A 139,836-nucleotide genomic window follows, 5' to 3' on the forward strand; every position below is an offset into this window, starting at 1 on the left:
GAGGAAGTTTCCAGCCTGCAGATTTATAAAAATAGCTGAGACTATTTTAAAGCATGAAAGTTTTAAAAAATTAAATCTAAACATTATTAGTAATTGGATAAGATTCAAAGTAAAATACTTATATGAATATTGGTTTACTTGTAATAATACACTTATATTTGTGGGAACTACAAGAAAAACAAGTAACTGTAACTTTAGTAGTAAATAATTAGAATCATGTATTATTCTTGGTTTCTTTTCAGAAAAACATCTGTAATAACTCACATTAAGATTATAATAAGAATAATTAATAAGTTATGGTTATAAAATCATAAATGAATGATAGATCAGAGAAGCTGAAGAAAATAAATGTGATATAAGTTATGGTTATAAAATTATAAATGAATGCTAAATCAGAGAAGCTAAAGAAAATAAATGTGATATAAATGTGATTTTGACATTAAACTTGAAATGGTGTAAAAAGGTGTAACTGCAATTAAACATCACTGATATGTTGGAGGTAGAGAGTAGGTGAAAGGTTGTGCAGGCAAGGGACACAGGAGGTTGAGCAACCCTGAGACATTGGCACAGACATCAGGAAATGTCTGTAAGACAGTGATGGATATGAGATCATCTGTCTAAGCAGACAGCAGGCGCACCAGGGGGGTGGATGAACCCTATATAAGGTGAGTGCAAAAGAGGAACCTTTTGTTGGATCCTCCGGGCAGCTTCGAGCCAAGATCGAGATGGACAAAGAACTCTGCAGCTGAAGAAGAGCCGGGGCCACGGAGCCGGAGACTGTCCTGCACATGGAGACCAACCCGTCTGGCCCACAACCTGTGGCTTCGAATCGCACTTCTCTCATCGGCTGGGTTCTGACCCCAAAGACAAAGATGAAGACAAAGACAAGGAAGAAGAACTGGTGCCTTTTTTCCTGCCAGCACCAAGTCCTGTGTGACCTCAGCATCCATGCGGAGAGGAAGCTCATCAGACCTGCGGAGATCCTGGCCTTCGCCGATCAACATCTTCCTCCTGCTGCCACACCTTCTTCATCATCAAGCCAGGTCTGGGGTTCGAAACGCCAAACTCCGTCCGTCTCTCTCAAAGGTTCCCTTTTTTAGTTCTCAGTGTCAGCAGTAGGGAAAGATAGACTAGATGATTGATTTTACTTATTTGATTATTTCTGCTACTGAATTAAGCTGTACTGACCCTTGCAAAAATGCCTTACTAATAAAATATTTAGCATAAAGAAAATCTAAAAGATGTTGTGGACATTCAGTTAATGAGTCACCTTAAAGTTCTTTGATGGTTGTAAAATAGCTGTGATGTTTGATTCTGGAGAGGAAGAGGTGGAAAATGTTTTTAGGTTGCTGGTAGCCCATATTTAAAACCTCATCCTTGGGACTCGACCGAGTCACTAAAACCTACCTGGTTCAATAACAAATGCAAGTTGCAAAATAGAGAACGAGCGACCGTTAACAGGTGTGCTCTGTGAAACTAGTTGGCTGTAGGCTGCTCAGTCTGGCTAATTCACAGGGGGAAGAAGGGTGGGACACCTGGATGTAGGCCGTCAGATAACCAGGCGAATCGTTTCTCGAAACCAGCTTAAACAGAGTTTACTTCGGTTCTGGACAGGGTAAATCCCAGCAGATTTAGGAAACTCAACGGACCCGTTAGACGGAGAGCTGGTAGCACATCTCCCCTCTCAGAAGAGGAAGTACGAGAGTGAGAGAGTAGAGACAGAAAGGAGGGGGGGGGGTGTTGCGCAACAACAATGCTCTTCTTCCACTCCAAACTGCCCATCCCAACGTTACAGCTGCAGAAGGAGAGTGGGTTCACCCATCGCTCTGCTGAGATGTATCAATGTCTAAAATATCTTTTCTGTTTTAGAAAAGAAAATAGGATGTTACCTGCTTTATTTTCTTTTGTTTTTTTGAGTGCTTTATTTTTATTTTATTTTTTTTAAAATTGTATTGTTTTTTATGTTGCATTTTTTATTTTTTGTTTAATGACTTTGTTTTCTAAAGATTGAATTTAAGAATCAAGAATCACATTTTTATATAACGGAGAATAAAAAAGTCACCCCTTTTAGTTTTACGGTTCAGGTAAATATGTGTCTAACTTTTGCTCTTTCCTTGTGTTTCTGTCTCCTCAGGTCCACATTCATCAGTCAGCATGTTGGTTAACTCCACCTCCAGTCTTGGTGATAATCTTGCATACTACTGCTCTGATTCAAAGAATATTTTAATCTTCATTGCTATGATGGCAACTAAATTTTTCCTCATCCTCCCTCTCTGCCTGTTCATCCTCTACTTGGGCTTTCAACAATGGCGCCAGCAGCGCTCCTTTAAAACAGCAAGTCACTCTGATATCTTCACCTACAATCTGTCTCTGATTGAACTATTTTGGGCTCCTGGATCCATATTCTACCTTTGTGGAATGCAAATGAATAATCTGGCAATTATGATTGTAGGAGTGAGTACTTTTACATCTACTTTCATGGGAGAAATTCTGTTTCATGTCCTAACTTGTGTGGAACGGTACATGGCTGTTGTTCACCCTGTCATCTACCGGACGTCCAGGAACGCCCGCGGGTTCAGGATAAGAAAAATTATCATCAGCTGTGTCTGGATGCTGTGCTTTGGACTTTTATTCCTGTATCCTGATGCATCAGGTGCTTACATAGCCTTAGCAGTAATATGTATTCTGGCTGTTGCCATCATGATCATAAGTTTCTGCAGCATCTCTGTTCTCTGCATTCTGATGCATCCAGGACCAGGAGAGGGTGGTGGAGAAAAATTCAGGGTCACCCAGTCAAAGCTGAGAGCTTTCAACACCATCACAGCCATACTGGGAGTGCTGGTGTTGTGGATTATTGGATTAATTGTTTTGAATGCACTGAGAAATTCATTACTGCTGAACAAAAATGCAACCTGTGTTATTATGGCGAGTATAGATTGGTTTAATCTGCCCATCTGTCTGATAGCTCCTCTGTTCTACCTCAACAAATCACAAAAACGGTTCTGTTGCTGGTAGAACAAGTCCAATCAAGTCTACTTGTATGGTACATTTCAAGTGCTATTCTCTGTAGTATATCCCAAAACCCAGCTTTATTGTACTCAGCAAGTGTGCTCAGTTTTGTGTGAACAAATGTCAATATATTCCCTTCATTACCACCAGTCTGTTGTCAGATGTGTTATTCGGGGTGGATCTCTAAACATTTGCACAGGTAAATAGTTGATAAACTCCTTACTGAACTTCGGTTTGCTGTACTTCATAGACGTGGTGCGGAGAGAAGCCTCAAAAACACAAAAACAACATGAAGTCACCAATTATGAAACAAATGATAAACATTACATTTTGTCATATATCATCACACAAACACATAAAAATAACATAATAAATAAAGGCAATGAAAACATGAGCAACAATTTTCTACAATTTTAAGAATTTGCTCAGAATCTTCTTTCTTTTCCTGTGATGTTCTGCTAATGGGAATGTTTTGCCACCTATTGGTTAGATATGGGTATTGCAAGTCTTTGTTCAAATTCATTCCTGTCTGGTCAGGTTTTAATTCTTCATAAAATCAAATTTCTTTTAATTAACCACCATATTCTATGCCAATTTTGACCTTTTGCTTCAATAGCTTTTCTAGCTTTTGTGTATATTATCTAACTTCAGTTTTAGTTTAGTTTTAAATGCAGTGACACATCTGATTATTTTAATAAACCACCTGTCATTGTGTTCAGATCGTTTGAATTTTGTCATGTGGTAAAGATTAATAAAATCTAAGAAGAATCTCATGGAAACGTGATAATAAAGTTTCATCGATCTAATAGTTTGAAGGAGAAATGGTGAAAATACAAATTTCTTTGTGCCATATCTGGTTTAATGGTGATATCATGCCGTTCTATTTATACACTTAAGGTGTTTTAAACAATGCAAAGCAGGAATCTGTACTGAGAGGTTTAAATTATGTTTGACATTTTAGACACACCTACCAGGAAATCCTGACTGGTCATGTGTGTGAAAACCAGTGACTGCTACAGTGTGAACTTCAGTAATAAACTGGAGACAAACGATGAACGCCGACTTTGGATGAATCCAAATCTAATTAAATTAACGGCTACATCAAAAAGGTGAGACTTGCTTAAATGATACATTTTTATTTTGTAGAAATTAAACAATGCATTGTAAAAGAAGGTAAAATATATTTTTGGCTTTTTGTAAATTTAATTTTTGTCCAGCTTTTAAATGTCTTGACCTGTAAAAAATAAGTTTGGAAACTTATAAACAAATTAAATCCTGATTAGAAAAATAAATGTACTTTATAAAATTTGACTTTCTTTCAATGTTTTTAAAGTTTTTCTGTAATTTTAAATATATATATACAGTATATATATAACTATGAAACTTGGTTAGGGTATGGTTACCTACCCTAACCTTACACATGTTTTTCTTTCTTTTGTGTTTTCTTACTTTGAATCAGCTGATGTAACGTTATGCTGTGGCAGCAGGTAATAAAGGCTACACTCTGTTAGTGTTTAAATAAATATTCTGCCTTTTGTACCTTCACTTTGACTGATTGCTGATGTTTTTCTGCCTGTTTGCAGCAGATATGTTCAATTCCACAAACAGTGACGTCCAGCTCTCCACATGTGATTTCATCGTTTTGGGGAACAGTGTGATCAAGGTCATCATCCTCCTTCCTCTCTGCACCTGCGTTCTCTACCTGGGCGTCAGGCGATGGCGGCAGCAGCGCTTTTTCCGGAGCCACTCCGACTTGTTCACGTTCCATCTTGCTGCCATGGAGCTCTTCTGGGTCTTTGGGTTCTTCTGCTTCATTTGTCACGAGTGTCCCGTATTTACATCATTAGGAAACTGTGCAATTCTTGTTGCTTCCTATGGAGAGATCTTCTTTCATGTTCTGACATGCGTGGAACGGTACCTGGCTGTAGTTCACCCCATCATCTACCATAAACTAAAAAGCGCTCGTGGATTCAGGATCAAAGTTCTCAGCATTGGTGGTGTGTGGCTGCTGTGCTTTGGACTCGTGCTTATAAATTTAGCCGTTCACTCTGAGTATAACTCTGTGCCTTTGCTGTGCATTTTGATCATCTCCATTCTTTCCACGTCTTTCTGTAGCGTCTATGCTCTGTGTGCTCTGATTCACCCAACGCCTGGCCTTGAAAAACGCGACCAAATTGACCCATCGAAGCGCAGAGCTTTTCACACCATTATTTGTCTGTGGAGCATACAGTGTTTGTGGTTTGTTTTCCTTCTGCTTCGGGTTATTGAGGGAAAATCACTTCTGTTTGCTTCCACCGCCCAATGTTTAGTAGATATGGCTTTGAATGGCTTTAATCTGTGTAGCAGTTTGGTATTACCACTGTTGTTTCTCCATAGAGAAGGAAAACTAGCATGCAACTTTAATGATCAACAGTAAGATGGCGTAACTGTTTTTACAGATTACAGATGTTTTTTTTTTCCTTTGGTCTTTTTGTCACACGCAAATAAATATTTTATTGGCTGACTTATATGCACACCAACATGATTTTATGTTGAAAATCCTACATATGCAAAAATATCTAAAAGACAAAAAAAAGTCCAGAATGACATGTTCAGCACTGCAGGAATAAATTGCTTTAGTTTGGTAAAATGTTGATGATTAAACTATTTAAAAGTTTGTTTGAAAACAAAATTCACTGCTGAATTAAAAAAAAAATACTAGAGGTTCAGTTTTTTGTTTGATTTTATATATTTACAGATCAAACTGTGAAAACATAATGTATCAGTTTGTTGTCAAAATTGTATAAATCACATCTGTATCAGCACAGTGAAACTTTATTGACTATGTATTAAAGGTTCTCTTATTAAAAGGTAGAAACACTGAATCAGTCATTCAGAGAATGATTGTCTTTGAGATGTTTTATTCAAGGGTCAAAGAAAAGAAGGCCGTTGAGATTCTCAGAGAAAAACCAGAATGGAGAAACAAGCACATAAATTTATAACCCCCAGTAACGTGCACAAATCACACTTCTCTGCAGAAACTTTCAATCAGCGTATATAAAAATACGATACAGTCTGGTTCATGTCTAGTTTCACATCTGTGACCTTTAACAACAACATTTCAAACAAAGTTCAGAATGACAAAGCAAGAGCTGTGTCTACATTCTTGCCACAAACATTTGCAAGAAATAGCAGCAAGTAATAACGTTGAAGAAAGTCCAATCGATTCACTTTTATTTCAGTCAGCTGTTTTTAAAATAGTAAAGTTTTAGTAAAGCGAGTTTTAGAGGTGACATTGATTTAACAGTTTGTTTCTGGTTCTGTTTGATTTATATTGAAAGTTTTTTTTTATTTTATTAAATAAATAATGTGAGTTGTTAGATAACATTTTTAAAAAATCATTATTTGATTTGCATCATGCAAAATGTTTCATGTGACAAACATTTTTACCACAGAGACACATCCAACAGAAACACAGAAACGTTTGGAGACGTTGGCTTGAAGCAGACAGGAAATAATACGGCTGACTCAGTAAAGTTCAGCCTTCTTAGTGATTACACAAACATTTTTCTAAATAAATTTTAAATTGTATTAATTATTATTACTTAAATGAGAAACTTGTAAAAATAATGTTTCATAAAACGTTAATGTTTGTCGTCACTGTTGTTTTCAAGTCAAAATCAGCGAAGGAACAGGAAAAAACACATCACACAGAAGACATGATGCTCATACTAAATCATGGATGAATCTGAAAACCAATAATCAAATCAATTGGTGATACAATGTAAAGTTCATCGACTGATGTAATTTTGAGTTAAGTGGCTGATTGGTGTTTTTGTTGTGTCGTCTTCACAACAATGTTCATGAACGCAGCACAGAGAAAATACATGTTCTAAATAAATGAGTGTGAGCTACAGGGTGAAACATAATGTCCTCATCTGGTCCTGTATTATTTTAGGAAACGGATATTTGCCTGGAGAAATTAACCGTGAAGCAATCAGAGACTGTGAATCTGTTTTGACTGTTAAAGACCCTGAAGTCCAGCTCCTATCTGGGTTTTAAAGACGCACCAGCGTTAAAACTGGAGCCCTGCAGGCATTCAGTTCCAGACAAACAGAGGAGAACAGCTCTGCACAGGTGAGTTAAATATATTTACCTGGTTTATGTCGCATCTTTGTGAGCACAGCATTTAAAAGGCATCTTTTATGTATGCTGTGGTTTGTTGTTACTCAAACTATTTTCACTTTTTCTTTATCTGATTTTTTATTCTTTTTTCATTTTTCTTTTCATTTATGTGTACAAACTAAAAATTCAGCATTATTTCAAAGTAAATCAAAAAATTATTTCATTAAAATAAAAAGAGGTCAGATCATATATTTCACCATCTAACTGACTAAATAATTATTCAGGCATAAAACAAGTCTGAAAATAAATTAAGTGAGAAGAAAAACAAGTTCAGACTGAATTGTGGTTTGCTGATGTTACATGTTATCTCACTTATTGTTCTAATTGTTAATGTCATCTACCAACATTTAAGTCTTTTTTTGTCAAAAATGTGAAATTATGAGACTAGAAATTATTTAATTTTTTTAGATAATGATTGAATTTAGATCTTAGTCAATCAAAGGTTAACTTTTTAACTCAAGGAACCGAAAAACATGATTTCTTCATAAACTATAAGTTGAAAAAGTTCACCTTTTTCTGTTTTTTTTGTCATTAGAAATGTCAGAATTTCTCATCTTTTGCTTTAATCGTGTCTTTCTTGCTGCTCCCTCAGGTATCTAAGTGAACAATTATGTCCCTCAAATCTTCTGCCATTGGAAATCTCAAACTTCACATTAACTTTGCTTCATCCAACGTCTCTGATCCGCATGTTTTTGGCAGATGCTATAATTTCACAGCTGTTAGCCACATGATATCATCCTTGTTCGCCACCAACGTCCTCCTCATCGGCCCGCTTTACTTCATCGTCCTTCATTTGGGCTTTCAACAGTGCAGAAAATGCTGTTCTCCGCCAACTGCACCATCAAGAAGACAGTCTGACCTCTTCACCTACAACATGGTCGCCATGGCACTGATTGAAGTCGTGGCGTGCGGCCTTGACGTAGCTGGTATGTACACCGCTATCTTTGAAGTAGCAGAAATTGGATTTTTTATCTTTTATGTGTGCTGGTATGTGAAGTTGTTCTTTCACACGCTGACCTGTATCGAGCGCTACCTGGCGGTTGTTCATCCTGTCACGTACCTGGGTCTGAAGAATGAGACTGGCAGCCGGATCCGCAGCACCGTCATCGGTTTCACTTGGCTGCTCTTGCTTGTCTGGGTGGTTTCAACTCATTTTATGGGTGATTTTCTCAATATGATGGTCTTTGTTTCTCACTTATCCTTCTCCTTCACAGTGATGTTTTTCTGCTGTGTTTCTGTCCTCTGGGCTCTGAAACGTCCACCTCCAGGCCAGGCAGCATGTGACAGGAAGCACACTGATCAAACCAAGAGGAGGGCTTTCTGCACCATCCTAACCATTGTGAGTACTGTTTTGTTGACCTTGGTGTGGGTTTTGGTCAGTAATGTTCTCTACGCTGTACCACTACTGCATCTTGAGGACAAATGTCTGATGGCAGCATTTGTTCCCTGGGTCAGTTTGCCATGCAATCTGGTGTTACCCATTCTGTATCTGCAGAGAGCAGGAAAACTACCTCGATGTACGCAAACGTTTCAATGAGTATTTTCTGATTGATTGACTAAACTTGAACATTACAGAGGTAAAGAACTTATAAAATATCCCCAAATGTAAGAGATGCTCCACCCAAGGAGGGATGAATTCAGCTTCTCCTAATCATCCAAGCAGCTCATATTATTTGCTGTACCTGAACCTAAAGATTGAATTATTTCCTCAGCTCGACATCAACCTTAACAGAGCTTCACCAATGACCTGATCATTAGATTCTGGTGTAATGAAGCTAAATAATATCTAAAAGTTGCTGGACACTGGTGATATAACCGTGAATCTTTAGACTCTTTTATACACGTCTAGAAAACTAGCAGCTGAAGGATATCAAGCGAAAACAGACAAGAAAGTAGAGAAAACTTTGAACTCATATTTTTTTATGAAGTCACAAAGGAAGATGTATTTATTTCAATAACCTTCATTTGCTATAAGCAGATAATCTGTCTAACAGATTGGTCTAGCTGACCAATCTGCACTAGATATGAGGATTAGATTAGCTAAAAGCTTATTTTCCATGGTGCAGAGTTGTACTTATTTGCTAAGATTATAATACACAGAACTGATTCAAGAAATTTCATAACTCAAATAATTCAAGAAGAAAATATACTTTTAATAATACTTCAAAAAACAATGCATTATTTGTCAATCAATTATGTTTAAGTGTCAAGTTGAAAGCAAGACACAGAAACTCCGACACCAAAATTGACTTTCAGTAAAAGTTGTTTGTGGTTCTATTTACTCCAAAATTAAAATTCATTCAGAAATGTGGTTTAGAAATGAGAAACCATTTGCACTGCAACTAAGAATTTTGTAAAATTGTAAGTCTCAGCCTACAAATAAACGCCGGAGTGAAACTGAATCAACCACCTGTGTTAAGAAGCCAGATTTGCTCCGTTGTCGGGTTGCGGTTGTTGTGGTTGCTTGTTTTTACTCAAATGTTTGGGTGTTGTTGGGTTCCTGGTGGGTTTTATGTTGTTTTTTTAGTTTGTTTTGGTTGCAAGAATATTGTATATAAGTTTCTCCAAAAAGAGTGATCAGTAAAGCAAAATGTAATTCTTCTGTACATTTATTTACTTGGAACCTGGTTTTAGAAATTGTCGAACCAACTTCATCTGTTTTCAGTTTACAAGATAGAAAGTCAGGGGATCAGCTAATTATGGAGCCAAGTGAAGAAACCATCAACTAAAGGCAAATGTGATGTTAGCAACAAACTGTAAAAATCTGTGTTTTTTGCTACTTTCTCAGCTCTGTTTTTGTGTTTGGCGGCCATATTGGATTTTGTTTGGACTTGGTGGAAATCCTCAGATTTTCCTGATCAGACGGTGAGACTTTCTTTTCCACTGAGTCTTTGTGACTCATATGGTCAGTAGTTAAGGCTTAAAGGCCGATTGTGAGATGTAAGTTTGATCTAAAATGTAGAAAAAGGCTTTATGCAAACTCTGAGCCACATATAAAAGTGTTTCTCTGTCCTATTAGAAATTGTGTTTTGTCTCCTGCCATGCTGAGGTAGTGGAACCTGAACTGACAGGTTAGCCATCATGTCCATGCCTGTGCCAGCTGTTGATGAATAATGCAAAACTAAAGTAATAAGTTGTTTTCCATAAGTGAAGTCACTTATGTTCATGCAAATGTAAAATAATTATCTATATTTCCATAATGTTTTTATTGTGTGTTTCAGCTGAATAAACAACATAAAAATGAAAGAATGACCCACTGATCTCTACATTTATTATATACTTATTATATTTATGTATTTGATATACAGAATGTTCTTCTTTTTATTAATGAGTTAGCTTCGACTCTCGAAATCCAATCAACTCCAGTTGTGCACGTCCTGAACAGATAATCAAACTAATTTAATATTTTATCTAATAACTTTAACAAGTTATTAGATAATAACTTGTTATCTAATAACTTTAACAAGTTATTAGATAAAATAACTTGAATAAACATTATAACTACTTAGCAGAAACAACAGATGTCAAGAGTTTGAGATAACTGCCAATGAGTCTTTAAGATCTCCACTGATGAACTTTGACCCAAGACGTTTTCCAGAGTGGATCATTGCAGGTCTTTCCAGAATGATGTGTTTAAGTCAAAAGGCAACATCTGAAACAGATTTAGGCCCAAAACATTTACTTTACGGTTGTTTTTCCACCTGATGGTCTGGTAGACTCGGTTTGATTTGGGACCAAAAGTACAACATTTGTTACATTTCACACTGCACTGTCAAATGATCCAAACTTATTGATCAACCTGTTCCCCTCCTCGCCTGTGGGGGCGCTGCACCAAGGACTACTGAAGTAAACAAGACCAAAGACTTTGAAGAAAACACTGAACGCAACTTCTTTCTTCTTGAAATCTAAAAATACATGGAGGGGCGTCAGATTTTAGCCGTGTAGGAATTCTCTTTTGTTTTTGGTAAAAGATCACCAACCATTTCTCCCGCTAGTTTACCCAGAATGCCCTGTGCTGCAGTCTCTGACCATTTTAATCCACATATGCATTCAAACCACACCAGGGTTCACTTTAATCGAATTGAGACCGAGGTCTTCAGTTGGACCAAAAGTGGTTTGTTTGGTCCGTATCCAGTTCTCCCCAAACAAAGCAGACTTTCAAGGCAAGCAAACTTTAGTTTGATTAATGCTGACTATAGAAGGCTGGTGTGAATGCATCATTAAAACACTCAAAGGAGAACCAGAGTGAGATTGAAATTATGGATTAAATGTTATTTCTTCATTTTTACAAAGCTGAATTTCACACATTTTTAATGTTTAGTCCCTTTCAAGAGTCGGTTTTATTGGTAGCAGTGATTCAAACAATCACATATTCAGCTCCACCCTGCTCTACCACACAGTCTGATTTATGTCCATAAAACTAATAAAATACAATTAGCTGTTGGGGATTTGAAGTGATAGATTGCAAAATAAATCCTTTATTTGTTTTGCATCATGCAAAGCTCTGACTGTGAAACATAAGCATCATTTCCAACCTAACAGAACCAGAAGCATTGCTGCTGTCTGGGAGCAAAGTTCAGGCATCAACGAAGATTCAAAAGAACTGAATACCCCCAACTAGGTGAGTGTTGAACTTGGGCATTTTCAGGTAAAACCTGCTAATTAATACTTTTCTGAACCAAACCTTTGACTTGATAATGATGTTAGGGTTTGCCAATTAACAGTATTACCTGTAAAAGTTGTGTTTTATGGTAAAGATGTTTTACTTTCTCTGTCCTGATTTTCCCCCCAGTGGTTTCTCATCAGGTCTGATCGGATGAAAGTGGCAGACATGTTGGGTAACACCTCGGTCTCCTGGTATACCAATGAGGTCTACCGCTGCACTGGCTATGAGCTCCACAGCTTCATCTCTACAGGCTACAATCTGATTAAAGTCCTCCTCCTCCTTCCTCTGTCTTCCTTCGTCCTCTACCACGGTCACCAAAAATGGCGGCAGAAGCGTTCCTTGAAAGCAGCGAGCCACTCTGACATCTTCAGCTACCACCTGGCTGCCATGGAGCTCATCTGGGTCTTTGGGTGTTTCTTCTTTACTGCTGGCTTACATACAAATCACGCACTGATCCTGACAGTAGGGATGTACTTTTGTTACATACCATTCTATGGTGATTTGATCTTTAACCTGCTAACATGTGTAGATCGATACTTGGCAGTAGTTCATCCCCTCACCTACCGTAGACTGAAAAGCTATCGTGGGATCAGAATCAGAAACATTAGCATCGGATGCACATGGCTGCTCTGCTTTGGATTGACAACCATGCTTACAAGTTTACTATCACACCATTCAGCCATTATTGTTTTCTGCTTTTTTGCTCTCTCCATCCCGGTCATAACGTTCTGCAGCGTCTCGGTTCTCTGCATTCTGATTCGTCCAGGACCAAGAGAAGGGGGCGGGAACAGAGACAGAATGAACCATTCAAGGCGCAGAGCTTTCTGCACCATCACAGTCATCTCCAGTGTGGTGTGGCTCTGGTTCGTCAGCCTCCTTGCTTGCCACTCTTTGAACAGGTCCGCTCTGGTGAGCCGGAGCGTTGAGTGTTTGGTGATGGTAGGCATCAACTGGCTTGGTCTGCCTTGCTCTTTGGTGTCACTTCTCCTTTACCTACACAAAGCCAGGAGATTATGCTGCAGCACAAAATAGCAGGTCTCACTTCATCTGTAAGGACTAGAGCTGTTTTTGATCATCTCAAAAAGTAAAACTCTGAAACCTTGAAATGCTCAAATGATAGCAGAGGTTTGTGTTGCAGTCACTGATGACATGATAAAACTTTATCCTAATATAAATGTGATCCTTAATAAGAGTCACCAGCTGATCCATTGTCTTAGGAAGTTGTAGACGTTTGTGTCGATTTTCACATTTTCAATCATCACCTGGTTTGAAAATATTACAACTAAGGAATCGACAAATAAAATGTCTGCCACAGGAAGCTGTTTCTGCTCTTTACAAGTAGCAAGTGGTGCAAAAAAACAAAAAAAAACAGAGCCACTGCTGGAAACCCAAAACACCCTAGTCTGTTTGGTACGTTTTTCTGTCAACCTGAAGTCAATGACAGGAAGTGAGAAAACATCCAACCTTTTAGTAAACTGAGATAATTAATGACTATGAAAATGACTCCCAGCTGAAATGAGAGGTCGGCCATCATCTCCTTTGTTCCAGATACATTTATGTTTATGAAACATGCAAAGCAGAATAATAGGTCTTTCACAGAGAGGTTTTGCTGTTTGCATGCTGTAGCTTTTGAATATGCAAATGGAAAATAAATCTTGTGTATTGTTATCTGATATTAATGAATATCCATCCATCCATCCATCCATTGTCTGTTCACCCTTGTCCCTAATGGGGACGGGAGGGTTGCTGGTGCCCATCTCCAGCTACGTTCCAGGCGGGAGGCGGGGTTCACCCTGGACAGGTCGCCAGTCTGTCGCAGGGCAATATTAATGAATATAACATCACTTTTTATAGTCTGGTTTGATGCAAATGACCAAATCAAAAGACTAATAAGTATGTTTACATTTGCATTGTTATCACTATGTTGTTCATTTGTGGGTTTTTTACCTTGACTTTTCTCGGTGATATTAGAGGATCTTTGTGAACAGGAGATGTTTTTCTGGAGGTCAGCAAAATGAAAATCTGAATGAGAGGCTGTGAAGATTGCCTTCCAGTTGGCAAATGATCAAGAGCAAGAAAATGTGATCATTGGATGAACTCCTTAGTAAATATCCACATGGACATGGACTGAAGAGATGCATAAATGTATAACCCTGATATTTGTTGTTCAAGTTCTGAATCTCTTTTTATCTTAATGTTATATATTAAACACTTGGTATTCAAAGAAAAGACGAAAATAGCAAAAAATATTACAATTTTCCCTTGAAATGATATGTTATATATAAAATAAACCAAAACAAGAGGAACCAATGTTTTATTTCAGTGTTGAGTGTGTGTGAATATCCAGATATGGGCCTTAAACATGAACAGCCATGACAGACAGTAGTTACAGAGAGTAAGAACAGGCAATAACAGTACATGAAGCTGGTTACAGTCCGGGCTTTCATTGTGAAATTAAACAATCACTTTTATGACGTTATCAAAGGTATTTTTGTTACGGACCTGATTCGTTTTATAGGATATTTCAAACCAAGTTCATGAAAGAAATTCAATCATTTTATCCACATTCATTATTTACACATAATAAGGCTGAATATCCAGCAAACAAGGATTAAATTAGGAAATAACCTAATTTTAACTCCACTGACAAGAAAAAAACTCATTCCAGCTCAATGAGAGACAAAAAACCTCTCAGACGTAGCAGCACTTTTGTTTGCTAACAATCAGAAAATCCAGTTACACAAACTGACAATCAGCACAAAATAGAAAAAGAAACAACAGATTGATGAGAACTCTAATTTTAATCTATTTATTCTGACAAACATGCAATTGTTGGATGGTTACAGTAAATCTAGCGTGAGTGGACTGAAGAGCCGCAAGCTAGTTAGCATTTAAAAGAGACTGAATGAGTTGTACTTGTAATTAAAGGCTTAACAACATAGATACTATCCAGTGAGCTGTAGTAAGTGTTTAACCCATGGTTAACTAGCTAGTATTAGCTAGCTAACTAGTTTTAGCTGGTTTGCCATGTTAGTTAGCTAGCTAGTTTTAACCAAAATAGCTAAAACTAGCATGGTAGAAGCTAGTTTTAGCTAGCTAGTTAACCATGAGGTGCAATGGTTTTCAAACTGGTTAACTTTTGTGTTATTCCTTTAAGACAACTTTATTTTCAAAATTAAATAAATAAAAATAAATAAGACTGCACAATTATTCCAACCACAACAGGCGATGAAATCGCAGTTTGATTCAGACAACTTGATGAAATGTATAAAAACAATACGGGCACTTAAGAAGTTCAAAGCACATGGTGGAAACAAACAATCAAACTGCGAGATAAAGAACCAAATAAATAGCAAATAATAAACGAAAGTCATTTGTCAGTGGGATCGTCAAGCCTAGATATGATGAAGAGAATAACTTCCTATTTTTGATTTATCAAGATATTGTGTAAACCACTGGAAGATATGACAATATTTCAAATGTTTTAGCTCAATGCTGACATATTTTAAATGGCAGCTAACTGGTTTATGACAGGTTGTAAAAGCCCTGGAAGATATTCACTGAGTCCTCAGCACCAGTATTGTTCTTCTCTGTGCTAATGAGACAGTATCTCAAGAGACATTAAAAATTAAGATTGGCATCATAACTGCAGACCATTGAGAGAGGAATCGACCTCTACAATATGCAGTAAAAATAGATGGGCATTTAAAAAATCAATGCAGGAGCTGTGAATATATTGATAATTTTTCATGACTGCTGACTGATTCAGTGTTCAGGCAGTTTATTAAGATATACAAGAAAATACTGTTAATTATGCAATTTTGCAAAAATAGTGACTCAAATTAGTTGGTTTTAAGTTTTAGGAATTTGGATATGTTGCTGGATGATGACTGTCAGCAAAATAAGCAATTTATTATTGTCATGGTAAAACTCTATGTGAGTGGACCATATAATTTCCTGTCAGTAGTCAATCTTTCCAGGACATTATCTACAATCTCACAGAAAGGAAAACAAAACCCAATAAGCTGCAAGATCAGTGTAGTTTTTGCATGCATAACACAAGTATTGATGTTGTCTCCTTTAAATCTTCACTTTGGAAAACATTGTTTTTGAAATTTCGCTGCTTTAAACCATCAGACCAAGTTTTGGGCTATCCTCAGTACATTCTGCAGCGCAGTGTCCCTGAACGGTCCACATTTGGTGCATCCTAAATATTTCAACAGAAGGCAACATGACTTCTAAATGCTTGAATGGAAGCAAACGGTGATAACAAGAGCATGCTTCTCCAACACTGAGGTAATGTTTCCACATGAAATGATGTGTGAAATTCTACAGTTTGACGTTGGAACTCGATAGAACTCTAAACGCGCTCTAGAACCGTGGACATTAACGAAAAACCCAAATCTGAACATTCTAGAAGCCCCGCCTTCTCTTCACAGTTGCCAAGACAACAAGCAGAGATATACGATTTGAAATGTTGATTTACCCGGAAATGTTAGAAATGTTCTCATAAATATATAAGATAGATTTATAGAGCTTTTTTATTCCTCTGTGTAACACACAACCGCACGCGCCAAGCACAGAGACGATGCTGTGGGTCGAAAGTCCCATTCCACGAGTCAAACAGTCAGACAAGCAGTTGTTTATAATGATGAATCTATTGTTGAAGATTTTTAAAGTATTCAATCTTATGGGAGAAATAAACATTCCATAATTAAAACAATCCATATGTACAAACAATGTTCAACAAGCTAAAAGTGGTCCAAGGCGGAGGAATTAATCCAAATCTATCGAATGTCTCCAGAGTCATCACTTTGAAAATGGAGGTTGGAGTGTTGGCATTGGTCTGTAGTTTGCCGACTGTTAGGAGCATTGCACATGATAAAATAAAGAAATGTGGCCACAGAGAAAAAACTCTTATAGAGTGGACCCTCCTATTCACACCTCAGTTTTTATGGATTTTCTATTTGGTGGAAATATCACAGAAAATGTTCCTATTTTTTTTTACGTTTTTCTAAAGCATGTTTGAAGTATTCAAAAGAAAATAGAGCTTAGAGAATTTAAATATGTTGATGCATTGATCAATGGCGCTGTTTATTTTTGTTAGCTGTACCTTGAAGACCATGGATGTTAGCATCAGCAGTATTGCTGAGACGATTTCCACTGTGCGTATTAATGCATATTAAGGTATATTTGGCGTTTGAACTATTATAATAGGTAATTATAAGAGTTTTTAGAGAGGGTCTCCGGTAGTAAAAGACGGATGAGGTCCCTAACCCTTGGTAAACTTCTGAGGTTTTCCATTAAAACTTCTGAGTTTTAATATTGATAATTGTTTGCCTTTAATTTTACAACTTTACCCCACATTAGAGAATATCCACCATGTTTCTAGTAAATATGTAAAATTGACTGCTCTGTGGCCATATTAATATTTTTTAATCTACAGTGGCTCTAATCCTCTCATAATGCTTTAATTTAGTGAAATTGAGTGGAAGTCCTTGGGTCGTAATCTTGTCCAGATATTTACTTTTCCATCAAGCCTCCACTGAAAACTTGATCAGTTGAAGCTGACTGTTTTGCTTAAAGACAATCTGATCAGTTGATATGAAGCCTTAGAACAATAAACTGAGAAAAGTCAAAGCTCTGGACCCCTTTTACCTCACCAGACATTATTTTGTCTTTTACATACAATACATCAAGGCAGAACATTGTCAAACTGTCAATAATTCAAATCATTCCCACCAAATTACTTCGGCATCTGCATTTATGCCACTGACATTTCGTCAATCCAACATTCACAACATAGATTTAATATGCAAGATTTCCAAAGTACGTCTTCTTCCTTCTTTGCAACCATTAATTTTCCACTTGTATTCATTACTTGGCTGGTCAATCTTTTCCGCATTAGGTGAAGGCAGACATCTTTCATTAAAAACAGGAATCCGTTTCTGCAAAGTACTGCAGAAATACGTTTCTGGAGAGGCAACATTTCACCTTTATATTCCATTCTGGCTTCATTCCTCCAGACATCACCAAGATCAGACGTCTCCTCTGAAGTTCAGGTCATGTAAGGACGGAGGCCGAACGTTTTCCTTGGCATTTCTTTCCTTCAGTTAATCCATCAGGACAAGTTCATGCAATGGATAGATGGAGTTAAACATTGTGAGCTTTAGCTTTCCACTCTCACCACTGCCCTCCTTGTTCTCCTCTCCTAAGTTTTTATCATTGTAGGTAGCGGTAGACCTTGAAGCAATGGTTACCAGAGTCGGCGACCACCACATGACCGTCCGAGGTCAGCGCCAGGCCTTGTGGGCCGTACAACGGGTCTGCTGATGTGTTGATGTAGGACAGGAAGGAGCCACTGCCGTCAAAAACCTGAGAAAATTAAATGAAAATGAGAAATATAACTGGGGTCTGTTGCTAATATGCTGCATAAACTCCATAAATCAGTGTTGTACCTGTATTCTGCTGTTGCCCCAGTCAGCTACAATGATGTTCCCATTTACATCCACAGCTACACCAGTGGGAGCGTTGAACTGGCCGTTTCCTTCCCCGTTTGAGCCGAACTTCAACACCAGCTCTCCCTCAGTGGTAAAAACCTGACAGCACAAAGACATCAGATTATGTTCAGTGATTGATTGGACTCTAAACAAGGGGGTGAATGTAATTGATTGCGTACCTTGACAGAGTGGTTATGGAAGTCTGTCACGATGATCTCATTATTCTTGTTCACTGCTGCAAAGTGTGGACCTTCAAGACGAGAACAAGGAAGCAATCAGATGTTTTATATCAAAATGTCTTCCCTTCGTGAAAGGATTAGCCAAAAGATTAAAAGCTTCAAATGAAAGCTGTTCTTTAGCACTGTCTTACAAGGTGTGTAGAACTGAACAATTAAAGTAAACACATACACATACAGTACTTAGTTTTACAGGAGTCTCTAACAGACAGTTTTTAATTTACACAGCAGTTTGATGGAGAATCCGGCTTACCTGCAAACTGCTTGTCACCATTCCCCCGACTCCCAAACTTAGCAATTAGCTTGCCGGTTAGCTGGAAGATGAAGACTGTACACGCCTTGTTGTCAACTACAATCACATGACCATTTTGGTCCACAGACACACCTTTTGGCCCCATGAGTCTCCCTGAGCCAAGTTTCGCCTTGGACACAGCAGATGTACCAGTTATGTCCAAAAAAATGCCTCACCAGCCATGATGGAAAAGAAATGTCAGTACTGAGGAACTGAACAACTTACCTTGAACTTGCCCTCGCACGTGAAGATGCTAACCCATTTGTTATCATAGTCAGCAATAATAATGTCACCGCTCGGGTGCACAGCGACCCCGGTTGGCCGCTGCAGCTGGCCAGGAGATCGCCCACGCACCCCAAAACGACTCTTAAACTCACCCTCGTTGGAGAAAATCTGAGGATCAAATGAATTTCTGAGTTTGCAACCTGAAACTTAGGTTTCATTGAATTTACCTTTGTGAGTTGTCAAGACTGGAGGAACTGAAGTATACCTGAACACACTGATTGTTGCTGTCAGCTATCAGAATCCTACCGCTGGAAGAGGCAGCCACTCCTTGAAGGTTGGTGAACTCACCCTTATTTCTACCCTTAGTTCCTGAAAAGGAGAAGAACATTTTACTAAAGACCAAGACGTTGTCCATTGTGTTGCTAATTAAGGTTCTAACTATTGACCCAAAGTCATCGCCTCCTGAGTCTGTGAACCTGTACCAAGCATTGCCTTCTTTTTTAGCTCCTTCTAGCATGTCTACCATTCTAGACATCCAGACTGGTGGCCCAGATTTTATGTTCAAGAGGAAATTGTTTAAAGTTTTCTCACCGATCTTGAAGATGAGGTCGTCCTCGATGGGATTCTGAGTTTTTCGTCGTGGGGTTCCCAGAGCGCTGCTGGCCCTCTTGGAACCTTTCTTCTTCTGGCCGGGCGACTTTCCTCGCCTCTTTGTCCCGTCAGAGGAGCCTGTGGACGGGGTGGCATTGGCTGCCGAGTTAGTAGCTGTGGTGGTGGATGGAGACACCTAGAAAACCCACAGAGAAAAGAAAACAATAGATATTAGTGTTAATCTTAATATGTTTCATGAATGATAGGTTGAAAGTGTGGGTTGAATTTTTGGGCATCATAGAGCAAACTGAATTATTTTTCAATATTTTCCTTAATATATATATCTGTATATATAAGTAAACATACTCTATGAAAGTTACAAAAGTTCTATAAACCCCTGATCCTACGTTGTAAAGGTTCACCCGGGTTAGCCGACCCACCTCGACCTCTACCTCGGATGCCTTGGTGACGGTCAGTTTGAAGGGACTTCCTTTGATGTGCTGGTCGTACAGACGGAGAGCCAGAGAAAAGTTGCCCTCCTTGGGCACCGTGTAGACGAACTCATATGTACCGTTCTTGTGGTCCAGTATCTCGCCATCAACGATGCTGCCGTCGGGGGTGAATACCTGCATCCACACACGTTTTATTGAATTTTCTGAAACTCTATCAACAAAATAAAGTCATCCAGTCAATTTGTAGATTGGTTTATTCCTTCTCAGTTGCTATCATTGCGTTACATCTGCAAACAAGAAGTATTATTTGATATATAGAGATGGACACATTTGCTGAAGTTCAAATAATTAAGTGTTTTCCTCAGTTTCTTTAAATCCAGTAGAGGTGTGCTTAGGTTTTCCCTCTGTCTGTATTTTGATTTTTGATTTTCTGAAACAAACCTCAGCTGATAAGATGGCATTGCCACTCTTGCAGGCTCCTCCTGACTTGTCTCTTGTTACTATAGTAACTGAAGCAGGATGTCCCACAATGCACTGCTCCAAGCCGGTGCCCATGGCTTCACTCTGACTTGCCACAGCACTGAGGAATAAATAAGGATTAGAGCAGAGTTAGATACAGAATAATCAGCGTTTTGTTGTATTTTCTGTTTGTATCGTCACCTGGTTGTAACTATGGTCCCCAAGTTGTGAATGGACTTCCTCAGTCCATCTGTCTCCATCACCAGGTCCAGCTGGTCGTTCTCCTCCGGCTGGCACGGCATTCTCAGAATGGCCAGCTCCTTCAGCCTCTCCTCCAGCTCATGCTCCACCTCCAGCGTCGCCACGCTCGCCTCCTCAGCCAGAGCTTCCTCCGTCTGGGTGCAGGTGGCCGTGATGTCCCCGTCTCCACGCGTGAGGTTGTCTATCTGGGCTTGGAGGACCTAAAGACAGATAGATCATTCTTCAATACTTCCAAGTTTCTCTTCCTGCAAAGTCAGAGTCCAAATGACTGGCAAATACACTCTGTCACATCTGTCTGCACCTTTTGTTTGAGCCCATATGTGACTTCGAGCTCCATCAGAAGGACGCTCTTCCGAACGTCCAGCTGCTTGTGCAGGTCCTCGAAGCTGGACTGGATGTCCTCTTCGATGGAAGCTCTCTGGTTGTTCAGCTGCTGGAGAATCTCCGTAACGAGGGACAGAGCATCTGAAATCTGGGGCAGCCTGCAGAGGAGGAGGGAAAAGGATAATTTCATACTAAACTGTTTTTGTTTTTCTCTATTTCATGTATTTCATTCTTAAACAATCAGCAAATACTTAAATCTTGTGCCCTTCATGTTGTGTTTCCCCATATGGCCACCAGATGTCAGTGTTTCTCCATTTACAAATGTTGTGTCTCCAGCTCAGAGACCCAAACCACGATGCGTTCCGGTTTACTGGGAAGTGGGAACTCAGAGCTGGTTTTGACATCCGATTCAAGGTAAAATAGTTTTAATTAAGAAGTTGGTATTTCAATATGGCAACGTCCACAGACATTGTAGCCCTTACAAACATCATTTTAATCTTTAATTTCCATTAGCAAACATCACTTTTAATTAGCTCAGGTTAGAGTTGCAGGCGATACATTTAACAATGATTTTAGACTCACTTTTACATTGTGTCTTGTAAAATAAACATGTTTCCACCACATCTTCCTACTATTGATGTGTGGAGCGGCCATATTGAATTGCAAAGTCAGCCTTACAAGTCATAACTGGGGGAAGTTGGGGTTGCTCCAGTTTCCCAGTGGAAAATCCCAGTTTATGGGGTTTTCCAGTGACTGGAAAGTCAGAATTTAGCATTTATGAGTAGAACTGGAACAAAGCATCAGTCCTAAAGGGCCATTCTGCACGTTTTAGTTCTCTCCCTGGTGATAGTTACCAACTTTGGTTACCCCCAATCTAGCTGTACCTCATTTATGTTCTTTCCTTTTCATATTTTAGATCACAACAGAAATATTAGCATATAAATGTCCATGTGTGGTCTTCGGGGTTTCTCTGCTGGTACCTGCTCTGGACCGCCCCGAGTCTCTCCTGCAGCCGGCTCCGGTGCTGCTCCAGAGCCTGGCTGAGCGCCACCTTGGGGTGATCCTCATGGGCCGGTAAGCAGTCCTCACACAGGGCACACTCACAGGCCGAGCAGTACAGGTCAGCCACCTGCAGGCACAAATAGTGATGAATTAACTATACATCTCATAATCCCATCAAATTTATGCCTTTTAGTTGATTTTTCAGACTCAAGCTCAAATAGATTATAACCTGATTTAAAGGGAGGTTTTATTAAAGTTTTGTGTGTCGGAAAGAGCAGGAGCTTTTGAAAGAGACAGAGGCCCAAGTTCAAGGCAGTGAATTGCAAAATAAAAAATGTTAAGTCATGTTTGGTATATACATAGCATTTTTATAACAACTGAATGTAGCATAATTATTTGATTGTGCTATAAAAAGGCAATATGAAAAATACATAAAACTGCCCCTTTAAGAGTTATGGAAGGAGGTGAGAGTTTGAATAATCCAAACCAGGTAGTTCATCACCTTTAATGGAGGGAAGTAGGGAAAATATTACTTCTCAAAGGTCAAATTTAGTTGTAGTTTGACTTTATTGAACTTAGTGTAACAAAAGAATAAACAAAATATACAAACAAAATAAATTTAAAACAAAAGCAAACAAAACAAAGGAACAATAGAAAAGTATATTTGGAGTGGGTAGAAGTGTAGAAGTGTTATTTCTACACCCACCCCTCTTACAAACTGTAGCATCATCCAATAAATTACTATTCGTGTTAATTTGGTGCCACTAGGATTAATACATGAATTCATTTTGTATAATTGTACACATTATATCTATTTCACATATTTTATTATCAAGGTACACATATCAGGAAACTCTGATATAAATACCATTGTATTTTTTGGTTTAATATTCTTTTATAATGTTTTTATTCCCTTCCTTTTATATTTTTATTATATTTTGTCTTTTGTAAATGTCCTGTTTGGTTCATGTGTTGGTAAAGTTCAACCTGATGTGATCTCAAAGGTGTTCTTACCTTCCCTGCATGCTGCAGGCAGCTGTTCTTGCTGGGCGCAGCCTCCAGGACGGTGCACTCCTCACTGCTGCTATCTGGGGAGTGTTGGTGGGCCTCCATCTGCGCGCGGCAGCCTGCTGGGGGGGAACCTCCAAACACACCCCTCCGTCCTCACCGCAGCCAGGGGAAGACGCTTTGCTTTCAAGCAGAGGGTTTGTTGCTTTGGTTTCTTACAGGTTCCTTTCCCGACTCTTTTTGTTTTTTACTCCATTTTACATGCAGGAGAAAGGAGAAAAACAGTCCAGTAGAAACTGTTGGCACATTCTGAACATTAAAAAGATCTGCACTGCTCTTAGGTTTGATTGGTTTTAGTCAATAATCCACATCAACGTTATTCTTCTGTAGATCTGAGAGTCTTCTGTCCCACATTCCTGATTAAACATGGATTCCATGTAAATCCAGATGATTCCAGATGGTTATTTATCCATTGAAACACCGAAAAGAAGAAGGTGAGAAAGAGATTGTTTCCCTTCAGGAATGATTCAAGTACAATCAGTTCAATTGACTTCATTTGAAGAGGACTGAGGATGAATCCACTGATTCCTGCAGGAGAAAAATAGAAAAGAATGACAAGAGTTAAAGATCAAGATAAAAAAAATATAGAGAAATAATTAAAATCTTGACCACATGCTTTCATTTGAACAGCATCAGTGACACCAGAAGGTTGGCTCACACTGTTTTATGATAAGGAATAATTTAGTCTTTTGTGTTTTGATCTGTTATCATGCTAGCAGATAAAGGGTATACAATACTATACAAAATAAATTTTATATTTTATTCAGTACTGCGGATAATCCCCAGCCCCATTATCACCATAATGCCCCCTCTGCAGGCCTGAGCAGGAAGCAGCTGTGAGGTTTGCATTAATAAGGATGAAGGTTGAGCTGAAACGCTCCTTCCTGCAGTTCACCTAACGGCCACTAGGTGGCAGTCAACTTATGCCTGAATCTATTTGCTTTCTTGCTCTGCTGATATTTGACGTGTATTTTGAAATTTACTTTTTTACTTTTGATGACTTTATCATTTAACAATGAAGCACTGAAATCTTACAATGTCTGAAAATCTGCCAGATATTCCAACAGTCATCCTTTCATATGCTAAACTAGCAGGAGAACATGAAAAAGAATCAATAATCCGGCTGCCCTCCATTTCATATTTGTAGTTTTAGTCATTTTGTGACTGACTTTTGAAGCTTTCTGCCACAGACAGTATTTTGTACCCTTCATTCCTCCGGCCTAAATTCATGTCCACCTTCAGTTTTCCACATTTTACTCATCATCTGTTGCCAGGTAAAGTAGTTATGATTAGTAATCTATCACCAGGAGACTGATTGACCAAACGGGGATCACAACCTAAATACGTTGAATATGATGTTAAACAAAGGTTTCAGAAATGTATGGTTACAATAAACTGTATATGAGATTTTTAGAGTTATTTACATTACAGTTATAAATAAAGAGACAACGTTGGTTTATATACAGGCACAAAGTAGAGAAAAAAAAGGCCAAAATAAAAACTTTAGGTTATGAAATCTGAGGTTTAAGTTGGCAAAGGGGGAAACTGATGCGATGTTTAATAAAAACGACATCAGATAAGATCTGGGATTTTCATCAGATTCTTTTTTAGCAAACATTAATCCAGAAAGCTCTGAAAGGTTGTGCAGTTGTTTGCAGTGTTTCCTTGCATGCATTGGATTCTCTCCAAGTATTCTGTCTTCGTTCCACTGACAAAAACATGACAGCGACTGTAATTCTCCGAGAGGTAGACGCCAGCAGGTATGGATGATGGATGGCTGGATTACACTCGCTCTCTGTGGGATTTATTGATTTCAATCTGCTTCAACCACCGTTTCTCTTCTTCTGAATTAGCTCTACTAACTCACTGCTCACACAAAACCAATGAAGACACGTTTAAAACACACAGCGACAGGAGTTATTGTATGCACTGAAGAAATGACAGCAGAGCAAAGATGAATCAATTCTCAGACTGATGTACAGCTCAGGTGGCTCCCTAACGGTTCGGTCCGCAGAGCAGGGAAAGCCTCTGCCATGCTATGATCCTCAGAATGAACTTGTAAAGTCAAAAACTAATAAAGAGCTTTTAATGTAGGTCACCAAACCGACTTCAAAGTGATGGAAAAACAGGAAGGGAGGGAGGAAGGTTGGGGTTTCCATGGCAACAGACTGCACAGAGCGAGTGGGGGTGTGGTGACACCAACCATCGAGAAGAAATGGAAGAAAAAATGTGAAGCGGCGGCGGGTTCTTTAATCCCCAGAACCCTATATTTATCCTTCAGCATGTGAATGAGTTCACACTGACGATGCAGAGCATTCTGGGTCGCCGGCTCCCCTCTTCATCAGCGATGCACACATCGTGATGATGATGATGACGGTTAGGTGTGAACAAGAAATCTGTCTGGGCCTCAGTCAGGAGGAGATCAAACCTCTAACGGGAAAATATGTCTAAAATAAGAATTTCAGCAGCAGGAAGTTCTGCAGGTAACAACTTTCAACAACCAGGTTTGATTCCTTAGATCTGTCTGTTGATTGTTTTTCTGCCAGCCAAGCAATTTCTGTTCCAGGTTCTCTGTAAAAACACGAGGCCCAATGTTCTGGTGAATAATTCATAGAGGGGAGGGGTTGCAGCTCGGCGTGATTTTGCTTGTAATCCAGTTCAAACGCCTCTGTCCCCTGAGATGTTCTGATCAGCCTCACATCCTGCAGACAAACACACTCCTAACGTCTGAAACACACATCTGCTCAGCACACACACACACACACACACATCATACAGCAGAAGGATTCCTCTGAAATCTTCAGGATACACACCCCCACATCTCCATTCACTCATGCTCTGATGTTACAATGCAGCAAAGGATTGTGGGACTCTCTCTTGCAGTGGGTTGTGTGTCTGGCGACGGTCTGTGGCTGTTACGGGTCTGCAGACAATTCAAGGCCTCCTTGTTTTGGGTTTTACAAAGGAGAAACTCAGAGGGATGTTTGAGAGGAGCTGATTGTTTAACTCCAGAAAATGTTGTTTCAGTTTTGAATTGAGACTCATCAGAACAGATTTCCAATCTGAGACTCTGATTTTTGGAGAATCTGTGTGAACTGTAACCTTATGTGTTTCAATGTCATGAATATAGGGATGGTATTCTGCATGTGTTGGTTGTAATAAGTTCTCATTTAAGCTGGTGTTCCCTTTCTGTCATCTTGAACCAGTTTACCCATCCTCCTCTGACATTGATGGGTTATTTTGGTCCTCATCTACCGCTCATTGGGTGTTTTTACTTTGTTAAAGATCATTACTTTCTACACCAATAACTATGAGACGATCCAAGCCACTTCCATCCTGCTCCTTTCTGATGCTCAGTTTGAACTTCTGCTGGTTGTCTTTGTTGCTTCTAGATACCTGAAGGTTTTGAGACGTTACAACAGGATTTGCTGATTCTCTGTTTGCACTAACATGTGTACCTAATAACATAGCTGGTGTACAAAGTCCCTGTATCTGATTTTGTGTCTTCAGCTATTACTTGAACTTATCTTTGCTGCACAGCCTGGCTCTTTTTCTTCCTGAAACAACTGTTTTGCAGCTGTCATCTATCTATCAATCCAGTCATCTTTTGTCTCTACTTTAGATGGGGTACGGCTATAAATGTGGTTGTCATTACTTTGGCTTAAAGCAATCAGACACACCATTTAAAGAATGGGAAACCTACTGGACCGATGAAAGCTGAGGAGGCTCAACAAAAGGATCACCAAACAGAAACACCAACCTGGCAACAGGACAATAGTGGTCTAACCTGTTGGTGTGCCTCATGGCAGCTGACTCTCACTGATAAAACTCATGAAAACACAATCAGATGGATGTTTTCAGGTCAGCGCTGCAACATACACACATGTGCAGAGGCAGCACTCGAGGACCAGTCTGCCGGAAGAGCTTTTGTTTATTAGTGACACAGAAAAAGATAAGATGGATTTCAAGTGTCCACACAAGCATAAAAGCATAATCCTCTCTGTTCTGCAACCAGACACAATTCCAGATGCTCTTAACGTACAACAGTTACAACAGAACAACCAGTAAATACTCCAATATACTTATGAAGGCAACTGACCTCTGACATCTATTCACATATATACAGGATTATATAGGGAAATTCATAATTCTTGGTACTAAATTGTGGCTGAGTTTTATTTTAAATGAGAGTTTAAAAGGTCAGTGTTTAACTCAGAATGAGACGTATTGCGCCTCTTTATCATGGTGGCATCATCTCCTACAAGAAGCATGAAAACTCTGAGAATTTGAGAAGTTTGGTACCAAACGTCTCATCTAGTCTTGGATTTAGAGCTGATTTCAGACTTTAGTTCCCAAATCAGTTCCACAAGTTTGTGTTTAAGGTCAATGTTTGATTTCAAAAACTAAACATAAAGGTCATTCACGTCCGATGGACGTTGTGTGTTTAATTCGCTACATTAAAGCTGCTGACATTTCTGCTAAATTGTTTCACCTACATACTGGCTTGATTATCACATAAATCTCACCAAATCAGCAACAGGCCGAAGGACTGGACCTTTTCTTGTGAGAAAAGGTCGCTTCTCTTCAATTAAATGTCAGGAATTGATTGAGGAAATTTCTGCAATGAGATAAAAATGGGGACTGAAACAGAGCCCTGAGGGACCCCTCATAACAAGTAAAAGAGAAAATACTTTCTCCTGGAGCAAATAACATTTTAATATCCAGTTTTTGAAAATGGGGTTGATCTCTGTTTAATTTCAGGGGTTTTGCAGCGATCCGGTTCATTCATGACTGAATGAGCTTCGCCTGACCAACCAGAACTCACTCAGTTAATTGAAAAACTGCTTATTTCTGTCTGGATCAGCAGACGAGGCTCCATCACCTGATTGCAAAGCTCAATAAAAACTAATTTCAGGGAAACCTGCTGGTAGCAAGTCCATAAATCAACAAAACGGTGGCAATCAGACAAAGAAAACACAACACACACACACACACACACACACACTGGGTTCATCTGATCCGTCTCCTCTGACGTTCCCACGGGAATGTTCGTGTCCACTTTCTGTTTTTCTGTGTTGTAATCACTCATTCATCACGTACTGGTCCCACTCATACTCTTCCTCTTCTCCCTTTCTGGGATGAAATCAATAAGAAGCTTCATTTTTGCTACTGTAAGTTTTGAAGGAATAAAATATCTCAGCATCTCTGCAGTGTTTTTTTAATATCTGTGTGTGGGATTCAGAAAGAGGTTCTGCAAGTAATAATTTTATTCTGTGGCAATAAAAAATGACTATACTTTCACAGTGGCTTAACTAATGTGTTTTAATTTTTATTGATAATCATTTGTAGCTGTTTGGATGGTAAAGATCTGGAAGAATCCTGAAATGCAGTAAAATAATCTGACTCTTCAGAATGAAAGCCAATCTGTAACATTTATTTTAAAAATCCACATGATAAAAAGAAACAAATTAACGATATTACAGTTGTTTTTTTTTCTTTTTATGTTTTTAAAGTTGCTTTGTCTCATTTGTTGCCATTTTTGCATCTTTTTGTAATATTTTGAGCTATTTTATTGCTTCGTTTCTAGTGTTTTGTCTCTTTCTAGTCGATTTGATTCTATTTTTAATTCAAGTTTTTTTTTTACTTGTTTTCTTGTTCTTATCTTCTTATAACAACTTTTTATTCAGAGTTTTAAGTCCAACTGTTCTGTCATTTTAACATTTATGCATCAGCTGCTTTATAGAAATCAATCTGAATCTGTTTATGAAGCTTTTGTGCTTCTTTATCGACTTTATTTTGAATTGATTTGTCTTTTCTTCTGCATCTCTTCCTACCTGCAATTATTGTTGAATTCATGATAACTTATATTTTCCCCTTTATGTTGATGTTTGTATATTTTTAGTGATATTTTCAGTCGTGTTTTTCTATTTGCGCTTATTTTGCATCCATTTCTTCTCACTCAACTGGATTTTCCAGCTTTAAACATCTTTTTTTTTTTACAGAATCAGTTGATCGGATGCATCTGATCACTGATCAATCTGAATTCTGCAGGAGCTGCATGTTCCTATAAACAGAATATGTCGCTGTGATGAGACCTCAGTTTCACTTCGGAGAAGTGACGTACCTTCTGTTTCTGTTAGCAGACAGGATGCTAGCGTGTGCATGCAGGCCTGACAGCACACACACCAAACACACACACACACACACACTCACTTATTTATCCACAGATAGCTGATCAGTTTGCGCTGCATTCAGTCGGTCCGTCCTCATTTCCTCCATCCCTGCTCCCATCCTGCAGTCCTCTCTGCATCATCCCCCTCTCTGAGGCAGGCTACAGCTGCTGCTGTCACCCCCAAACATTCCTCCACCCATCGATCACTCATCCATCCATCCACCCCTCCATCCATCCATCCATCCATCCATCCATCCTTCTGTCCCCAGGAAATGCATCCAGCTCTCACCCTGTTTTCCAGGCCATCAGTGGGAGCGTCTGTTTTCCAGCCTGCAGCCATCGCGTCATGATACCGTCTTGTTTGCTGCCTCTTCTCTCCTCTCCTCCTCGTCTGCGTGTGTATGTGTGTGTAAGAGGGGGAGGATATCATCGTCACAGCAACACCAGCAGCTTGCAGCAGCAACAACCACCACCGAAGAGGAGGAGGGATGGAGGCTGAGGGGGCTCAAATAATCTGCACTTTGAACATCCAATCAGGAGCAAGATAGAGGCAAAAGGAGAGAGGGGATTGGTCCATATGTCCACATACTCTCTCTCAATGACTCTCAATTCATTTTAGTGTCTCTTGACCTGCAATAGTCACAAGATTTTTCTCTCTTTTTTTTGCAGATATAGATGGTACGCTATGTATAGCAAGAACATTATATAATATGTTAGAATTTTAAAAAACAGAAAACAGTAGGAAAATTAAGGGTTTTAAAGTACTAATAATAATAAAACAAAAAGTAAAATCTAAGAAACCCAAGCAGGAAAGAATAAAAATACAATAATTAATTTCAAGAATCAAAAATTTAAAAGAAAACAGATTTTCAGATTGATTAAAAACATAAACACTCTGGTGTTCAGTAGCTACTGGAAATATTTTTAGATAATGAAAAAGTACTTCAGTGTGTGAAAATGCATTTAAAGGCAGAAAAATCTGCTTTTTTATCAATATGAATCCAATTTTAACTCAGACTAACGTTCATAAAACATAAGAAAAACTCTAAAAAAAAAACTAAAATATAAAAGCATATTTGGAAATATATAAAGTATTCTGCTTACGATATGTATTCATATAAACATTTGATGTAACATTTGATGCCCTTGGATAAATCTCTGAAACTTTCTTAAATATTTTTGTTCTTTGTGTAAAAATATAAATAAATAAAAAAAATATAAATAAATCAATCTAAACAATATTTTGCAGCAATGGATTTTTTTTTTACTCTTCACCTCCCGTCCGGCAGGCGGCGCCCGTCCGCCATGACGTATTTAAACAGCGACGGAACGTTGCCTCGGTCATTTTCCCACAGCCAGGCGAGAGGAGCAGGTAACTCTGTCTTTACTGCTGATTTTTTTGTTTATCTCATAGATTAAAATGTATAATTTCATATCAGTCTGTTTAAATGTGCTACGTTTAATCGTTATCCGATAATGTGAAGACGAGATGATGACTTTATTTGATGGATGGAGTTGGATTGTTTCACGCTTGTCTCTGTCGCAAACTTTCACCTCCACGTTGTGACGCATCACGAGCTCATTTCACGATACTTTCTGGGTTTAAAGTGATGAATTTGTGTTTAATTCATCGCGTTTCACCGATAAACTTACAGAATTTTTCTATAAAATTATTTATTTGTAGCTTTGCCGTGTTTCTGTGGCTTCAGCCTGTATAATCTATATAAAAGTTGTAGATTTTCTTGCTGTTCACCAAACTTAACATGTCTAGATTATTAGATTATTACTAGATTGTTACAATAATAGTTTAATTTACTGAACATGTGCAGAAGAATGAATTGTGTTCATTATGATTTGCCTATTTTAGTAAAATAACATGATTTATAATTGCTTACATTTTTTTGTAGCTACATTTAACATCATTTTAATCAAACGTTGTAGCAAAACCCTATAAAATGTTTCCTTTGAGAAAAATCTCTTTAGGAGCAGAAAACTAAGCCAGACTTGTTACTTGTACATTTAGAAAATGTGCGAATTAACTCAAACATCATATTATGTTACCTTTATTTTATTACATTAATTAGGAAAATGCATCTTGATGTGTAGCTCTGAATAATTTGGTTTATTTCTTCTCTATTTTTTTTTTTTTACAGGATTGATGCGTTGCTAGCGTTGAACCAGCAGCAGCTCAGACCAGGTGAGTCTCCTCCATGTGATCCTGGCTGCAGTCATTTCCTGCGCTGTGATGACGATTTTCCTGCCATTCGTAGTTTCCACCAGAGGTCTTAAGGACCAAAGATGGCTTAAATCTTCCTTGGATGTCTGAGCGATTTACTGTTCTCACTAGACTGTACATTTGTTCTGGTTCCTTTCTGACAACAACTGTTTCCACAGGGTTCTGTTGGTTGGGTCAGAAAATGGCCCTCACAGCCACTGTAGAGGTTTGGTGGACCTCTACTGATATATTAAAGAGAAGAAGAAGAAAGGAAATAATCTCCTCAGGTAGAGTATTAATGATATAAGATCTGTTTTGGTTAAATCTGAAATATCTAGAGAAATTCTGCCCATAAAAACTATTTGAATTTATTTTAAGTATAATTAAATGAAAGTTTAAACAAACCTGAGTTTTCAAGTAGATTATTGAACATAATAAACATTTCCCTTTCTAACTGTGTTTCCACCTTAACTCAGTGAAATTGTTTTAAAGTAATTGCTCTAAAAAAGTGGGAGGAATATATGGATGGAAAAAATACTTGGTGTGAAGGATTTCTGCAAAAGCTTTGGAATTACATTTTATTTTAAAGATAATGTTTAAGGTAAATCACCTGTGTGATGATTGCTTTATTCATTATAGATATATATTATTGGTTTTAGTCAGTGTAAATCACTTTTTGGAGCGACAATTTCCTAAACTTTCTTGTGAAGGTTTGTTTTCAAACCTCCAGGGGGCGCCATTGACCCATCATATTACAGATATAGGAAACCTTTAATCAAGGCCTCTGGAAAACTGCTGAATATTGAATGCAATTATAATTGTAACATGGATGTCAATTGGAACAGCATTTGTTAAAACAGGGTTCTAAACTTCTGTCAAAGGCAGGTTTTCTGCAATCATGTTAGAAAGCAATAAATGCTGATGACTTAGTATGAATTTAGGGTGATAATTTAAAACATTTTTTGAAAGCAAAACTTTCCTAGACCTTAAGAACTGGCAGGTAGGTCTCTGCTTTAAAGTCTTTTAAAATTAGAATGTCAAAAATGAGTTTGCCTAAATTATTGTTAGTTACTAGAAATTGAGAATATTTCTAAGTCTTGAAATGAGTGTTTAATGTGGCAGTGCTGCTGGTTCTGAGTATTGGAACAATATTTTCAGTTGAGAGAAATTCAATCTAAACCTTCCTTGGATTACAGATGACAGTTTAGTTGTTCAAACGATTTCACCATGAAGGGGAAAATTAATGGTTTTCATCTGTTTACAGGCTGAATGTCGTCCTGATGATTTTCTTGCCAAACGATGAAGCTGCTGGACTTTCTCCGCTATAACTGCTCATCTAACTGGTACCTTTGATTCAGTTCATATTAAACTTGTTTTGTTTTGTTTTTCGCTATGATGACGACTTTCCTGCCATTCGTAGTTTCCACCAGAGGTCTTAATGACCAAAGATGGCCAAATCTTCCTTGGATGTCTGAGCGAATTTTAAAACCTTTCTAATTGTACAATCATTTATTTATACGTCATAACTAAAGATTTATTTATTTGTCTTTTAAGGAGTAATGATGTGGCATCAAAGCAGCTGCTGCAGTGAAAACCTTCAGGTTAGTATTGTGATAAAACATTATCAGGTGTCTGATTGGTCGCTGTGATGACGATTTTCCTGCCATTCGTAGTTTCCACCAGAGGTCTTAATGACCAAAGATGGCCAAATCTTCCTTGGATGTCTGAGCGATTTACTGTTCTCACTAGACTGTACATTTGTTCTGGTTCTTTTCTGACAACAACTGTTTCCACAGGGTTCTGTTGGTTGGGTCACAAAATGGCCCTCACAGCCACTGTAGAGGTTTGGTGGACCTCTACTGATATATTAAAGAGAAGAAGAAGAAAGGAAATAATCTCCTCAGGTAGAGTATTAATGATATAAGATCTGTTTTGGTTAAATCTGAAATATCTAGAGAAATTCTGCCCATAAAAACTATTTGAATTTATTTTAAGTATAATTAAATGAAAGTTTAAACAAACCTGAGTTTTCAAGTAGATTATTGAACATAATAAACATTTCCCTTTCTAACTGTGTTTCCACCTTAACTCAGTGAAATTGTTTTAAAGTAATTGCTCTAAAAAAGTGGGAGGAATATATGGATGGAAAAAATACTTGGTGTGAAGGATTTCTGCAAAAGCTTTGGAATTACATTTTATTTTAAAGATAATGTTTAAGGTAAATCACCTGTGTGATGATTGCTTTATTCATTATAGATATATATTATCGGTTTTAGTCAGTGTAAATCACTTTTTGGAGCGACAATTTCCTAAACTTTCTTGTGAAGGTTTGTTTTCAAACCTCCAGGGGGCGCCATTGACCCATCATATTACAGATATAGGAAACCTTTAATCAAGGCCTCTGGAAAACTGCTGAATATTGAATGCAATTATAATTGTAACATGGATGTCAATTGGAACAGCATTTGTTAAAACAGGGTTCTAAACTTCTGTCAAAGGCAGGTTTTCTGCAATCATGTTAGAAAGCAATAAATGCTGATGACTTAGTATGAATTTAGGGTGATAATTTAAAACATTTTTTGAAAGCAAAACTTTCCTAGACCTTAAGAACTGGCAGGTAGGTCTCTGCTTTAAAGTCTTTTAAAATTAGAATGTCAAAAATGAGTTTGCCTAAATTATTGTTAGTTACTAGAAATTGAGAATATTTCTAAGTCTTGAAATGAGTGTTTAATGTGGCAGTGCTGCTGGTTCTGAGTATTGGAACAATATTTTCAGTTGAGAGAAATTCAATCTAAACCTTCCTTGGATTACAGATGACAGTTTAGTTGTTCAAACGATTTCACCATGAAGGGGAAAATTAATGGTTTTCATCTGTTTACAGGCTGAATGTCGTCCTGATGATTTTCTTGCCAAACGATGAAGCTGCTGGACTTTCTCCGCTATAACTGCTCATCTAACTGGTACCTTTGATTCAGTTCATATTAAACTTGTTTTGTTTTGTTTTTCGCTATGATGACGACTTTCCTGCCATTCGTAGTTTCCACCAGAGGTCTTAATGACCAAAGATGGCCAAATCTTCCTTGGATGTCTGAGCGAATTTTAAAACCTTTCTAATTGTACAATCATTTATTTATACGTCATAACTAAAGATTTATTTATTTGTCTTTTAAGGAGTAATGATGTGGCATCAAAGCAGCTGCTGCAGTGAAAACCTTCAGGTTAGTATTGTGATAAAACATTATCAGGTGTCTGATTGGTCGCTGTGATGACGATTTTCCTGCCATTCGTAGTTTCCACCAGAGGTCTTAATGACCAAAGATGGCCAAATCTTCCTTGGATGTCTGAGCGATTTACTGTTCTCACTAGACTGTACATTTGTTCTGGTTCTTTTCTGACAACAACTGTTTCCACAGGGTTCTGTTGGTTGGGTCACAAAATGGCCCTCACAGCCACTGTAGAGGTTTGGTGGACCTCTACTGATATATTAAAGAGAAGAAGAAGAAAGGAAATAATCTCCTCAGGTAGAGTATTAATGATATAAGATCTGTTTTGGTTAAATCTGAAATATCTAGAGAAATTCTGCCCATAAAAACTATTTGAATTTATTTTAAGTATAATTAAATGAAAGTTTAAACAAACCTGAGTTTTCAAGTAGATTATTGAACATAATAAACATTTCCCTTTCTAACTGTGTTTCCACCTTAACTCAGTGAAATTGTTTTAAAGTAATTGCTCTAAAAAAGTGGGAGGAATATATGGATGGAAAAAATACTTGGTGTGAAGGATTTCTGCAAAAGCTTTGGAATTACATTTTATTTTAAAGATAATGTTTAAGGTAAATCACCTGTGTGATGATTGCTTTATTCATTATAGATATATATTATCGGTTTTAGTCAGTGTAAATCACTTTTTGGAGCGACAATTTCCTAAACTTTCTTGTGAAGGTTTGTTTTCAAACCTCCAGGGGGCGCCATTGACCCATCATATTACAGATATAGGAAACCTTTAATCAAGGCCTCTGGAAAACTGCTGAATATTGAATGCAATTATAATTGTAACATGGATGTCAATTGGAACAGCATTTGTTAAAACAGGGTTCTAAACTTCTGTCAAAGGCAGGTTTTCTGCAATCATGTTAGAAAGCAATAAATGCTGATGACTTAGTATGAATTTAGGGTGATAATTTAAAACATTTTTTGAAAGCAAAACTTTCCTAGACCTTAAGAACTGGCAGGTAGGTCTCTGCTTTAAAGTCTTTTAAAATTAGAATGTCAAAAATGAGTTTGCCTAAATTATTGTTAGTTACTAGAAATTGAGAATATTTCTAAGTCTTGAAATGAGTGTTTAATGTGGCAGTGCTGCTGGTTCTGAGTATTGGAACAATATTTTCAGTTGAGAGAAATTCAATCTAAACCTTCCTTGGATTACAGATGACAGTTTAGTTGTTCAAACGATTTCACCATGAAGGGGAAAATTAATGGTTTTCATCTGTTTACAGGCTGAATGTCGTCCTGATGATTTTCTTGCCAAACGATGAAGCTGCTGGACTTTCTCCGCTATAACTGCTCATCTAACTGGTACCTTTGATTCAGTTCATATTAAACTTGTTTTGTTTTGTTTTTCGCTATGATGACGACTTTCCTGCCATTCGTAGTTTCCACCAGAGGTCTTAATGACCAAAGATGGCCAAATCTTCCTTGGATGTCTGAGCGAATTTTAAAACCTTTCTAATTGTACAATCATTTATTTATACGTCATAACTAAAGATTTATTTATTTGTCTTTTAAGGAATAATGATGCAGGAGCTAACTCTAGCAAAAATTAGCTCAACTGCAATGGCGCGGAGGAAGATGTCAGATGTGGAGGCGCTGGAAGAAATGTTTCGGAGCGATGTTGAGCTGGAAGACTCTTCTGATAGCTGGTGGGATTCGGACGAGGAGGAAGAGCCGGACACAGCTGACAGACTTGATCTCGGTGATGTGTAAGTTTCCCCCCGCAATTTCACACAAAATATTTGATGCTTTGGTTCTATTTATTTATTTCTGTGATTATATGCTTGTAATAACGGCAGGAAGTAAAACCATGTGGTTATTTGTTTATTTATGTTTTACTAAAATATGTTTTATTTTACTAGTAAGGATTTCATGTTTACTTTGGTTCATTACTTTGTAATAAACCTCTAATTCTTCAAATACTTTATTTTATTTATAGTCAAGTGAAAGCCGAACCATCAAGCTCAGATGGAGCTGAACCTCCCCCCACCTCTCATGATTCTTCATCTTCTTTGAGGTAAGATGTCCATTATGCCAAAAAAATTGTTACAAAATAAGAAATGTGTTGTCACAGTGCAACATTGGTGTCTTTGCTTTATTTTATAAGACTATGTGATGCAGCTTCATTTTCAGTATGTCATTTTTCGTCAAATTTAGTCTTCAATATATTTCATTCTGTTTCCACAGTGGAGATCGTGCAGGAGAGGCTGATGAAGACTATGTTCCACCAGTTCCTTTGAGGTCTTCAGGGCGTGGAAGAGCTCCAGCCCCAAAAAGAACAACAACCACACACAAAAAGGCAAGGAAACGACAGAAAGTCAGCTCCTCAGCGCACCAACAACAAGGCGAGGATTGTTGGCACACTAGAGAGGAACTTGATACGGAGCCCGGATGTCCATTATTTACTCCAAAGAAAGACCCAGGACCTCAGATTGACTCTACAAAAAGTTGGTCACCCCTGAGCTTATTCAAGCTTTTCTTTAGTGCCTACACCATTCGGGAAATAATCAAAAACACAAATGAAAATGCACAGCGTTTACTTGCAGCTGGAAAAAAATTCAAATGGTCACCTTTGACAGTGGACGATTTTTACAAATTTTTAGCCATAATTATATTCAGTGGACTGGTACAAGTACCTTCAAAGCCAGACTTCTGGCGAACAAAATGGCCATATAATTTTCCATTTCCACGTAGCTGCATGACCCGTGACAGATTTGAGTCCATCCTTTGGTCCCTTCACCTGTCCAACATCAAAAAAGATGAAGAAAATGAGCAAAAAAAGGGAACTCCTCACTATGATCGGCTATTCAAACTGAAACCACTTTATGACGACATCAGAGTTGCCTGCAAGACTCATTTTCAACCAATGCGAGAAATATGCATTGATGAACGGATGGTGGCCAGTAAAGCACGAATTGACTTTAAGCAATTTATGAGGGACAAGCCTACCAGGTTTGGGTATAAACTGTTTGTTTTGGCTGATTCCAGGACTGGTTATACTTGGAATTTTTTCATTTACCAGGGGAAGTCTGCTGTTGTTCGGGAAGAAGGTCTCGGCACCACATCAGTAATGGACCTCATGGATTTTGGACTTTTAGGAAAGGGCTACCATTTATATGTGGACAATTTCTACAGTAGTCCTTACCTATTTCAAAAACTGGCTTCAAACAGCACTGCTGCATGTGGCACCATCCGGGGAAATCTTGTGGGATTCCCCAAAACAACACTGAACAACCTTCTAAGATCTGCACAGAGGGGAGAGATGCGGTGGATCAGAAAAGACGGACTCCTATTTATCAAGTGGAAGGACACCAAGGAGGTGACGGTCTGCAGCACCTTCCACAAATCTTTCAGTGGAGCAACTGTAAAGAGGAGAGTCAAAGAGGCAGGGCACTGGGTAATGAAAGATATTTCCGTTCCTGACTCTGTGAAAGATTACAATAAATTTATGGGAGGAGTTGATCTGTCTGATGCCCTGATCCAATACTACTCAGTCAGAAACAAGACAATGAAGTGGTATAAGACTTTTTTTTACCATTTTATTGACATTTCTGTTGTAAATAGTTTCATTATGTTCAAAATGCTTGCAGAAAAAAGAGAGGAAAAGGCCATTTCCCAACGGCAATTCAGAGAGAAACTCATGGAGGAGCTCATACTGGAGTCCAAAGGAGAAACGGCTTGTCCTCAACCAAGCACATCATTTTCGGCTCAACCCGGTGCATTCAAATGCCCTGGGTCAGTTCCCAGATACTTTGGGGGAACAGCAGAGGAAAAGCGAAGGATTTGTGTGTGGTGCAAGCAGAATGGCAGTAAGAGAAAAACACCACTGTACTGTCCCAAATGTAACGTTGCCCTCTGTCTTCAGCCAGACAGAAATTGCTTTGAGGACTACCACAAAAAGTTGTAGTTTGTGGTTGTGTAGTTTTTTTTTTATTTTTGAACTTTTTTTTTTTTTTTTTTTTTTTTTGGTGGTGGTGGATTTTCAAAATTGTTTATTTGTTCTTGGAAATTACTTCAAGAAGTATTTTTGACTGTTTTACCTTGTTTCAATAAAAGTTTTCTATTTGGAGTCAAAGAAAGAGCTTTGAGTTCATCATTATTATACATATTATACTGTGCACAATGGTACATTTTGCATATAAATGGGGTAAATGTCATGACCAATGGTTATATGTAGAAAGTGTCATTAGATGGTAATAAGCTATTTAATTTTAACAAACCCCCAGTATTGATGTAAAAAACACATTTGGCACAGTTTGGTGACATTTTTGGATAAATGTGCCAAAATGGCCTCTCCGCCTAAGAAATTTTTCACTAATACCATTCTAAAATAAGTATGATTCATCTGATTGAGTCCAAATTTGGTATACTTTTACACAACATTTAGATTTAAAAGTCTGTACTACTTTTTTGTGCTATAAATAATATTTTGGTAGTGTTTTGCAATGTTTATTTCAAAGAAAATTTTGGCGAGGTTCAAAAAATGCAAAATATTTTGTATTTTGTCCCTAATATTTCAGGCAGGGTCAAAGCTACAATGGTGCTGACACCAGAAAACCATTCTATGACATCTTACCTTTACAGAGGTACCAAAAGTTTCTTCTTAAATCTAATAGCTATGAGGCTATAAGTGATTTACTTTTGTGTGTTTTTGTCAGGCAGAAATTTATTTATACCCCCTGAGGGTGTAAGAGGTTTAATAAAGTCTGTAAATGAAACTGAGGAAAGTGTTTTGTTTCTGTCTGAAGAGTCTTGTGTGCTGTCATTCATCTGGATTTAACTTTAACATGGACCAATCAAAACAAAGGCCTGGAAAATGTTTTGATTATTATTTTTGAATGGAGCTAATTGAGAATAAATTTTTAAATATGTGAACTTTTTAGATTTCAACCAACTGGGCTATTAAGGTTTTGGCTGATGGCTTGTTATACTTTCTAAAGATTTATTTTAAATGTTGTTTTTTCTGGGTGAGGAGTGACATTTATTGATCAGTGTGCAAAAGAAAAATATAATTCTGGTAGAAAGACTTTTTCTTTTCATGACTGGTATGATGGTAAATCAGGTCAGACTAAGATTTGTTTTATATTCCAAGAATAAAGTAAACATGAAAATAGTCATACCAGCAGAATGAAGACTATGTATTAACAGACACAAGTTATAAAGTTACCAGAAGTTGATTTAATGATGGAGGAAAAGCTAGTTGCATCATTTTATGATAAAACTTCGTCTAACATTGATGCTTTTAATCTTTTTTAAAATGACTTTTTCAGATGCCCTAATCTTCCGTATACAAAGCTTTACTAGTGTAAAATCTATGTTTTAAATTTTATATTTAACGTGCTTATTTAGGAATGGTATTTAAAAAATGCGATGTTGTGCGTTTTGTCCCTCACGGCTTTGCGTACACTGGGCTCGTAGCCGCTAACGCTGCCGGCCGGCTTGTCTTCGCCACAAGGGGCCAGGGTGAGGCCATGGCGGGGGTTCAGCCTCAGGTCAGTGGTTACTGTTAACATATCAGTATTTTATTCTGGTCTGACTGCGAACTGTTTGATGTTTTACGTTTAAAAAAAATCGGAAATGAGCGTGGATAACTGTTGCCAAGCTAACAGGCTAACTAGCTGTTGACTGCTGGTGTTTTGACGTGGCATTACAGCGATGTTATTACACACGTTTCAACCGCTTTTATATCATCTACCCGCCGCTAAATGACGTTTGGTTGGGTCGGCTGTTTCCAGCTGTTTACCTGAGCGGCTGAGTCGCGTTGACCTACATTTAAATGTCCAGAGAGTTCAAACCTCCCAGCTGCTGCTATTTGCGTCTCATTTCAGGACGACCTGCTGAAGATGACCCACCGGGAGAACTGGAGGTGAGTGGTGGCAGCTCCCTTCATCATGCTGCGGGGAAAAGGCATCATCAGCTGTGACTCCAGCTTCCTCCTCCTCTCTGCAGGGTGCAGCATGAGCGGCTGCACATTAAGCACCGGGGTCATGAGGCCATGCATGCGGAGATGGTGCTGATCCTCATCGCCACGCTGGTGGTGGCTCAGATCGTCCTGGTGCAGTGGAAGCAGAGGCATCACCGCTCCTACAACGTGAGCACGATCTGATCCCACTCACCCAGACAAATTCAGCTGCTCTCCATGGAAACACAAACATAGCTGGTGGCTTTTCTTACAAACTTTTCCACGTTTTGTCTCCTCACAGCCACAAACTTCAGTTTACTTTGTTACATGATATACAAGCATGAAGTAGTTAATAAATGTGAGGTGCAAGAAAATTGAAACATGCTTCTTTTTTTTTTTTATGCAACTAAAAATCTGAAAAGTGTGGCATGCCTGTATATTCAGCCCCCCAGTCAATGCTTACTATATTTATATGCTAAGAGTGTAATTTAGTTTAATCTTTGCTAAATAGCTCATGTCTGCTTCCACTGCTGAGGAAAAGTATGATGTCAGCATCATGCTGCCACTACCATGTTTCACCATGGTGAAACATGGTAGTTTCACCATGGTGAAACACCCTGCCTCCTCACCCTGCCCTCAGGGTGAGGAAACTGAGGGCACCACGGTGCTTCTTCATCTTCATCAGGAAGAAATCTTTACAGTACTTTTTACAAAACTGTAAAGTTGACCCAGATGGGGCCTGTGACCTCAAAGGTCTGTTCTTATGTAATATGTAAATTCCTTTCAATAAAACCAAAGGTCAGAAATGAACAACTGTTGGCTTCTCAACAAAATCCACTTTTAAAAAATCCAAACTTTCCTTTAAACATCCTAAAAACCAGATTGATGTAAAAACTGTTGGTGGTTTTAAGCTAAAGTTTTGCCAGATTTGGGACTTGGAGTGAAGTTGTGATCTGCTCTGTCGTTTCCTCCAGCTGGTGACTCTGGTCCAGATGTGGGTGGTCCCACTTTACTTCACCATCAAGCTGTACTGGTGGAGGTTCCTGTCCATGTGGGGGATGTTCTCCGTCATCACCAGCTACATCATCTTCAGAGCCACCCGAAAGCCGCTGTCCTGCAGGACCCCCAGGTAGGAGGGCGACTCAGAGAACCAGAGCTAAAAACTACAAATGATCAAATAAACTAATCATACAGATTTAATAATAAGAGGAGTACCTGGCTGACAATTAGTCAGAAATAATTAAATGATGATAATCATGAAGTTCAAGTAGTTTCTGCAGCATTTTGGCTGCTGCGGCTTCCATACTTGAAAGCGAGGCTCTTCTTGGCTAGTAGAACATGAGAGCTAAACACAAAAAGACAGAGATGTCTGGCACAGATGGAAGAAATAAAGTTGCTGACAGTTGCTTGGATGTGTAACCGTGGCAACAAAGTGTTATTTTTACAACCAGGAGCAGCTGATTAGCATCTTAAAACCTCAGATAATACCTGAACTCTGACCCCAAATCCCAGAGGTGGTGAAAAGGAGACTTGATGGACGCAGAGAGAGAGGAGGAAGTTTAAACCATGTCTTCCAAGTTTCTAACCAAACAACCAGACAGAGGGTTAAAAAGGGCAGCAAAAGCAAATGAGGTGGATCAGCAGAGCTGCTAACAGTTGATCCTGGATATTTTACTGTTGAATATAGAGCTGGTAGCTATAAAAGCAACATTCTTTAGTCAGAGGCCTCTTCAGATTTGCTGTTTGAAGATATTTGAATAATACAAGTTATGACATTTAGATAAAGTTTCTTTGAATTGAATAAAAAAGAGCAAAGCTCCTGATCATGATGGAAGTTTGTTTAAGGTTTTACTGGTTTCTGAGTGAGACATTTTGGTTTTGAGTTCAACAGTTTCAAAAGGAAGATTTTCTCTTTTAAAATGTGAAACATCAAATTCTTTGTTTTACTTGTGAAACCTGAATAAACATGGATCTCTTTGTTGATGTCTTGAATTGTTTTTACTCGGTGTGTTTGTGTTTCCTCTCCAGGATGGTCTACAAGTGGTTCCTGTTGATCTACAAGCTGAGTTACGCTGTGGGCGTCCTGGGCTACCTGGCCATCATGTTCACCATGTTCGGCTTCAACGTCTTCTTCAGGTCAGCTCAGTCACAACCCAACAAAAACAGACGTCCAACATCAGAGGTGTTGGTGTTATTAAAATATATGAAAATAAACATGAGTCCTCCTTTCATTTCCTAAAGGACAGATTAATAATGCTTTATTAATGTAGTAGTTTTCACATTTTGTTAAATTGACATGATTGGCCTTTGATTTGCAACATGACACATTGATTTTACCATTTACTCACCAACATTTTGAGCTTTTCTCACTAAATATCATTCAAAGATGAAAAAAGGCCATTTCACCACCAGTTGGGTCAATGGAAAACATCTAATACCAACTAAACTGGACCTGTGGTCTTCAACTGGGTTTAAAATGTCAAGCAAAGCATTAACATTATAGTTTATCTTCAATTGTTTCAAACAAAATAAGGTTTCATAAACCCTACCTTAAAAATCTGCATTCAGTTTTGTACTTTCTAGTCTTTATTTAAGAAATCCCAGTTTCTCACTTTGAATTAGAGGTGAAGTTTGTCCTGATGCAGAAAGTCTCTGAAGCAAGACTACAAGCTCTGAACACCAGAAGCAAATGTCTCCCTGTTCTCATTACTTCTGGTGCATTTAGATAAAAACATCTTGCAACCGTTTTACCAGTATAAGGTTCATGTTTTTTACAGTAATGTGCACAATGTTCTAAAAACTACATAAAATCCTAAAATTTGAGTGAAATGGAAACAAACCCTTACAAAAGAACCTTACTGTGTTTGTTTTCCTTGTTTATTATTTGTACAAATATAATAAAAAGAGCCACAGCTGTATGGTTATGTTATTTTGAATGAAAAATGTACATGTAAATAAAGAAATGTGAGTTTTAACTCTATTTTCAAACATTTTGTTTTGCTCCTGTTTGTTTGCCTCTACAGGATCAAGGCGGAGGACTCCATGGACGTGGGCGTCATCATGCTGTTTTATGGTCTCTACTACGGCGTCATGGGCCGAGACTTTGCAGAAATCTGCTCTGACTACATGGCTTCTACGATCGGGGTAAAGGAAGCCGCTGCTGCCTTCAGCAGAGACCATTTCACTGCAACCCAACATGGTTTTAATGCACAAAACCGTCCAGTCTGAGTTAATATTTACTCTAAATGCAGAAAATAACAAAAATTACTTCAAGCTTGCAGGATCAACACATTTTATTTATCTATAGATGTTTAGAGAAAAATGTATGTAACTCCATATCCTGTTCTGGTTATTACTTTGATGGTCTTATTTGTATAACACTAACAAAACACCCATCTGTTTTCCTTCAGTACTACAACAAGGGCGGCATGCCCAGCAGGAGCCTGAGTGGAGGCATCTGTGCCGTGTGCGGTCAGAGGATCCTGGTGGAGGTGGAGGAGGAGGGATTTATAGAAGACACCTTCCAGCTCTCCTGTGGTCACATGTATCCTGCTGCTCTCGTTTCTCCCTGCATCAGGCTTTTCTCTTAGGAACGTGACTCCGGGTCAGGAAACGCTCCTTCTCTCCATGTGGAGCCTGTCAGCCATTCCTGTTGCATCCTTAACTCACAGACTCTCCGCCAGATTCCATGAGTTTTGCATCCGGGGCTGGTGCATTGTGGGTAAGAAGCAGACGTGTCCTTACTGTAACGAGAAGGTGGACCTGAAGAGGATGATGAACAACCCGTATCCTTGGTTGTTTTTTTTGCTTATGTTTTGTGGCACGAATTGTAACATAATTCTGGAGCAAAAAGTGTTTTCCCTCCAACAACCTAAAGCTTCAGTAATTTAACATTAGCAAAAATAAATCTGTACAACCCAAAATAACTTCTAATGTAAAAACACAATATAATTTAGTTAAGAAACAAAAGAATTAATGGAAAACGTCACTTGTCTGGTATAAGACTGATGGTGGACATTAAGTGGTACATTTTACTGAGTAACGTTCATGAAACCTCTGGTTGTGTCTGCTGGAGTGAGTCCTGAGAGCATTGATATGAAATAAAAATAAACTTCATTCTATAAGTGCAGTATTTCATGACCAGTTGTACTCCAGAAGTTTCCTTCAACAATATATATTTTTAAAAGTCACATAAAGTAAGAATAATAAATACGTTTGTCACTTGCTTTAGGAGCTGCACAAAAGCTTAAAGCACACTGACTTTAAAAGCTTGATTTTATCTTGAAGATAAAAAACGTTCAGTCTGTTCTTGCTTTCATAAAAACTGAGGAATCTTGAAATAGATTTTCTAATTCTGATGTAGTGGACCAGCGGTATTCTGTGCCGTTCTCCTTAATTCCTTCTGCTTCCAGCTGGGAGAAAACCCACGTTTTGTACGGCCAGCTGCTCGACTGGCTGCGGTATTTAGTTGCCTGGCAACCCATCATCATCGGCATCGTTCATGGAATAAACTTCTCTCTGGGCCTGGAGTAGAGCCCTGAGGAACACCGCTACAGGATTATCTGCAGTCGGCGCCACAAAGGACTGCTTCAGGCCGCTGTTTTGAACTCTTGCTGAATTTCCTGCAGGATTAATTCTTCTGGGCTGCAAGTTTAACTCCAGAGGTTGCTGCAAAATCAAGCTGCTGCCAGCACAAAGGAAACTTCAGGCACAGATCCAGTATTTTTAAACTGCTTCTTGCAGTCAGGTTTTGTTTAAATGAAACACCAATTCATCTTGTATTATCTAGATTTAATTGGGTTTTATTCGCACACTCTTTGCTGCTGGATTGTTTGACTCCAGTTATGAGTTTCTGCTTTATTTATCTAAAGCTCTTTGCACAGTGTTTACATAAGGACTTCTGTTAAAATGGTTCTGGTTACTCCTAAAAGCTGTTTGTTTACAGGTCTGCTTGTTTTAAACGTTTCATTTGACGCTCCTGTTTTATTTAAATATTGTCCATTTAAGTTAATTTCACAGGTAAATTATTGGTTTGTTTGTCCTGAACCATCAACTCAGAGAATGAGTAGTTCTCTGAAAAATACAGGAGTTTGATTTTAAAGTGTCAAAAATGTCCGTTTTGTCAAATGAAATATTTAATTGCCAAAACCTCTGCTGAATCTGACTTTGTATTTAATAAATAATTCTGAAATATTTTCAAAGTGTATGTGATATGAAACGCATGCAGTTAAACCTACAGTTTAGTCCAACAATATATATATATTTTTTGATGGCGAGTATTTTTGTTGTGGTTATGTTGTAGGCAACCATTGCCGGTTGAGTTCAAACAAAATCAGAAACAGGAAATTTACAGCAACTTGGATTCGCACCTCTAGTTTGACGGTGTGGAGAAAATTAACTTTGCTGAACATCCACGAAACTAGCAAACAGACATAAAAAACAGTAACCTGAAGGGATGTTTGTTCGTTCGAGTTTTAGAATTCCTAGTTGTAATTGAATGCACCATATAACTACGTATTTGTTGTCGATTGGCGCTCGACACACGGCGCCATTTTAGCATCTGCTCACTAGAGGTGGGCGATAACGGGATCCGAGACCAATAAACTCATGGCCAGTTTCGCCTTCATCTATACTTTTTCATATTTAAGCTTCATAGATCCAAAAGACTTGGAATACAATTTTTGCCAAACATTGTACTTAACAAAATACTTCATTATCACAATCAACATTTTTGTTTAGAGACATTGGAACAGTGACAAAAGATTCCCTTAACATTAGGACAATAAATCTTCTTTGAGGTAAAAGATGAAAAGAAAAATCCTAGACATCTTTTCTAGCTCTTTCTTTGTTTGTTTTTTTTTTTTAAATATAATTTTCCTTTAAAAAAACAATTTAAAAATGGGAATTTTCTTCCATTCAGTGCAGTTCTGTTTTTTCTTAAATAGAATGTAATATATATATATATATATATATATATATATATATATATATATATATATATCTCACTCAACACAACTTAAAACTTCCGTCTCTGGGTTGAGGGTCTGGGTTACATGTAATCTCGGCCAGATTACGTTTTCTGAGTGTGCCACTGATTGTACCCATAAAACTCAGCCAAACATTTTACAGGATACATACTGACAGCTGGGGGAACCAGAATCTCTTTCCTGGTCCATCTTCCATCTCTGTCTTGGACGTTCCTGCCAGCCGTGTCCCCTGCATGTGCTGAGTGCAAAGCAGAACACAGACAGACGTCCCTGGTGTCTCTCCACAGGACAGAAAGGACAGAGTCCTTCCGGATCCAGCGGATGCTGCCACGCTCCGACTTCCTGTCCAATGCATTTTCAGTTGTTTTTGGGAACCCTTTTCTGTTTGCTTTGATTGTGCCACATGCCCAGATTTTCTTTTCGAGGAGGTCAGCAAAGAGGGCTGGTCTTGTGTAAATGTTGTTTACATACAGCTTGTATCCAGACCCCAAGTTTTTGTATTCAAAAGCTTTTGTACTGCGTCATGGGTTAAGCCTTTGTCTCCTTTGGGGTCAGTCTTTCCTTCATAAATGAAGTAATCCCAGGTGTAGCCGTTACTGGAATTGACTAAAACAAAAAGTTTGAAACCCCACTTCACAGATTTGCCTTCATATGTTGCCTGAAGAAAACCCTGGTTTTGGATGCAACCATTCTTTCATCTATGGCAATTTCTTGGCCTGGATGAAAATGCTGGCGACAAGCTTCTCTCATCTTGGTGTACAGAGGTTTCAACTTTCCCAGGCGATCGTACTCAGGGGTTCCCTTTTTAGATAAATTTGCACCATCATCTTTTTCACTGTTGTCAAGCTGGAAAAAATCTGCAAATGGTTCTGGTTACTCCTAAAAGGTGTTTTCAGGTCTGCTTGTTTTAAATGTTTCATTTGCATGTGATATGAAATACATGCAGTTAAACTTACAGTTTAGTCCAACAATCTTATGAATCTATCAAAAAAGCGAAATTACTCTTGAAAGTTTTCGTGGACTGGAAGGCAACCATTCCAGGTTGAGTTCAAATAAAATCAGAAACAGGAAACATACAACTTGGACTCGCAACTTGGATTTATTTGACGGTGTGGGGAAAATTAACTTTGCTGAACATACACGAAACTAGCAAACGAAAAGAAAACCCTGTAAACTGATTATGTAAAATTTTGATTTAAAATTTATGTTTGTTCGTTTCAGTTTTAGAATTCCTAGTTGTAATTGAATGCACCATATTACTACGTAGTAGTCGCCGATTGGCGCTGGACACACGGCGCCATTTTATAAATTCCCTAGCAGGTCAGTGTCGCAGGAGAGAAAACAGAGAGAGCGGGACTGAACACCCACTGGTGGGTTAATGTCTGCCGGTTAACAATCATAAATCTTCTCGGACCTCTTCCTCCACTGTCGATATCTTTCCTTCCGGTTGTTTATGGTGTTTTTCCTCACTTTTTATTGTTTTTCCTCACTTTTTATTGTTTTTCCTCACTTTTTATTGTACATCTAAAACGAACAACAGTTTCCACGGGCAGAAAAGCTTCGTAAGTAATGGTCAAGTGTTTAACAACATGGTAAAAAAAAGTAATGTTAAATTTAAAATGGGAAATTTATGTAATTTATGTAAATGGCGAACTTCTGTTGATGTAATTAATTGCTTATACACTCAGTGGTGTGAAGTTACTAAACAGGAGGGACAACCAGACAGCATCGAAGTTAGCTTCTGATCTGTAGCTTCCTTTGGAGCTACAGTAAAAGGCGGTTCCTCTATTTTGCAGAACATTAATACATTTTTGGATAGTTAGTTCAAACTCCTCTGTAAAATGCAACTTTAGGTGTATGAGTCATTCACTCTAATAGGGGAAAAATGAAAATCAGTTTCAGTTTTTTATATGGCAAGTAGACGCCTTACTAAGTTATAGCGCCCTTATTGGGGTGCCATAAAGTGGTTGAACAGCGCTAGTAAGAGCTTAATTCCCGCTCAGATCTTAAAACCCTCCCAGTATGACTCAAAAGCTGAGCATGTGAGCTGTTTGAGTCACACAGCCTCCATCAGAGCTTTACAGCATGTTTTTTTTTTCTTTTTCTTCTTCTCGACTAATACAGTTTTAAAAAGACCGCTTTAATTTTATTTGTACATTTGAAAGAATAAGTTTGCCATTTTTGTATAAATCCCGATGATTTTCAAATCTCTGCAAATTTATATTTAATTAGGTTCATAGATTTTGACAAATTGTTTTATTTGCTGTATTTTTCAATTTTGCAGCATTTTAAGATGGATAACATTGAAAGTGGGGACATGGGGACAATAAAATGGAAATGGCCTTTGTTGAGCATTTTTAGCACATTGAATTTCTTCTTGTGTGTGTGTGTAATTATACTCTGTTTTGGCCAATTATTTATCTCCCTCAAACCTATAATGGCCCTAATACTTCATCATACCCAAGAGTTACTTCTTCTATTTATTAAGAAACCGTTGTCTGAAGACATGCTCGATCAAATGCAGCTTTGTTCATATTGTCTATGTCTGGTTTGTTGTTTAAACAGAAGCCTATTTTAATAATATCAGGGACATGTATATTATAAGCCTGGCGGGCTTATAAAACTAGTTTAATAGATGATTCATTTAACTGTGTGCAACCCAATCACATAATCCCTGCTTCTGCAATATTTAAAGTCACACCAAAAGCAAATAATTTTAATAGTTACCTTCCAAAACTATTGTTGTGTAACCTTCAGCTCAGCAGGGAAGCTTGACTTACCATGTGATGCATGTCATTTTTTATACTTGCTCAGGTTTTCCCACGGTATATTATAGGCCTGGTGGCCCGCCATGCTTTATGAGCCCCACCGCCAGGCTAAGCCTTTCTTGTGTATGTTTTTAGGAAAATAATAAATTAAAAAATCGCTTCTTTTTTTTTTAAAGCCAGATTGCAAGCGTCTCTGTTGCTCTGAGCGTTTCACTGGTGGAGCAGATTTATTCCTAAAAGAAATGTTTATAGAAGATAGGTTTATAGTTTATGCATTTAAAGTCAGACCAATCGCCTCTGCGCGTTGCAGGAGCTGGGTAAAGTTTATCTCAGAGCAGATCCTTCTCCTCCTTTCACTCAAACTGGACACAGGCTGACCTGTATGGATATTTACATCAACCTCCTGATGAATTATGTTTCTTTCCAGAGTTTTTGATCAAGGTCAGAGTTTAAACCCCACCACGTTAGCTCTGGTTGCGCAGCTCTACGTGAACCGCAGGAATAGCTTGTAGTCGCTTTCAGAGGTGCGTTGAGTGAGTGGTAAGAATGATTTATATTTGTGGACAAAGAATTTTGTGCGGCTTTTCCATCTCAACAAGCTGCCCAGCGCCCAGCTCTGTCTGCGCTGATAAAGTTTTTGTTTGTGGTCCCGGTTGGTCTTAGTGGTTAACGAACCAGCGCTAACCTGGTTTTATATGCTGGTTTTATATTATTTGATTATTAATTTTAGTATTACTTTTTCCAGTTACAAAACATCAAACCATATCAAATGCTTTGTCCACTTAGACAGAGTTAATGTGTGCAGCTGCACGGACATTTGAGAAACTCGTCCCATAAACTGGACCAACCAAAATAGTTTTTGTGTCCTGTTAAAAACAACATACACGAAACGGAAGAGCTACTAAAGCCACATTAGCAGCATTAAATTAAATCTCCCATTTGTTGCTCAGTGCAGCGGATTTAACTCATGCAGGGTTTAAATATTGTTTCACTGGTGATGTTTTCCCGTAACATATAATTACCCAGTAATATTTTTACTTTTCCTGTCCACTTAACATCTTTTAATACAAAAACACGGTGGACCGCCTCGACTCCCTGACCACAGGCTCCCTGACCATGCTGAGAATATAAAGTAGCTGAATTGAGCTAAATTGTGATGATATCTAGAATACCTCCCTCCACACTTTAAGGTCTTTTATTTCTTCCCTTTGTTGTTCCAATGGGGCAATCGTGACCAAATCATAAATTAAAAAATCCAGTGGTTTACCTGTATCTGGAAAGACAGCAGGAGTTCAGTCCCAGTGATCTTAATGTGGCGGTACCTTAAAGTGTCCGCTTTTATGAATATCCTGTGCTATGTCCGCTTATTGTGTTCAGGACAAAAAAACCCCGTTAGGCATTGCTTGTTTATGACGAACACCTGCTGCAAACATCCTGATATTTACAAAAATGAACTAATTCTTGGCATTCTTTATGAAGATGTTTTAATACTGTTGCATAATATGACACTGATTATTGGAAACATTATAAAATAAATTTATGTACATGTGAGGAGGAGAAGGGTACCCAATTGTTGTTGCCTTTAATATTTCGTTAAACGCGGTTTTGCCAAAAGTACGGCACTGCTTCCGGGTAGTGCTTCTCATCTGGTTGTTGATCATGTGACTCCTATAATGCAGAAAAAATGTTTCTATTGCAGTTTTGTGAAAAAAAACAACAATTTTGATACGGCTGAAAAAACCACCTCACCCTAGTGCTGAAACTTTATTTTCAAAATGTCAAATTGCGCAATTATATGGTGAATGGAAACACAACTATTCATCTGTTTTTCCCTTGTCTTTTTATTTGTGTCAGCGACTGAGATGGACATCTGAAAATTCCTAAACTCTGATCAATTGTAAAAAGTGAAGCAGAAATAAACATGCTGAACAAGACAGATTTAGGGAGATTGAAATAACTCCAATTCCTTTTGCTTTACTTTTTTTCCTAGACTCCTAAACAAACACCCATGAGAGTGAAGAATGAGAATGGAAGTGATTCTCTGGTTAGTTTCTATCATCTGCAAAAACAGTCAAGTGTTGAACCTAATTTCTGTAATGAATCAGAGTTAAATTTCCTCACTGTGATTTCTTACAGGTTACACATTCCCATTGTTTCACTGTAAAATTCACTCCAACAGAACGTACAGAGTACACCATCGACTGTGATCAACCGCGTACAGTCCTGGACGCAATTAGATCCAGTCTTGAGACAACCGAGAAGATGATGAAGTACGCAGATGAGAGCATTATCATTCAGTTGGGTAAACAGGACAAGGAATCTGTGGTTCCGACACATTTCCCTTGTTCTTGTATTGATGATGGGGAGATGGTGATTTTACATCACCATATATCAGAAAAGACTGAAAAAGTTCAGGAGCAGCATGACAAAACCATACATCCAAAAGAAAATTATTCTGTCTTCTACATTGACACCGTTGGGGGTCTGAAAACCAAAACAAAGGAGCTTTTCAGAAGCAAAATCATCAAACAGTACAAGTTTCTCTGCATTTATGGGGAAAAGGGGATGACAGTGGAGGAGGCTGTGAAGCAAGATGGCCGATTCCTTGACAATCTTGGAGAATTCAAGTTGTCTGATAATGAAAACCCCGACCGCCTCACTGTGCACACACAGAAGGTTGATAGCCTCCACCATAAGGCGTTCAAGATACGTCTTCCGCTGAATAAAGGGAAAAATGTTGAAAACCCAACAACCTCCATCTTAGATGTTGCTCGTGTCAGTGGGAAAAGTGTTAAAAAAGCAATGGAAGAGCCAGGTAACAGTGGCTGCTCCACTGAAGAGATTTATGAACTCCTGCGTCAGCAGTTTCCAGATCTGAAGAAATGGATGGAGAGCAGGTTCCCTGGTGATTCTTATAAGAAAGCTCTGAACCTCGGGAGTGAGAAGTTTGGAAAGATCCAACAGTCTTTCAGTGAAGTACATAGACTTGAGAAGTTGCTCAAAATGGGCAAATCAGTCTGTAAAGTCCTTGTTTCTAATGTTTCACAGGGAACAGGCTTTGTGCTGTTTGACAGGTTTATCCTGACCAGTGCACACCTGTTTAAAGAGTGTGTCCAAGGAAAGAAACTGCTGGATCACATAGACGTCTATGCTCTGTTTAACTATGACGAACCTGAGCCAGAGACAAATTACTTTCACTTCTCTGCTGAGAAAACATTTATTGACATTGACGTTGAGCTGGATTTTGCTGTACTTCAGTTGAAACCTGATGGCAAAAAACCCAACTCCGAATCCAAACCAGACAATGTAAAAGTACCACCAGGGCTGCTGAACAGATTCGGTCCACTTCCTGGTAGTGGGGAGGCCTGTCTTATTGGACACCCTGCAGGAAGTGTGAAGAAAATTGATCCTACATGCATCATTGAGCCAGAAAAGAGAGAAGAGGCTGTCATGGATAATTTGGCTAAATACAAAGACCAAAAGGTCGTCCTCGAAAAAGTGTATGAACTGAAGAAGCAAGGCATTGACGATATAATGATGTACGGAGAAAAAGCAGAAAAGGTGGCTGCTTACAACACTTTCATGTATCATGGAGCTTCTGGCTCTCCAGTGTTTGATGCTCATGGCCAAATTTTTGGGATTCACACTGGAGGATATGGTGATGGCGACCGCATTATTGAGTACGCCCATCTTCTGCTCGCTATATTTGAAAAGTTTGTGATTAATCTGAAGGAAAGTGGAAATGATCAGATGTTGGAGGAGGTTAAGAATGAAGTGTCTAAGAACGACCACCTTAAAAAGATCCTCCAGGTTGAGCCGATGAAGGTAGATGAGGCCAACTAGAAATGCTGCAGTTCAGGTTAAAACGTTTCTGACTTACATCTTTAACTTTCTCAAGATTGAGAAATTTAATCAGACTAATGTATCAATATATATTTGCCAGACCTTCTAAATTCCTGCAGTCACAGAAGATAGTGATTAGGCTGCCAGTCCATTTCAGAGACAAATAAAACAACCATTTACACATTCACATCTGGGATATGAAGATGTGACTCTTATCCAAACTTGCATTGTCAGAAAGAAAGCTATGAACTTCTGTGTGGACAGACCATCCAACTCCACTTATAAAGGTCCAGTCAAGATTTGAGTCCAGGACTTGGACAAAGTTATTAGGCATATTTTCTTACCTCCTGGTCCACTAACAGATTTTTCACAAGAAACAACAAATCAGTTAAAGATTACATGCTCCTCCATCAATAAATCAATTGCCTACAGCCTTCTGTCCCTACATCATCTCTGAGGTGCCAATCTACGCCGGTCATTGGGCGAGAGGCGGTACACCATGGACAGGTCTCTGTCCAGATTAGAGACTTTTGTCCTCGTATTTCTTGCCTTGATGCACAACAGGGGCAAATAAAATTGGTTTAATTGCCCCTGAACAAAAAGAAAAGTAACTGTCTAAACATGAATTCATGTTCTGCAAACGTTCTGTTTGTCATGCTGCTGCTGCCCAATAATTTCCCAAATATTATACAGTACCAGTACATTGTCTTCTGTTTCCTTTTGACTGCTGAAAGCCATACCAAAGATTAGATCTGCATCTGTCGTTTTGCTGGCCAAAATTGAATGGTTATTTTTTTTCATGGTAATTTGATCAATATAGTACTAGTTGATTGAATTGGGGTTATTGGGGTTCAGGTTGCTGGTGCCAATCTCCAGCAGTCAGTAGGTGAGAGGGTGTTAGTGGTGTTCTCTGTGCATTATTCTGTGGTTTTATTGTTTTCCTTTGTTTAATCATCTCATGTAAACATTGTCTTCATTCATTCCTTAGTTGCAATCATTGCATTGAACACAACCAGGTGATGTTCCACACTAATCTGCATGTTTCAGACACACCTGATGGAAGTGTTTCAAATCTGAAATAGATTATGTTCTCAGGGGTATAAATTACTTCATTTATTCCCAACTGGGTTGTATTTTTCTTCAGTGATTGAATGAAATGTAATCAGCTTTCATATATCTTCACTATTGTTGCAGAGCTCATGTATTTCTGACTGTACTCCAAAGATGATATCACTACATTATGGACTTATTTGTTTTTCCATATTCAGATCATTGTAAACCCTTGTAACCCATTGATTTTTATTTTCATTGTTCATTATTTTTGGATTTCCATTTTACTGTTCTATCATTTGAAGGGAAAGCATTTTCTCTTTTTCAACAAATAAATATGAAACCTATCAGATTGCTGACGGCTTCTAATCAAATGTCTCGTACTTTTTTTAGTATAAATGTTAAATTTATACTAAATGACCAAGTTTGGTTGAAACTTGGTATTTCAACCAAGTTTGGGTTGAAATACTTTGCTTCCACAATAAAGCGTAATAAGAACTATTCACTTTCGTTTTAAGTAAAACAGCTGCTGTAAATCCTGTAGCAGCAAAAATAATCAGTAATGAAAATTATACCAATATTCTTTTTTTTCCAACATAAATTTAAACAAAATGTAAAACATACACTCATTCAGTTTATTCATATCATTAAGTAAATGCCTTATTTTGTAAAAGTAAAGTCTACAAAGTGCATACTGTAGTAATGGAGGAAAATATTGTGATTAGATTTAATCATCTAGTGATACAAATGATAAACTGTTTGTCTCACCGCAGGCTAGGCATTACTGTTTTCTTACTATTGGTTCTATAAAATAATAAAAGGATGCAGAGTTTTGTTTTAAAATATAATTATCACCTTGTGCACCACAATAAAGAAAACAAAGTTTCAGAGAATAATGTGAGCTGCAGGCTCATGATGTGATTTTTAGTCTATACCTTATATTGATAAACAAACATTAGTTTGGATTAAAGGAAGGATCCTCCCATTATTGAAACATATTTTCCTTCATCTTGTAATGAGGAGGAAACATGTCTGACAAACTACATGAGACCTCCCAAAAGAAAATTATTTTGTTTTCTACATAAAGAAACAAACATTTTTAAATGTGATATTATACCAAATCATTTAAATTGTTCAGTGTTTACAGGAAAAACAGAATATATACTCATTGTTTATATGTTCCTCAGGGAACAGACTTTGCGTTGTTTAGCAATGCAAAACCTGTTCAGTGTACACCTGTTCTGTTTGTGCCCAAGGAAAGAACCTAATGGATCAAATAAAAAAGGAGGAGAAATACTTTTTCTTCTCTGCTGAGAAAATATTTGTTGTTGTTAATGACCAAAGATCCCAAATGTAAAAGTACCACCAGGGCTGCTGAACAGATTCGGTCCACTTCCTGGAAGTGGTGAGGCCTGTCTTATTGGACACCCTGCAGGAAGTGTGAAGAAAATTGATCCTACATGCATCATTGAGCCAGAAAAGAGAGAAGAGGCTGTCATGGATCACTTAGCCAAATACATCCATCCATTTTCTAACACCCTTGTCCCTTGTGGGCTCGGGAGGGGTGCTGGTGCCCAGCTAACGTTTCGGGCAAGAGGAGGGAGTAGCCAAAACAAAGACTGTACATTCATCCACCAATCAGTAAATCATGAACTCAAGAAGCAAGGCATTGACAATATAATGATGGATGGAGAAAAAGCAGAAAAGGTGGCTGCTTACAACACTTTCATGTGTCACGGAGCTTCTGGCTCCCCAGTGTTTGATGCTCATGGCCAAATTTTTGGGATTCACACTGGAGGATTTGGTCTGAATCACCGCGTTATTGAGTACGCCCATCCTGTATTCACTATATTTAAAACGCATCTGATTAATCTGAAGGAAAGTGGAAATGATCAGGGGCCTCATGCATAAAAGAGTTTGCACTTTTCACACTAAAACTTGGCGTACGGAAAAATTTAGAAAAGTGCGGCTCACCAAAAATAAATCGGATGCATAAAGCCATGGCCGCGCACCTTTCCTTTCTAAATCCTAATTTGCTGAACAATCATTCCCTCTGAATCCTTCCATTGGCGATGTTCTCCATCAGAGCCAAAGCTCCACAATTACACGGCTCACCTTTGCACAGCTATTTACGTGTGATTGCATACACACCTTGATCACCTTAAAATGAATCAAACCTGTTGATTATTTTTAATCAGCAGGTTTATGACAATGTGTGGTAACACGTTGTAATGTGAACATCACAAAGCAAGATGTTCACATGATAACATGTGAACATGTTACCACACGTTGTGATAACATGTCCACATTTCAAACACCAATAATTTTTCATTTTGTAGAAAACTTAACACTGAAACTGTAAAATATTTTAAATATCATAAATAAAAAACAGCCAAAAATAATAAATACAATAAAAGCCACACACAACTGAAATCATAAATAAAATGGTTTAAGTCTCTGTAAATAAAATATTCCTTCAACAAATGTTAATGATCATCATGTAAATTATCAAACTCATTTTAATTATATTATGCACTTTATTGCTTATTATTATGTGACAGAGTCATTTATAGGAGAGTCACATTTAGTGCAGTTACAACTCCCTTTGTTGGTCCTCGCTTATTCACAGCATTGGAACATGGGAGGTGGACAGGCAGAAAGGTGTGTAACATACAGTAGGTATCATTCACTTTTGTTTTTATCTCTTCCCGCCTATGAGGACATTGGCAGGAACTGCACATATTTACAGGAACTGAATGTGTGCTGAATAAACTCAGCCAGGGAGGAACTTTTCATTAGATTTTCAGTTGTTCATTTTGAATGTGCAATATTTGACTTTAGCTCATTATTTTCAAGATTGTTGTTAATAATCTATACTTTTTCAAATAAACATTTATTCTTATATTACTATATGTCAAAAATGTAATAATTAGATTTCCCAAATTAAAAGGGCCATTGGTTGAAACTCTGAGAAAGATCTCAGCTGAAGCTTTATTATTATTATGTGTAGGTGAGTTTCTTGAATATTACCAACAGCTATGTCAGGCACATTTAGTGCAGTTACCACTCCCTTTGTTGGTCCTCGCTTATTCTCAGCACTGGAACATATGCAAATAAAAACTGACATTCATAAAATGGGCTGGGAGGAAAACAGGCAGAAAGGCGTGTTATATAGGTATCATTCACTTCCTGGATGGTACAGAGTTCATCGAGAGAAGCTGAGGTAAGACACATTTCTTAACATTTATAGAAAAGTTTTTATGAATTCTCTTGTTTGTGATAATCAGAATAGAGCATGCTGTAGAAGAGATGGCCTGAAAAAGTCTTTAAATATCTTAAAAATTAATTGTCTTGAGTTGTGAAATAAATATTTACTTTTGGTACATTTTGGTTTTTATTTTCAACTTTTTGTGCCTGGCATTAATCTGTCAGCTACTTCCTGGATGTTTGACTTGGGGAAGCAGAACATTTCATAAAAAAAAGGAAGAAATAGCAACAACCTTCACATTAAAACAACAGTTTTGAGTGTCAGTAGTTTATTATCTGGTACAAACATATATTTTTATCTGCTACTCGAGCCTGTTTGAGAACATAAGCCCTTTTTTATTTTTTATCTCAATTAAAGAATTGAGATTAAAAAATATTTTTCTTAATCTCTTCCCGCCTATGAGAACATTAGCAGGAACTGCACATATTTACAGTGACTCACCTCAACTGTTTGCCCTGAAGAACTGGGTGTGTACTGAATAAACTCAGCCAGGTGGGAACATAAAAATGTTTTTTCTTTCATTAGATCTTCAGTTATTCATTTTGAATGTGGAATATTTGACTTTTTCAAGATATTTTCAAGATTGCTGTCAAAAATTTAATGATTTTCCAAATTAAATGGGCCATTGATTGAAACTCTCAGCTTAAGCTAGATCTTACTCATTTGGGAGTATGCTAGCTGACAAATATGTTCAGACAAATATGAAAACAAAGCAAGTCTCTCTTGCTTTGTGAGAGACTTTCTCACAAAGCAAGATGTAAGACCTGAGTTGATGACAATCTTCTTTACTCACTGATTAGTGATCATTATGTTTCATTTATAACTGTGTAGGGATGTTAAATAACTGCATGGAGATTTATTTCCATCTACTTTACAGGATGTTCCTGGTAGTTCCAGCAGCAGATACAGAAAAAGACCTAAAGTTTCAGAGAAAGAGGTGAGCTACAGGCTCATGATTTAACTATTCAGTCTAAACTTTCTAATTATAAAACATAACTCATGAAGTTTGGTCTGGATGTTCAGTCACAGAATTTCATCACTCATGTTTGTTCTGTTTAATTGTAATGTGTCATGATATACTACAGAAAAATAGAGATTTATTAAGAACCTGTTATAGAAATACATTAAATATTAGCTTTTATAATGCATCAGGACCAAGTGGCTTATATTGTTTCCTTTTTTACAGATGAATCCAACAAAGGTGAAGAAAGAAAGGATGGAAAAAGATGAAACTGCAGAGGTTTGTGTTTTTGTCATTTCCTTCATGGCATTTGCATCAATTTGCTACAGTAGCCTACTATTATCACTCAGTTTTCTTACTTTGATTATTAATTTTATTTACAGCAGGATGACCATCTACATCGCTTCTACGTCAAATTTGGTTCAGATCCCCAGAAATACACTATTGACTGTAAAAACCCACACACTGTGCTTGAGGTGATAAAATCGAAGCACTCCACAAAATATGAAAATGAAATAATGAATCCAAGGGGGAGAAATAGGTCAGAAGAAAACCTCATCATAAAGGTGGGTGAAGGGAATGATTCCTACGCTGTTGCAACACATTTCCCTTGTTCTTTGTTAGCAAAACGAAAGTGTCTGACATTAACTACATCAAATAATGTAATAGAGAAAAAGCAACAACAGGCCACAGTTCTCCAAAGAGAAAAATATTCTGTTTTCTTCATAGATAAAGAAGGAGGGAAGAACACCAAATCCAAAACTAATGAGATATTTAGATGTAACAATATTCAGCAGTTTAGGTATTTCTGTGTTTACGGGAGGAAAGGGATGCCAGTGGAGGAAGCTCTAGGACAGGACGGTCGCTTTGTTGATGGTCTCCCAGACTTCACTTTGTCTGATAACGAGACCGGAGACCTTACAAACTCTACAGAAATAATTGACAACCTACATGGGAGGAAATTCCAGATATGTCTTCCAAGGAAGGGGAAAGCAACAAATCCATCACAAGTAGTTCAAAAACAAGACCCAAAACAACAGACCAGCCATGAGCAGCAGCAGGAGGGAGATGCTTCTTCATCAACCAAAGTACAGAAGACGAGTGAAACTGTAACAGTTCTAGAGCATGCAAGACAAAAGGGTGTCAGTATAAAGGCAGCAACAGAAGAATTAAAGATTCAAATTGACCTTAATGAGATCAATGACCTTCTGCGGAAGCAGTTTCCACAACTGAAAGCCTGGATGGAGATAAGATTTACTGATGATTCCTTTGAGAAAACCCTGAAACTGAAAAAGGAGAACTTTGGAAAGATCCAGAATTCCTTTAGTGAAGTTCACACTGTGAGAGAGCTGCTGGAGCTCAGCAAGTCCATTTGTCTTTTGAACATAGAGGAAAAGAATAATTCAGGTTTAACTGAGTTAAAGAAAAGTGTGAAGGGCACAGGCTTTGTTCTGTTTGACAACTTTGTTCTAACCAATGCCCACTTGTTTAAACCTTGGGAGAATTTATATAACTGGAGGAACTATCTGACTATTACTGCAGAGTTCAACTTTGAAAATAAACCAGGGATGAAATATCAGGCTACACTAGTTGGTGAAAGTGAGGATTTAGATTTTGCTCTGTTAGAGCTCAACCAAATCCCTGATCTAAAAGAGCTAAAGGAAAAACACCCAGGTCTCCTGAAGATATTTGGTCCAGTGCCTTTACCTGTTTATGATAGTGGGGCTTGTATTATTGGTCATCCAGCAGGAGGAGTGAAGAAAATGGACATTACATGTATCATCAGGAAAGAGGACAGGAAGCAGAGGGTCAAGGAGAATTTAGGGTCCTATGAACCTTTTATTGTCTGCTCAACTAATTATCAGATCAAAAGAGATCCCTCCGCAGAGAAGTGTGTGACCTACAACAGCTTCATGTATCATGGCTCCTCTGGCTCCCCAGTGTTTGATGCTTCTGGACGGGTGTTTGGTTTGCACTCTGGTGGATTTTTCTATAACAATGTAATTCCTGGTCACAGTGTTATGGAGTTTTGCTACCCACTGCTTGATGTATTCAAAAAGCTTCTGGTTGAGCTCCGTAAAGCTGGTAGGGAGGATTTGTTGGAGAGAATTCAGGAGGAAGCAGAGGGGAATCCGCACCTTGAGGGGATCCTTGAATCTGTTGGACTGAAACAAACTAAAGATCAGGCTCTCTGTGTGGAGAATCAGAGAACAGATGAAACAGGAGAACAATTCATTCCTGAGGAGGAAATGGAGCAAAGTTAGAGTTCAGTTTAGATAACAAGAGAAATCGAAAATCACATGACATGACATATTGGTTACAGTTATAAACAAACATTTAGCAGCACATCGCTGAATTTACTTTACAAATGTTGGTTCTGCTTTTTTTAACTTATAAAACAGGGGTGTAAAACTCATTATTGCTTTGGGTCAAATCAAGGTTTTAAGAATGCTCTTAAAGGACCGGTTGTGCCAGAATGTATTGATAAAACCTGTTCAACTGTTAGAATATCAATAAATTCTTAAAATTAAATATCACTGAACATCTTTTCAGTCCCTCCAGGATTTCGTGATATGCTTTGTGATTTTTTGCAATAAAAATCAAAGTGTTTGTCGTACTAATTTGGAAATATTTGCAACATTTGCGCTTATTTTTTACGGTAAATGTGACTTTTTATAGGATCATGGACTATAATCTGACATCAGTTAAGACTGAGGCATCAGTTTAGTACAAGTCATAAAGTTTTTGACAATTTTTGATAAAAATCTGCAATAAAGTCCCAATGATGCATCAGCGCAAACAAGTGTGGGGATTTGTTGAATTTCCATGACAATTCTCAAGAAACTGAATGGACTGATTGATGTAATTTGGCAGTAAACATTAAAACTGCATTGATTTAATTGATAACATAATATTTAAGGACACTTAGTGAATCTAGAGGGCCACATAAAAAAGTTTTATTAAATTTAGTCTGAATGTTGGATGTTTTCTGGAACTGGATTATTTTTATTAATCATGTAGAAATGTGTTGCAACAAATATTCCCTCTGCTCTGACTATTCTGATCCATTTAAAGAAATGTTTTGGTTCTGTTTTATAATAATCCAGAGATATCTCTTGGATCCAGATTAATGTGGGATGTATAAATCAGATCAAACTTTTCTTAAATGTTAAAGTATGATTAACTGACTGATTGCTTTCTGTTATAATGATTACTAAATTGTACTGTACGTCATTTGACTACATTATGATAATAATGTTTTTAACTGAATTGCTTTTAATATGCCTTCAGCTGTTTTTAGTTAATAATCAGGTTTCATACGCTGTACTTTAAATGAACATGTCTTGGTTTCTGTAATGTTTTATTGCTGATGTTTCTGTCATGTGTTACTGCAAAATAAACAATATAATGACTTCCACTTTTTAAAATAAATACTAGATTATTTTATTCATTCCAGAGGTTTTCTTTGGACTTTTAGTAGTCCAGAACCAGAACATCTTTAGCAGAACAGTCGTTAGTTAAACCTGTGAATCATTCACACAGAAATAGTCCCACAAACTCCAGATATAATCCAGTCTTGATTTAGAACAGATTATTTCTGACGCTTCTAATTATAACCCTTCATTCTGCCCTCTGGTGGAGGATCTGAGTACTACAGCTGGTCTGTGCTGGCTTTTAAAGAAGAAAAGTTTTCTCTAAATCATTTTAACTGTTTTTGGAGCTGCTGCAGTTCAAGTGAAAGTGAAAACCCAGAAATAGAGACATGCAGTAAGTAAGTAACTAACTATTAACTTACTATATCATTTAAGACCTACAGAGGACCTTTTGTAGAAATATAATCGTGACAGGGTAGATATGCACATAGATTTTCTACAGTGACACATTGATTGTTTTTTAATATATTTTCTGAAAAAATAACTGCAAAATATCTATGATTTGATTTTAGCTTCAATTAGTAAATTTTGTATTTTAATTTACCTTGTCTCTGCTTTAGATTGTAGAAAATCACAACAAGATGCTGTTGACAACAGTAATAACTAATAAAATATATAATAGTGAATTTAAACTGTATTATTTAGATCATTTCTATTTTAATTTTCTATATTAATGTGGCACTGGAAAAGTTTGAAAATGATCTCGGAAATGCTTGAAAAGACTTGATGTCCATATTGTCTGAAGTTCGGTTTTAGGTAACAGATTTGCTCCTTTTATTGGTAAATTATGTTTAGTTGTTAATTCAGAAATTTCTTACCGAACAGAACCAAGATAAACACACTAACTAGAAGGAACCGGTGCTAAAAGCTTCATGTGTTCAGGTGTTGCAATACAAGCAAACAGAAGGTAACAGGTGCAGCAGGTCACTTTCCTCAGAAAACAATCCCACATAGAAGATAGCTGCTCTTATTTCTCTTAGGAGAAATTATGGTGTGTTTTTTTTCTTTCATATAATCTAAATTTCCTATAAAACGTCCAGATAAGTGTAATAATACCTTCCAGTCATTCTTGACGTTTTTCAAATCCTGCAGAACAAAACAGCAGAAAATATCAGAACCTTTAAGAAACAGTTGAGATTTTTCATTCCACTTTATCAAGAAATAGCTTTGACTCAACAGCGCCATCAAGTGGACAAAGCTGCACACTGCAAATAAAATAGTTATATTGCAGGTGAGCGGAAAACCTGCTGGAATTAGAAGATAATAGTTTTTGTGATTATTTCTTTTAAAAAAACAACATAATTTATTATTACAACGGAGAGAAGAAAGTAGAAGGCCACAAAATAAGTGAAGTACATTAAAAAATTAAGGTTCTGGGTTTATGACATTTATACAGAATTTATACAGAAGGTATAAACAGGTTAATGTCTGAGAATGAGGCTGTATTGGTGCTGCTGCAAATTACATATTGTGTCAATTATCCTGATAAATGACTAACGATGTGTTTAACTAACAGGTACGTTTTAAAAATGAAATATAAAATGAATTAAAATCGTATTTTTGAGTTTTGTTGGAATTAATAATAATAATAATAACAATAATAAACATTTTAAGGGCTGCTAGAAAAAAAACATCATAAAGATCTTAAGACTTAAAGCTGCGTTTTATGAACTAAGTGATATTTTTTAATTAATTAATATAAATTTTATCTGTTTTAAAGTGAATTACTTGAAGAAACACCCACCATTATTAATTTCTGAGTTTATGACTCAGTTTATTTTACCACAAGTTTAAGCACGACTCTGCAAGACTTAAATGTCTGCGATTCTCTGCGATGAAGTTCAAGGCCGTCATGAAACGTGACAATATGAAGATTTACAATCACAACATTAACATATGACGTGGCTGCTAAATCAACAGAGAGCAGCAGGTGACATTTTAACAAGAAAAATGAAATGCAGGAATACAGAGCTCTGGTGTTTAACCCTAAATTTCCTGTGGTTGAAGGGCGAAACGGTTAATTCCCAGCTGCACCTGAATGTAGCATATTTCGCGCCATTTTCTCTACCTTCAGACCTGTCGACAGAGAGTGTGATAGAGAGAGGAAGTGAGAGCGGAGCAAAACGCGCCGCGGTTCTGCTGCACAACTAAACGCATTTTAAACTATTTTATCCTCCGTTTATTTCTCTTAAAGACCGTCTGTGATCTTTTCTCTCCATCTTCAACTTCGACTTGTAAGTTTGTCTGGTTTTTACTTCATTTCTTCACTTTTTAGTGCATGATGCAACTCTGCAGCAAAGTCCCAGTAAGTGCAAGATGTTTATAACAGAATAATTACAAGCTACGTTATGTCTGTATAAGAGCTGATTACATGTAAGATAAACTCATAATTTGCTTGCTGGTTTGGTGAAAACACTGAACTGTGTTTTAAAGTTTGCTGCTTTTAGCAGGAAGAGCTTAGAAGCTCATTAGTATGTATGAATATTGTAACATTTGTTACATATTTGCAACTGATTTAAGTTCTTTAACACTCGCATGTGTGAAAATTTGAAAAAGGTTAATTAAAGTCAAGTTTAATGTCAAGATTATGGGAAATCCGGTGGGGCTGTTATGTTTGCCTTACATCAGCAGCAAATTTGTCCCAAAAACAACAAAGTTCAAGTTCTGTACATCAAGTTTATCCATCCATCATCTTCCACTTATGCGGGTCGGGTTGCTGGGGTAACAGCCTAACCACTACTTCCTGTTAGGGATTAAAAATGGCGTCCCGAGGTTCGTTTGTGTGGACAGATAGAGAGGATGAGCTACTTTTAAATAGCATGTTAAAATGTAAAGTTAAAACACAAGACAACTGGGAATCAACATTGTCTCTGTAAGTATGTGCAGCTTGAACCACATTGTGCCTCCATATTGGGAGGGATAGCTGGTTTAAAACAGCTGATTTCCAGCCACTCTTTCTCTGCAACTCGCCATGTTGGAGCAGTAGGGCTTGTAAAAACTAAAACAAAAAACATCTGAACAAGCGTAAAAAAACAGAACTTCTCTATAGCAGCCATCTTTCCTCCACTGCATGGAAAATCAGTGTCAATGGTCACATATGTGACATCAGCATCGCATTATTTGTTGCAGACTAGAGGTGCACTGATTTATCAGCCAGCAGATTTATTGGTGCCGATTTCCTTCATTTTGGGAGATCAGTGATCGGTGGATTTTTACATGTGAAGCTGATCTTATCCACCGATATTATCTGGCTTGGCAAAGCTCCAAGAATCAACCACTGTCCTCTTTTGCTCTCCAGTGAGAAAGGTTTGACTGACAGACCGGCCCTCAGGTTATGTCTGCATGTTTACGGTTAACATTAGTGACCCCACTGTGTCCAACTCAACAACTTTCTTGCTATATTGAGCAACATTTGGAGCAGTAAGCCACATTTTTAGTGATATTAAACAGAATTTATGTGTCGATGAAAAGCAAATTGTATAAAAATCTATTTGGATTCTCAGATATCCAGTTATGGAAAAGGTCTAAAGCCTGTAGGGGACCTGAAGAGATTCCTGGTCCTGATAGTTTATACAATGTTTTTCTATTGTTATATGCCGCATTGTAAAAATGTGTGCAAATCTTACCCTGATGCTCTTCTGATCTGGTTAATGCTGCTTGCACTGTTCAGAACAAGCTTAGAATAAAAAAGGAGTGTTAGCTTAACCCTGCAACAGATGTGATAAAACGCCCTCTGACCTGGATGTTGATCTTTACTGTTCTAGTTGCAAAGCACATCAACTTCTTAGCTACAGGATTTAAAACCACAAGAGCTGTTTGCTCACAACAACATGGTGAGTCCCTGTCCACTAAAAACTTTTATTGAAGTTACTTATATTTCAGTTTTTGACCCTAATTTTACTTTTATGTTGACAGATGAAGACATCAGCCAAAAGAAAGCGAACAAAAAACCAAACGGACAACAAAACCGATTGTGACAAAGAAAATGTTAGTAAGACTTTTGTTGTTCAGTCATCATTGCTTAGCATTTGTAAAATAAATGTCTGCATCTTGTATAGGATTAATGAGCAGCTGCACATGTTGGTTATTATTTTTTTTAAATATTTTGTTCTGTTCATCAGGTCAGTCCAGTTGAAGTCTCCAGTCCACCTAAGAAAAAACGGAGCGTATTTCCAGGCGTCCAGGTGAGCTGCAGGTTCAGAAGATACTGAAGATCTTTCTGCCTCCATTTAGATCAACAACTGTCACCTCAGTGACCTCAGTGACCTCAGTGTGTCTGCACTGAGTGGGAGGAGCTACAAACACAGCACTACACCCCAGGAGAGAGAGAGAGAGAAAAATCTCAAACTGGACGATTTTTATTAGTAATTTATGCAACAAAATCAGAGGAACCATTTGGGAGCTTTTAAGTTTTTAGTTAGCCAAGAACCGCCTCTCCATCACTACTGTAAACACGTCACTGTTTTGAAGACAAACTTACATTGTCAGTTTGTTAAAAATCATCATTTATAATTATTACTCAGATCTAACTTTAACCCCACACTCTAAAAATCCTCTGAAAATGCAAGTTGACTAGAAAATTATTTTTGATTAAACTCAGAGGTTAAAGTTCGTTAACTTAATCTGACAAGTTGTCTAAACATTGTTTTGCAAACATACAGATACATAAAATTATTATTTGCCTTAATAACGTTCACTCATAGTGCAACACAGGATACAAAAACATGCCGCTAAGCACCCTGGGAAATATAGTCAGGACAGTTACTGCTGAGCACGTGGTGCTTTCAGGTGTCGCCAAACTCTCCAATAACACAGAAAAAATTTTATTTGATTTGTTACTTGTGACTTTTCTGAAAGGAAAACACCAGAATAGTCTAAAAATCTCTAAATGTAGTGACAACGTTGCCAGGTTTCAAACAGGGCTCCTCCATCTGGGTGACAATGTGTGATGCATTTCTTTAGTCACTTAAATCCACCCTAAACAATGTCATGCTTAAAATATTACAGCAAGTATTTTACATTTGAGGCTGAAATTAGTGATTATTTAATTATTAAGTATTATTAAATATTTTAAGTTTTTACTTAAAAACACTTGTTTATTGAATTCTTGGATCAATCACAAGATTAATAGTTAACACCACTTACCACTGTAACACAAACTCACACATTTAAGTTCAAAATATAAAACTTGCATGATTTTTTTCACTTAAAAAATAGAAGTTCATAGACACAACAGACTGTTTTAGAGTGTACTTGCTACCAATAATCTAAGACCTGCAATGTGTTGCAGAGTCAAACAAAGACTCCTCTGGGAACCAACGACTCCAATGGCAGCAGGTATCTGGTGAGTAGAAAGGGAAGCAAAGGAAGATTTAATATGTAGCCTGGAAATTAATCTAAGTGTGATTTTTCAGCTGGACAATCCTCGACCACATCCAGTGAATCCCGGTGTCAAGAAGAAGGAGAGGATGACAGAAGAGGAGGGTTTGAAACGAGACCTGAATGCACAGCGGTCTGAAAAAAGTCCAGAGTCCATCTCTCCATCCAGAAATAGGGTTAACATGTATTTTCCAAACATATATAAAGCACATTCTCCAACAAATATACAAGTAAAGAACGATGTAGAGAGTGAGAGGGGAAGAGTTGAACCGAAGGCAGATGAGCCACCAGGCCGCCAGTTTGAAGCAATGGTTATCTATAAACTTCTAGGTGATTATAAACTGGAAGCACCAAACCTGAGTGACGAAGAGTTTCTAAGTCTGCTGAAAGAAAGAGAGGAATCTGTTTGCAAAATTGTTGTGCATGGTGTTTCCCAGGGAACAGGCTCCGTGTGGTTGGACAACCTCATCTGGACAAATGCACATCTGTTCAAAGGTTGTCTGGTTGGAAGAAAGTTGCTGGATGACATAAAAGTTTCTGTTGATTTTGAACTAGAAACTGTGAACCTGTCGTACACTGTGGAGAAAATATTTCTTGACATTAATGAAGAGCTGGATTACGCCATATTTAAGCTCATACCTGAGGACCCAACAGCAGAGAAAGTAAAGTTTCCACCAGGACTCCTTAAGAGACTCGGTCCAGTGCCGAAGAGTGGTAGAGTCGGGTCTATCGGGTTCCCTGCAGGGAGAAAGAAGACCACCAAACACACAACTATTGTCGATGTAGAAAACAGAGAGCAAGCTGTAAATAATCATTTAGCTCAATACAAAGACTTGATTATCACCCAGATGTCAATCAAACAAATAATCACGAATCAAGGAATTGGTGACATAATGAAAAGTGGGATAAGAGAAAAACAGGTCATAACCTACCGTTGTCCCATGTATGGTGGAACATCTGGTTCTCCAGTTATTGATGGACATGGCCAAGTTATTGGGCTGCACACTGGAGGGTATGACTACGGGTTTCCAGAGTTTAAAAACGGTGTCATCGAGTATGCCATCCCTTCGCTCACAATATTTAAAAAGTTTGTGAGCAATCTAAGGAAAAGAGGAGAAAAGCAGCTGCTGGAAAGAATTAGGGAGGAAGTATCTGATAATGATTACCTTACAAGGTTGATGTTCAGTCCTGAGTAGGAGTGGAAAGGTCTTGTTGTATGAGATCTCATATTAAACATCACAATATTTCTTATTGAGGCGACGCCCATCTCATGAGCTGCCTTTATGGTCTAAAAATCTGCCACTCTCCTCTTTTGCTCTGCCATGACAGAGGGCCAACTCATACCAATCATGTCTGAAATAATCTCCAGTGACTTTTCATCCACCCCCCCAAAAATCGATATTGACCAAAATTGGAATCACCAGGTTAGGCTTTTTTTTGTGGTTGACAATCAGCCAGAAAACTGCAATCAGTGTGTCCCTAGTAATGATGGGGTTTTTTCAATTCCAGAGGAAAAAAATCTCTTTACATAATATATGTTTTACAGTTATTATGTAAATCATTCAATCTGATGAATGTTTTACATACTATATGGTAATTATCTACAGCCAAACCCACAGCCTGCCTGTCAGTGTGCTTTAATAATGGGTCCAGATGATCCCAATCCAGGAGAAACATCCAGGAATCATTCATGTCTCCAATATTTGGTATGGTTTCCCACAGGATCATTAGTAAAGAAAGGAACATATCAGGTCAATAAAATTATGACTCATCAGTTTTCTGTACTTTGAATTGGTTTTCTATTGTTTTTTCATCCATCTTCACTTAACGCAGAGCTGCTTCCTGCTCCAAACAGGGAGGCAGTTTTATGTGCAGGACTTTCAGTTTGTTTTATTTATTTATTTTTACTGCTTTTTATGGTATGGTATTTTATTGTTTTATTTTACACCATTTTATTCAGTGGTTCTTCAGTTTCTACAATTGTTAAACTTTGATTGTGTTTTATTTTTGAACAACATTTCAAACATTCACTGCTTTGATGTCAATTTCCGTGTTGAGTTCCTATAAAATGATTTACTCTGTACCTACTGATATTCTGTCATTATTTGGTTTCTATGATAAAAACACTTTAAGGTCCAATCAGCAGCAGAAGGTCAAATTATTCATCTCTTCACGTTTCAAATATTTAGAAGTTAATTTCCGCATTATTTCTTCAACTTAAACTTGTCAGATTCAGGTAAGTTAGTGTTTTGACCCATTTTGCCCACAGATAAATCTTGACTTTGGAGATTTATATCTCTAGTCCTAAACCACAAGTCAATTCACAAGCAAGAGAAACTAAACTAAACTAAAAATCTAATATGCATGGATTTTTTTGGGATATTTTTTACAATTTGCATGAAATTAGTACAGACCAACAAGCAGCAATCCATCTCGGTGTTTATTAGGTACATTGTCGACTGACAGTAGGTACAAGTTCTTCTCTTTCTCTTCAGTTTTTTATCTGTTAGTTCTCCTGCTCATTGTCTCCTCTCAGAGCGTTGCGGAGACTCCTCCAGAACTCCGGCCTCCTCTCCTCGTCTTGAGGCCACTCCAGGTAGGTGGTGGAGCTCATGAGTTTGCGCAGTTTGCAGAAACGTTTGGGGACGTCGTCCTTGGACAGCGGCTCCAGCAGAATCAAAATGGCAGCGTCTCCGCCGGCCTCAAACAGCCAGAAGTGGGAGAAGTCCAGTTCATAGCGGCACCAGTCGGACTGGACGAAGTTCTCTGAGAGGACGAAGATAGTACGACGACTGCGTTCGATGGCGCTCATGATGTTGTCCATGATCCAGTGTCCAGGAAGGAAGTCTCGCTTGTGGAGACAGAGAGTCAACGGGGATGTTGGACTCTCTGAGTCTGAGTCGCTGTAACCAGATAAGAATCCAGGTCATTTTATGTCTTTTATTATTAATATAATTTGAACAATAAGCCCATTGACCAGGGGAAATAAAAAAAAACTTGTAAATATATGGTTGGAGACCCCTTGTTTGGCATTTTGAACTTCATGGTGAGATCCAAGGAGCTCACCTAGGAAAATTTGGAACGGTATTTGTTGCAGCTTCATACATCCTATTGCTTCAGTATCACACCAGTATGACTTTGTTCACTGACAGACTTCCTATTGTTATTTTTTTAGTGAAGGTGTCTGAACCATTACGATAAATCATAATTTACATGGACCCATTCAGTTGATTTAGGATACAAGAGCCAAAGCAACGTGGAAACAGCCAACAGTCAAGAAAGCACCATTGCATAGAAAGACCTTTAACGGTTACCTTGGCTCCTCCATCTCAGGTACCAGAAGGTTTTCCACCCAGCTGGCATCTTCTTCACTGTAGGAAACAAATGCATCAAAGGACAGCAATGGATCTGATTCCTCCGTGTTTCTGTTTCGCCGTCGTCGTTGGGAACTTCTCGTGGCCTTCAGCCAGGCCCAGGTCATCTTCAGGAACCAGAATGCGTGGCATCGCCAAAGCAGGCCTGCAACCAGTATCCCAAGAAGCAGTGCGACCCCACAGCTAACAGACACAAACAAAACTGGCTGGCACTGGATGATGGAGAGGCTAACGTGACTCACTGCCTCCCCCTGCAGGTAGAGAGGGGAGTCACAGACATAGGTCTGATGTTTATCTGTTATTTTCACATCTCCACTTCCTGTTAGTTGTGAGCGGAGGAATGTGACGAATCCACAGGAGCAAACAAACTTGTTGTGTCCGGCCTCGAGGTTCTCAAGTCGTCTGTATGACTGAAGGTCTGAAAGGCTGAACGTGTTCAAGGTGTTTGACTGTAATGTACAGAACCAAAATGGATCAGCATGGAGAACACAGAGACACAACGTGATGAATGGGATTGGTTTTTACCTGTATCATGAGTGTTTGCAGATTGTGGTATGGGCCCCCTGCTGGTAACCTCAGGAACTTGTTTCCAGAAAGATGGAGCTCTCTCAGAATTGGCAATGTCAACACAAATTCTTTGAGATCATTATAGCTTAAATCCAACACCTTTAAAGAACCAAGAGGGAAGTAAATAGAAAGCATCTTTTCAATGGGAAGGTTTCTGGTCTTTGACCCAGACTCTGTACCTCCAGAGATTTTGGAAGACAGGGAGTGACGATGGTTAGCTTAGCCCGGGAGATGTTGAGATACCTCAGGGTGGACGGCCAGGAGCAACTGGTGGGCATGGATCTGTAGCCGGTTCTGCTAACATCCAGCTGGGTGAGCTTGGTGAGCTTGGTGACCAGGCGACTCAACGTGGACAAAGACTAAGTAGACAAACGTTCAACGGTTGGCGCTCTGAGCAATTTTACACAAATTTTACCTCAGGTTTAACGCCGACACCTTCAGAAGGTTTCCGCTCATGTTTAAAACTCGGAGCTCCTGGAGAGTTTCGTCGTTGTCACACAGCATGTAAGACAGAGTCAGGTCGGTTAGCAGGTTATCGGACACATCCAAGTATAATGTGTTCACCATCTTCTTGGTTATGTAACAGGATAACAGGAACAACTGAAAGTAAAATGAGAACAGATCTGTGAGGAAAACATTTCTTATTTTCTGAGATTTATTTTAATGTGATTTGCAATGTTACCACACGAAAACACAGAACTCTTCTCACAATGATAGAAAATTATGAATTTAAAATAAAATGCTGTTTGGTTAACATGAATGACATGAAGGAGATGAAAAATTATTTGCCTATTGATCAAACTATGATTTAAGAATAAAAAGTATAATAGCCTGATTCACATTACCACCATGCAGGCAGATGTTTTGTATGTGAAGTGTGATTTTTACCTTTGAGTTAATAATGGAGAGCTTCTTCTGGTGTTGCACCAGATACTGTATTTCTGAATCCATGGCAAACTTCAAAATGTCTAAAATTATGACGTCACTGGCAAAGAACTCGTCCATGCTGCTCAGATCTGTCTGGTTAGCCGCTACCCACCTAGCACAAAGTCAGGAAAGGCTTTAGCCACATTAAATACTAAATACTCAGGTTTGGAAGAACAGTCAAGGTCAAAGTTATTCATCCATTATTAGTCTCATCAGATGTTTCGCCTGATTGGAATTAGTATTAATGTTTTGAGGTAACCCAGTAAGAGTGCCTTGAATCTTCAGGTTAACTGGTGTCTCTAAATTACCATTAGTTATGCGTTTGTGGATGATTGTTTGCTCTTTATGTCTGTGTTGCTGGGAAAGACTCTTGCTCAGCGACTGCTGAAGATGGACTCTATAAACTCTACAAACTTTCAAGGATAACTGGGTACACACAATGGATGGATGGATAAAGTTTGACTAAAAGAGTGATGAACAGCTGACAGGTTGGCTTCCTACCTGCCCTCGCCTGTCAGAGTTAAACCCACAAGGGAGAGGGATCTGAGCGGGACTCCATCTAGCAGTGCCAGCAGGAAGCCACATGCTTCATCAGACAGCGACACATTATGGAGAGACAGATATCTGGAGAGAGGAACCAAAGGAGAATCAACGTTTGATTAACATTTAGCTCCATTTAAGTTAAAATGGAGGTTATTTTCAAACCTGATTATGTTGATTGAATCTTTAAAAGGTTGAACAGACACATTATGAGCCAGACGGAGGTCTGACAGAGTGAGCTGAGTTTCAGGGTAGGACACGTCATTGAGCATAGCTGCAGCCAACGCAGGGTTTGTTAAAAACGGGCCGTGAAGACTGAGGGTGACATGACCCAGGGGCCAAATGTCCCCAAAAGTACCAGCGTCATACCTGCAGGGAGACAGAGTCAAAGGAAGAGGAAAGACAGTGGATCAAGGGTTTGGACTTTGGTTTTTATTTATTTCCATGAATAAACTGCTTGGCACTTATTTATTAATTTATTGTTTTTAGCTGAAATTTCCCACACTGCTGGACAGGACATGTAAAGAAAGGGAAGCAAAAAAGCAATAAAGTCCAATGAAAAACAAAGATCACCAGAACATTTGGAGAACTGTTCATCAAGAGCACTTTAAAAAACTCTGACAATATCTCAGTGCTAGAAAGGGAAATCTAGAAAAATGAGGTCTGGTTACCGGTCCAGATTGTTGGCCTGAACAGTAAGCTCTTCCAGGTGGGTGACTCCTGATAGGTCTTCTCTCCTCAGCTCCTTCAGATCTGGACCTCCAAACATCAGCCTTCTCAGTCTGGAAAGCCCAAGAAACAATGAAGGGGAGCCAAGAAAACTGTAGGAGACCAAGAAGGACATGAATGGTGATGAGTGTGGCTGGTCTTTGTTTGCCTGGTCTTTGTTCAGGCATTGGGCTGCACACAGGACTGGAGACTGGCATGGAGGCCCACCTTCTAACAGGACAACAACCCTAAACGTTTATCCTGAGCTACAATGGGATGGTTTCGATTTAAACATGTTCATGTGGTCAAATGGCCCATTCAAAGTAAAGACCTTCATCCATCTGAGAACCCGTGGTAAGGCTTTGGGTTCTTCACAAAATGTAAAGGATAAACGCCTCTGCGTCAAAGCGTAAGCTGCCCTCCTCACCTGTACGGATTGTTGATCAGGTTGAGATGCTTCAGTGGCTCCAGCTTGTTGAACCACTTGGGGTTGAGAAACTTCAGCTGGTTGTCAGACAGATCCAGTTCCTCCAGGCTCCACAGCGAGTCGAACGCTGACGGATGGATCTCAGCTAACCCGTTACCTGCAGGACAGAAATGTCTGCATTCAGAAACGCTCTACTGGTTATTTCAGTTTGAATCCCTTGATTGTTACCATGGAGATCCAGAGCCCTCAGTTGTGAGTGTCCCATCAGGTCATCTTGGGTCACCATGGTGATGTTGTTGAAGGAAAGGTCCAGGCTCAGTGCTTGGTCTGTTACCATGGGAACATGGGTGAACCCACCGAAGGAGCAGTTACAGGAGTGATGGAGGTCGCAGCGCCTGCAGGTCGGCCTCAAATCATCTCTGTTCGCCGTCTGATCCCGGATCAGCGAGAGGAAGAGGAACGGCGCCAGAATCCTCAGATGCTTCATCCCCTGCAGAGAAAGTCGAACTTTAAGTTGGTGAACTTGAACACTCTATTGGTGAACTTCTGACTCATTTTTCTGCAGAAACAGAAAAATTTGTCAGATTTTTTTTTTCATCCTGCAGCTTGTATTACATGACCGGGACACAGAAGTGAAAGTCTGGCAGGAGGTGTGAGAAAATCATTTCATGAGGAAATCGAGTCTTTTTGACACGACAGTTGATTATTAACAGCATCCCAAAACACATAGCTGCTAAAGAGGGAAGTTCTCTTGAGGTTTTTATGGTTTTTTTATATGTGACTTAGGAACAATCATTGTGGTTAAATGTGATGTTTAGGGGGAAAAAAGGCTTGAACATAACAGGAGAGTCTGACCGTCCAATACAGACCGTCTCAACGTGCCTGGCTATTTTATTAACAGCTGGGAATTCATAAAAACAGTGAGAAAGCAGATGTTGCACTTTGTGGTTAAAGTGCATTTTTTCTGAAAATATGAATAAAATTTGTGCAGAAGATTCACAGAGGGAAAACAAATGAAGTGGTGCAAATGATCAGCTGGTCAGCTTAAGTAACATCAAATGCTTTTAAATAGTTTTAACCTAAAACACACAGAACGAAGAGACAGAAAAAAAGTAAAGAGGAAAACAGAAAACTTGTGTTTGACCCTATGACAGGATGACCAGCTCCTGGTTAATGGCGTCTATAGATGCTGATTCTGAGCAAACAGTTCTGGGCTGCGATGTATTTTCACAGCTTCCAGCTGTGAGTCGACTCCATGAAGCATAAATGTGAATAAATTATGCAAATGAAAACTAAACCTACAAACATTCTTCAGGTCGTCTTTATGGTGTGAATTGTGTTGAGTTTGTAATGTGTTTGTCTATTAAAAATGACTAAAAAGGAAATAAGAATCACTTTTTTAAAAACAACATGTGTAGTTGAGTTTCAGTACTTTGAACAAACTCCATATTGTGTCTTTTCTAACGTTATTGCTGTGCATTTCATTTTCTCAACTGAACAATAATAATTGAGCTCCTCTGGAGGAAAAGCAACAAGCTGTGAGATCAACAGGTTGTGTTGGAGAAACTCCCTTCAGGTTAACTTTTATTATTTATCTACTGTAAAATCTCTTTTTCAATAAGAGTAAAAGAATACAGATTTTTTTTTAAAAGCATAAAAAATGTAATTTTGATGGATAAAAGTATTTTTAAACATATTTTCATCAGTCCTTAGTGGATGTTTCTTACCTTAGTATCCGGTGAGATGAGATGAAATGGACGACAGAAAGTCAATGAGTCGGAGAATAAAAAGGGTTTTATCCCATCATAAAGAGGAACTACAAGTTCAAGTGCGAAACAGGAAGTGAACAAGCAGAGCAGTTTCATAATATGCAGTCAGGAGTCGATGCCCCTCATATGACAGACAGACAGACAGACAGGTGGAAGTGCACAATCACAAAACATGGATTCCTTCACGAATCTAATGGAGAAATGTTTCGTAGAGCAGTGTGAATACATATTTTCATAGAACCTTTAGGAATAATGAATAATTAGAGAAGAAAGTGTGTTATTTTTAATGTTTTGTTCTTTCCATGTCAGGACAGATTATTCCTGCTCTTACTGAGGATTCATGCCTGTTTTCAACCTGCTGACCAACTTTCAGCAGGGATGCTGTGGATTTAAGGAGGATCCGTCGCCTAGCAACACAAAATGACATGAAAATATATTAATTTTTTATTTGTTCTTTATTCTTTGCAGCTAAAACATATTTTTGGCTTCTACAGATAAGTACTTGTGGTATTTTTATTAAAAAAAAAAAGATTTAAGAACATGAATCCAAAACAAAATATTTCATATAAAGCTACAATTCATAATTGTTAATTATGAATAAAAAACTTTAGTCATCAAGTAAAGTTGCTCCTTAGGTGATATTATTGGTAGAATAGTTTCAGCATTGTTCTTTTGTATGTTTTTATGTTTTTCAATATGCATAGTGCATCTTTTGATTGTGTTATTAACCTTATTCAAGGCATTACTTATGGCATGTTTTCCAGTTTCTATGTTTCAGTCAGTCCCCTTGGATCATAGTCTAACATAAATTACATAACTTATCCCTTCTAAAAATGAGTGGATGTCTTTCTTAATAGTTCAAACACCAAATGTACCTCAACATGCATAAATACACACAGTGAAAGCCATGTTAGCGCTACTGCAGAAGCTAAAATCCAACATCTTATTTATTTCCACTCTTGGAGGTTCAGCCAATAGGAACCAAGGAAAATGAGATCCAATTGTGGATTGGTTGCTTTGCGAACACCAGCCAACAGAGTTGGCATTGTACATAGATATTTCACTTTCCCAAAAATACAGTACGTTTTTCATGAATAATTTGGTTAAGTTACACAAGAAAGTCCTCAGTGCATCTGATTTTTTCCCTTCCCCTACACATTCAAGCTCTATTTTGTCAGTCATTGTCTCCTCTCAGAGCGTTGCGGAGACTCCTCCAGAACTCCGGCCTCCTCTCCTCGTCTTGAGGCCACTCCAGGTAGGTGGTGGAGCTCATGAGTTTGCGCAGTTTGCAGAAACGTTTGGGGACGTCGTCCTTGGACAGCGGCTCCAGCAGAATCAAAATGGCAGCGTCTCCGCCGGCCTCAAACAGCCAGAAGTGGGAGAAGTCCAGTTCATAGCGGCACCAGTCGGACTGGACGAAGTTCTCTGAGAGGACGAAGATAGTACGACGACTGCGTTCGATGGCGCTCATGATGTTGTCCATGATCGGTTGTCCAGGAAGGAAGTCTCGCTTGTGGAGGCACAAGGAAAATGGCCGAGAGGTGCTGGTATTACTGGGCCGAGAGGAGCTGGTATTACTGGGCCGAGAGGAGCTGGTACTACTGGAACCATCCTCACTGGTGAGAAAACAAACAGGAAACCAGATTATGGATCCACTTTCTACTGTGCTTTAAGGGTCCGTCATAGTCAGACTGAAGTCAAACTGACAGCGGATGGTCACGTATTACGGGACGCTCATTTTAGCAAAGGGTTACGGTTATAACATCTAGCAGAGTTCCTGTGAAACTGTCTAATTATTCATTATTCCTAAACAATAAACTTCATGGTGTTTTGTTATGAGTGTGGTTTACAATAATGCATTTATGATTAAGGAAGAGAGGATTGACTATTACAAATTCACAAGTTCGGAAAAGGAGGAAATAACGATTGGCAAATTGTAACATCTCATGTTACTGGAAAACAGAAGGCGTCAGAGGGACGTTGACCCACTGCACCGGACCAGAACCGAGCAGAAGTATAGACAGTACTTCTGCTCGGTAGATAGTATGGAAATACTATCTACAGATAGTATGGAAATCCTCAAGACCTCAGACAAATGATCCTCAAAATTGATTGATTGATTAATTGTAACAAGAAGGAGTAGACAACATGGGGTTGAGGACAAAATGACCAGATTTTTGCCAAACAATTATGACAATGAGAACTGATTTCTGCAGTTCGACTGGATCATGCAGAGCCTTTTAAAAGCAGCTTGATCCAAAAACTTACATTTTGTTAGAAAAATATACTGTATAAATTCACCATTTAGAATAGAATAGAATAGAATTCAACTTTATTGTCATTGCACTCTGTCACAAGTACAAGCAACGAGATGTAGTTTGCATCTATCCAGAAGTGCTCTACGAGATATAAATATTTATTTACAGATGAACAAGACTATGTATGTATGGACTATAAGGGGTTATAGCAAGAGATATACTGTGGATATTGTGTATAAATATAAATATGGGAGCTATATGCACAGATTATACAGATTATACAGAATATACAAGAATATTTATATATTTGTCTGAATGTTTTTCTTACATAAATGCATAGTTGACAGGCATAATATCCTTGTTGGAGTGTAATATGAGCTAAAAAGTTAAAAATACTCACCTCTGCTCCTCCAGCTCAGGTATCAGGAAGTTTTCTACCCAGCCAGCGTCCCTCTCACTGTAGGACACAAACGCATCAAAGGACAGCAGCGCTTCTGAGTCTGTAGTGTCTCTTCTTTGTTTTTGGGAACTTCGCTTTGCCTTGAGCCACGCCCAAGTCATCTTCAGGTACCAGAAAACATGGAGTCTCCACAGCAGAACACATAGCAGTAACCCAACTAAAAGGGCCACACCACAGCTCACAGAGACAAACAAAACCCGGTGGCACGCTTCCACCGAGAGACGGACCTGACTCACTAACTCGCCCTGCAGGTGGAGAGGGGAGTCGCAGACATAGCCGTCCTTTCTGTCCGTTAACTTGACATTTCCTTTTTGTTTTAGTTGTGATTGGAAAAAGTTAACAAAACCGCAGGTACAGATGAACTTGTTGTAACCAGCCTGGAGGTTCTCAAGCCGCCTGAATGACTGAAGCTCTGGGAGGCCGAACATATTCAGAGTGTTAAACTGAAAAGAGAAAGGCGTCACATACTGGAGAACGCAGAGTTGACTTTATTTAGAAATACAGGATTCTTTCTTACCTGCATGGTCAGAGTTTGTAGGTTTGGAAAGGGTTGTCCAGCAGGTAATCCTAGGAACTTGTTCCCAGAGAGGTACAGTTCCCTCAGTAAAGGCAAGTCCAGGGAGAAACCTTTGAGATCGTTGTAGCTCAGATCCAGCACCTGTCCGTAATGTTCAGTCAGTTAAGCATATTTTGGTTGTGACTGCTTTGAATTTGCTGAGTTTGCTTCTGTGTGGTTCAGTCTCTTTACCTCTAGTGATCTTGGTAAACAGGAAGTGGTGGCGGTTAGCTTAGCTCTGGAGATGTTAAGGTATTTCAGAGTAGAGGGCCAGGAGCAACTCGAGGGCATTGAGCTGTACAGAGTTCTGCTGACGTCCAAGTGGGTCAGTTTCAGGAGGTTGGTCACCAGATGGCTAATCAGTGACAAAGACTGGACAGAAATGGACAAAGCTTGAAACCAAGAAACTCTGATTCCTGGTAAGTTACGCAGATTTTACTTTAACTATAAAGACACCTTCAGAGGGTTTCCACTTATGTTTAAAACTCTGAGTTCTTTCAGCGTTGGCGCTCCATGACAAAGCGATTCTGCCATGGTCAGGTCGGTCAGCAGATTGTCAGACAAATCTAGGTACTGCAGGTTCACCAGCAGCTTGGCTGTATCACAGGGCATCACAAACACCTGAAGACAAAAACAACTTTTAATCTCTAATTAAATACAAAAGGGCTTCCTTCCTCTACCGGTCTTTAGTTTTGTTAAGACTTTGGTCAGTACCAGAGCCTGGAAACTTTGGAGTGGTTGCTATCAGCACATATTTACCCCACAGTTTATGACGGACACCTTCCTTGGGTAATACAGAAGAAAACCCAGCTGTAGGAACGCAGTGAACTTGTAGACATCTACCACCACAGCATTTCGGAGAAAGAACTCGTCGATGCTTTTGTAATCAGTTTTGTTGGCTTTCTCCCACCTGCCACAGACAAACAGTGAAAGTTACACAGTCAGCTGATCATAAAACATCAGTAAATGTAAGCAAGGAAAAATGCCAAATCATATCTATTCAAAACTAAGTAAAAAAATCAATGCTGCGGACAAAAAAATCCTTTCTGTCACATTCATGTTTTGAAATTCTTCACTGGTGCAGCTTTTTTACCTCTACATGAGTTCAGTGCCTGTAAGAAGGAGTTACAAACTTCAACAGATGAGGTGCAACTGTTGCCCAGGTTCTTCACCAGCCCCTTTCTAAATCTGAACTAGTGAAAATGATCTGTCATCCTGCGTCACGACCAGCAGGTGTCACTGTCGGTCTTTTAGTTTAATACACCAACACTGCCGGTGTTTATGGAAGTGAGTAATTCACGTTTTAGCAGGTTTTTAAGTGCATTTCTCCTTAGTTTAGTTAAAACTGGGGGATCAAAGTGTTTAAACAGTTCACTTCACTGTTGGCTGATTAATGGAAATGTGTCAGTAATTTTACATAGATTTGTTCATTTCCAAGAAATCAACATGGTCAAATTATTACTTTTGTTTTTAAAAAATCCTCTAATCATAAATATAGATGTGGGTTTTGTAGCAATCTGATTTCTAAGCACAAACTTTATAGATTAGTGGAGGCAATGATTTACATCCACTGGGTGTTTGAACATCTGCAGGTTTTGGTTTCCTACCTCCCTTCGCCTTTCAACGTGACGTCTTCCACGTGAATATAGGAGAGTGGGTCTCCATTCATCACCATCAGGAAGTCGACAAGCGAGGCATCGGACACAGAAGAGTTACGTAAAGAAAGAGATCTGAAGGACAACAACAAAGAAAAGTTAATAAAAGCATGTGTTACTGCAGGAACAAATTGAAAAGAGCATGATATTCCAACCGGATCCTCTTGTTGGCTGACTCTCTGAAGGGCTGGACAGACTGACGCCCAGTCAGATTGAGGTCCTGTAGGATGATTGGAGTCTCAGGGTACGATACATCCGCAAGCACAGCTGCAGCCAAGGCCACATTGGTTAGAAATGGACCATGGAGGCTTAAGGTAACACGACCCAGAGGCCAAATGTCTCCTAATGTGCCAGAGTCATAACTGCAGAGAACAGAAAAAAGAAAGGAAAAGTCAAATATTAACTATAATTTAAAGGTCTCTGCATCATATAGGACGAATGTGGGAACACCTGGCCAGGTTGTTCGCGTGGACAGTGAGGTCCTCCAGCTCCGTGACTCCAAACACATCTGTCCTCCGTAGTTCCTTCAGGTCTGGACCTCCAAACATCAGCCTCCTCAGTCTGACGAGTCCAAGAAACATCGAAGGGGAACCAAGGCGGCTGGAGGAGACCAAACACACGGTGAATGTACAAGTTTCTGCTCCTTTTATTACACATCTAACATGATTTCCAACTGAATCATGCTTTAGGTGAGGAACAATCCATGCATGAATAAGTCCAGAGGGATTCAAGCATGTTTCCTTTGTAAAGCCCAATCCACATTAAACACATATGAGGGCATACAAGGCTTTTCACTTGTCCCCTTCCAAACTAAATGTGGAAACAATTGAATATTCTTACATGTGTGAATGTCTCATACATCTTACTAAGATAATAATTACTGGAAACACAGAGGAACTCAAACGCTCTGAAACTGGAGTTCAACAAGTAAAAAACAAGAAGTCCTTCAGTCTGACTGGTAAAGACTCTATAAGACAAAACCACGTTTTCTGAACATCCAGAATCATCCAAACCAGCAATGCACAATCGCACCATCTGCCTACCTTATTTATTATTCTGATGGCGCAGAGACTAATGAACATTTAAACCTGTTAAGTCTGTAGGTGGGGACTCCATACCATGTGGCAGACGGAAGCCGTTCATATTGTGATCTGAGGATGTGAGCGGCGCAGAGTGTAAAAAATATTTGACCCCTTGCCAAATTTCTTTCTTTTTTCCTTTTTCAAAGTTCTTACAGTCTCTAAATACACTAACAACAAAGCACTGCTGCTTTTTGATGCCATAATAACAATAAACAATAAATAATATGTAGTAGAAAAGTGTTAATTTTCTGTATCTCTGTTTATAAATGGATGTGTTATAGTGTTTGGTGTATATAATAATTTTTACAGCAACAGCTTCACATCATATCCTCTAGGTGTCATGATTGGAGAGTGGAGAACATCATCCCGATTTTAAAGTCCTTCCACTGAGAGAATAAACTTTAAAATACTTCTGTTAGTTTATAAATCACTGGACGGCTTAGCACCACAATACATTAAAGATCTGCTGCTGTTGTACCAACCTTCCAGTCTTCTGGTTCTGTTCTGCTCAGCATCCTCAGAACCAGAACCAAACATGGAGACCATGCTTCTCTAATCTGGAACAAACCTCCAGAAAACTGCAGAACTACTCAAACTCTAAGTTTCTTTAAATCAAGGCTAAAAACTCATTTCTGGAGTTACATTTGCAGCAGCTTTGCCTCTGCGGGGCTCTGAGCTCCTCACCTGTACGGATTGTTCAGCAGGTTGAGATGCTCCAGAATTGCCAGATTTTTGAGCCACATGGGGTTGAGAAACTTCAGCTGGTTGTCAGACAGATCCAGTTCCTCCAGGCTCCACAGAGAGTCGAACGCTGACGGATGGATCTCAGCTAACCGGTTACCTGCAGGCAGAGGGGGGCAGAGTACCCGGAAACTGTCCTCAAGTAATAGTAACACTACTTAGACTTATTCTTATTCAAGTAAAAGTAAAAGGTAGCTGTCCAAGAAATTACTCAAGTAATGGTACAAAAAGTAGTTGGTAGAAAGTCTACTCAAGTACTGAGTAACTGAACAAGTAAAAGTAAAAAGTACAGCACAGTAAAAATACTCCTAAAAGTATTTTTTTTTTTTAAACAAGTTACTCAAGGAAATGTAACTGAGTAAATGTAAATAGTTATTACCAAACTTTTCCTGCTGACAGAAATATCTGAATTCAGCTCTACTGGCTGCAAAAACAATAGAAAAGACGCAGCAAAAACAATGGTTACCATGGAGATCCAGAGCCCTCAGTTGTGAGTGTCCCATCAGGTCCTTTTGGGTCACCATGGTGATGTTGTTGAAGGAAAGGTCCAGGCTCAGTGCTTGGTCTGTTACTATGGGAACGCTGGTGAATCCGCTGTAGGAGCAGTTACAGCAGCGATGGAGGTCGCAGCGCCTGCAGGTCGGCCTCCCATCACCCCTGTTGACCTTCTGACCCCGGATCAGAGGTGCCAACAGGAGGAGCAGGGCCAGGGAGCCCGAAGTCAGACGTCTCATGCTGCAGAGTGGAAGAGCAGATCTGTCGAGCTGAGCGAGACGCAGAAGTGAAACGCACACATTGGAGAAGTGATTTGTTAAAACAGGAAAAGACTTTTTTTTTTTTTACTTTATCATCTCAGGAAGTCTTTATGCATCTGTCCAGAAGGAAACACAAATATCTGAGCAAAACTAGGTTTCACTTTGACTATTTCCCTTTCACTCAGCTCAGGGCTAACATGAAACATTTTCAGTGAAATAGTATATTTACCACATAACTTCAATATCTGAAAAAGGCTTCAGTAAAGCAACAGAAACTTAAAATGACCTCAAATTCAGTAATCAAACTATAGCAAAACTGAGCAGATTTAAGCTTCACAAAAAGGTGTTTTCTAAATGATCAGCTGAAGAACGTTGTGTTTCTCTGGTTCCACTTTCTCTGTTTCTGTTCACATGCAGATTTTCTTCGGCTACAACAGAAATAATTACGAATATTTCTGAATATCATAACAAAAAGAAAAAGTGTGATTCAAGAAAACTAAATTGTGAGCAGAAACAAAAAAAGAAAATTCCCATGAATGTTTGCATTAACGCTCTAGTGGATATGAACATCTCTGTTCTGACCTTTTACACACATTTAGCTACTTCCACCAATGTGGGGGATGTTTTCTGCTAATCCTTTAATCTTCAAATTGTTTTTGTGTCTCACGTATGATTCTTGCAGTTCTACTTTATTTTCTCTCATTTGATCTGCTCAGCATCAGTCAGTAAAATTCATAGATAATTTCTTTTTTGTGCTCCAGATACGACCCACAGCTGATTTTGGACCAAAGTGAACCGTCCTCTTATTACTTTTGCCTCTTAAGTAGTTGGTTCATGTTTGATGCTTTATATTTGAGAGCTGTTGTAAATCCATTCAATTTTGTGCTGCAATTTATGCTCGGCTTTCAATTGCTATAACATTACCCATCCGAAAACATCTGACACAGAACCATACCAACCTTGGTTTAAATATTAGTTTAATGCTGCGGTATCTGACTTCCACCTGGGTTAGAAATCAATCTACTGATTTTTAATCTCTTACTGATTTTTAATCTCTTATCACGTTTAATAGCTTCTCTATTCTTTTGTTCTCTATTTGAAACTGTTGAATGATTTCAGATGCAATCACATTTGTCACAAAGTGGAAAACACGGCTGCTGAGATTCAAAGCTTTATTTCATGACAAGAACATGTTTTACCCAGTTTGCTCCAGAGTAGATTCTCCTGAAGGAGTAAATATTAAAGTCTAAAACTGAAAGTGGCAAAAATAATGAGATAAGGGGATTTTATGGTTTCAACAAGAGGAAGTTAAATTCTTCACTGGCATCTGGAAGCAAGACTAAAAAGGGGTAGTAAGCATGAGAGTTCGTTTGTGGAGGAAAGATCCTCCAGTGTTATGCAAACTTAAAATACGTTTGACCAAATCACTTAAAAATACAGAAAATGGGCGTGTCATGGTGGCGGAGGAGTTAGCGAGGCATTAAGAGGCAACTTGGCTTCGTCTCGGATGTCAGGGGTTTGATTCCCGGACCCGACGACGTTTACCGCATGTCTTCCTCCTCTCCTTCCCCCTTTCCTGTCAGCCTTCTTTGAAAAAGGGACACTAGAGCCCACAAAAAGACCCCTTGCTGGGCGATAAAAAACAAATACAAAAAATAACTTTTCAACTAGAAATGATTTTTCTACCACAAAGTTAAGTGTGAAAGCAAAGTAAAGCAGCCAGAGGTTGTTGCAAACTGTTTGGGTTCCTGTAACATCATATGTAAATGTCAGGAGGCACTGGACCATAACCCTAATGTCTGCTTTTAAAGCCTAACTGACAGGATTATTATTACTGGTACATACTCTTTTTTTCAAGCTTATAAAGTCAAGATTATTTATTCATATCCCACTTCTCAGCAAAAGGACATTTCAACATGCTTTACATGGTAAAAATACAATACAGTGAACAAACAACAACAAAAAATAAACAAACAAAAAATAACAACAGAGGCAAAGTAAGGAGAAGTGATGTAAAGTCGTAATCCAGATCAGAATGAATTGATATTCTGGTTATTATAAATCAAAGTGAACTCTAATCAAATAGGTTTAAAGGAAGTCACAGTTGCAGTTTCCAGGAAGTTTGTTCCAGATTAGTGGAGCCTGAATGTTGCTCTTCACATGGTTGACTTTGTAATCGTCTTTATGTGTCTTTGAATGTTCAGAGCTGATTCTCAGCTTTATTTCAGAAGTTCAAGTTTAAACAATTTCTCTTTTCTGCAAAACCTCTCACTTGATTCTAAATTTGATCAGTTCTGCTTTTTGTTTTAGTTCCTGCAAAAACTATTTATTAATGATATTGTAATTTGTTGAGATGCATCACTAAATTTCTGTTCCCACAATAAACCTCAGGGTGATGTATGTAGACTTATAGGTTATCTTTGGAACTGTGTGAAATAAACTGTTCACAGAACATTAGCTGCATATTTCATGAACATTTTGGGGCAGGCAAAAAGTAAGAACTTGGTTACTCTGTTATGGAAATATGCTGATTACAACATCTAGAGGAACATTTTCAATACTTTCAATGATAAATTACTGATGCTTTATGCAAATTATGCAAAGGTGTCCACTCTGCTGAGTTTATTTGGAACATTTTGCAGATGTTGAGCTGCAAACACAAAATTCTAACACAGGTTTCAGCCATATTTAGCAAAATAAAACAAAAACTGACCCATTTTTGGACCCATCTATTGTCCTTCTGCTTATCTGTGTGGATTAAAGAAAACAAAATGTTTCCTCATTAAGTGGCTGAAATGCTCGTTAGCGCAGCTTTGTGGATGTTTGTGTGGGTTGTTGTTTCGTCATGCGATACTTTTACCCTTTTGGACTCAAACAGCAGTGACTCTGAAGTGAGTACTTCCAGGCACTAACATGCTGTGTTTAACTGAATGTGCCCTGAAACTCTGATTCATCATTGAGATCATAATGAAGAAAATCAATAATACAAATTCAGAAAAACTAAGCACAAATATTACATTACAGAGAGGATGAACATTTATGTTTAAATGATGCAAGACAGTAAACTGTAAATGAATCTGTCTTCATGGGTTTTATTTATAAATGCTTCAGTGACTATGAGTAATAAAACTATTCAAAAATACTGAAACCCCCCCAGAGTTTATAGATAGTTTTATCCATAAGAAGTCCACATTTCTAGTTCCTAACTCAAAACCATTAAAATGTTTGTTTTTCTGATCCATTTAGCAATTTATGGTGATATTTAGTAAATATAGACATTATTTGCTGAAACAATTACAGCATTTCAGTAATAAAACTTAAAAAAATGTTTTCCAGTGAAAATTAAAAAAATGTGAGTCTTTTGTGTCTAACTTTTTGCTCTGTATGCACATATTTTGTGATATCTGTTTTTTATAAAATTATTTAGCGACATATGAAGTAATAATGTTGAGGCTTTAAAGTGTTATGATTATGAAAGTGCATGTGCAAACCTAAAATCTTTCACAGTCTTCAGTGGGAAATATCAACATGTTGGACAATTGAGGAAATAATTTTGTTGTCTCTACATGTAAATGTACTGTAAACATTTTAAGCTGCAGAAAATGAGGGATGTGTGTATTTTGGCTTGCTGCAAATTTAAAATTACATCCAATCTGAAATAAAAAGCTTATTTCATTTATTTCTGTTTAATTCCAAACATTTCAAGTGTTTTGATGTTACATCACTCATCAGACTGACAGTAAACCTTTTCGTTAAACAAATTGTGACTCCTCGCTCCTTCTGCCCTTTTGTTCCTTGACTGATTTCAGAGCTGAGTCAGGTTTGGTTGGACTGACCTCAGCAGACGGTTACTGATCAACTGCAGCAGATCAATAAAACCCGGGGGAGGCAGGTGGAGCAGAAGATCAGAGGATAAAAACCTCAATAGCAAAGACCAGAGGGTCAGAAGCAGGAGGCAGAGAGAGGAAAGCAGAGAAAGATCACAAAGTTGATGATGAAGACGTTACTGGTGCTGTACCTGTGTCTCTATGTCACCTGGGCTCAGGAAGTCTTAGAATACGACGACTACGACCCCGTGAGTATTTTAATGTCGGACAAATCTGTGAAATCAGCCAGAGGAAAATAAATTCAAGTTGTCTCTGCTCATCAGTAACGGTAATATTAAAGGCTTACTTTGTTCTGATTATTATTGCTAAAAAAGATTATGCATTTTATGGTATTTGTTTTGTTCCTAAAAGATTACTGTTTATTGATTATTATTTCAATTAAAAGGTCAATAATGGACTTTCATTAATGTGGGCCATGATGTCTGATAACAATCAATCCAGCAAGCAAAAAATATGTCATTAAATCAGGTGAATACACAAAAAACAACAAAAATATTCTGGACAAATTGACATTAATTTAAAATTGAGAGAAACAATAAAAAAATTTCAATTCAAACTCAATATTTTTTCAAGTGAATGATGTTTCCTTCATTTTATTTTTTCAGTAATTCCTGTAAAAGTTTTAAATCATTTCTACGTAAAAAAAGATCTTAATTAATTATAAAATAAAATGAATGTCCATCCATCATCCGTGCTGGTGCTTATCTCCAGTGAACGTTTTGGGCGAGAGGCGGGTTTATGGATTCATTAGGTAATTTTTTTCATCTGTTTCAGGGAATCAAAATTTCAGCAGCATCATTAAATAAAAAATGTCAGACATTTTAGTAATATTTTAAAAAGATTGTGAAATAAAAAGTTATTTAAAATTGGTGATGGTACTAAACATTTATTACGCATTTCTTTAAATTTTATTTGATCATATTGAATCATGCAAATTAAAAAGTTATACAATATAGAAAAAATAGAATCAGAAAAATTCTGAATTTTTGCAAATAATTGATGAAACCAATAGATGTAAACTTTATGGTTACATTTCAGTTACTGAATTATAATTATATAATTATATATATAAAAAAACCTTTAATAAATAGCTAATTTCTTTTAGATCATTCGGTCAATTATGTCTTAAAACTTCACAGTTAATACATTTTTCTCCACAAAAATTGGTTTTACATCAGCTTTTGATGCAATCAAAATATGCATTTATCTTTTTGTCTTATTAATCTTAGTAAACCACACCAGAGAAACAGCGCACCAATAAACACCAATAAACATCAATAAACACCAATAAACACCAATAAACACCAATAAACATCAATAAACACCAATAAACACCAATAAACACCAATAAACACCAATAAACACCAATAAACACCAATAAACACCAATAAACACCAATAAACATCAATAAACACCAATAAACACCAATAAACACCAATAAACATCAATAAACACCAATAAACACCAATAAACATCAATAAACACCAATAAACACCAATAAACACCAATAAACCAGATTGAATTCCTAACAATTATTCCTAATATTTCTTCACAGGACAACAAGGCGGCAGCAAAGAACACCACAGTATGTAAAACCATTTATCTTGAGGAATAGGTTACATTTGATGAGAACTATGTAATATTTATCTTTGTTAACATAACTTTGTTTTCTGTGCAGAGCGAAGGAACAGCCGTTGATGCTCGAGGTCATCGGCCGGTCAGCAGTGGCAGAGATTCATACAGCCCAAACCGATACGCCCCTCCACCAATCAGCTCAGGCCAGAGGTAAGCCCCGCCCACAGCCTCACCTGACTAAAACACTCCAACACCTGGCATCAGGATGAATGGAGCGAATCCCACATTATTTATACTCATTTTACTGGTGACCAACATTAAAGAGTCAATATAGAAAACTGATCAAATCCAGGAAACAGTGAGAAAATGTTTGAACAAAATTATTAAATAGTTTAATTAAAAGTTGTATTTAAATTTAGGACATTATATTCCTATCTGGACATCCTCCGCTTACATCAGGAAGCCCAACTCCTGTTGTTTGCATAGGAGGAAATAAAATATCTTTCTGTTTGAAGGCAATAAAAACTAAATGAAAAAAGTTTCTGTAGTTCTTCTGCATGTTTTTAGAAAAAGGAAATTTACAACAGCTGGGCAAGGCTTTTAAAAGAAGCTTAATGTTTATTTTTTCCAAAATTTATAGAAGCTCACTCAATCTGGAAATAGAAATATACTTTATATTTTAAATTCATTTTCTTAACTTTCAAAATTAAACACCATTTACTACATATTTATCTTTGTTTTACAACTCCACAAAGCCCATTATCTGCATCTTTCATGAAACTAAACACAACAAAAATAAACTGAAATGGCTTTAATAATAAAATAGCTTGTTAATAGATGTTTAGAATGGACTTTACAATGACAAAACAAAAGCAAATGAACCAGTTTCTGGTCTATTTTTAGCCCAAAAGGTTGAAAACTGATCATTTTTTTAGCTGATATTCTCATTCTAGACAAAAACCTTTAAATGTCAGACTTGGTTGGACCATTTAATTTAATTTGTCCAAAGTTTGACCCCAAAAACTCAGTGTCAGAATGAAAACTTGCCTTGCTGTTGTGTTTTCAGTAGGTTGATGGTTTTCTGTTCAGGTACCGCGGTCGGCCCACCCCAGCTCCCGTCGGCAGTCAGGTGCAGGAGAAAGAGGAGCAGCCTGATGCGGGAGGATGTACGCATGCTTCAGAGGCCCTGGTAGGAAAATACCTTCAGCATTTACGAAACAAGACTGACTCAAGTTTTAACAGGATTTTACATTTTCAGTTTACTTATCGTAGACTGTAGAGTTGATTTTATTTCGTTTATGAGTGTCTGAGAAATCAGCAAACAAAGATTTCAGAAATGAAAGACTTTGAGTTAGAGGACTTCCAGAAGAGCGTCGTCATTAAGCTGAAAGTTTTCAGAAAATTCGTTGACTACAGGTTAACAGTTTAGAAAACATTCGGACCTTAGAAAACAGAGAGGATTTTGCTTCAGGCCATTCATCAGAGTTTTGTTCTCCATCAGGGTGCTTTGTGTCCGACTGGCTGCGAACTGAAAAACGCTCTGCTGAAGCAGGAGAAGAACGTCAAAACGGTAAATTTCACTCATTTTCTTCAAGTTATTCAAATGGAAAGTTTGTTATAAGATCATCTCTGGAGATCAAAGATTCAAATGTGTTCAAGCTTCAAAAATAACAACTTTGTGATGCAGATGTTAATTTCTGTTTTCTTGATCTTTTTTCCTGTAAGGTTATTGTTGAACTCAAGCCTCAGATTGAGGAATTGTCTCGCTCGTCAAACAATGTCTACAACTACGTCAACGGCATCTCCAACTCTCTGAGGGAGAGACAGCGTGTCTTTGACAGTAAGGATAATTGGTGCAAAATATGAAGTTAAACAGTTGTTTTATTTAAAGAGAAACTCATGACAGCAAGACATCCCTGTTTGTGAGGTTGGATGTTTATTTTATCACTAGTTGTCTGCATGTTTGTTGCGTGGATATTTATTTTTGGACTACAAATTTCCCTTTAGAAATTATTTTTTAGAGCAATCTAGGTTGCAGTCTCTTTGTAGACAATCACTTCTCATCTTTCCATTTCCTGATGTTTTCAGCCAACAACCAGGCGGTGAGTCAGTACACAGATCAAGTAGAGGAACAACATGCCTACATCAAAGAGACCGTCGACACGATCTTCCCCTCCAACATCAGAGTGCTACAGGTGAATCTATTTTTATGAGTTGTATTATATAAAGAAAAGAACCAACATGACAGACAAAAAAAGGTGATTCTAATGTGAATGGTGTTGTGGATACAGGGGGTGCTAGACAAGATCAGGCTGAAGATCCAGAAGCTTGAAAAGGCTATCCTGTCCCAGAATGAGCAGTGCAAGGATCCGTGCATAACCAAGTGTCCGATTCCGGTGGTTTCTGGTGAGTGAGGACGGCAAAATGTTTTTCACAAAGAGAAAAACAGTGGGTGACAGAATTACCTCTGGTTTTCTTTGATTACCTCCCTTCGTTGTGATCCAGGTAAGGAGTGTGAGGAGATTTACCGGCGTGGAGGACGAGACTCCCAGATGTATCTCATCCAGCCGGATCCATTGTTCCCACCGTACAAGGTCTTCTGTGATCAGACCTCCCAGAATGGAGGTTAGAGTGCAACTCATCCAGCAAGTTTCGAGTATTTGTTTTCAGTTAAAGTCACAGTATTTTTCAAAATGTCTACTTCCAGGATGGGTCCTTATCCAGAACAGGCTTGATGGCAGCGTTGACTTTGGCCGCCGATGGGACGACTATCGCCGTGGTTTTGGAAACATCGCTTTTAAATCCAGCAAACGTTTCTGCGAGACTCCTGGTAAGACTTTAAACAACTGAAAGAACTGTATCCCAACTATGCCATGAAGATGAATATCACACTGTCCTTTGTTGTCATGTGACAGGTGAGTACTGGCTGGGAAACGACCGCATCAGCCATTTGTCCAAGATGGGCCCCACTGAGGTTCTCATCGAGATGCAGGACTGGACAGGAGCCAAGGTGAGTCTTTTCATAAATGTGGTGACTTTTATTCTAATAAATCTAAAGAAAAAGTAGAAATTATCTTTCATCTTTGAATTTACTTGTGAAAACGTTGACTTCAACTGAAGCTAAACCTTCCCGTTCCTTTTCCTATAAGGTCTATGCCCAATACCAGCAGTTCACCATCCAGACAGAGACGTCCAACTATGTGATGGCCGTCAATGGTTACTCTGGTAACGCTGGCAACTGCTTCCTGGAAGGAGCTCTGGAGCTGTATGGAGAAAACCGCACCATGACCATTCACAACGGCATGATGTTCAGCACCTACGACAGAGACAACGACAACTGGTAGGCAACCAGCAAACACTGAACCTCACAGATGTTGCTTCAACTATTCCTGTTCGTCATCATTTCCTGTCCATGTCTGCTGCTTCCAGGACGCCGGGCGATCCCTCCAAGCAGTGCGCCAGGGAGGACGGAGGTGGCTGGTGGTACAACCGCTGCCACTCAGCCAATCCAAATGGGCGATACTATATAGGCGGAGCCTATACGTCAAAAATGACAAAGCACGGCACAGATGACGGTGTGGTGTGGATGAACTGGAAGGGCAGCTGGTATTCACTGAAGGCCATCAGCATGAAGATCAGACCTTTCTATGCCTCCAGATAATCATGCAAAAGGGGCGGGCACGTGCAACACAAACAGGAAACTGCCAAAATAAAAGACCAGCAGAAGAGTTTTCATCAAGGGACCAAAATCCGTAGTTGATTTGGTAGAAATAATAATATGGTAAAAAAAAACACATGCATATTTATACACAACTGAGTTTTTAAAAAATGGTGTAAAAGGTTTTATTCTTATATAATAAAAATATTTTCTTCAAAAGGTCATATTCTTCAAAAGAGGAGAAATCAGATTTGTTGTGAAAACATATGCTGTGATTTATCTTGTTGTGCGTGACGGCGTCGTTTGCATTAAAGGAACAGTGAATAAAACTGTCCTGCGCTACTCAATAAACACGTTGAGGAACCTATGAGTATCTGAGTCGTGTTGTTTTATTAATCCCATTAATTTCCAGGTAACATGAAAATGCCACATCTTAATATGAACACAAATTTTGATAAAAAAAAAAGTAGAAGAAAGAAAAAATATGTTCTATCCATTTTCTCAAAATGTCAGTTTACTAAAAGAAAAGCAACTAAACATCAATCAATCATGCATGTAAATAACTATTTAAATACAAAACAGAGAAAAACTTGAAGTCATGAGGTAATAAGTGGATCCACAAAATGCACCACACTCAACTTTAACCCTATTGATATCAACTTTTTACAGTGTTCATTTTAACAGGTAAAATAAATTTTTCTCTTTTGTCTGTTTACAGTTTTACAGTTATTTAGATTTCAAAACGCTTTCTTTGCTCTGATTGGTCAGCTCTAGTGATCTTCAGCTTAGCTAATGTTCAACACAAACAGTTCACCAGTTCAACTTCATGTCATGATATATTCAAGTCCACCTCATCACTATATCGCCACCACAGTTCAACCAGAAGCAATATCGTACTTAATCTATTGCTTTGGGACAAACTTTATTATTAGCAGCTGCAGAAAGAACAAAGTCAATAAAATAAATGTATTTATCTTTAAATAAAACACCAGAGATGTTTGAAAAGAGTTATAAATTATTTACAAAGACAGAAATGCCTTTTTCTGTAGGTGAAATAAGTTGATTATATAAGACAGACCACATGACTGTAATAAAACAATGTTACAATAAATAACAAAGTTATATTGATATTTAAATCAAGGACATTATTTAAATATTTATCCTCAAAAACAAGTTTTTTCAAGGCTTAGTAATATCCTTTCTTAGTTCCAAAATGACACAATCAGTAATTTTAAACTAAAAGAATAAGTGATCAGTTAATTTCAATAAATGTATTTTGGTTTGTATCTTTGCTCATTTTCTATCAATTTAAATCAGGCCAGGAGGAAAACTAATAAATAAAACATTAAAAAATGAAAAAACTTAAAGGTCGGAGGAGTCTTTCTGTCAGGAAAACATAAATAAGTGAAATCTTTCTGACTTTATTAAGTATTATTACAATGATTCACCCTCAGCTGTTGGTTCCAGATTAGAACCTGCAGCTCTGAGTGTGTTCGCCTGGTCTGACTGGTCCACCAGAACCATACAGTTCTGTTCAATGTCTTCAAACTGCGTCAGCAGCTCTTTCTGGACCGTCGGGATCGTTTTGTATTCTGCTGGCGCCGGCGGGCCGACGTTCGCCGGCTGCAGCGTAACTCGGGGAATGTTCTGGGGAGGCTTGGCGGGTTTGGTTTTCTGTTTCATGGTTTTGTCCATGAGGCGTAGGTCCGTTTGAAGAGTCTGGTAGCCATGGTGATCGACGCTGAGCATCAGCGCCACGCGGCAGGTTCCCTGGCAGGTCCTTAGCTTCATGTCTACGTCCACCTGATGATGTAAGGCGCAAGATGTTAGCAATAAGCAATAAATCAATGAATGTGATGATAATCACAATGTGATCATTGCATTTGCATGATTGTTTTTCTTGTGTCTTTCTACCAAAAACTGGATAATAAAAAGCCTCAATCTGGTGCTTTGGTCTCAACTATCCTCTTTTTTGAACAACAATTTTGTTTACAGAGACTTTAGTATCTATTTTATTAGTTTTTTTTAAAATGATTATTTATTTTGGATATTTAAAATGTCCTGCAGTTAGAAATTAAAGCTTATTGAGGGTTAAGCGAGTGTCCTTGCACTATTATGTCATTACCATTATATCAGATTAAAATTCTCTCAAAATAGCAATATTATAATTTATCGCAATAACTTCTGGGACAATTAATTGTCCAGCAAAATGTATTATGACAGACCTCTGGTAGCTTTCTATTGAGGTTTACTGCAGAATTTACTGTCAAAAAGACCAACTTCTCAGTTTTATCTGTAAAAAATTTCACAACAAAATGTCTAATTTTCCTTTCACTTGAAAAATGTGCACAGCTGTATTTACTGTCTTTGTTTTGTGGTATCCTCACCTCTGTTCGATACAGCTCCTCCACCTGTTTCCTCACATGGTCGCTCAACTCCTTTATCTTCTGTGCCAGAAATCGTGATCGCTGTCGTAGTTCTCTGAGGTTCTTGCCCAGTTTGTCGGCACTTTCCACAAACTTCAGTTCTGAAACTAAACACAAAATCCAGCTTTAATACGTTGTTATTTATTCCAAAAAAGCCTAAACTGAACACGTTGTGTGAATCTTAACTGTATCTGTTGACCATGGCTCTGCGGTTAGAGTTGTAGATGTGCGTCATCTCTGCCATGGACTTCTCCATTGCGATTTCATAAACACTTGACTTTTGACAGAACATCTGCAGTTTTTTTTCCACGTCACTTTCCATTTCTGACATCAAACCCTGCAGTCTGCAGCCAGACGGGCATTTGGAGACCTTTGGAGGAGGAAATGGGAGCTGGATGTGAGAAAGTTGGGGCCAGTGGCTCCTAACAGAACGAAAACACTGATCCAGTTAAAGGTGGAGCACCGCAAGGCTCTACCCACGGTCCTGCATTTTTCTTTAGTCATAAAAAGGATTATCAATAAACTAAAGGATATTCACTGTTTGTTTCTAAATCTTTAGAAACAATCCTACCAATTTCAGTTGCCAGTAACTACACATCTATTTTATTTCATTGCATGTTTTCTGTTTGTTTACTGTAAACCACAGAAAGCAACTCTGGTTTCAGTTATTGTTCTGTTTAGAACTGATCAATAACTGCCTGAAAGAGCACTTCCTCAGTCTCAAACTTCTTACCCAATCATCATCTGAACACAGAGAGAGATGTGATCCAGTCGAGCACCGTTGCATCCTGTACATGTTGGTGCCACTTGCAGAGCGGCGGCCATCTTGTTTCTGCTGTTTGAACCTCTGACACACTAAAGAGGAAGAGAAAAACAAGGCAGAGGTTGGTTTATGTTTGGACAAACCAAAAGAAGAAGATAGCTGTGTTTGTTTTTGTCTCTTGGTCAGAGCAGAAGGATCTTTGGACCAGTCAAAGATCGTGATGCTGTTAAACCTTTTCAGTATTTGAGCTGCATTTACATAATATGTTTTTGTCATCCTTATCTTATTAGTCCATTAGGAAATTAAAACACTACATGCAACTTTGTAAACCTGTTTGAGACTAAATGTGACATATAAACAAATTTTACTTCCTTCAATCGGCTCCAGCTTTCACAGCAACAAAGAACATAAATACTAAGACATAAAAACATAAAGAAAAAAGAACATAAATACTAAGACATTCACTTATTGTATACTTTAACACTAAAGCTTACACTTGCATTTTATATACTTCCTGCCAGAAGGTACTAATACTTAGTATATCTTGATCCATGTACAGACTCATGCTTACATTTACATTTTATAACAGAGATGACTCCTCTTTTGTTGATATTTATTGATTTGCACTTTTCTTTTTGCCTTTCTTGGACCTTCAGTTCTCAGTTGGAGACAACATTTTGTTTACATTTTTTAAGGAAGTGCACTTTTTCCTCTCCCATTTTTGACAAAGAAAGATTCAACTTTTTAGAGAATATTGCTTACATTTTTACATAAAAGTCTTGGATCTTTGCTTTTCATTCAAAGTGCTGCATTTTATAAAGGATCTTATTTTAAAATGGATATCCATAAATAGACTACATGGTATATTTTTAAACATTATGTTCCCATTTCTTTCTTGTGATTTTGTAAGAATATAATGAAGCGTACATACAGTATTCAAGAATACTTTATGTAGCACGATAGCTTTGGATAATTTTATTTAGATTATTAACACATTAGAGTTTCTGTAACGTTACAATTTTCAAAACGTTTTTAAGTTGGAAAAACAAGACAACAAACAGCAGCTGAAGTGAAAACAGAGTCTTTATTTATTGATCAGATTTAATTCACTGATCCTCAGAGTTTAACAACATGGAGAACATTGGGTCACTTTGGGAACATTGGACAGTTCAAGCTAACAGATCGATGCAGTTCAGTACGTAGTTAACATTGTGTTGAATGATTCACTAACAGGTGAACCATCAGTCACATCCTCATTTCTGTCTTCATGCAGTAAATGGACAAACTTCTAGATGTTTATGAGGTTTAGTGATTGGATCATGTGTCAAACTCGAGGCCCGGGGGCCAAATCCGGCCCACGTTAGTGTTTTATGTGGTCCTCTAGTTTCCAGAATTAAATCAATCAGTTCCTCCAGAAATTTAAGCAAAATCAACAAATCCCTGTATGTTTTGTACTAATGCATAATTGTGAGTTTATTGCAAATTTTCTGCAAAAATGGGTTTAAGTGATGCTAACCCCCACCTGCAGGTGGCAGTGTTTCTTACTTCTACTACTCTGCTGCCTCAGCCATGATGTAAAGCTATAGTTCATGATCGATACTGGGAGTCATAAGTGCAAAAACTCTTGCAAATGCATCTAAATTAGAATATTGTAAGATGTTTTAACGATATATTCTGGTCTCTTTGAGAACATTCCTGATCCTGTTGTGGCCCAACATGAGTTTTCCAGCCCTGGTTTGGATCAAAAGGAGGCTGGTCGGAGGAACATCCGCGCCGCCTTCAGGCTGTAAGTGGCCGGTTTAAAAGTGGGCCACACTACGCCGTTCGCAGTTTTGTAAGGTGTTTTTGTTTCTGGGTCGTATGTTCCTTTGTAATAAATCCCGTTTAAGTTCGCCGCCTGGCAGCTGTTGTACCACCACCCGCCGCCGTACGCCTCCGCACAGTTCTCCCCCGACCCGTCGTTGTCTTTGTCGAAGGTGCTGAACTTGACGCCGCTGTGGGACGCCAGAGCGTCCCCGGCGTCTCCCGTGTACCCGGACGCCTGCAGGGGGAAGCCCTCGACATCGGTGCCCACCCTAACCGTGTACTCAGCTGTGGCTACGCCCCCCTCCCAATCCTCCAGCTCCACCTTCAGCATGGTCTCCCCCTGGTTGGTCAGCAGGTGGAGGTTCTGGTTGCCCAGCCAGAACTCCCCCTTCCCCAGAGCGTCCACCGAGCCGAAGCCGTCGCGGTACTCGTCCCAGGTGCGGTTGAAGCTGACGGAGCTGCTTTCTCTCTGCTGGACTAACAACCACCCGCCCATTATGCCCTCCTGGTGGCAGTAGACTTCCACGGCCGCCGCGGAGCCGGCGGGTTTGATCCTAAAAAGACCGTTCACTTCACCTTTCAGGTGCTTCTGGTGGGCGTCGACGCAATCTGGGGACAGAGGGGCACACACCGAAGACCGCGAATTAGCGAGGACGGCTTTGGATCAGCCGGCTCAAACTTACTGCAGAAAAAAAAAAACGCTTCTTTCCTGCTTCAATCATTTTTAAACAGTAAATCTCCCAGTTCTACTCTGTCTGGACCAGGGCTGGGCAATAAATCAAATTCATCAATCAATCAATTATTGGCGCTCTTTCCACCTGGTAGTCTGGTATTCTCACTTCAATTTGGGACCAAAATTGCAACATTTGTTGCATTTTCAGCTGCTGTGTTTCTCTTTCTCACTTCACTGTCAAACTAAACAAACTGATTAGAAAAACCTGTTCCCCTCCTCGCCTGTGGGGGCGCTGCACCAAGAACTACTGAAGGAAACAAGAGGACAATCTCTGAACACTGAGCGCAACTTCCTCCTCCACAAAACGTGAACAAGCAGCTTCAGATTTGCCGGCTGTCAAATTTCTCTGTAAGAGCATGAGAGTCTCATGTTTGTTTTGGTTGTATTTACCCAGAATGCCCTGCGCTGTAGTCCACTTCCTGCTTTTGGAGCGGTTGCTGGTTCGTTTGGCTTTCACATCTGCATTTGAACCGCACCAGAGTTCACTTCAACCAAACTGAGACCACGATTTTTAATATATTTTCTGTCATTTGTAATTTCTTGTTTAGAAAAGAAATCAAAAAGTCAACTAAAGTCGTAAATCGGATCTGAAGATTTTATTTTTAGGCCATATCACCCAGCCCTAGTTTGGACCATTGGAAACATTTAAAGTTATATTTGTTACAGAATGGGTCGATGTTAAAGAGCTGATAACGGTAATAAAAATGTTATAAAGTCCTTGGAGAATCAATGTGTTAGTTTTGCTTTTCAAAAATGCTAGGCAAACTTTTATGTCACATTAAATGTTTAAATGTGGAAACTAGGACCAATAAAATAGCAGCTTTGTATTCACTTCCTGTTTTTGGTACATATGGCTAGCTAACAAGCTAGCTAGCTAGCTGTCTGGCCGCCTCCTTCCCGTCTCCTACAGATCCTACTCCAGTTCGGTGGTTTTGGTACCTGTTCCTACAAAGTCCGCCTGCCGTTCCACAACCGTGCTCTTCACACTGCGAGCATGGAAATCAGGAATGTCGTCCTCTGCGTTGTCGGTCATGAACGCGCCGAAGTCGGCTCCGAACGGGTCCAACCCGGATTTAGAATCTGCCAATATGCTTCCCTTGGATCCACCGGAGTGGAAGGATAAAGAGGATGAAGAGGATGAAAAGGAGGATGAGGAGGATGAGGAGGATGAGCCGGTGAGCGTTGGGAACAAGGAGCCCATGCCACCCTTTGTCAAGCCACCCATCCCGTCACATCCGGGTCCGCCGCCCACTTCCTCCACCTGCTCCACCGGCCCGTCTTTGGTGTGGACGACCGTCCTCCTGACGGTTTTGGTGCAGCTGACGGTTTTGGTGCTCACGCCGACGCTGGGCTGGCCCTGGAGTCCTGTGCCGTCGAAGTCGCTGAGAAAATCGCCGTCGCCGCGTCCTGAGAGCTCCGTGATGGATTTAGACGGTGATCCGGAAGAGGAGGATGAGGATGAGGACGAGGATGAGGAGGGAGACGTTGAGTGGGAAGTACCTGGGACCTTGGAGACGGTGGCCGGAGATGAGCTGGAGCCTTCCTCCTCCAGGATGAACTGAACAGTATTCACCTGGAAACAGAAGAAACTATGATTTAAGAACAGGAGCCAATAATTTCATTATTCTGTGGTTACAAATTCACTCAGGAAGGTTCACACTGAATCAGGCTGAAGTTAACAATAAATTAATCACTAAATAAAATAATCACATGATAAAATTTTGCTTACAGAGACATCATAATCAATTTTCGTTATGATTTTGATTCTGTGTGGCTTTAATTTTATTTTATGTTTTTGGATGTCTTATTTTATATATTTAAAATGTCTTCCAGTGTTAATTGTTCCTTAGAAAATTAAAGTTTATTAGTCTTTAAGAGAACAAATTTGAATTACTATTCCATTATCAACATGATGCAGTTGCAAAACAACATTATCATTTATCACAATAATTTCTGGGACAATTTGTCGTCCAGGAAAAATGTGTTATTGTGACAGGTCTCTCTGTAAGTATGACTGTAAGCATACTTACAATCATAAGTGGTAAATAAAGAAACTGAATTGGTCAGAAAGAAAACCAGATCTCTGCTGTATACTACAAGTAAAACCTTATAACACCTTTAAGCCTAGTTAATTAGGAGCCGATACACAAACTAACTGCTATAATAACTCAGAGCCATGTTAGCTTGCTAATCAGTACATTCAGGATGAGTGAGTCTTCTGCTTTAAACTGAAAATCACGATTAGCAGCTGTGACCTCAAACTAAATGGTCTACAAGTAAAAGTTCAGAAAAACCTAAAGATCTACTAACTTGGAAGTAACACAGCAAGCTAACAGCTAAAGTAACCAGTAGCTAGGAGCTAATTTAGCTGTTGGGTTGCTAGTCTCTGCTTTAACTGAAATATTCTTAACTTGAAATCTTCAAGCGGTAATTTAATCAGAAGATTAAACCTTAATCTAGGAATTAAAGCCCAATTCAGTTGTTTTTCAGTTAATACTGGGATTTATAAGATAGAAGCTAATGTAGCAAGCTAACAGATATATTAGGCCGCACTTTGGACACCCGGTGTTAGACGTTCCTCTGCAGAACCAGATGAGGTTCTGATGAAAAAATCCAGCACTTTCAATCAACAGAAAGAACATATCAAAACCCAGTATGGTACCGCTCTTTGAAACCTGGAGTTGGAAACTAATTTCTCTGAAGTAATTAACATTGTTTTATTAATTTCTGGGATTTATTTCTTATGTCCTTCAGTTTCTTTCTGCTTAAATCCGACACACCTCTTTAAACGGTTGTTTCTGGAGAACCCAAAGCGTTCCTCACCTGGGGGAACAAGTCCGCTGTCCGCTGACCCGCCACATCCTTGGATTTGAACCTGGAGTCGACAATCACGTCCTGCAGCGGGCGGCTCTTCATGACGTAGAGCGTCCCCACCGTCTCCACGCTCTGGGCCACCTGGGCGTCCAGCTGGTTCACCTGGGGGAGGAAACACATGTCAGCAAAACAGTTTCTGCTATTATAAACCACCAGTTCATTAAACATGATTCTTTTTTACTAAATTTGTTCTCTTCATTATGAGTTTTGTAGCTTCAATTATTTTTTTTGCTGCAGTTTTTACTTTTTTTATGTAACCTGGATGCAAAAATAACTAAGTTTGCATACATTACATAAATCTCAGTAGATACAGTTTATGAATTATGAAGCTACACTGATGTTAGGAGTGCGATATCTTCCAGGGTGTTTACCTGTTTGTCCAGAGCCACGTAGCTGTCCCGGTCCACCTGGTACACGGTGTGAGCGCCGCAGGATCCCTTGCAGGAGCGCAGCTTAATGTCAATATCGATCTAATAGAGGAGAAAAAGTTACAAAAATAAAAATCAGTACAAAGATAAATTAAGTTTTGCTGCTGCCTTATTTTTCTCTTTCCCAGATTGTGACATTTACTTTTCTTATGGTAAACCAAATAAAAACAGAATTGTAGAGCGTAATTTTAATTATTGTAGTTGAGATTTATGATTTAAAACCTACTGATTTAATTCACATGTGTTTTAAAACAAAAAAACAAACAGCAACGTTCACAAATAAATTAATTATTTTTATTTTACAGCGTTGGAGTTTCCTGAATTTTGAACAAGTAGGCCCAAAATGATTCAAACCTGACAGGATGAGGTAGGAAATATAATAAAACTATGTAAAATAAAGATCCATTTTTAAAAAGATCAAGTTTTTAAATATTGTTTTTAAAAAAAGATAGCACATCAAAAATGTTTCAAACTCTTATCAATAACCAATAAAATATGTATTTTCAGCATTACAAGAATATAAACCTTGTTTTAACTACCAAATGAAATGCAAATAAAAAACAAGCAGACTAATTATTTTTCAGGCGTCTGATTGGAGCGTTTGTTGCTTTTGTCTCTGCGTACCTCCAGTTTCTGCATTTCCACCACCTGGTCTTTGACCCGAGCCTTCAGCGCGGCCAGCGCTTTGTGCTGCCTGTCGATCCGGACCTTCATTTCAGTGATCCGCTGACGCAGCGTCTGGGCCAGGTTGTAGTACATGTTGTCATTTCCTGCAGGAAAAAGAGACGACTCACTAGCAAACTGGGAAATAAATGGGTACTGATCATAAATCATAAATAAAAAAGATTAATAAATGTAATTTTTGAAGGCCTTTATGGTTTATAAAGAGTATTTAAATTTGACCTAACACGCTATTACGTTTAGTTTTCCTGTTTCTACCAAATGTTCACAAAGTTAAAGGCAGTGATGGAGGCTGACCGCTGTCCATGGTGAGTTTCTCCGTCAGGATGTCGTAGGTCTGCTTGGACACCAGGTCCACAGAGCGATGTCGGGCCTTGTGCTGATCCAGCAGGCTGCGGATCTTCGCGATCTTCTTCAGCAGCTCATGGTCGTTTTTATCCATCAGGCCCTGAATCCTGCAGCCTGACGGGCATTTTGAGTACTGTTGGAAAACGCATGAACAAAATATAAACCAAAAACCTGAAATAATAAAAATAATAAACATTTTCATTTCAGTGGACCTTCAGATCAACTAAAAACTCACAGAATCTAAAAAGAAATGAATAATTTAACAACAATAATAAGCAAGCAAACTAAAATAAAAGCTTTTTTTATGTTGAGCTTAAAGCTGCTGACACAAAATAAATACAATTTATTAGTAACTGGTGTAAATGAGTTGACATATCAAGTTATAATAACTAATAAAAATGTCTTTTTCAGATGACAAACCTGATTTTTTATAAATATTTACACTAAAGACTCAAAAAAGAAAATAAAAAAGTAACAAATAAAGCTAACTAACTTACCTCTGACAGCAGTAACTAATTCAGATTTAAGTTTGCAAACAGCAATAGTTAATACGCCTGTTAATATAACCTGGTATTAACAGAGTTTTGGCTATCCGTGGTGAAGTTTACACAAACGTTACTTGCAGCTAAGAAGGTAGCATTAATGTAGCACTTAATGTTTTCTGTGAAAGAAGCTGTACAATTGACATTTTTGTGGGGTTAAATAAGAAAACAGCTTTTTCTTAAAAACAAAAGGATGTTTACTAGAATTTAATTAAGTGGTTTACTGACAAACTGTTGCCATAAAAAGCCTAAACAATTAGAAATAACAGGTTTAAAAAGGCTGACAGAGAAAAATCCTCAGTAAGATAAAGTCTAAAGTGCAAAAGCAATCGCTCGAAAATCTCCATCAAATCTAAAAATCCATCTTAAAAACACAAAGTTGTGCTAAAGCTGATTGTGCTGGAAAAAAACAAACAAATTCATCTTCCAAAAGAAAATTTGATATTCCAAGATATTTTTTATGAAGCTCAAGCGTTATTAATGCATCGAGGTTTTAATCAGAAAACGAAGAAAATGTTAGTTTTATTGTATTTCATTGTTGGTTGCTTTAAATTCGTCCATCTGGAAATTAAACAGTTGAAACCTTTTGGCCTCATATCAGGCTTATTTTTACAGATGTTTACAAAAATCATTGAATCCAATTCGACAGAAGGTTAATTGTATTAAAAATATAATTTTCATATTATTATTGCTGCTTTACCCAGTCGTCGTCCGTGCAGAAAGGCCACTCTCTCTGGGTGGCACATTTCTGGTCTCTGGTGGCCGGTTCCACCGGACGGGCTCCTCTTGGGTCCAACAACGTAGCCTGGATAAAAAACACAAGAGAAACATTTATCTTCTGTTTGGAGACGAATGTTCAGGATAAAAAAATAACAATTTCAACAAAACTTCTGCATATATTGAACTGTTTGGTTTTAGGAAAGTAAAGTTTAATGATAAAGTCCATAAGTTTTGTCTCACCTGTGTTATGGCCACAGAAACCAGACAGAGCAGCAAACTGAGCTTCTTCATCCTCCTGTCGTTCTTCTTCTCTGAAGATCCTGAATGTTCCTGCAGCGCGGCAGTCGGATCTTTTGAATCCTCCTGGTTCTGTTTGTTGAACCTCTGACTCACCAGAAACAGTCAGGGCTGATCGGAGTTGAGCAACAGCTGTTGCCGACACTGAACGTTGCGTTGGCTGTTTTCTGTACTTTGTGTCTCTTCTCTGCAGTAAAGTAAACATAAAGAAAACTCAAACATGCTGCTGGACCTGCGGGCATCCCAGACTGTGCTGCTTCAAGGCCAACAGTGGCAAACCTCTCACAGCAATTATGAAAATGACTAATCAATATTAGATCAATCACCAATAGGGAAATAATTTAGCATTTATTACTTATTTGTCTAAAAAGGGACATTTCGGATTGTTGTCTCTTTAAACCTGCCAAGAAAATAAGTTAATTTTCATTGAGTACTCGCAGTCAGGTTGATGTTTTACCATTAGAAGATCTGAAAGATTAAAACCAATAACTAATAATTTGTGTTTTTTTTATAAGGTCTGACTGAACAGTTCTGACTTTCAGCCATACTAAATATTGTATGTTTTAACTCGGAGACAGTTTAGCTGTTAGCTTACTATATTAGCTCCTGGTTAGGAGATTTTTATGCACAAACTTATAACAAGTATTTTGATTATCATGCTAACAGCCACTTTAGCTCATGGCTGCCAGGTACTTTAGCTGTTAGCTTGCAATATTAGCTAAATTAACTCCAAGTTAATTTAGTATGGTCTACTAACCTTTTATTTGGCTTATACAATAATCATATGAAAATATGAAAACTTATCTTGAAAGTGCTAACAAACAAGCTATAAAAGCTACATTATCTCAAGGCTAACAGTTACTGTAGTTGTTAGCTTGCAAAACTAGCTACAAAATGCACAGGCCACAACAGAAGTTATAATAAGATGAAAGCTATCGTATGGCAAGTTTATCATAGCTTCTGTATTAGCATAACTTCTGTTGTTGTGGTTTTTGCATTTTTTGACCCTTCTGGGTCACCATAGACTTTTAGTGTAAGCATTTCCCTACAGGCCAAGTATGGAAAGATTTCACTGATCTTGTTGCAAAGTTTATAAATGATTTATCATGATTTTATTTTTCTGTCAGGTCCTACAGAGATCTGAGTGTTTGCTGTCTTCATAAAGAGAAGATTTTTAATTTGAAGCAGGAACAATTTTTACGAGCTAAAATATTTTCATAAACATAAATATTAAAGTCCACAGATCTTTATTCAAATGAAATATTGTCACATCAGAGTAAAGAGAAAAACATTCACACCTGCACATTTCCGTGGGTTTGAATCTGGGATAAAAAAATAAATCACCGGCTCTGCCTGTCCGGTTCGGTTTTGGCTGCATTGTTCCTGCAGGTCTGGAGCAACGTAAGAACGATCTCCTGCTCTCATTTCCAAAGGATTGTCCGCTCCGCTCACAGGCGTTCGAATCAGACACAGGGGAGGCTTGGATTTCCCTGAGGAGAAAACGGTGACAGAATAAATTTAGATTTGTTTTATAGCTCATCATGTCTCCCTGTGAGCGTCTCAGCCCGTTGACACACACAGGCAGTGCAGGAATCAGAGTCTGAGCTACAATAACAAACATGTGATTAGCATGCAGAGCAGTTCTAGCTTACAGTAAAGGCTAATATGCAGAGCTTAGAAATACAAATGAGTGGAAACTTCATGTAAAAACGATCATGTTAAAAAAAGAATAACTTTCATCCATTCATTAAAATGGCTAAATCTGTCAGTAATTTAAGTTATCTAAGCAAAACAGTTCAATAAATATAATTTATAAAACTTAAACCTTAACCCAGAAACCGTTTCCGTGCTTCATGAATGTAACATGATAAGGGCCAGACACCCTGAGGCCTGCTGATCGTGATACAGCATCAAACAGGGAACAAAGATCTGAAACTGAAAAAATAAATAAAAAATCAACTTGAAAGTGAAAAAAAGACCCGAAACTGAAAAGACAGATTTGAATTTGAAAATAAAAAAATGTGAAACTGACAAATTGCAAAAGAAAATGTTGAAAACATACAACTGAGTAATAAACAATGAACTCAATCTTTATTCAAAAAGAAAGATTTGGCTTCATTCCTTTTTATTTTAAATAAACTTTTCATACTTCTCAGATCTGAAGAGCAAAATTTGACATTTGGTTTCAATATTTATTTTTTCCAGTTTCAGTATTGTTTTTAATATTCAATAAATGTGATGACCCTTTCCTGGGTCCAGACGTTGCAGAAACTGAACGTTCAGGTTGAACCGAATGATTCTGCTGCCATCTGCTGACTGTTTGGTGGAACTACAGATTTAGGACCGAAACGTTTCAGCCGTTTTCACATTGTTCAGTGAAAACAGATTTTAAAAAGATTCATTGAGAATTTAAAAACTTTAGCAGTGAAAACAATGATTTTAAATGAGAAATTTTAATTTAAAAAAAGGATGTAACATCTAAATGTTTTGTAGGTTTATTTAGTCAAATATAAGATATTATCTTTGAAGAATCAAACAGTCCTCAAAAGGACACCAAGTCCAGCTGTTTTCACTGATAATTGTATTGTTTACAGAGTAATAATCAGAAGGATCTTTATAATCTAATGTTGCTGTTTAACAGCAGGAACAGTATTGTGCTGCCCAAAGATAAGCCTGCGTAAAAGCACTGACAAGAAGTCCAACAACAGTAGTTATTGATACTTAAAAAAATCTAAAAGAATACATTGTCTACTTATTTATAGACTTTTAATGTTGGGCAACTTCTATCTGTCAAAATTGATTCATTTATTAAAAGGGATCTATTATGAAAAATTCCAATTTTTTAATGATTTAATTTCATTCTATAAACAGCAGAAGCACTTAAAGCTGATTTTTGGCCACAAATTCATGTTTTTTGGTGTCAGGAAAACAATCTATGTAAAAAAAAACTCCCAATTGTTGAGACATAACCAACGTGCCCTGCCGTTACCTAGCAACCCCACCTGGTCACCTAGCGACCAAAGCTGAGCTCCAGAACGTTTGGTCAGCTGGATACGATGTCTGATCAAACAACAGCAAGTGTTTTGTTGTTGACTAACCGTCCAGAAACCACTCGCTGCTTTCTTGTTGGTTGTGCAGGAGGCTCTACTACTGCTTTTCAAAGATATACAGTTGTATAATTGCAGACAGTTTCTCTTGCGAATGTAAACATTGAGTCGGGGGGTGTGGCCAGCAGCGGCAGCAGCTTCTGGCCACAACTTGTTTTAGAGCGTCTTGTTTTAGAGACAAGACTGAGCAGCAGAGAACAAACCAGACCTGCAGGCAGCAACCGGAGGAACACAGGATGACGCAACAACATTCCTCCTAAAGGTGGCGGTAACCAGGCCGACGGGTTCTGTGGTGAGACGAGTCCTTCAAGAACCCGACAGAGACACCAGAGAGGCGAAGATCGACTGATCCAAACCAGCCTTACAGACAGAGCCTGAAGGTAGACACGAAGAAACGAGAGGAAACTTTGTTAAGTTTATCGTTTGATGTCTGAGGAAGTTCAGAGAACGGTTTGATGTGCGGCAGGCTGCAGCGCTGAACTGAGGTCTGACTGAGGTTTGAGCTCAGGCTGCTGCGCCACATGAGACAACATCTACAGTTCAGCTCACTGAGCATTACGGAGGCGAGATAAAGGAGCAGCACCACCATTCAACTGTCTGCAAGTAGCTCCACCCATCCGGTTATCTCTGCATACGATAAGATAAAAAAACAAAACCATGCTGACACCACATGGAATTAGGACATTTCTGTTTGTTGCTTGGAGACATTTTGACTCAACTGAAGCAATCCTGCAGCTCTGCATCTGCAGGCTGCAGCTGTAATTTCTGCAAAGCAACCAGAAACCGTTCCTCCTGTTTTAACAAGGAAAACAGCACGAAACATCATAACCGGGACCATTCTGACCAAATACTGATGCTCAGACCCTTTACTTAAACTAACTGTTGTCAACAGTGTCTAAACACAGCTACACACTGTCGTCTCACTGTGTTTTACACAAACTGTCTGTCTAAAACACACCAGCACTGTGTTTTAGACAGAAACACACACCAGAGCTCAAGGCTGCCGCAAATAGTCGCCATTTTCGATAAAATCGACCAGAATAACACAAAGAGGTAAACAGAAACTGCATTTATGTCTATTTCTGTTTATTTCCTGTTAAGCTGTTGCAAACCCAGAGATCTGCTTCAGTCTGCATCTGAGGTGCACAAACGACCGCCTCAGACGAGCTCCTCTTCCGTATCCGAGGTGCACAAAGGAGCGTAAACATAGATCCTTCCTTCCAGCAGCTGCCAAGACTTTAGAACAATAAATTGTTTTACATCCCTGATGTCATTTACAGGTTTTTCATTTCTTGAAAACAATCTGTTGTTTTTTTATGCATAAACATTGTACATTTCAAAATTTATTCTACTCAGTTGCACATTCTTTCAATCTTAGTGTGCTATTTTTATTTTTTCATTTTATATCATAGTTTGTATCTACATGCTTCTGTTTACCTTTAACTTACTCCTGTGGGACAATAAAGGATGTTTCTATTCTATTATTCTGTTCATATTTCAAATTCACAGGCTGGATGCTCAGTTTTAATAGACGGTTTAAAGCTTAAATAAAAAGGGTTTTTGTTTTATTTCATTTAATGCCTCTACTTAACAACTTATGGAAAGAAAACTGAAAGCATGTCACCTAATTACGCTGCTCTAAAAGGCACTTCTACTAAACAGTAAGGACATTAATGTAGCATTTAGTTTAGAGCAAATTTAACGTATTGTCACCAAGTGAGTGAAAGCTGTTGATAATATATATATTAATTCCTTTGTTTTCCGGAGATCCATTAGTTAAAGAAACATTTTTATTTCCCTATTCTGACTGTTACTGTTCGGCTTTCCCCGCTTGAGCTGAGCGACACACGGATAGAAATACTGAATAATCTCCTCCTTCGTGTGGCGACGCTTGTCTCACCGGTTTAGAAATGGTGCGGAGCCGCGGCTAAAGCGCAGCTTTCCTCTTTTAGCCTCAACTTCAACGGATACAAAGTGAAAATCTTTCATTGAATCACTTTAATATACGCGTCTGAGCTTAAGATACAAAAGCTCAGACAGACGCCATGCTGTGTCTGTTTTAGCAGCTTTACTCAAGCAGCCGGTCTCCGTCAGTTTAAACTCCGGCCGTTTAACACCGAGTGAAACAAATGAATTAACCTGCTCAAAACTTACCAAGTCGTAATCACATATAACATGTAAGCTGAAAAAACATGGAAAACTCAGCTCCTCCAACACCAGCGTTTGTTTTTCCGCGTTTCTTCTTCAACTACGTGTAGACGGCAGCCTGGGTGCATAACTGGCGTTGTGCTGCCCCCAACCGTCCAAAGGTTAGCACTACAGGTGAAACTTTTGATACATTTATTAGCTGCACAGGAACCTAAGACACGATAAATTGGGGTTACAAAGCAGGTAAACGGTTCCGTTCAATTCGTAAATACTTTATTGATCCCAGAGGGAAATGAAATGTTATTGTGATTCATATTACCTGAGGTTCTTCACAGAGGAACAGATGCTCTCTGAACGCTGCTCTATAGTGTGACTGGAGACCACAGTCTGTGACATTTTAATGAAAGCTAAATGCAATTTAGACAAGTCAATTATTCACCAACAAGGAAGCAATAAAACTTACAATCTTAAACTTAACTGCTTGGTCAAAGCGCAATAACTCATTACAGTAATTCAAACACAACATTAATTTGAACATTTTCCCCAAGAAGGGAAGAATCTTTAATCAACCATTTGAACTTTTGAATCTTTTAAAGGTTTTATTGGCATCTGTAGGTCCGGTAATACATATTCCTCTGCTGTCTCACTAAGGTCATTATAATGTTGCTTTCAGAGCAAAGGCAATGCAACAAGTGCTGGATAAACCATGTAAACATCAGCAATCTCTAACAGTTAACATCACATATAGTAACAAACTGATTATTGATTATTTCTGGTCGATATATCTCTCCATCCTGAACTTAGAGAAGGTCAGAATATGGACTTTATGAAGGCATACTAATTTAATTCAGTTTGGTTTATTTATCCATAATATAGAACAATTTCATAACAAATATCATCTCAAGGAACTTTACTAATTAAAATAATAAAATCCAACCGTACAAACAGATTCAAAGTCAGTTTCAGACTCATCCAGATGTCAGTCCTGTTTAAACCACCAGAGGGAGAAAAGAGATCAGTGAGCCTTTCCTCCGCTGGCATTCTGCTTTTAAATGAATGTTTCTGTTAGTAAAGGTATCGCAGTGCAGCCTCACTGATGCACACGTCTGTTCACACTAAAATTAAAATGTTAAAAAATGCTGAAGTAAATATAATCTGCAGCTGAGTAAACACATGGACACCCAAAGCCCAGTTATTTAACTGACACCTGAATTAAGACAATTATTTTACAGTAAAGGTGATGAAAAATGAAGCAGGCAGTGCCAGAGACACTCAGGAACAAAAACTTTAATCCTGTGAGCAGAAATATGAGTTTATGCAGTAAAAGTTGCTTTGGGAGTGTAATGGAAAACTTTACTTTTGACTTTGTATTTTCTTATTTCTGCACACAATAGTTAATCCCTACCACAGAGAAGGGAGTGTCTGTTATATATCAACTAGGTGGAGTAAGTTGGAGCCTTGCTCCGACTGTTGGTATGTAAAGGTCATCTGGAGTGGGAGTGGGAAGAGGATGTTTGGTTTCAGAACATAGATTTGTGTCTGTCTGCAGCGCGGACGAACTTTGTTTATGTTACATTTTTCTCCTCGTTACAAAAACATTCAATAAAATTCTCAACTGATTCAGTTTTTATCGCCCTAAAGGTGATTATTCTTCCTTGAACCGGTTCAATATAGGAGGGCAGAAAACCTAAAAACTGTCCTCAGGTAAGAGCAGCAATACTTCAACATATTTTACTCAATTAAAAATAAAACAGCAAGAAATGACTGACTGATCAAATTAGCAATATTTAATATTTAAAAATTACAATATGAAGTTCAGTGGAAATTTTGCTATTTTAAGCATAAAAATTGCAATAATTTCTACAAGCAACAAAAATTAACAGTAACATTTTCCAAATGTTACTGTTAAATGAAACTTATGAAACTTTAAAAAAACAGCAGGTGTGTGTTTGTGTCTGGTGAATGTTTGGAGTTTGTTCTTCATTCAGTGGGTAGAAAATCCAGAAATTTTACTCAAGTAAGAGTAGAAATACTTCATAATAAAATTACTCAGGTAAAAAGTACAGCGTTGTAAAAATACTCCTAAAAGTATTTATTTTATTTTTATTTTTTTAAAAGTTAATCAAGTAAATATAACTGAGTAAATGTAACTAGTTACTACCCGACTGGTCGATGGACCATGGAAAACATTTCCATTACATTTTGTTGCACAAAGTCATTGTTAGATAATGACCCAGTTCTGAACTCCTTTCCAAATTAAGCAAATAAGCAAATTTATATTTGTAATGTCAAATGGAGCAACAATGGAAACTCACCTACTGAAGCAGGTAACCAGACATTTTCTTTTACAGGCATATAAGAAAATAGAGAATAAAAAGGCATAAAGAAGATAAACATATACTGAGCTGTTGAGTTTAAACCCTGGTTATTTATCTCTGCTGTCTTAAATGACACGTGTTATCACTCTTGAGGGTTAAATAGGCCGTTGTATTAGATGTTTGGTTTTAATTAAGCCGAACTCAACGCACACTTTGGTAGGTTGAAATGAGGCGTCTAAATTTGTTTGCTTTCCCAGGCGTCATTAACTCAAGTCACTAATTATGACTTGAGCAGTGTAACAGGAAAAGGTAATTACGGTTATTCCCAGATGATAAAGTAAGTGGAATTTCATGTTCAGAGCGTAAATGTAACAAAGACTGAGCGGTGAGAAGAGAGCGTTTAGTGATTTAAACCCCCACAGGCTCCCGACAGATGTCCCGTCTGGAAAAAACGGCTTTTATTAACAGGAAGTCATTTGAAGCTTTGCCTGGATCTGAAGATAATTTCAATGTCTGGCGTTATGAGTGAGCGGTCAGCGTTAAACACATCCGGCACGTTTTATCAGTAAACTGCACACGTCCCCTTCGTGTTACAGAACAGGACACACTTTCAGTTTACCTTCAATTACTTCAATAATCAGAGTAAACACACTTCAGTTTGTTTAGGGGAAATTAAGGGAAATGCAGAGGAGCTTTGGCAAAGAGTACACAAAACATTTAAACAAGTAAACCAATAAAACAATAAAACATTTTTATGTAATTAGGAAAAATGAGAGTTTTAGTTGTTTTAGAGAGCTTAGAAAGAAATCTTAATACTACGTGCAGTCCACCAGGAGGAAGTACTGCAGCATCCGTGCTAAACAAATAAACCAATAAACAAAAACTCAAGCCTGTGGTTTTATGAAGAACTCCCATTTTTCTATAAAACGTTTATGCGTTGGGCTGAGGAGGTTTTCCTGTCTGGTCTCCTGGGCCAGTATGCTTCTGGCTCCACCAGAGCTCACAGCATCCAACGGTTCGTCATAAGCAGACGTATTGCATCTCTTATGCAATGGAAACATCACAATTGCAAAATTGCATTTTTTTGACAGCAGAATATTGAAAAAGTTTTGGCCACAGAAAGCTACCTGAAACACAAAGTCTAGATGTGAGGAAACCAGAGGAAATGCTGGGAACCACTGGAGCTTCTACACAAAAGTCAAACCACCATTAAACAAAGAGTCCAGCTTTCTCAACATGTTGTCTCTACAAATAAGGACATTTGCAGCTTATAAATGGTTTGTTAAAAACTTTCAGAGTTTCAGTGAATACAGACATTAGTTAAGTAGACGAATGTCCAACGCCTACGCTGAGCTCATGAAGAGTGGACTTCCTCTTTTCCACCTGCCTCATCAGTATTCAGGGTTTTAACTGCTTCAGTGTTTTGTGGCAAAACGTTTTGACCCCAATTTTACATCTGGCTGAGCAAACATCTATTTCACAAGCACTCAGGCTTCTCTGACTGCCGCTGCACCTCAAGGACCATAAAGGTTCATAAACTCATTTAACGTCATTGAAAGGCCGTATGAAGCAGCCTGTAGATAACATACAATCAGTGGCGCAAAAAGTGGGTATGCAGGGTATGCAACGCATAGGGGCGCTGCACTAGAGGGGGCGCCAAAACCCCGTCTCGAAAAATGTTTTTTTCTTGTTGGCATTTTCTATAATTAACAGAATGAAATGATCAATAACAGGGGAACAGCACTGATTAGGTGCCCCTCGGCTCCTTCACCTCCCCTCCTGTCGCTTTCCCTTCCCATGCAGGTGGCTGTGCACGCGCCCCTAAGAGTACGCAGGCGCGTTTTGTTTTTTTTTATTTTTTTTAAATTTGTTTTTTAATTTTTTTAAATGGAGCGGCAGAAAAAAAAGCTGTCCGGGGCGCAAAACAGAAAAAGTAAAAGGGAGAAGGATAAAGATGTTGGCGGGATGAAAAAAAGCCTTTCAATGTGGTTGAAAGATAGTAGGTAAGTACCGTCAGTGTATTAACAGGACAGGAGGGCTGTAAATAATCAAGTTAGCTAAAGCTAGCAGCTAGCCTAATACGGAATCGTCCCATATTTGCTGTTAAAAGTTGCCTCCCCTATTAAACCATTAAGGGACGCGATTTGTTTTGTATTTCTATGAATATCTGATACATAAACCTGTCACAGACACATAACCGCGCACTAAGTAAGAATGACCGAAATAAAACTCAGGAAATATTAACACAGGAAAGCTAAAGCTGCTGTGGCGGCAGTGCCCAGCTATGGTCCAACACTTAGCCCTCCTGGGTGCATTTTTTCACTCATATGTATTATGGATTCTTTAATTAAAGATGAGTTGTTCAAGTTCATGTGTGTATCAGACAAATTAGTCATCAGAGTCACTAAAGCCCTTAAACTCAAAAAGGTTGGTGACCTATTTTACCAACCTTTTTGGCAGGGGGACACTTGAGTTTAAATGTTTTATTCAATACCACTACAGTGGTATTGTGATGTATCTGATAAGTCAGATCAGATGTAATGTCCAATCAGTAACTGTTATCCAACAAGGAGTGGCCTTTACCACACAAAATGGGGGACACATTTAGGCAGTACATGGTTGTAAATGGCCCACAGAAAGTTTCTGATGGTCCATATCCAAGATCAGAGAAGAATAAGAGGTGTTTTTCCAAAGCATACTGTTTTCATTTACTGTCTAATGGAGAGAAAGTTGAACAAGATTGGTTACTGTATTCTAAAAATACTAACAGAGTCTATTGTTTTGCATGTAAGCTTTTTGGTGAAGCTAAAGTTCTTGACACATGCCTTGTGGAGGGGTATAATAACTGGCGATGTCTTTCAAAAACACGGAAGCACCATGAAACCAGTAGTTTTCACATAAATGCTTATCTGACGTGGAAAGAAATGGCATCTCGCTTACGCCTAGGTAAAACTATTGATAGTGAACTGCAGAAAACCATGGCAGCTGAAAAAGCACACTGGAGAAGTGTGTTGACTAGAGTTATCGACTGCATACTTTTCCTTGCAGAGAGAAACTTGCCACTATCCATCCATCCATCCATTTTCTGTTCACCCTTGTCCCTAATGGGGTCGGGAGGGTTGCTGGTGCCCATCTCCAGCTACGTTCCGGGCGAGAGGCGGGGTACACCCTGGACAGGTCGCCAGTCTGTCGCAGGGCAACACAAAGACATACAGGACAAACAACCATGCACACACACACTCACACCTAGGGAGAATTTAGAGAAACCAATTGACCTGACAGTCATGTTTTTGGACTATGGGAGGAAGCCGGAGTACCCGGAGAGAACCCACGCATGCACAGGGAGAACATGCAAACTCCATGCAGAAAGACCCCGGCCGGGAATCGAACCCAGGACCTACTTGCTGCAAGGCAACAGTGCTACCAACTGCGCCACTGTGCAGCCCAACTTGCCACTAAGGGGGAAAAATTCTCAGTTAGGAAATCCTAAAAATGGAAATTTTCTGGGAATCCTTGAGCTCATAGCGCGATATGATGTAACACTGGCAGAGCATCTTAGAAAGGCTGCCTCCAAACAAACCACTGGATATCTGACATGGTGCACTCAGAATGAATTTTTAGATTCAATATCAGAGTGTGTTTTGAGTAAAATATCTGCCAAGATCAAGTCCTCTAAGTACTTTGCAGTGGAACTGGACTGCACACCTGATATTTCAAAGCAAGAGCAGGCCTCAGTCATCATTCGATATATGGGGGGGCGCCGAAGATATGTTCGCATCCACCTCAAAAATATGGAGTTGCGCCCCTGCATACAATACACCCAACGGTGCCATTCATTATGGTGAAAAGCACTGTGGCCGGGTCAGCTTCCTTTCACAGAATTTTATTTTTTTTGTCAAAGTCGTACAAAGAAAAAACGTGGAGTTTTGTGTCTGTTTTTGGAAATAGGAATAGAAAGGCAGCATTTTTCAGAGAAACCTGGAGGAGTTAGTCAAATCTTCACTCAGATTAAATTCTTCTGACCTGAAAATATACATTAAAGGTCAACAAAACTGAAGCAAAGGCTGAAGAGACTCAGAAAGATTTGACAACGTATAAAGAAAAACGAGCTGAATAATGAGAGAACGATCAGTTCTCAGAGAAGACCAGATGATTTCCATAAATCCCTCTGGCCATGATCCTCAAATGAGAAATGTAACCACCGAGGGTCAACTGGACCGACGTTTTTCACTGAGGAAAGTTTTCCAGTCCCTGCAGCAGTTTCAACAGCTTTACTAACTGACTGGTGGTGTCAAAAGGTTGAGCCTCTGCTGGGCTGCAGCAACGGGAGAAACATCGATGTCTTCTTCTGTTTCATCCGCCTCCATTAACAAGACATAAAAAATGGGTTTCAGGTGCATTCAGTCAAGCAACCAAATAAATCTAGAAAAACAATGTGATTTATTGTCCTACTGACCTCAAGAAAACTCTTATAGTGAGTAGCCAGGAGGCTTCACTCTGGTGGGAAACCAGTTTGGTCCACTTGTCTTCACAGAACCGTCTTAGTTCAGCCATGTTGGAGGGTTTTTGAGTCAACACTTTAACAAGCTTCATCGTATTTCTTTATTTTTTATTTACTTATCATTCAGAGGTGGTCTTGCTGGTGTGCTTTGGACCTTTCTGCCAAACTAAACGTACGTAAATCTAAGGTCAGCTCTTGATTTGTCCATAATTCTGAGGTAGAGGGAAGATTTCACGGTTCCGTCCATTAATTTACAGTGAGGAAGGCCAGAGTCCAGCTCTAGCAGATGGCTGAAGGCATCTGATCCGCTTCAATCTCAGTACCTGTTCGCTCTAAGGCAAAACTTTGGTAAGGTTAAATTTAATCGGCTAAAGAAAGTCAGACGGTTCGTTCTCCAACCTCAGAAATCCCTTGAGGTAGTCAAGTTTCTTGTTTGTTCAGATCTTGTTAGTCATTTCCATAGTATGATTATTAATTATCGATTCTGTTGTGTCTAGAGGCAATCTAATCATTCAGTTCACAATTTAAGCTTTATTACCAGGATTCTGCAAATTAAATATTTCATAGCATATTTCAATCATTCCGTTCATACAGTTTAGGCTCCATTACTCACCTGTTTTTTCTTGTACAAAATGCGTCCCACCAGCTTTCACGCACCCAGTGTGACTTTGTCTCCCTCATTCTTCCTCTGTAATATTTTGTTTCATTATTGACATTGTTAAGCACCTATGATGAGTAAAAATGCCGCATAACAATGCTATAGCAATACCGATGCGTGTGATGTCTGCATGTGGCTGTGCAGGTTGTTTGTCCAGCCTGCACGATAGGAAATGCTGACTTTGCACAGTCTGCACTCTGCCCTGGAGCTTGATGTAGCATTAAAATGAGTCCAAATCTTGCTCCGTTTTCTGTCACTCATTTATTTTCACCTATTCAGTTCTCACACTGACTCCCCTTCTTTCTGTGCTTCCTGACCGCTGACTGAGTGTCTGTACATAAACACCTGCCGACGAACGCTATACAGCTTGGCCAACTGCCTGCCGTTTCCACAAAAAAAAGTGGAGATAAACTTTTTTTTTCAGCGTTTTCCCACCACATTATTAATTGAAACTATGTGTGATTGGTCAGATGTGGAGCACACGCTTGACATGAGGGCAGTGGACCGACCGAGGGAAAAAAAACTCTCCGCTGTGGCACTGGCAGAAGAGCAAAACGCGCAAGGAGAGGGAGAAGGGGGGGAGAGACAGCGAGGCACCGCAGGACAAAAAAAAAAACGATGTGGGGAAAAACTATCGGCTCTGGCACTTGCAGAGAGCACTTCTGGATAGATGCAAACTACATCTCGTTGCTTGTACTTGTGACAGTGCAATGACAATAAAGTTGAATTATATTCTATTCTATTCTAATTCTGAATCCTGATATGTTTTTATATACAAAATGCATCGTCTCTCACAAAGAATGCATGGATTATCTGTAGCTGTTGAAACTTTTATCATATAAATAAGAGCAGTGGATTAAGTGTTTATTGTTTAAGTGCAACCCTAACTGTTTTGTCAAACCTCATTTTAGCCAACGTTTATCGACACCATAACATCATTCTAGCTTCATAGCCAACACTTATACAATACTAAATAAATTGTGTGATTTTCTTCCCAATTAAGTCATATCATTCAACGCTTATGAACAGGTCTGTCAAATCATTTACATTTATTTAAAAAGCATAAAACAAAGCAATGCAAAATATAATGATGAAGAAAAAGTTACAAAACTTTTAGTTTAAATCCAGAGAATCTGAGAAATAAGTTATTAATCCAAAGTAATTTGCATCTTCATATAGTTATCCACTAATTCTCTAAATAAACTATTTAGTTAAATATTAACAATCTAAAATCTTTTATTTAGTCCAACCATTCTTTGTAATTTAGTTTTTCTGGAGTCCGTCTTGAAAATCCTGCCCTTATTTGGCATTTTTGTGACGTTTCACTGCTTTGTGCAGAAACAGCAGAGGAAGCATCAGACTCCCGGGCAGCCTGAGAAACATGGTACACGCCAGACTAAGCAGTAACGGTTTGAGTCAGACAGGGGCATGGCAAACCAAACTATAGTCATAGCACATCGCAGCAGCAGCACCATCAGGATTGATACAATAACGATAAACGCTCTTCGCTTTCGCTGGTCAAGTTTCTTCTTGAGTCCAGATTTTTCACCTGGACCAGGACGGACCATACCTGCCTTGTAGGGAGAACATAATTGGGATCCAGCTTAGACACAAATGTCCTGAATCCAACGTCATCCACAATAGTGAAAGGCTGGGTATCCTTCACTATCATGGAGACTAGAGCTTCATCCAGCTCTTGTTTTCTGGTGGCTGGTTAAAAGGGAATAAATACAGTGTCTGTTACCTGTCTTTATTTGCACAACAAGCAAACATCAGCATGCAAAGATTGTGATAGTGTGTTTGTAATATAGTAATGAAATACCTTGGCTGGGTGAAGCTCCAGTTTCCTCCCTATTCTCATGCAAGGCACAGTAGTGCCTTAGCATGGATGAGGTGTTATTATTGTACCCCAACTCCTTGGAGCACAATAAAGACCTCACCTTTACAGAAAATAAGAAACAGTGAAAAATACAGTTCCTCATAAGCAAACCTAATGCATCTGCAAATGTTCAGTTCACCTTACCTTGTTAGGGCTTATCAAATCGAAATGTTCCCACATAGGGGAAATCCTCCTCTTTCTCCACTCTCTCAACTGACCGCAACTCGCCTACAACAACCCACATTTTGAATGCAGCCTGTGGGGTTTCTAAAGCTGTCAAACCCCGCGCCAACATCTGAGCCACTTCCCGAAGCAGTCACGTGGTACAGCAGGGCAGCGAGGCTTCGGACGTCATCGTTTTCGGCTCCTCCCCTAAATGAAGCAAGCCTCGATACGCCCCCTCCATTACTCGACACACGCCTCGAAGCCTCGGCACATCACGTAACATCACTAGTAATTCCTTAAAATTGTGGGGAAAAGTACCAGTTCCCATGTTGGCCATTAAGTCCCAGTTAGCTTTTCATCTGGACACTTAGTAAAAAAATCATAAGCTTGAATTTTTTAACCACAAACCACTTGCTACATGTCAGAATTAGTCAAATATTTAATGCTCCAATATGCATCAGCAAATCAACAATTCAGTTCAATGTAAATAGAAATTAAATGTCGTAATATCCAGTATCAAGCAGTCTTCTAAAGACAGTGTTGCCGTCATGGCCTGCTAACTGTTCCAATAGCTAACATTGGAATATTCCAATATTCCAATATGGATTTTTCTATATCTAAATGTGACTGTGCGGTGAAGCTAAAAATTAAACTACTGTAATAATTGGTGCAACAACAGTTACATTTTGTCAGAAATATTTACAAATAAAATATAAATGGGGCATATGGGATCATTTCACCTCCTCTGGGTGTCACAGACACAGAATCTGAGCACCGGCAAGAGGAGCGTTTATATCTACTAGCTGGGGTTTATTTTACTATTTTTATGATTTACTTCATTTGTAAGAAATAAGCTATGTAGGAATATATGTGTGTGCCTGTGTCGCATTGTGCGTGTTTGTGTTTGTGTGGGTCAGACACACAACATGTCCACATTTGTGTGGCTCATAAGCATTGTGTTGATTTTGTGCTCCACTTACATGAAGCGCATTAGGGTTGTGTTTGTGTGAGTCGTGTGGAAATTAGGGCATAAGCAAATTATCACTGATATTTAAGATAAGTTATAATTTGCTTATCTTAGAGATAAGTGGATTATCTCTAAGATAATAAGCAAATTATTACATATCTGTAAGATAAGTAATAATTATCTTATTAATTAAGATAATTATTATTAATATGCAACTTATTACGTATCTCTAAGATAAGTAATAATTTGCTTATTATTATCTGTAATAAGTAATAATTTGCTTATTATCTTAGAGATAATCAAATTATCTCTAAGATAATAAGCAAATTATTACGTATCTCTAAGATAAGTAATTGTGTGTCTGTAATAATTTGCTCGTCTTAAGCAAATTATTCTCAGGTAAGAGAAGATCCTACATCATGGTCCTGCTGCTGGCCTCTGGTCTGTTGTCTCCTCCCCGACTCTTTGCTCCTTCTATTGTGACAATAAACATTTCTTTAAAATATATCAAAAGCAACAATGAGAACAACTTTTGCAAAGGAAAAAAACAGGACTGGGTTTATTCCTGGCAACAACTAGCTATCAAGCAATGCAACATGGCTCAACAGCAACAGCAAGGGCCCCTCCTTTTCCAGTTCAGGCATTCGCCTTGTTAGGCCTACGACAAAGTTTATTTGCCCACAGCTGATGAAGCCAATAGAACCTCATCACATCTGCAAAAAGCAGAGACGAGATGCTAAGGCCACTAAAACGGATCCCATTAAAAAACCTTGACTGCATCTAGAAACTGGTGGCAAAGGGCAACCTGTGGAGGGCAACCTGCGGAGGGCAACCTGTGGAGGGCAACCTGTGGAGAGCAATCTGTGGAGAGCAACCTGCGGAGAGCAACCTGTGGAGGGCAACCTGTGGAGGGCAACCTGCGGAGAGCAACCTGTGGAGAGCAACCTGTGGAGAGCAACCTGTGGAGAGCAATCTGTGGAGAGCAACCTGTGGAGAGCAACCTGTGGAGAGCAACCTGTGGAGAGCAATCTGTGGAGAGCAACCTGTGGAGAGCAACCTGTGGAGAGCAACCTGTGGAGAGCAACTCTCACTATGTTTCTCTATAATCTGAACCATTTGCAAATTCAATTTTCTAGAAATTAATACTACCTTTTTGAGGACAATGTACATTATAGTCAATAACCCGAATTTACATCATTTTTGAAATCCTGGGGGGAACCGGAGCACCCGGAGAAAACCCCACACTAACACGGGGAGAACAGACAAACTCCCACAGAAAGAGGCGCCTGGTTGAGAATGAAGAACGCTTTTCTGTGAAGATGCAACGCTAACCACTGCATCACCGTGTTGTCCTTTTTTGTTTTTTAGTCTAAAATGTAAGATGTAATTTGGGGTTTTGAAAATGGTTCAGGACTGACCTGGACTCTTTAACTAGTTGCTTGTTTTAGAGGTTTTCTTGCTTTTCTCACCACAAATGTTTCTCCAATCGGAACCGTTTGCAAATTAAATTTTCCAGAAATTAATACTACCTTTTTTGAGGACAATTTACATTGGTCAATAACCCTAATTTATATGGTTTTGGAAATCTGTGGGAAACCGGAGCACCCGGAGAAAAACCCACGGTCATTTTTTTGGGGGGGATCTAAAATAAGAAATATATTTTGGGGTTTCAAACGGTTCAGAAATTACATTTTTTCCTAATCGCTTTATTCAGAGGCTTTCTTGCTTTTCTTCTTGAACATTTGTGGTTTTCTGAGCCCCAAACAGTGTCGTATCTTCTTCCACACTGATTTTTCCTTGGCGACTGCCCCCACTGGTTCCTGTGACAGATTTTCCACAGAGCGGTCCGTCACGTCCATGGATTCTATGTTTCTCTGCATGTTTTCCATAAAGTCGTTTACCTGGTTGGGAGAGGCATCAGGAACATCAATGTTTTCTGACAGGGTTTCCTCTGTCAGACGGTCCTGATCCATGGACGCAGTGTCAGAAACCTTGTTTTCTGGGGTAGTGTCTTTCTCGTTTGGTTCTTTTTGTCTCTCAGGTCCTAATTCGTGTTTGTGTTGATGATCAGTTTTCATGTTTTGCTGCTGTGAGTTAAGCTCACAGCTGGAGGGAAGTTGTTGAAGAGCAGTCAGTTGTTTTAGGAGACTGTCTTTCTCAGCTTTAAGCTCGGTGATAATCTTCATGCCACTCATCATTTGCTCTGAATAAGTTTTAAACTCTTTATGTACATGCTGCTTAAATGTTTCTAACTGCTGCATTAGAGTCAGAACATTTTCTTCATATCTGGCTTTTAGTTCTTGGTAATTAACTGTTGCGAACTCCAGAACAGATTGCAGATGTTTTATTACCTTAGTTGATTGCCATTGCAGGAAAGAGATATCTTCTGCATTTTTCTGGTTGAGGTTGTCCTTCTCTGCTCTGAGTGCCTTGATGAGCTCAATAAGATCATGCTTTGTTTTTTCCAAATTAGCTTCTGTCATATGAGTCACATCTGCTTCATACCTCGAGTTTAGTTCTTGGTATGAACCATTAATCTGTTCCAGTTCTCTCAACAGGTATTTCTCGGTTTCCTTGAAGCTGCTGATCTCCTTTGACATTTTCTCTATTAGATTTTGGTCTTGTCTGATCTTGTCTTCATTGACCATCTGCAGGTCAGCCTGACGTTTCCTCTCACTAATGTCTGCTTGAGATTTGGACTGAAGCTCCTCATATTTAGCCTTCATGTCGTCCAGCTCTTGTTGGAGTGCTCTGTTTTTGTCTTTTAATTCCTCAATCCTTGACATGAACGCTCGCTCTGTGGCAATAGGATCTACCTTCACTAGGTCTAAGTCCTCTTGCAGCTGCTGTTTTGTGTCGCTGTCCACCTCGGAATCGATAATTGCAGGGCTGAGAGTCTCTGGATTGTTGCGCATTTCAATTTCCTGTAGTTGTTCCTTCAACTCGATGCTTCTGCCGATGAAAATCTCCTTAAGAGCCCTCTGCGTCTCTACCTCAGCTTTTGTTTCCTCCAGTTTTGTTTGGGTGTCGTCCAGCTTTTGGTTCTGGTCCAATAATTTTGCTTTCTCCATTTTTAAAAGAGAGGCAAGTCGTTGTATCTCTATATGGAAATCAAAGGGAGGAGGTCTGTTCCCTACCCACCCATACTGACGTCCTTTGGCTAAATCACTGATGGAACAATTGTGGCTTTGATGTGCCATGTTTTGACAAAATAGTACTTGTTCAAATCAGTCTGCTAACAATCTCACTGTAAAAGCGCTTTGCGTGCGTCTGAACTCCTCAGTTGTGCAGCAAGCAATGACAAGAAGGTAGAAGTTTGTTACATAGATAGAGTGCTGATGACATCACAAGCATGACTCTAGTTGTGACATCACAGAGTTTTCCTTCATCTTTGGAATGTGTTACCGTTGGTTACACTGTCTATGTTGTTATACAAGCAGTTTATGGAGAGACGTTTTTTTGGCAATATTTACATAAAATGTGTGAATTTAGATTTCCAGATTTGTTTCATTGTGTCCAATGAAACATAAAACCTTTCAAAAGTTTTCACACACTCACACTTTTACAAACCTGAAAGTTGCAAAGAAAAATGATACTCTCCTTTAAATCTTTGTTTTAATATGTAGCGTCGCTGCTGGCTATCTGTTTGTATTGGGACTTTTTTGTCCTCCTCTGTGATTCTGTACATTCATTTTCGCGTTTAGATGTTTTCCTGTTGGCCTTTCTTTAAACCCCTCAAGAGGCTCGGCAGCACAAACACTCAGCGATGATCGAGATCAGCGGGAGCTTACATCCATCAATCAGTTCTTGGTCCATTAAGTCCCCACAGAAATATTATCTGTTTCTTTTTGTCTTTTTTTTTACTCTTGGTTTTGTGCTGCTTCTGTCTGCTGTCTCTCTTTGGATCCGTTTGGCCTGAGGTACCGGCTCTCCAGAACTAATCTAGACAAAAGTTTTCTCTTTTGTGATGTGATTAAAAAAAATGCCTCAAAGTCTTTTGTATTATTATTATTATTATTATTTGCTCTACAGAGCTAAAGCTGGTTGAATAATCTGTTGGTCTCCTTTCTTCCTTTTGTAGAGATATTTGATATTTGAGAGATAAGACACGCCGTGTCTTCCATTTTGTTGACCCCAGTAAAGGTTCCTCATTTCTGCCTGCTACTATGATTGAAGTCTGAGTTCTCCAGCAATCAGTGCAGAACGATTACCAATGAAACATGCAGCAGGAGATCTCTCACCTGTGCAACAACACCGGCTGTTTTACCTGGAGGTTGATACTGATGGAGCTGACAGTCTATGAAGCAACACTGACCTGAAACATAAAATATGCTGCTATAATTGGAACTCTATAATGTAATCTCAGTAAATATGTTTTATACTATGTCTCTTTTTATAAACTATCGTATCCGTAATAAAAACAGATAGGTTGCTGAATCTAGCTGATGGGTCGGTCCCGAATGTTTGGGCTGTTAGAGTCGGTTCTTTGAATTGAACCACGGGAACCGGCTCCTAGAGCCGTTCTTCATTATGAGGGCCGGGGCTGCAAACACAGTTCCTACCCAACTCTTCAAACCGCACAGTGATCGATCTGCACAGGTGCTGTGAGGAACAAAAGACAATTTTAACTCTGTTTCTCGTCCAGTAGCATAAACACTGAAATTAAGAAACCACAATCCCTGAATTAGGAGGGAATGTGGGGCAAATGTGATGAAAGATTTGCATTATTACTAAACTTCTATCACTGCTGGATCAAAGAACTATGGAATATTATGTATTTATTCATATTTTAAAGGTATATACTTTTAGGGCTGCCATGTAGTAAAAGCTGCATGAGCTGGCTACTGGTGTCTAAAACTCAGTCACCATGTCTTCTCATCTTCTGAAACAACCAGGAGGGGTATTGTGAAGCACCGCCTCACAGGGCGGGTATCAAAAAGGCTAACATGAGGTGCAAGTTGGGCGGGTTAAAGTAAGAGAAACCAGATACTGCATTCAAAGCATGATGAAGACCAGCAAGCAAAACATTCACAGAGTGGATGTAGTAGAATATCAGAGTTCAGGAGATACAGGATAGAAGATTTGACTGAATCAAGACACTGTTGACAAGTTCAGACTGGGGAACTAACTGGAAAATTGCTGGCTAAGCAGAAAAATAGACTGTATTTACTTAAATTTATACAAATCAATTTTCTCAATTACTGCAACATATAAAAGATAAGTAAAATTACATTGTGTGATTTAAGTATTGCAATCCTAAAATAACTTGAACAATTTTGTTTTTAAATGTGTTTTTAAAAATGCATTTAGTTGTACATAAACTAAATAGTAAATCTTGACATTAAAAGTTAAATGCGAATAATCTATTTGGTCAAGACTTTTCCATGGTACAAAATATTCTTAAACTCATCTAAAATATTATTCTCAGCAACATTTCTTTTTTTTTCTGCCTACAACAGCAGCAATATATTTACTACATACATTAAAGATTCATGGTCTCATTTTCCGTTTGCTTCAGCAGAAATGGCGTAGTGTCTGGGTTTGTTAAAATGTTAAACTTTTACCACCCGAAATCCTCACCACTTTCAAATAATTCACTTTTTATTTTATTTTAGTTGTTGCATGGACTCAATTTAAATAGATTAACTTATAAAGAATTACTATATTTGTTTTCTTTATCCAAAAGTTTCTGCCAATTGTTTAAGATGAGTACAAATAACAAGTTGATGAGAATTAAGTGATGCTCACTTGAACTTTTCTTTTTTTAACCAGAATGTTTTAAAGCAAGTCATCCAGATCCTACAGCAGCAAAGCAGCCAGAGATCATCACCTCACCATGTTTTCCAGTGATGCTAATAAAAACTGTGAGCAGGTAAATACTGTTTCATAGCACTGACTGTGTTGGTTTCCAGAGCCTGAAGTGTTTATGCTGCTGCCTCCAAATAGATTTATTGGTTATCAACTTCAAGCTCCAGGTCCAGCTTAGTTCCCACTCATGAGGTGAAATTCCCTTTTACAAATAACAGATTATGAAGCAGAGAATCAGCATGCCAAGGTCAACATCACTCTGCAGCCCCACTCACACAACCTGATTGTCTTTCTGCCTGAGCTTGTTGAGCTCCACAACAAATAGCTAAAGCTCTGAGAACGTTCTCTCCTCTACCCAATCCAGTGAACAGATTGGGTCTGCAGATTGAGTCCAGTGACTCTTCATGGAAGTTGATGAAGTGATTATAGCCATTTTGGCACTGAAGGCTCTTACATGACCCAATGCCTTTGACAATATCACCAGGATCTGTTTGTGTTTGGTGTGTAAGTCTTTTTGACAGAAGATCTTCATTGGAGATGTGCTCCACCTGCTGCACCCTTCGTTCTGATGGCGTTCTTAGAGCAGTGGAGGGAATGGGGCACTGCTTTGGGGTAAAAAAAGATCTGGGCTCAAAGAGAAAGTTCTCTATTTACCGGTTTATCTACGTAGCATACATGGCAAATGATCAGGATGTTTTCTGGGCGCATTACTGTTGAGGTTGTCCTGACCTGTCTGACTGGAACGAGACTCTAGAGCAGAACCAGAACCTGTTGGACTGAATAAATACTTCCTTTCTTTCCCAGGAATCTCTTGGGATTCTTCAGGGTGAACTGGGAGAACCTATGGGAGAAATAAAACTGGAAGACAATGAACTGATGAAATATTGGCGGAGATGTTAATAAATAAAGGAACTGTTTCACTGCCTGAATTTGGATTTCTGGACAGGCTTTAGAGTTTAATAATCAGCTATAAAACCAATCACTGGTAATTGAGCAGTGTTTAATTTCCCTGCTGGTTTTCTCACTTCCTTCACTTTTATCTCTTCTCTATTTCCTCTTTTCATCAGCTTCTGTTTTCTGTCCTGTATCTTTCTCTCCTGTTCCTCCACCTCCAACCTGAAGCCGATGCTAATTGACTTCTGATGCATTTTTAATGTCCAGCCATCCAAACCACACTTCCCCGTTGTGCTCCTAACTCACGTCTGTGTGTGTGCGTGTTTGCTCTTCTGTTTAAGGATGCAATTAGGGTTAGTGTGTGCATGTTTTCTTGCGACAGGAAGGTAATTTGTACTCATCTTCTCCCGCTCCAGTCCCAGCGGACGCCTTAATGGCCGAAATGGAGAGCTGAGAAACGGGAAGTCAGATGAGACTTTTTTGTGTTGTTCATTGCCGTTGGAACATTTTTTTTTTTTTTTTTACATAAAAGCTTTTCCTCCAACTATTTGACGGTGGCTGCACTTCAGTGAGTCAGCTCACACTGTCCTGCCATGCTGCCAGTAAACTGGGTCACTCGTGTGTTTGTGTGTCGTTGTGCCTTCTAGTCCAAATTATCCTTAAAAGGGTAGAGTAAAATAAAAAAACTTTGGCTCAACGGTTTGAGCAATCTTCCAATTTGTCTTCAAGGTTAGACTTATTAGGGTTGAGAAAAAGATTTTGCTCATAATTTGTAGTTTGTAGCAGCAACATTTAAACGCAGAAATGTTTCTCTGGGCAGTTTCCCATCAGGTTGGATTGGCACCAAGCGGATCTGGGCTCATTGGGACAAAGTTGGTCTAACTCATTAATTAGATCTTCTATCCTGCATGTTTAAGTTTTCTCTCTGGCTCAGCAGCTGAATCAGACGATGGTTCATTAGCAGCTTTACGACGTACTGAGGAGGAGATTCTTGGACCATTTCAATCAGCTGTGTTAAACCATAAGACATCCAGGACACTGGATACCATTAATTAACTACATTTATGATGTGTTAGCTGTCATGTTTAATCTGTTATAAAGTTAAATTTAAGGATGTTTTCACACCGACCCGGTTTAGTGAACTTTAATTGAACTAGTTTGTTAGCCTAGAAAGTTTGTTTCGTTTGGGGAGGTATGAATGCGTAAACAAACTGATGAGAACCAAAAAATCAAACTCTGGCCAACCTTCAAACCTCGGTCTCAGTTCGACTGAAGCGAACTCCGGTGCTGAATCCCAGGCGGACTAAAGAGCACAGCATTCTGGGTAAATACAACCAAAATAAAAGCCCAAACAAGAGAATGGCTCATGGTCTCTAGCTAAAAACAAAATAGAAACTCTACAACTGCTAAAATCTGACAGTTTTTGTTTAGAAGGAAATTGCACTCAGTTTCTTCTTCAGAGGTTTTTGTGTTGTTTCCTTCAGTGTTCTTGATGCAGCGCCCCCACAGGCGAAGAGGGGAACAGGCTGTTCAAAAGGTTTAAAAGCTCTACTTTCTTTAACTACATTTAGATTGATGAGTTTCTTGTTTAAAGTTCTTTGTTTTATTTTGGTGAGTATGGTTCTTCCTGCTCTGTTCACATTTGCTTCCTCTCTACAGTGTCCTCACCTCGCTAATGTTTCATACTTTAACCTGCAAAACTTTGCATACATTTTATTTTGTGGCTACTAGTTAATGTAAAAGATTAATTTAAACAATGTGTAGAGTAAATATATTTTTACAGATGGTAAAGATGTGTTTCTTACTCTGATGTAATAATTTTTTACTAACCTGAAATATAAATTTTCACCAACACAAGCAAGCGTTTGAGATCTTTTCTCCTTGAAAACTTTTACAATAAAAGTAGAAACTGCTGACATATAATGTACTGCATCCAGTAAGCTTTACGGCTGACCTCGTCCAGCTTCGGTGTGAATCACAGCCGAGCAGCAAGAAGGTCAGACCTGCATGACCTCTGAAGACAAAATAATAAATTACTCCAAAAGGCCAAACCAAGTCAGCAAGTACGGTCAACATCTAAGCCTCGCTCCTGAATTATCCATGAGAGAAACTCTTCCTTCTACGTTACATTTTTGGAATTTTAATATAGATTTGGTCATGGGCATTCATACTAATGGCTGAGCAAATATCCCAGAGAACAATACTGGAGAGAGAAAATATTACTTTGCTTAAAGGGAACTGTGAGAGTTGGTTAATCAGAATGTTGAAGCTAATCAATAATGAAAGAGTTCGCAGACGGAGCAGAACCTCTTCTATCCTCTGAGGTCTGTTCTGTAACATTTACATGAAGCCGGAGAAACTAGATTCTAAATGTTAACGGATTACACCAGAGGAATGAAATCGTTGTATTTTCAGGAAAGCCATCATGTGCAGGGCAGAAATTCATTATTTAAGGAAGCACAAGAGACCGTCTGACGATGAATATTAATTAGAAAAGGAGAAAAAAGGCGTCTCACCTGCAGGCCTGGAGGTTCTGGTGTGGTGAAGATTTGCTGAGTTGTTCTCTGCAGTTTATCCTCCAGACAGGTGAATGTCAAACCCGACCCATAACTCATGACGCAGAGCATGTGTTCAGGGCATTCAGGTTGATAGAAACAGCATAAATCTCTGGGAATGTTGGCTCTGGGTCCCATTTCAGAGGGAAAGTCCCACCCTTCAGTCACCATGGAGACGCTTAATCTTGATTATTTTATTATCAACCTCTTAATTTAAGAGCATGTTCTGATTTTCTAGAGTTATGGAGCAATAGATCAGATCTTTATCCTGTCAGAGCTACCAAAGGAAAAACACATGAAGTTCACATGGGAGAACATGTGAATGTGATCAATTTCACATGGAAACTTTCATGTGAAATCAGTAAAAAACCAATGGACCCATGTTCACTAACACAAAATTACTCCATTCAATGTGAAAACATTAGTGTGTAAGTTAAAATTAGCAAAAATGCTTTTTGGGGCGTAGTAATTTTAAAAAAAACTTATTACGTTGCCATGGTAACTCAATGGCAATAGCAGTAAGAGTTTTGTTGTATTTTTTTTTTTAACTATATTTCAAACACAACATTAACGTACATACAGGATCTTTAGCACAAATATCACAATATAAAAACAGATATTGACAGTGTTGGTTTTAAAAGTAGAATGAAAAAAAACTAAAGTTAAATAAATATATAAATAAATTGGTCAATTAAAACAATGTGTAATTTTTCTACTATTTTCTTACCAAAAAGTGTCAAAATACATTCAAATACATAAAATAAAAGTTCTATTACAGCAGAAGAAAAATAAAAAATATAACAGAGGGATATTATGAGATAATATAATATTATCTATAATTTAAATTCCTGAAGAAGAGTTCATGTTTTTACAAGTTTCTTATCATGAAAGTTAAGTTTTTTAACAGAGGCAGTGTATGATTTTAAATCAGGTATAATAATACAATAATAATAATAATAATAATAATTCTCATGAAATTTCTTTTTATCTTATTAAATATTTTCCCACGTTTTTTTACGGGCCAAGTGTTTTTCATCTCCATGACAGAAACTAAAACCTAAAGAAGAAACTAACGGCTTTCTGGAAAGCTTTGCTGTTTAACCGTCCAGTAGAGATATTTCAGTGCACTGAAGTCCTTAAATGACATTTCTTATAAGAACTAAATATATAAATAAAATTAGAGAAACTGTTACGATGACTCAAAAAGCTCAACATGAAAAAAGCATTTGCTCCTCTCACATGGCCTCTAAGTTTAGCAGCTTCCCCTCCAGAGAGACGAGATCCTGAGTTCAGGAGAAAGAGCACAGAATGTCTCTTTAAATTATCCCACAATCGTCAGTTTGTTACCAGGTCTTGGCCTCGGCTTTATTCTGCCCTGATGATTTTGTTTGAGGACAGCCGAGATGTCTTGCTTTATTCTCACAGACAAATGCAACATAAACAAAGAAATGTTCTCTATCATGGTCTTTAAAAGTAAGATTTTAATGCCTAAGAATGAGGGGGATAAACATAAATATTATTAGAGTATCGCAGTTTTGCTTTGTTGATCCTCATTATTATTTTTAAATAAACATTGACCAATTTATCCTTAAGACAAATAATACCAGTATGGACCAGGCCAGGCGCCCAGTTACCATGACATAAAGCTTTGCCACCAGTTTATGAAATGATGAAGATTTAGTTCATTTCTTGAATGGACGTCCAATCTCTTCATGGAATATTTTAATAGTATTGCTTGATTTGAATGAGAGTCCCAAAAAGTAGGGTGGGGCAGTTTACAGTAAAAGGTGGGGTAGATTAGGTTATAGGTGAAAGGGATACAGTGGTTGGCTAAGCATAGGGTGGGGTAGAAATATGGGTATGGGAAATATCCTTTCCATTCCACCTGAATGATCCAAATGTTTTTAAAATGTGAATATGGATCCCTCCGTTTTGTTGTCGTATGTGTGAATAAAATGCCCCAATGAAACATGAAATGATGTTTTCTGGTATTAGTTTTCTTGAATCTCCTCCATCAGTTTGCCTCTCTGCCTCATTTCCCATCTGAATTGCCAGTTGATTGACATCAGCTGCTTTTCATTTATCTCCTCCTGCACAGATACTCAGAGATTTTATTATATTTTTCCCGAGACTGAAGATCCTCCACTCTCTCGTTCCTCATTTCATCTTGTATTCCCTGGCTGTGCAGCTGTTTTTATTTGATGTAAAGTTTAATTTTATCCACCTGCCTCTGGAGCCTTGGAGTTTGAATCTGGACGCTCCTCCAGCACAGAGATGCTATGAGACAGCCAAAATGGAGATTTTAAATTGAACCTAATGGGAGCAGCAGCGTGACGGTGACATTGAGGTCTCACAACCTCATTAGCTTTAATGCATCAGAAACAGAAACAACAAACTGCTCCCATAATAACAATAAAAGATGCTGGAATAAACTCCAACTTCTTGCTCAGGCATCAAAATGAAGGGCAAACCAATAATTTTAATAGTATATAATGCATCTTAAATAAATTAGCATATCATTAAAACCTTATTTTAATCCAGTAGTTTAAAGTAAAAAGTACTGCAACATATTTAAAGACCCAATTTCTTAATATTGTGTTTCTAACAATATTTGAATATTGCGTAAGATTAAAAACATGATGTTGTCACAGCACATTTCTGTATTAAAAGTACTTCAGTTTATGATTTTGTGAGACATATTCATCAGTTTTGCTGAAAGAAATGATTTAAATATCACTCTGAGCTGATTGAATTTAAATATTGGCTGAGTTTTTAGTTTGAACTTTCCAATGATATGCTAATTTATGGAGATTCACTTGTAGATAGTTACCAACAAAAACATAACTTTGCTTTGTTCAAACCCAGAACGATGCGTCAGATTACAATAAACATTTAATCATAAAATGCCATCTAAGGTCAATCCAATCAGTTCCAGCCCATTATTATTGGGTTTTTCCCCATCGGCTTACAAGCAAAGATTAATCTCTAACTTATCTGTGTATTTTCCAAACATCTGCTCACCACTGCACTTTAAGAAACAAATAATGCCATTCATCAAAGCCTCTATAGCATTTTGTGTTAGGAAAATTGGATCTCAGCAAACAGAATCACTTTCCACAGCTTTGTTTTCCTCCGATTACGATCAAGGATAAAAGTTTATCAGAAAGTAAGCCAGAAACTTTTAATGATTTCTTAGTTTCTTTAGAGTCACACAGGGACAAGAAATGTGTCTCACTGAAGTGTTTTGATCACAAATCTGGCATCAATACAACTTACAACTCACTCATGCAAACTGTTGACGCCTCTATCAAAAACTGGAGGTAATTAAGACAAACAAACAGCAGAAGCTGCAGGGAAATAAAGGCAGGAAGGATGAAAGCAGAGTTTTCAATGCAGGCACATCTGAACCAAACCTCAAATCAAACTTCAGAACCATGCAAAGCAGGTTTGTGAAGCAGCATTGTGTGTGTGTGTGTGTGTGTGTGTGTGTGTGTGTTTTAAATGTGAACTCTCCCTAATTGGGAGGAGGGATAAAAATTCAACCAGTAACAAGCAAAGTGGGAAGTTAATGTCTACACCAAATTACCTTGGTTTGCATTTCAAAACCATTTATGTTTTTATCTTTCAGACAGCAAACAGCTTCAATGAAAACACAAAATACAGATTAAACAAATGTCCAAAACTGGAAGATAAAACTACTGTTTTCACTCGATGGCATTAAACTGGTGGCAGCTGCACTGGAAGGACTGGTTTCACTGGTTTCTGTCATTTTTTCCAAATAAATCTAACGTAAAAAGTGGCAAAGAATGTTTTAATTTTTACAAACTATCTAAAAAATTTAAGTACAGCAAGAATTTGTAATTAATATCAAAACTTTTTTCAACTGTGACTAAGAAAATTAGAAGTTTGAGTGTGAAAGATGAATTTTGCAATTGAAAAACAGCAGGAACTCTGATCCCATAAACTGATAATGTCTAATAATGTCTGTGAAGCAAATAAAGGACAAATGTTGAACTTGTTCTACACTTTAGGACAGACCTCATCACATGGTGGCCTGCTGGTTCCACACGCCGCCCAAAACCAATTCCTAAAAAATAATATTTCTAATTTGTAAACAGTTGGAACAGAACTACTGGTTTTATTTCCTTTAATCAAACCTTTTAAGGTTCTTTAAAAAGCAGAGTGTGAATGTGAGAAGCTTTTTATGTTGCTTTAATTATGTGGTAATGTTGACATTTCGGCGGTTCTCCCTGCAGCTCCAGCCTGGCTTTTAAAGGTTGTGGTTTTTAAATATTTCAGCGCACTGAGAATCACATCGGCGCTCTACCTGCTCATTTACAGTTATTTTTAATTACCTTTCGTGTTGACCAAAGAGAACCAGCGAGATGCCAGATGATCCATGATCTATTCAGATTAATACAAACATGAGAAGTTCACCTAAACTAGGCGATGAGCCAAATGAGCAAAAAGCGAAAACAAACGCAGAGCGACGGCCTTGTTTCTGCTCTGCCAGTCAGGATCCTGATGCCTGCCAGGCGCTTCGCTGCCCCGGCTCCAGTTCAGCAGCATTCAGCCCATTTCCAGCAGTTTGGTTCTGGAGCCAAAGGTGTTTGTTGTTTCATCCACTGTCTGTAGCAATGCTGGGACTGTGAATGTGCTGGCCTCCCTCCCAACAGGTGGCGGCTCACACAAAGCCGCTGCGCCGTTTCTGCTTCCGACTGAGCTGCTTGATCCTGGGAGCCACAGTTCAGCCACAACATGCTCACTAACAAGCAATATTTTTGTTTTTAAAGTTTTTATTTCAATCCATTTGCAGACTATCCTGTTCCTTTTGAAAACTGAACTGATTTACTTTAAAGACAAGGTTCTGAATTTATTTTCTGATAAACTGTTGTTGGGTTTTATTACATCTCATCCTTTCCATAAGATGTAGATATTTCTTAACTCTTATGCTTCTTCATTTATTCTCCAATTTGTTCAGAAATTATAATCCATCTGCAGACTGGAAGATCTCCCACGTTTAATGGTGCCAGTTTACAGCGGTCAGTGGGTGGGTGGTACTCTTGGGTTTCTGCCCAGTTGGGCTTTTGGTTGTCTAAATTTGTGCTGCTTTTCACAACTATTGGTGTGTTTTTAGAAAGCATTCAGTGGGAAATTATTTCAAATAGTTGTCATCATGTGGCAAAAAAGCACAAAAGCTTTTAATAAAATGCTGCATTACTCATTAATTAATTTATTTTAAAATGTTTAGAATCAGACGAACATGACGTCATCAGTGATTAGTAACTGGTTAATCAAGTGTCACTAAGACAGAAATCCCAGTGAAACATCATGATTTATAAGGTCATATCATCACCAAAAACACAAACCTCATTGTGTTCAAAGAGGTAAAAAGATGAACTTCGTTAGAGGTTGAGACGTGGGCTCGCTGTTCTGGAGTCTGGCGTGTTTTACGTTTTGTTTGGGCTGGAAACTGTTAGTCAGATCTGGCAAGCCTAGGTCATAGGTCACTAGTTCGTCATGGAGCCATACCGAGACAGACAGAAAGAACGACCATGCACACACACACACACACACACACACACACACACACACACACCCGCCCACACACTGCTGAGCTACATCGCTAATCCATGAGCCAGAATATCCAGTAAGATTTGGTTCTGATGAATATTGGAAATCAGAAGCAATCAAAGTGAAGGGGAACAATCTGCAGCTCTGGTACTAACTGAGGTCTGATGTGTTAAATGATGAGAACGACTCCAGAAGTTAATATTTCATAAGAACACTGAGTGTTTTTGTCTTCTAAGTATCTTTAAAAATGAGTAAATATTTGATTTTCATTCAGTTTAATTGAGATTATGTGTTTTTGTCAGTTTGCTGTTTATAAAATATGAAAATTCAAAATCCAGATTTTTCTTTTTATTATTCGTCAGTTTGAAATGCATTAAATCAAATCTATATTTCCAGCATGTAAATCTCAGCTTTATGTAGATGTTCAAACACAAGTTGTAAGATAAGAAAGTGTGACAGAATGTGATGTTCATTATAAGTCAAATATAGATTTACTCTCCCTGGTCTCATCTGTATATTGCGTACAGTACTGACCTGCCATGTTGAACAAACGTATTTTTGTTTTGGAAAATTAGTTTTACAGAAATTTGAGTTATTACAGCAGCTGGTCCACTTTGCACTTGGTATTTGTTCCTGTCACATTAGTATGCTGGTTCATAAGAAATGCAGTGTTGTTTCAAGTTTGGACTCATTGTTGTGCATTAAGTTACAATAACTCAGTCACATGAAAGAGCTTGTCTGTGGTTCATTCCCAGTAAGCAGCACCATTTAATAGATGCAATTGAACAGATTTAAGCTCACAGAAGAGGTGACATTTGCTCCAACCAGTATGTTAGTATAAAAAATGTTTGCTGGGAAAGTGAGAATGCTCCCTTTGGGTCAGGAATGAGTCACTGCTCCGACTGAAGGAGAGACGCCCCTCTGGGCTCTTGTTAACAAATGGAGCATGAGATTGATGGTCAAACCTGTAAGAATGAATAGCCAAGTCAAGTCAGGTTTGTTTCTGTGGCGGCTTTCAGACAAAAAGGCAGCTTGAAGTTCTTCAAAGATGAGAGAAACTTCCAAATAAATACCATGTGATAAAACTGAAATTTAATCAGAAATGTTATTAAATGCGCATAGCCATGTTTGAAATCTATACAGAGCAAATAATGGAAGGTCTTAATCACTGACATTTAATCCAGATTTTAAACATCCTTCAGACATGGATCTAATCACACCTCTATTGTTTTATGTTTCTCATATCATTAGAGAACTGGAGTCGTATTATACTAAAACAATCTTATGGGTGGAGTAATGAGTCATTAACACATTTTAAAGTGCTTCAAACGATAGGTGGTTCACTGCAGTAGGATGTGCAGCAAAAATAAGAAAGAAAGTTAGTCTATAAAAGTTTTTAAATTAAATTATTACTGTAGTTTTATGCATTCATTGCTGCTTTTCTGACCTCCACACAACAAGAAGATCTGTGAGGCCTGGTGATTTACAAGTGCACAGTGGTTTGATGGCTTCAGTGACCTCTGCTGTGGTGATCCCCATGAAGACGTTCACCTCTGCTGATGCAACGATTGGGTTTAAGTAGGGTGACCATATTTTCAATTGGAAAAACCAGGACACCTTGGAGTGGGGGGGGCTCTCAAAGCGGGGAAACTCTTTTGTAAATCATCGGTAAACATACATTTGCGCTTTGGCATGTTGTTGGCGTACTGACAGCCACGCTATCTATCTTCTGATTAAGAACAGGGCTGCCCGCACTGACGCGGCTCAGGGATTACGTCACACGCAGCGCCGTGCGCAGGGCCTTAGTGCCTGTAAATTTAATGGTCCAATGAAGGTAATTTAAAAAACAGGACATTTCCTCACTTTCTAAAAAAACCCCGGGACGCCCGGGACAGGACGTGAAATTCGGACATGTCCCGGGAAATACGGACGTTTGGTCACCCTAGTTTAAGACTTGATTGAAATACTCATGTCACTGATTCAGTGTGACTCCAGTTTAGACCTGTGCTTAGTTTATAACACGTTGTGGGTGGAAGACGGGTGTTTTTTTATTCTTAATGCAGAAAAGGTCACAGAAAGTCAGTGGATGGAGATACAAACAGGAAATGACAAGAAAATGTATGGATTAATTTATTCTGAGAGGCAACGATGAGTCAGATCAGAGAGAGGAAATGTCAGGTGGAAAAAATAATGAGAGAGACGAAGTAAGGATAAAATTATTTGCTCCATGACAGGTAGTCAAGTGGTGGAAAATATCATCAAATTGTGAATAGAAATATAAAAAATGTGACATTTTTAGGGCTTTAATGTCATTTAAAGACAGCATTGCATTGAGCAGAAAATAGTTCTCCACCTATTCCTATTTTCATTTCTGAAAGGTGACAACATTCAACCAAGAAGTCTTACAATGCAAACCCAAATAAATGGAATAATATTTTATTGATTCAAAGGATTTTGAAAGTAATAAAGTACAATATCAAAGCACAGCTTGAATTACTGTCAGTAAATGTCAACTAATGCTCATCTGTTGTCAAAATGTGTTTGTTTAAAACAGGAACAAAGATTTTTCACAATGCTAACACTGTGATTAACAGATCAGAGAACGGCTCATTCATTACCATAAAAAACCTTTGAGTCATTTATTTAAACCTCGCTGTGACTGAAGTCTTTCCACTAAGCATTTTACTGGTACAGCTCACATTGGTTTCCAGTAAGGCCGGGGTCACAGGTCAGGGAATAGTTCACCTCCACTTGTCCGTTCCCTTGGCAGGTGAAGGTGTGGGTTCCCTGGGTCAGATAATGAGTGCACGAGATGAGGCAGTCATCATTTGCCACGTCCTGGTCCCAAACCTCAACCTTCAGGGGAAGATGTGTTTCCACCTTCAAAAGAAAATTAAAATTAAAGTCATGAAGTTCTTTAAGTTGTAATGCTAATCCGTTAAGCTAATCTATAAAGAACTCACATGGCCCAAATTAAACACAGCGTTCCACGTTGGATTGTCTGATTTGATTTTTGGGGTACTGAAAGACATGGCTCCGTACCACATCCTGGCAAAACTGTCAGCAGGAGAGAAAAAGAACAAATTAATACTTTTCTGTTCATCAGGTGATCCAGGCTCTCAGACTTTGAGCTGTGCATCAACCCACGCATCAGTATCTCCGATTTTATCTCCGTTCAGACCGATGCCTCGGACAATGATCACGGACAGAGTCCCCAACATGTTGCGCCTGGCGTCGACATCGCCATCAGCCGTGTCTTCTAGCAGGTCATGACCCGGTTCCAGAGGAGCAGCGTTGGTCCCGATCTGTAGCAGGAGGCTGAGGAGGAGAAACCCTGAGGTCAAACAGGATGGCATGGCTGCAGTCTGGAGGTAAACGGGGAAGAGAACAAAATCATCATCATGAAAAGCAGTTTAAAGACTCAACATTCAGAGATGAACCTGAAATGATTCAAGGGCAAAATCAAACTATCAAGATATGGCTTACACAGGAAATGTCTCAGTTACACTTAGAAATCAGTAAATTCACCAGGAATCAGTGGTCAGAACTAAAACAATTATAGATCAATACATTTGGTTTTAGACACTCGTCCTGCTGTAAGGACAGATTCTGATGTGTTGTAGCAGAAAAAGGTTTCAGTAAATCAGATTTTGTTGTCAGCGAGCAACGCTAAGATGATTTAAATGCAGAAGTAAAAGTCGTATCTTCCAGTGGTGTTAATTTTATTTTCCTGATTTCTCATGTAAAAAGATCTTCAGGTTGTTTCATATCCTGAATAACTTACAGCTGGTGAGTCTCTTCCAACAATCTAAACGCGAATCAGAAGCACAATTAATGCCTGAGCAAAACGAGCTGAGGACCCGTTTATAAAGGATCCAGCGACGAGGGACCAGCGTTTCCACGGAGATAAGGAGGCTAGAAATAGAAAAATAATCTAAACAAACTGAAAATAGATAAGAGTTTACCTGCCAGTCAAAGTGTTATGCTAACTTGGTTAATAATTACAGATGATTAGCCAGCGAGTCAAGGTGATAGTTACACAACATGATTTTTGTGTAACATCTTAATATAAGTTACTAAAGTACAGCATTAACACAAATGAGCTAAAAATAAAAGTATTTTTTGTTGAATCCTGGTGCATAAAATGATTTGTTTTGTTTCTATGGTTTACGCTCCTCCTGCATGTAGCTTGAGACAAAGACCAGCTGTTATTCTGGATGTATTTATAGAAATAATTAAACCAGACCTTCAACCTCCTTGGGAAAACTTATGATGACTTCCACGTTCCTAGAAATTACATAAAAGAGAAGCCAAATATATCCAGAGTCTGATAAAAATGTTGTGTAATCTATTTCCAGGTAATTTTTCTCTTTCAGAGAAACTTGATGATAATTAAAGGATAATAATTATTATTATTTTCAGTCTTAAAGAGAGATTATTGTCAAAATATTTTTATTTTCTGCTTCCAAGAATAAATTATTTCTGAACTTTTTTAATGCTCTGACTTTAACAGATATTTAACACAATGTTTAATCACTGGTTGTTTCTGCTCAGTTTTCTAAACTGTAAAATATCTGAAGTTGGTTTAACTTAAAAAATTTCATGAACCTTTGATTTGGGTTTAACTAATACACACTTAGGCAGCCATCTTTTCAAAGTTAATGAATTTTCTAGTTGATAATTACAGTTTACTTTAAGTTTTTAAACTGATAAGTTCTTTTTTTTGCATTTATTTATTTCTTGTCCAGCCACGTTGTAATTGTCCTAGTTAAAACCCAAAGCAGAAAATCAGCTTTTAAACTTTATTAAACCTGCAGGTTGTTGATCTTGGGAATCTGTTCAATGTGGCTAAAAAATCTGAAAAAGCAGAACAAAGTCTCTCCACAATGACGTAAGAGATTCACTGAACGCTTTTTAGATAATATAGAGAATGGATGAACATTATTCAACTGTCTTCCCTTTAAAAAAACACAAATTGTATTTATTATTAGTTCAGTCATTCAAACAGCCATGAATGTAGTTTATATCACAAACAAAATTAGATTGTTTTGATCACGTTTCCATTCCACCTCCATCCCTGTCGTCCTCATCACTTGTTTCTTCCTCCCTGAAGGTGTGAACTACCTGATCCAGTGTGACTCCTGAGTGATGGGTTCATGAAAACACGTTTCCCCGACACACTCCTGAGCCGATAACACACTGCTC

The 139,836-nt window shown here is 38.4% G+C and overlaps 12 protein-coding genes and 6 non-coding genes across 24 annotated transcripts; 12 read left to right on the forward strand and 6 right to left on the reverse strand.

The window, feature by feature from the left end:
* Positions 1 to 14,136: 14,136 nt before the first annotated feature.
* Positions 14,137 to 29,906, reverse strand: trim2b (tripartite motif containing 2b). The gene is made up of 14 exons (XM_028038985.1): positions 29,711 to 29,906; positions 23,196 to 23,777; positions 22,160 to 22,308; positions 21,157 to 21,337; positions 20,796 to 21,055; positions 20,577 to 20,715; positions 20,124 to 20,309; positions 19,684 to 19,879; positions 19,358 to 19,461; positions 19,093 to 19,260; positions 18,829 to 18,997; positions 18,519 to 18,589; positions 18,298 to 18,438; positions 14,137 to 18,214 (listed from the first exon to the last, which is right to left on the reverse strand). Exons 2-14 carry the CDS (start codon positions 23,292 to 23,294, stop codon positions 18,062 to 18,064), a joined length of 2,016 nt encoding a protein of 671 aa, XP_027894786.1. The 5' UTR covers positions 23,295 to 23,777; positions 29,711 to 29,906; the 3' UTR covers positions 14,137 to 18,061.
* Positions 29,907 to 30,746: 840 nt separating this feature from the next.
* LOC114157452 (piggyBac transposable element-derived protein 4-like) lies at positions 30,747 to 38,987 on the forward strand. 6 transcript variants are annotated; one of them, XM_028038437.1, is made up of 8 exons: positions 30,747 to 30,793; positions 31,575 to 31,618; positions 31,816 to 31,923; positions 32,901 to 32,979; positions 33,191 to 33,237; positions 36,439 to 36,617; positions 36,848 to 36,925; positions 37,096 to 38,987. In XM_028038437.1, exons 5-8 carry the CDS (start codon positions 33,196 to 33,198, stop codon positions 38,813 to 38,815), a joined length of 2,019 nt encoding a protein of 672 aa, XP_027894238.1. In that variant the 5' UTR covers positions 30,747 to 30,793; positions 31,575 to 31,618; positions 31,816 to 31,923; positions 32,901 to 32,979; positions 33,191 to 33,195; the 3' UTR covers positions 38,816 to 38,987. The 6 variants fall into 6 exon arrangements, with proteins under 6 accessions (XP_027894238.1, XP_027894237.1, XP_027894240.1 ...); XM_028038436.1 differs by having other exon boundaries at positions 33,191 to 33,211; positions 36,435 to 36,617; XM_028038440.1 differs by lacking the exons at positions 30,747 to 30,793; positions 31,575 to 31,618; positions 31,816 to 31,923; positions 32,901 to 32,979; positions 33,191 to 33,237 and adding exons at positions 33,433 to 33,540; positions 34,518 to 34,596; positions 34,808 to 34,832 and having other exon boundaries at positions 37,096 to 38,424; positions 38,499 to 38,615.
* Positions 31,659 to 31,751, forward strand: LOC114158081 (small nucleolar RNA SNORD14). The gene has a single exon (XR_003598335.1). It is a non-coding gene; the product is annotated as a small nucleolar RNA SNORD14 (small nucleolar RNA).
* Positions 33,024 to 33,115, forward strand: LOC114158078 (small nucleolar RNA SNORD14). The gene has a single exon (XR_003598331.1). It is a non-coding gene; the product is annotated as a small nucleolar RNA SNORD14 (small nucleolar RNA).
* On the forward strand, positions 33,277 to 33,368 carry LOC114158076 (small nucleolar RNA SNORD14). The gene has a single exon (XR_003598329.1). It is a non-coding gene; the product is annotated as a small nucleolar RNA SNORD14 (small nucleolar RNA).
* LOC114158079 (small nucleolar RNA SNORD14) lies at positions 34,641 to 34,732 on the forward strand. The gene has a single exon (XR_003598332.1). It is a non-coding gene; the product is annotated as a small nucleolar RNA SNORD14 (small nucleolar RNA).
* LOC114158077 (small nucleolar RNA SNORD14) lies at positions 34,894 to 34,985 on the forward strand. The gene has a single exon (XR_003598330.1). It is a non-coding gene; the product is annotated as a small nucleolar RNA SNORD14 (small nucleolar RNA).
* On the forward strand, positions 36,258 to 36,349 carry LOC114158080 (small nucleolar RNA SNORD14). The gene has a single exon (XR_003598334.1). It is a non-coding gene; the product is annotated as a small nucleolar RNA SNORD14 (small nucleolar RNA).
* Positions 38,988 to 40,263: 1,276 nt separating the features above from the next.
* rnf175 (ring finger protein 175) lies at positions 40,264 to 46,005 on the forward strand. Of its 2 annotated transcripts, none has more exons than XM_028038443.1 (9): positions 40,264 to 40,400; positions 40,737 to 40,774; positions 40,858 to 40,999; positions 41,785 to 41,939; positions 42,839 to 42,946; positions 43,834 to 43,954; positions 44,221 to 44,354; positions 44,494 to 44,604; positions 45,223 to 46,005. In XM_028038443.1, the coding sequence occupies exons 1-9, from the start codon at positions 40,380 to 40,382 to the stop codon at positions 45,341 to 45,343; spliced, it is 951 nt and encodes a 316-aa protein (XP_027894244.1). In that variant the 5' UTR covers positions 40,264 to 40,379; the 3' UTR covers positions 45,344 to 46,005. The 2 variants fall into 2 exon arrangements, with proteins under 2 accessions (XP_027894244.1, XP_027894245.1); XM_028038444.1 differs by having other exon boundaries at positions 40,265 to 40,400; positions 44,494 to 44,595.
* A 5,396-nt stretch (positions 46,006 to 51,401) lies between these two features.
* On the forward strand, positions 51,402 to 54,832 carry LOC114157454 (protein FAM111A-like). The gene is made up of 2 exons (XM_028038441.1): positions 51,402 to 51,609; positions 51,702 to 54,832. Exons 1-2 carry the CDS (start codon positions 51,574 to 51,576, stop codon positions 53,406 to 53,408), a joined length of 1,743 nt encoding a protein of 580 aa, XP_027894242.1. The 5' UTR covers positions 51,402 to 51,573; the 3' UTR covers positions 53,409 to 54,832.
* A 3,631-nt stretch (positions 54,833 to 58,463) lies between these two features.
* Positions 58,464 to 60,979, forward strand: LOC114156815 (protein FAM111A-like). Its single transcript, XM_028037330.1, has 4 exons — positions 58,464 to 58,483; positions 58,604 to 58,663; positions 58,913 to 58,966; positions 59,071 to 60,979. The coding sequence occupies exons 3-4, from the start codon at positions 58,913 to 58,915 to the stop codon at positions 60,949 to 60,951; spliced, it is 1,935 nt and encodes a 644-aa protein (XP_027893131.1). The 5' UTR covers positions 58,464 to 58,483; positions 58,604 to 58,663; the 3' UTR covers positions 60,952 to 60,979.
* A 3,232-nt stretch (positions 60,980 to 64,211) lies between these two features.
* LOC114157992 (uncharacterized) lies at positions 64,212 to 69,174 on the forward strand. The gene is made up of 6 exons (XM_028039285.1): positions 64,212 to 64,355; positions 65,886 to 65,954; positions 66,037 to 66,108; positions 66,243 to 66,305; positions 67,412 to 67,465; positions 67,536 to 69,174. The coding sequence occupies exons 2-6, from the start codon at positions 65,952 to 65,954 to the stop codon at positions 68,694 to 68,696; spliced, it is 1,353 nt and encodes a 450-aa protein (XP_027895086.1). The 5' UTR covers positions 64,212 to 64,355; positions 65,886 to 65,951; the 3' UTR covers positions 68,697 to 69,174.
* Positions 69,175 to 69,921: 747 nt separating this feature from the next.
* LOC114157991 (toll-like receptor 2 type-1) lies at positions 69,922 to 75,866 on the reverse strand. The gene is made up of 12 exons (XM_028039284.1): positions 75,771 to 75,866; positions 74,272 to 74,533; positions 74,044 to 74,200; positions 73,580 to 73,729; positions 73,074 to 73,277; positions 72,870 to 72,992; positions 72,330 to 72,480; positions 71,877 to 72,041; positions 71,621 to 71,800; positions 71,400 to 71,540; positions 70,815 to 71,323; positions 69,922 to 70,403 (listed from the first exon to the last, which is right to left on the reverse strand). Exons 2-12 carry the CDS (start codon positions 74,528 to 74,530, stop codon positions 70,007 to 70,009), a joined length of 2,436 nt encoding a protein of 811 aa, XP_027895085.1. The 5' UTR covers positions 74,531 to 74,533; positions 75,771 to 75,866; the 3' UTR covers positions 69,922 to 70,006.
* Positions 75,867 to 76,252: 386 nt separating this feature from the next.
* On the reverse strand, positions 76,253 to 83,327 carry LOC114158033 (toll-like receptor 2 type-2). Its single transcript, XM_028039338.1, has 11 exons — positions 83,031 to 83,327; positions 82,508 to 82,664; positions 81,192 to 81,341; positions 80,897 to 81,103; positions 80,694 to 80,816; positions 79,846 to 79,996; positions 79,543 to 79,707; positions 79,279 to 79,458; positions 79,048 to 79,188; positions 78,471 to 78,973; positions 76,253 to 77,428 (listed from the first exon to the last, which is right to left on the reverse strand). The coding sequence occupies exons 1-11, from the start codon at positions 83,296 to 83,298 to the stop codon at positions 76,987 to 76,989; spliced, it is 2,487 nt and encodes an 828-aa protein (XP_027895139.1). The 5' UTR covers positions 83,299 to 83,327; the 3' UTR covers positions 76,253 to 76,986.
* Positions 83,328 to 87,236: 3,909 nt separating this feature from the next.
* Positions 87,237 to 92,806, forward strand: fgb (fibrinogen beta chain). Its single transcript, XM_028038634.1, has 13 exons — positions 87,237 to 87,394; positions 88,762 to 88,791; positions 88,885 to 88,991; positions 89,871 to 89,970; positions 90,283 to 90,351; positions 90,507 to 90,621; positions 90,870 to 90,976; positions 91,073 to 91,187; positions 91,287 to 91,406; positions 91,489 to 91,611; positions 91,697 to 91,791; positions 91,931 to 92,121; positions 92,211 to 92,806. The coding sequence occupies exons 1-13, from the start codon at positions 87,311 to 87,313 to the stop codon at positions 92,440 to 92,442; spliced, it is 1,488 nt and encodes a 495-aa protein (XP_027894435.1). The 5' UTR covers positions 87,237 to 87,310; the 3' UTR covers positions 92,443 to 92,806.
* LOC114157564 (fibrinogen alpha chain) lies at positions 92,605 to 95,749 on the reverse strand. The gene is made up of 4 exons (XM_028038636.1): positions 95,599 to 95,749; positions 95,052 to 95,235; positions 94,827 to 94,972; positions 92,605 to 94,242 (listed from the first exon to the last, which is right to left on the reverse strand). Exons 1-4 carry the CDS (start codon positions 95,659 to 95,661, stop codon positions 93,874 to 93,876), a joined length of 762 nt encoding a protein of 253 aa, XP_027894437.1. The 5' UTR covers positions 95,662 to 95,749; the 3' UTR covers positions 92,605 to 93,873.
* Positions 95,750 to 96,693: 944 nt separating this feature from the next.
* fga (fibrinogen alpha chain) lies at positions 96,694 to 104,210 on the reverse strand. The gene is made up of 8 exons (XM_028038633.1): positions 104,001 to 104,210; positions 103,741 to 103,845; positions 102,448 to 102,631; positions 102,094 to 102,239; positions 101,413 to 101,511; positions 100,991 to 101,143; positions 99,107 to 99,740; positions 96,694 to 98,043 (listed from the first exon to the last, which is right to left on the reverse strand). Exons 1-8 carry the CDS (start codon positions 104,049 to 104,051, stop codon positions 97,370 to 97,372), a joined length of 2,046 nt encoding a protein of 681 aa, XP_027894434.1. The 5' UTR covers positions 104,052 to 104,210; the 3' UTR covers positions 96,694 to 97,369.
* A 32,841-nt stretch (positions 104,211 to 137,051) lies between these two features.
* Positions 137,052 to 138,501, reverse strand: LOC114156838 (perforin-1-like). The gene is made up of 4 exons (XM_028037364.1): positions 138,416 to 138,501; positions 137,779 to 137,996; positions 137,595 to 137,688; positions 137,052 to 137,511 (listed from the first exon to the last, which is right to left on the reverse strand). Exons 2-4 carry the CDS (start codon positions 137,985 to 137,987, stop codon positions 137,314 to 137,316), a joined length of 501 nt encoding a protein of 166 aa, XP_027893165.1. The 5' UTR covers positions 137,988 to 137,996; positions 138,416 to 138,501; the 3' UTR covers positions 137,052 to 137,313.
* Positions 138,502 to 139,836: the final 1,335 nt, after the last annotated feature.

Source organism: Xiphophorus couchianus, chromosome 14, assembly GCF_001444195.1.
Source record: "Xiphophorus couchianus chromosome 14, X_couchianus-1.0, whole genome shotgun sequence".
Lineage (NCBI taxonomy): Eukaryota > Metazoa > Chordata > Actinopteri > Cyprinodontiformes > Poeciliidae > Xiphophorus > Xiphophorus couchianus.

Coding starts and splice junctions, on each gene's coding strand:
- LOC114158033 (XM_028039338.1), bottom strand. CDS start 83,298: ATGAGACGTCTGACTTCGGGCTCCCTGGCCCTGCTCCTCCTGTTGGCA. Junction 79,459..79,542: donor TAAGTGGAAACCCTCTGAAG/GTGTCTTTATAG, acceptor ATTTCTGTCCAG/TCTTTGTCACTGATTAGCCA. Junction 79,189..79,278: donor GTTTACCAAGATCACTAGAG/GTAAAGAGACTG, acceptor CATTACGGACAG/GTGCTGGATCTGAGCTACAA.
- LOC114156838 (XM_028037364.1), bottom strand. CDS start 137,987: ATGCCATCCTGTTTGACCTCAGGGTTTCTCCTCCTCAGCCTCCTGCTA. Junction 137,689..137,778: donor AAAATCGGAGATACTGATGC/GTGGGTTGATGC, acceptor TCCTGCTGACAG/TTTTGCCAGGATGTGGTACG. Junction 137,512..137,594: donor CTGTGTTTAATTTGGGCCAT/GTGAGTTCTTTA, acceptor TTTCTTTTGAAG/GTGGAAACACATCTTCCCCT.
- fga (XM_028038633.1), bottom strand. CDS start 104,051: ATGAAGAAGCTCAGTTTGCTGCTCTGTCTGGTTTCTGTGGCCATAACA. Junction 102,240..102,447: donor GAAACTCACCATGGACAGCG/GTCAGCCTCCAT, acceptor TTTTTCCTGCAG/GAAATGACAACATGTACTAC. Junction 99,741..100,990: donor CAGCGGACTTGTTCCCCCAG/GTGAGGAACGCT, acceptor TTCTGTTTCCAG/GTGAATACTGTTCAGTTCAT.
- fgb (XM_028038634.1), top strand. CDS start 87,311: ATGATGAAGACGTTACTGGTGCTGTACCTGTGTCTCTATGTCACCTGG. Junction 88,992..89,870: donor CCAATCAGCTCAGGCCAGAG/GTAAGCCCCGCC, acceptor TTTTCTGTTCAG/GTACCGCGGTCGGCCCACCC. Junction 91,612..91,696: donor ACGTTTCTGCGAGACTCCTG/GTAAGACTTTAA, acceptor GTCATGTGACAG/GTGAGTACTGGCTGGGAAAC.
- LOC114157991 (XM_028039284.1), bottom strand. CDS start 74,530: ATGAAGCATCTGAGGATTCTGGCGCCGTTCCTCTTCCTCTCGCTGATC. Junction 72,042..72,329: donor TCTCCATTATTAACTCAAAG/GTAAAAATCACA, acceptor TTTTACTTTCAG/TTGTTCCTGTTATCCTGTTA. Junction 71,541..71,620: donor GTCTTCCAAAATCTCTGGAG/GTACAGAGTCTG, acceptor GGTTCTTTAAAG/GTGTTGGATTTAAGCTATAA.
- LOC114156815 (XM_028037330.1), top strand. CDS start 58,913: ATGAATCCAACAAAGGTGAAGAAAGAAAGGATGGAAAAAGATGAAACT. Junction 58,967..59,070: donor AAAAAGATGAAACTGCAGAG/GTTTGTGTTTTT, acceptor TTTTATTTACAG/CAGGATGACCATCTACATCG.
- rnf175 (XM_028038443.1), top strand. CDS start 40,380: ATGGCGGGGGTTCAGCCTCAG. Junction 41,940..42,838: donor CTGTCCTGCAGGACCCCCAG/GTAGGAGGGCGA, acceptor TTTCCTCTCCAG/GATGGTCTACAAGTGGTTCC. Junction 42,947..43,833: donor GGCTTCAACGTCTTCTTCAG/GTCAGCTCAGTC, acceptor TTGCCTCTACAG/GATCAAGGCGGAGGACTCCA.
- LOC114157564 (XM_028038636.1), bottom strand. CDS start 95,661: ATGTACAGGATGCAACGGTGCTCGACTGGATCACATCTCTCTCTGTGT. Junction 95,236..95,598: donor TGTGTTCAGATGATGATTGG/GTAAGAAGTTTG, acceptor CCTCCTCCAAAG/GTCTCCAAATGCCCGTCTGG. Junction 94,243..94,826: donor AGGAGCTGTATCGAACAGAG/GTGAGGATACCA, acceptor TTACATCATCAG/GTGGACGTAGACATGAAGCT.
- LOC114157452 (XM_028038436.1), top strand. CDS start 32,936: ATGAAGCTGCTGGACTTTCTCCGCTATAACTGCTCATCTAACTG. Junction 33,212..36,434: donor AGTAATGATGTGGCATCAAA/GCAGCTGCTGCA, acceptor AGGAATAATGAT/GCAGGAGCTAACTCTAGCAA. Junction 36,926..37,095: donor GATTCTTCATCTTCTTTGAG/GTAAGATGTCCA, acceptor CTGTTTCCACAG/TGGAGATCGTGCAGGAGAGG.
- LOC114157992 (XM_028039285.1), top strand. Junction 66,109..66,242: donor CCGATTGTGACAAAGAAAAT/GTTAGTAAGACT, acceptor TCTGTTCATCAG/GTCAGTCCAGTTGAAGTCTC. Junction 67,466..67,535: donor CCAATGGCAGCAGGTATCTG/GTGAGTAGAAAG, acceptor GTGATTTTTCAG/CTGGACAATCCTCGACCACA.
- trim2b (XM_028038985.1), bottom strand. CDS start 23,294: ATGGAGGCCCACCAACACTCCCCAGATAGCAGCAGTGAGGAGTGCACC. Junction 20,716..20,795: donor GGGACCATAGTTACAACCAG/GTGACGATACAA, acceptor TTTATTCCTCAG/TGCTGTGGCAAGTCAGAGTG. Junction 20,310..20,576: donor ATGCCATCTTATCAGCTGAG/GTTTGTTTCAGA, acceptor GTGTGGATGCAG/GTATTCACCCCCGACGGCAG.
- LOC114157454 (XM_028038441.1), top strand. CDS start 51,574: ATGAGAGTGAAGAATGAGAATGGAAGTGATTCTCTG. Junction 51,610..51,701: donor AGAATGGAAGTGATTCTCTG/GTTAGTTTCTAT, acceptor GATTTCTTACAG/GTTACACATTCCCATTGTTT.